This window comes from Plecotus auritus, assembly GCF_963455305.1.
Source record: "Plecotus auritus genome assembly, chromosome: 4".
NCBI lineage: Eukaryota > Metazoa > Chordata > Mammalia > Chiroptera > Vespertilionidae > Plecotus > Plecotus auritus.
In genome coordinates, this window is record NC_137775.1 from 143,455,462 (window position 1) to 143,599,640 (window position 144,179).

Here is a 144,179-nt window from a genome sequence, read left to right on the forward strand (position 1 = left end):
GGTGGACAGTGTGTGATCAAGGAGGAGTAAAATGTTTCCTTTTAAAATGACGTACGGGTCACTATATAAAGAAGGCACCAAATTTATTTTTCTTTCACTCGTGTTAATGTCTCTTCCCCCCTAAACAGACTCATAGATGAGTTTTAGGAAACTTGAAAAGTTCTCATTAATTCCTATGATTTCAGAAAAATTCTCAATTTCAATGTTTAGTATTGCATCTCCTAATTTACTTCTGAGAAAAAATATAATTTTTCTTTCTTTGACTGTCAGAGAATCTTAACAAAGAATGCTGAAATAATAGGACTCAGGCCACCCCTGTGAGGCAAAAAGAATCTTGACAGTCACCACTCTCAAAGGTACCTTTCCCGGTTTGGACTTCACTTTTAAATCCCGTTGTTTCTAAATTGTTCCTTTCTTTCTCATGCTTTTGGAAAACAATTAATACAATTTAAGGGGCTACTGGCAGCAGCAATGAGACTCTTTTTTTTTTTTTTTTTTTTTTTTAAATATATTTTATTGATATTTTACAGAGAGGAAGGGAGAGGGATAGAGAGCTAGAAACATCGATGAGAGAGAAACATCGATCAGCTGCCTCCTGCACACCCCCCACTGGAGATGTGCCCGCAACCAAGGTACATGCCCTTGACCGGAATCGAACCCGGGACCCTTCAGTCCACAGGCCGACGCTCTATCCACTGAGCCAAACCGGTTTCGGCATCAATGAGACTCTTTTATCCATTTTTCCAATGTCTCTCCTGAGGGAGCCTCACGTTAAGCAGTCACATACCTTGATTGTTGATAGTAATGATTTGGTGAATTCCACCAAAAAGGCCAATCTAGAATTTAAAAACATTTTTCAAAAGATAAATGAAATTTAAAGTGTGTTTCCCTGGTGTTTAATGGTAGTGTTATGTATTAGGTTCAAATTTGCAAAAACGTAGCAAATACTGCTTCACAGTTCTCTTTGACTCTAGCACTATTGTAATGGTCCTGTTTTTATACTGCTGTGCTCAACACTACAAACTGAGTCAGCAGCTTGTGTTAATTGTATTCTGCTAATGTGTGCATAGCTTGGCACCTGTTCACTTTCTAATAAGGGCACAATGAGAAGCTTAATTCCTCCCCTGTGCACTGTGTGCAGCATATCCTTCACGGAGAGGGAGAGTTGGGGGCCACTTTTTCTTTACTCATCCACAACTGACCAAAAAAATCATATCCCTTTCTACTGTGGTCTTTCCATTTTTAGCTGTTTTTCAAAGCTAAAAGCTGAATGGACGTCTGTTGAAGGAATTAACAAGATTTCTGATTTTATTTCTTAACATAAAATAGAGGTGTAAATGTTGGAAAGTGAAACACATACTGGTTTGGTGTATCGTTAGGCTAGGCTTTTTGTCTTGTGCCCTTTCAACAGATATCTGTTACACATCCAACCTTCTGATTGTGCATGTCTCTTCTGTAATTTTGAGTGTTCATTGCCTAGCCGCTGCTGGCCAAGGGTAATATGAAAGTAAGACAGAAAATTAATGAAAATAATACATTTACTGTGCACTAGATACATTTGGTGTATCACAAATATGACAGTAAGTCCATGGTAAATATTAGAAACTACTTTGATTAGCTATGGACAGGATTAAAGAAGGTTAGCAAGAATGAAATCGGAAAATCTTGACATTGACCAGATGTCTGTGCTCCAGATGGAAGCCATGCTGCTTCTCTCCGCCCATTTCAGGTAGAGAGGTAAGAATGCCTGAAAGATGGGTGGCTGTCTCAAAGAGCCACGATAATGCATGACTCATTGCTCTCAGCCTAAACATTCTTTGCTTCAACCTAAGCCTTGTTAGCAGGGTAGCCAACCACCTTCCAGATAACTTATTGTCAGAATAGGAGCAAGAGTTTCCTTTTTAAGTCTGGGTTTCCTCCTCTGTTGAATGAACAAATTATCCCAGTTGAGCTCAAATGCCCCTTTTAGTTCTAAAATTTGATTATTCCTCTTATTTAGTAATTTACCCTCTAAAATAACTAATAAAATTATTTTAATATTCCAAGAGAAGTAAAGGCCAATTATTGTTAAACCTTCTTAAGGATGACTAAAGAAAGAAGGATGAACTAATATTCTACTTTACATATCCTATATAATAAAAACCTAATATGCTAAGTGTCCAACTGTTCGTTTGACCAGTAGCTATGATACACACTGACCACCAGGGGGCAGACACTCAGACTGGTAGGTTAGCTTGCTGGTGGGGTCTGGCCGATGGGGACTGGGTGAGATAGGCCAGACACGCCCTGGAGTGGTCCCCCCTGCCCCTGGGCCTGATCGTGCACCAGTGGGTCCCTCGGACTGGCCTGTGCCCTCACAACCCAGGATCCCTCAGAGGATGTCAGAGATCCGGTTTCGGCCCGATCCCCGCAGGCCAGGCTGAGGGACCTTTATTAATAACCTAACATTGAGGAAATAACCAGGAATAGAATACAAATCCATAGATGACTTCAAGTCAGTTTAGTATCTGGTTTTAGCACAGTGCATGGTATAAAGGGAAAGAATAGACATTGGAGTCAGGCAAACAGGAATCTAAATTCCAGTTTCATCTTCAAGGACCCAATAGTAGAGGAGTGGATAAAAAAAGCTGTGGTACATTTACGCAATGGAATATCACACAGCTGTAAAAGAAAGAAGGATCATAATCCTTTGAGACAGCATGGAGGGACCTGGAGGATATTATGCTAAGCTAAATAAGCTAGGCAGAGAAAGACAAATATCACATGATCTCACTTATATGTGGAATCTAACGAACAAATAAACTGACGAACAAAATAGATACAGAGACATGGAAGCATGGAATAGACTGAAGAATCTCAGAGGGAAGAGGTGAGGGGGATGGGAAGAGATTAACCAAAGAAGTTATATGCATATATGCATTGCCCATGGTTACAGCATTAGTGTGGTGAAGGCCTGGGGTGGGGAGGGAACCAGGTGAAGGGGGGCAATGAGAGAGAAAAAAGGGGGGACAACTGTCATACACTCAACAATAAAGATAAATTAAAAATAAATAAATAAATAAATAAATAAATAAATAAATAAATAAAGACAAAAATATTTGAATGCTGGAAAAAAAAATATAAAATTTGCTTGATTGTACCACAAAGATGAAAGACTCACACACTAAAAACTATAAAACACTGCTGAAAGAAATTTTAAAAGACATAAATAAATGGAAAATCACCCATATTCATAGGTTGGAAGACTTAATATTGTTAAAATGTCAATATTACTCAAAGTAATAAAAAAATTCAATGCAATTTCTATAAAAATTCAAAGGACTTTTTCTTTGCAGAAATAGAAAATTTCATTCTAAAATTCAAATGAAATCTCAAGAGACCCTAAATTGCAAAGACAATCTTGAAATACACAAAAGAAGTTGGAGGACTCACGCTTCCTGATTTCAAACTTTACTACAAAGATTTACTAATCAAAACATTGTGGTAATGGCATAAAAACAGACATATAGACCAATGGATCATGATAGAGAGCACAAAAATTCGCTCAACGGTTCCAAGACTATTCAATAATGAAGGGACAATCTTTTGAACAAGTGGTGATGGGAAACTGGATATCTACATGCGAAAAAATGGTCAGACCCTTACCTTAAACCAGACCCAAAATAGGACAGAGCTAAAACTATAAAACTCTTAGAAGAATACATAGGGGGGAAATTGCATGACATTGGATTTGACAATGATTTATTAGATATGACAACAAAAACACAGGCAATAAAAGAAAAAAATAGATAAAGTAGACTTCATCAAAAAATTTAAAAACCTTTTATGCATTAAAAAAAAAACATAGTAAGAGGGAATAATGGCGGCGGAATAACCAGACGTATTCCGAGCCTTGTCCCGGAGCAGAAAGAAAGAACAGCTGAGGGTTGCACGAGGAATGTTTGTTGGCAAGTTGGGAGACAGCTGATCTCCAGAAGAAGGTGGGGGACTGCTAGACGGGTTCCCCTGACCGGGAAGCACCAACTGCGGCTGGGTCCCCTCCCGGAGCTGCGGGCTTGGACGCGGAGTCTGCGCCATCTTGAACCGGAAAGTGGAGCTTATCGGAAGCCTAAGAATCCACAACTGCGGCACTCACGGAACATCTGCGAGACCCAGAACAACGCTCCCCAATTGGTGCAAACACACGGGTTCAGAGGAGCTCTACACTCCACCACGGAAAGGTCAGATTTCGCCTGGGATAAGGAGAGAGAGAACTACATAACCAGACACCCAGAGAAGAGAGACCATGGGGAGACAAAGAAACAGCCCGCATATGAAAGAAAAGCAGGCATCACCAGAAAAGGAAGTAAACGAAATGGAGGCAAGCAACCTTCCAGAGAAAGAATTCAGAGAAATGGTAATAAGGTGGCTGAAAAGAATGGAAGACAAATTTGACAATATGAGCAAGAACCAAGAGGAAATGAAGAAGAACCAAGAAGAAATGAAAAATGACATCGCTGCTGTAAAGAACTCAATAGAAAGCATCAAGAGTAGACTAGAAGAAGCAGAGGACCACATCAGTGAGCTAGAAGACAAGATGGGAAAAAATACCCAAGTAGAGCAACTTCTAGAAAAAAAAAAATTAAAAGGCAGGAGGAGAGCCTAAGGGAACTTTGGGACAACACGAAACAAAACCACATCCGCATAATAGGGGTTCCAGAAGGAAAGGAAGCTGAGCAAGGAATAGGAAACCTATTTGAAGAAATAATGACAGAAAATTTCCCTGATATAGGGAAGAAAAAACCCACACAAATCCAAGAAGCTCACAGAGTCCCAAGCAAAATGAACCCCAAAAGACCGACGCCAAGGCACATTATAATTAAATTGGCAAACACCAACGACAAAGTAAGAATCTTAAAAGTGGCAAGAGAGAGACAGAAAGTTACATACAAAGGAACCCCCATCAGACTAGCAACTGATTTCTCAACAGAAACTCATCAGGCCAGAAGGGAATGGAATGAAATATACAAAGTCATGCAAAGGAAGGGTCTGAATCCAAGAATACTGTACCCAGCAAGGCTGTCAATCAAAATTGAAGGTGAAATCAGGAGCTTCACAGACAAAAAAGGACTAAGGGAATTTATCACCACCAAACCAGCAATGCATGATGCTAAAGGGTCTGTTGTAAAAAAAAAAAAAAAGAAATAGGAAGCGAAGAAGGAACACAGGGGTAAAGAATAGGAATGGCGACAAATAAGTACCTATCAATAATAACTTTAAATGTAAATGGATTAAATGCCCCAATCAAAAGACATAGGGTAACGGATTGGATAAGAAAACATGACCCATATATCTGCTGTCTACAAGAAACCCACCTCAGAAAAAAAGATGCACACAGACTGAGGGTGAAGGGATGGAAAAAGGTTTTCCAGGCAAATGGAACTGAAAAAAAGCTGGGGTAGCAATACTTACATCTGACAAATTAGATCTCAAAGTGAAGGACATAACAAGAGATAAGGAAGGCCACTTCATAATACTAAAGGGAGCAATCCAACAAGAAGAAATAACTCTGGTAAACATATATGCACCCAGTACAGGAGCACCCAAATACATAAAAAAACTCCTGGAGGATATCAAGGGAGAGATTGACAGCAATACAATCATAGTAGGAGACTTTAATACCCCACTATCACCATTGGACAAATCCTCTAAACAAAAAATCCACAAAGAAACATCAATCCTAAATGACTCACTAGACCAGATGGAATTAATTGACATCTTCAGAACATTTCACCCCAAAGCCACAGAATATACATTCTTCTCAAGTGCACATGGGTCATTTTCAAAGATAGACCATATGTTGGGACATAGGCAAAGTCTCTTCAAATTCAAGAAGATAGAAATCATATCAAGCATCTTCTCAGACCACAGCGGCATAAAACTGGAAATCAACTACAATAAAAACAACACAAAGAAATCAAACACATGGAGACTAAACAGCATGCTATTAAACCATGACTGGGTTACCAGAGAGATCAAAGAAGAAATAAAAAACATCATGGCAACAAATGACAATGAAAACACTACAATCCAAAATCTATGGGACACAGTGAAAGCAGTCTTGAGAGGGAAGTTCATAGCTCTGCAAGCCTACTTCAAAAAACAAGAAACAATGGTAATAAATTACCTAACCCAACAACTCAAAGAGTTAGAAAAAGAGCAACAAGAAAAGCCCAGTGTAAGCAGAAGGAAGGAAATAATAAAGATCAGAGTGGAGATAAATGACCTAGAGACCAAAAAAACAATACAAAAGATCAACAAAACCAAGAGCTGGTTCTTTGAAAGGATAACAAGATTGATGAACCTCTAGCCAGGCTCACCAAGAAGCAAAGAGAGAGGACCCAAATAAACAAAATCAGAAATGAAAGAGGTGAAATAACAACAGATCCCGCCGAAACACAAAGGATTGTTAAAAAATACTATGAACAACTCTATTCCAACAAACTGGACAACCTGGAGGAAATGGACATATTCCTAGAAAAATATAACCTTGCAAAACTCAATCAGGAAGAATCTAAACAGCTCAACATGCCAGTAACTATGGAAGAAATTGAAGCAGTCATCAAAGAGCTTCCGGCAAACAAAAGCCCGGGGCCAGACGGCTTCACAGGAGAGTTTTACCAAACATTCAAGGAAGTACTAAAACCTATCCTCCTCAGACTATTCCAAAAAATTCAAGAGGAAGGAACACTTCCAAGCTCCTTCTATGAAGCCAGCATCACCCTAATACCCAAATCAGATAAAGACAACACAATGAAGGAGAATTACAGGCCAATATCCCTCATGAATGTAGATGTCAAAATCCTCAACAAAATTCTAGCAAATCAGATCCAGCAGTACATCAGAAAGATCATACACCATGACCAAGTAGGGTTTATACCAGGAATGCAAGGATGGTACAATATCTGCAAATCAATAAATGTGATACATCACATAAACAAATTGAGAGATAAAAATCACATAGTCATATCAATTGATGCAGAAAAAGCATTTGACAAAATCCAACACCCTTTCTTGATAAAAACTCTCAACAAGGTGGGAATAGAAGGATCATACCTCAACATCATAAAAGCTATATATGATAAACCCACAGCTAACATCATACTCAATGGGCAAAAACTAAAACCATTTCCCCTAAGAACAGGAACAAGACAGGGATGCCCACTCTCACCACTCCTGTTTGACATAGTACTGGAAGTATTAGCCACTGCAATTAGACAAGAAGAAGAAATAAAAGGCATCCAAATTGGAAAAGAAGAAGTAAAGCTGTCCTTATTTGCAGATGACATGATATTGTGCATAAAAAACCCAAAAGACTCCATAAAAAATCTAACAGACTTAATAAATGAATTCGGCAATGTAGCAGGATACAAAATTAACGCCAAGAAATCTATGGCATTTCTATACACCAACAGTGAACTTACAGAAAGAGAGACTAAAAAAGCAATCCCATTTTCCATCGCACCAAAAAAATTAAGATACTTAGGAATAAACCTAACCAAGGAGGTAAAAGACCTATACACGGAAAACTACAGGACACTGAAAAAAGAGATAGAGGAAGATGTAAACAGATGGAAGAACATACCATGTTCATGGATTGGTAGAATCAACATCATTAAAATGCCCATACTACCCAAAGCAATCTATAGATTCAATGCACTCCCCATTAAAATACCAACGGCATATTTCACAGACCTAGAAAGAACTCTCCAAAAATTCATCTGGAATAAAAAAAGACCCTGAATAGCCACAGCAATCCTGAGAAAGAAGAATAAAGTAGGAGGGATCTCAATACCAGATTTCAAGCTGTATTACAAAGCCACTGTTCTCAAAACAGCCTGGTACTGGCACAAGAACAGACATATAGATCAATGGAATAGAATAGAGAATCCAGATATCGACCCAAACCAATATGCGCAATTAATATTTGACAAAGGAGGCATGAGCATACAATGGAGTCAAGACAGTCTCTTCAATAAATGGTGTTGGGAAAATTGGACAGATACATGCAAAAAAATGAAACTAGATCACCAACTTACACCATACACAAAAATAAACTCAAAATGGTTATAGGACTTAAATATAAGACAGGAAACCATAAAAATACTAGAGGAATCCACAGGCAGCAAAATCTCAGACATATGCCAAAAGAACTTTTTCACTGATACTGCCCCTAGGGCAATGGAAGCCAAAGAGAAAATAAACAAGTGGGACTACATCAAAATAAAAAGCTTTTGCACAGCAAAAGAAACCATCAACAAAACAGCAAGAAACCCCACTGTATGGGAGAACATATTTGCAAATGTTATCACTGATAAAGGTTTAATCTCCAACATCTACAGGCAGCTTATACAACTTGATAAAAGGAAGATAAATAATCCAATAAAAAAATGGGCAACGGACCTAAATAGAATCTTTTCGAAAGAAGACAGAAGGAAGGCCAAGAGACACATAAAAACATGCTCAAAGTCACTAATTATCCGAGAGATGCAAATCAAAACGACAATGTGATACCATCTCACACCTGTCAGAATGGCTATCAACAAATCAACAAACGACAAGTGTTGGTGAGGATGCGGAGAAAAAGGAACCCTTGTGCACTGCTGGTGGGAATGCAGACTGGTGCAGCCACTGTGGAGAACAGTATGGAGTTTCCTCAAAAAACTGAAAATGGAACTCCCATTTGACCCAGTAATCCCACTCCTAGGAATATATCCTAAGAAACTAGAAACACCAATCAGAAAGGATATATGCATCCCTATGTTCATAGCAGCACAATTTACAATAGCTAAGATTTGGAAACAGCCTAAGTGCCCGTCAGCAGATGACTGGATCAGAAAACTATGGTACATCTACACAATGGAATACTATGCTGCCATAAAAAAGAAGGAATTACTACCATTTGTAGGCACCTGGATGGAATTAGAGAACATTATGCTAAGTGAAATAAGCCAGTCAATGAAAGAAAAATACTACATGATCTCACTCATTTGGGGATAATGAAAAACATTATAAACTGATGAACAAAAAGATAGATACAGAGGCAGTAAAGCATCAAACAGACTGTCAAATTACAGCGGCAAGGTTAGGGAGAGGTGGGGGAAATAAGAGATCAACTGAAGGACTTATATGCATGTATATAAGAGTAACCAACGGATGCAAAACATTGGGGGTAAGGGCATGTATGGGAGTGGGGTGGGGGGACAATGGTAAGATATGTACACATATAATACCTTAATAAAAAAAAAACATAGTAAAAAGGCAACCAACAGAATGGGAGAAAATATTTGCAAGTCACATATATAACGTGGGACTAATATCCAGAATATACAAAAAATTCTTAAAACTCAATAACAAAATGATAAACAACCCAATCTAAAAAAGGCCAAGAACTTGAGTGGACATTTCTCCAAAGAAGACACACAAATGGCCAATAAGCACATGAAAAAGTATACAAAATCACTAATCATTAGAGAAATACAAATGAAAACGACAATGAGATACCATGTCACATCCATTAGATTGACCACTATTTAAAAACAAAAGCAGAAAACAAGTTTTGGGAGAATGTATAGAAATTGGAACTCTTGTGCATCGTTGGTAGAAATGTAAAATGGTACAGTTGCAACACGATACGAGGTTTTTAAAAAATTAACATAAAACCACTATATGATCCACCAATTTTACTTCTGGTAATACACTGAACAGAGCAGGGTCTTAAAGAGATATTTACAGACTTGTGTTCATAACAGCATTATTCATAATAGCCAAAAAGTTGAAGTAACCCAAATGTCCATTGATGGATGAATGGATAAGCAAAATGGGTATATACATACCATGGAATATTTTTGGCTTTGAAAAGGAATGAAATTCTGATACATGCAACAACATAGATAAACATTGAAGACATTATGCTGAGTGAAGTAAGTCAGGCACAAAACGACAAATATTGTATGATTCCACTTATATATGGTGCCAAAGATAGTAACATTCATAGAAATAGAAAGTAGAATGATTGTTACCAGAGAGTAGAGGGAAAGGGGAATGGGAACTTATTAATGGACACAGAGTTTCAGTTTGGGATGATGAAAAGGTTCTGGAAATGGATAGTGGTGATGGTTGTACAACAGTGTGAGTGCACTATTACTGAACTAATTGTACACTTAAAAATGGTTAAAATAGTAAATTGTATATTATGTACATTTTACCATGATAAAATAAATCTGCTTGAAGTTGTAAACCCCGAGGACTAAGAAGGGCTCCTAGTGATTACCTGGGCTAAAAAGAAAAAAAAGTAGAGCCGAAACCGGTTTGGCTCAGTGGGTAGAGCGTCGGCCTGCGGACTGAAGGGTCCCAGGTTCGATTCCGGTCAAGGGCATGTACCTTGGTTGCAGACACATCCCCAGTAGGGGGTGTGCAGGAGGCAACTGATCCATGTTTCTCTCTCATCGATGTTTCTAACTCTCTGTCCCTCTCCCTTCCTCTCTGTAAAAAATCAATAAAATATATATTTAAAAAAAAAAAAAAGTAGAACCTAGCAGCCATTTCTGCACAAGGAACTTTCACGCAAACTGCACTTCACTGAAACACCTTTGCACTAAACTGCCTGCCTCTCCACAGCTAGACTGCCTGCCTGCACTGTTACTGCCATCTGAGCTAGTCCTTATAAAGAAGTTCCTGGAACCCTTGTGCACTGTTGGGAATGCAGATTGGTGCAGCCACTGTGGAAAGCAGTATAGAGTTACCTCAAAAAATTAAAAATGGAACTGCCTTTGACCCAGCAATTCCACTCCAGGAATTTAACTGAAGAAACCTGAAACATGAATTTGAAAGAATATATGCATACTTATGTTCATTGCAGCATTATTTACAATAGCCAAGATTTAGAAGCAGCCCAAGTGTCTATCAGTAGACAAGTGGATAAAAAAGCTGTGGTACATTTACACAATGGAATACTACTTGTCTGTAAAAAGGAAGAAAAATTTACCCTTTGTGACAGTATGGATGGACCTGGAAAACATTATGCTAAGTGAAATAAGCCAGTCAGAGAAAGGCAAGTACTATATGATTTCACTGATATGTAGAATTTAATGAACAAACTGGTCTACCAAGCAAAATAGAGACAGACTCATAGATAGAGAGCATACAGACAGCTCTAGGGTGTGTGTGTGTGGAGGGGGGCAGGGTGGGGGTAGAAGAGGGTATAAAGGGGAAATAATTAAATTAATTTAAATTTATAAATAAATAAATAAATAAAAGAAGTTTCTGGAGTCCTATTACAACCTTAGGATTTCCCCAATCAGAGCTGTGAAGCTCTGACCACTCAGAGCAGGTCTATTCTGACCAATCAGGGACCATGGGTGGGAACTTCTGTCTATATAGGCCAGCTTCCCTCTGACTGCCAGTGCACTTTCCGTGAAAGACTGAAGACTGCATTTCCAGTTTCTGGGGCAAACCTGAAAGGTCTCCCCAGAGCAGAACAGAACAGCCTCACAACCTTGCTGTTTTCACAGTAGCTGTACTGTAGCACTATCAAGATACTGTTCCACAGCAGTGCTGTTTTCACAGCCATGTTGTATTACCATCTAATTGTTTGCACTAAAGAAAGTTTCCTTGCCCAGCTGGCGTGGCTCAGTGGTTGAGCATCGACCTATGAACCAGGAGATCACGGTTCGATTCCCAATCAGGGCACATACCTAGGTTGTGGGCTCAATCCCTAGAAAGGTGTGTGCAGGAGGCAGCCAATCAATGATTCTCTCATCATTGATGTTTCTCTCTCTCTCTCTCTCTCTCTCTCTCTCTCTCTCTCTCTCTCTCTCTCTCTCTCCCCCCCCTCCCCTTCTTCTCTGAAATCAATAAAAATATTTTCTTTTTTAAAAGAAAGTTTCCTTCTTCACCCCACCCCAAATTGGGGATACCTTTTGATATTTGAATTGACACTAACAATCAGCAGTTGACAAAGTCATTACAGACCTGACAAAACTGTAAAGATTGCTAAGTCAAGTCTGCAAGACAGCAACAAAAATCAAAACCAAAGCAAAACAAAGGAAAATCTAAAACCAAAAAACAGAAAGGTAAGCTTATCATTGGGGATAAGCTTTTTGCCCAGGGACAATTGCCATTGCCAATCCAAGCAAATTAGCTGAGAATCAAATCAGTATTTCCACAGATTTGTGGAGTTTCAGAGAAAAAAATAAGACTTTGAGACCGCTAAAAGTGAGATTCCCTCATAAACTACATGTGCTCTGGATTTGGGCCCTAAAGGATTGTACCCTAAGAGTAAGCAAGACTTGAGAGTAAACTAGTGCTAATTCAGACTGTATACCAGCTTCAAATCATCTGAGAGCAGACCAGAAATTTTAAACACTAAATATGATATGACATGAGTCTGGATGGTTAAGACCCCACAGGGACTTGGCAAAAGCAAATGAAAATGGTCTTTGGAGGAAAATGACATGACTCCAGGCCTCAAATAACTTCTACACTTTTTCAAATACAATTCTTGAACCCCTCCACCACAACAACCACACCACAAAAAAAAAAAAAAAAGTAAGAATAAGGGTCAATACTACATTAAGGAGAACCATCAGAAACAACAAACATTAGAAAGAAATATACAGAGCTCCAGACTTTGGGATTATTAGACATAGACTTTAAAATAAAAATATAATTATAGAAATAAAAACATCATTTACAAGAATGAACTCAAAATGGATAAAAGACTTAAATGTAAGCAGCAAAAACATAAAAATCCTAGAAGAAAACATAGGCAGCAAAATCTCAGACATCTCTTGCAGCAATATTTTTGCTGGTACGTCTCTGGGGGCAAGGGAAACTCAGACAAAGATAAACAAATGGGACTACATCAAGCTAAAAAGCTTCTGCACAGCAAAAGAAACCATCAACAAAATGAAAAGAGAACCCACTATATGGGAGAACATATTTGTCAATGATATATCTGATAAGGGGTTAATTTCCAAAATATATTTTAAAAATAACTTATACAACTCAACACCAGGAAGACCAACAATCCAATTAAAAAATGGACAAAGGACCTAAATAGACACTTCTCCAATGAGTCATACAGATGGCCAATAGACATATGAAAAAATGCTCAAGGTCACTAATCATCAGAGACATGCAAATAAAAACTACAATGAGGTATAACCTCACACCTATCAGAATGGCTACTATCAATCAATCTACAAAAAACAGTATGGAGTTTCCTCAAAAAATTGAAAATAAAACTGCCTTTTGACCCAGCCATCCCACTTCTGGGAATATGTCCTAAGAATCCCAAAACACCAATCAGAAAGAATATATGCATCCCTATGTTTATAGCTGCATTACTTACAATAGCCAAGGTCTGGAAACAGCCCAGTGCCCATCAGCATTTAAAAAAGCTATGGTACATTTACACAATGGAATACTATGCAGCTGTAAAAAAGGTGCTTTTACCCTTTGCCACAGCATGGATGGAGAGTACTAAGCTCAGTAAAATAAGCCAGTCAGAGAAAGACAAATACTATGATCTCACTAATATGTGGAATCTAATGAACAAAATAAACTGATGAACAAAATGGAATTAGAAGCATGGATACATGGGAGGAATGGTTGGTACCCAGGCGAAGGTAGGGGTGAATGGTTAAAGAAGGTGAAGGGATTAGATAGAGAATATATATATATAGGCATACATCATGGACATGGACAATAGTTTTGTGAAGGCCAAGGGAGGGGGAGGCAAGGGTGGGTGGGGGTGGACAAAGGGCAAGGAAAAGAGGAACATCTGCAATTATGTCAACATTAAAATTTAAAAATAAATAATAAAATTTAACAAAAGAAAATCTACCATTAAAAAGAGAAATAAAAGTACCTCATAACTAAAATTAAAAACTCAGTGCCAGGATCTACAGAAGATTAGAAAAACTTGAAGGCAAAAAAATGTGAAATGAATAAAATAGATCAGAAGAAAAATATCCAAAATAAACCATAAGAGAAATGGTTGGAAAACACAGAAGAGAAAATAAAAAAAAACATGGAGGAAACAGTCACAAATCCTAACATATATAATGACTTTCCAAGATGAATAAAAAGCATCAATTTACAGATTCAAGAATTCCGAAGAAAACCCGAGCCAGAAAAATAAAAATAAACATACACCTAAAAATATCAGAGTACAACTGTGGGCAGGATTGGGGTAGGATAGAAGAAGGGAGAATAAAAGGCAAAAGGAAAATCATAAAAGCAGTTAAGAAAGATTACTTTCATAAAAAATAAAGTTTAATGTTAATGGAATAATATCTTCATTGTTTTGATTCCTAATTTACAGCAAAAATGTCCTTCAGCCCTGCCAGTGTGGCTCAGTGTTTGAGCATCGACCTATGAACCAGGAGGTTCCTTATCAGGGCATATGCCCTGGTTACGGGCTTGATTCCCACTAGGGGTGGTACCGAAGGCAGCTGATCAATGATTCCCTCTCATCATTGATGTTTCTCTCTCCCTCTCCTTTCCTCTCTGAAATCAATAAAGATATATTTTTAAAAATAGGCTTCAAAAATGAAGATGAATTAAATATATTTTAGAAAAACAAAAGCTGAAATAATTTTATCATTAGCAGACCTGACCTATGGGAAAGCTAAAGGATATTCTTCAGGCACAAGAAAACTTATCTCATATAGCAAACTTGAGATGCAAAAAGGAATGAAACTGATAAATATATAAATTAATCAAAACAAATATTAATTGTTTTTTATTATTTTCATAAGATTTATATTTTAGGCAGAATCAAAATTGCTTCTTTAAGAGGAGATGAAACTGAACAAAAGTGTTCTAATGTCCTGCATTACTCAGGAAGAAGGTAAAACTGCAAAGTAATATTTAAGTCTGATGAGTCAGGATACAGGGTATGATCTCAGAAACAACTGCTAAAAGAATCATAAGAGTGCATATCTTCCAAACTGCCAAAAAATGGAATAGTATAGTTTTAAAAAAAGGTAGACAAGAATAAGAAAAGTAGAAATTATATAGGTTATGAAGTTATATTGAAATGTAAAAATATTATATTCAATATAAAAGAGTAGAAAATGTGTAAACACAAACCAAAATACAATTGAAATAACAATATTAATTTCAAAGTAGACTTTAAGGCAAAAAAATATTACTAGATAGGAGGGGAAGCACCTCAAAATGAAAAAATATTTTGTTCACTCAGAATATATAACAATTTTGAACACGTATTTATCTATTAACATAGCATATAATTTATACAAAAAAGTGGAAGAGATATAAAAATAGACAGTGGTAAATGCTAAAGCAAACTGGAAAAATATAAATAAGGGTTTAAATATCAAAAATATAACCAGCAAATTAAACATAAAGAATATATTCAGAATACTGCATCCAACAACTGCAGAGTAAGTATTATGCTCAAGGGCAAATGAACCACTTACAAATATTGATCATGCATTGAATCATAACATAGCAAGTCTCTACAAATTATAAAAGATTAAAAGCATACAGTACTTTCTCTGGTCACAAGACAATTAAGGTATAAATAAATTTTAAAATATAATTAATAAAATATTAAATGTTTTGAAATTAAGAAAATGTTTATAAATAATATAAAGTGAAAAATACAGTAAGAAATTAAAATTAAAGAGAGAAGAGTAATGAAAATCAGAAAATATTTTAAATTAATGTTAATGAAATATTCCATATCATAACTTGTGGAGAAAGAAAAAACTGTGCATAAAAGGAAGTTTTTATCTCTAAATTCTAAAAATAAGGAACTACCTCAATAAGTCAGAAAGAAACTATAAAATACACATAAGAAAGTGGGAAAAATAACTGCTGAAGGCAAAAGCAAAAACTAATAAAATATGCAAGTAGAACCAACAAACCATGAGTTGGTTTTCAAGTTGATTTTTATTGAAGAATATTATAGATAAAGGACAGTTCACACACCATTAAGTATATAGGTCAATAAATTTTCACAAAGTGAACATCCTAAGCAACACTCAGGTCAAGAGAGTACTACCAGCACTTTTGTGCTCCCTACCATTACTACTCCCACAAGAGAAACTTCTAGCTTGATCTCTAACTCCATAGATTACTTTACCCTGTTTGTTGTTTATATTCATGAACAGCAATTCATTTCTTCCAGATGACTAAAACTGGTATGTGCTTGGGGTGGGGTGGGAGAGTGGGTACTAAATTTAAAAAGATAACAAGTACAAAAATAGCCAATGTCAAGAATGAGAGGCAACACCACTATAGATCCTTCAAAAATAAATGTAATAAGAGAATATTAGTATAATCCCAAATATAATGCGAAAATATATTTTTTAGAATTCTATCTTAACCCTTACGCACTGCTGATGGGAAAGTAAATTGATATAGCCACTATAAAAAAGAGTATGGAGGTACCTCCAAAAAAAAATTAAGAATAGAGCTACCATTTGACTCAGCATTCCCTCCTCTAGGTATCTACCCTTAAATTTTGAAAACATTTATTGGTAAAGATATGTGTATTCCTGTTTATTGCAGCATTGCACACAGTAGCCAAGACATGGAAACAACCTAAGTGTCCTTCAATGGATGATTGAATAAAGATGATGTGGTACATATATACAATGGAATAGTATAAGAAAGATCAAAATATTGCCATTTACAACACCTTTGAAGGATCTTGAGAGTATTATGCTAAATGAAATAAGTCAGACGGAAAAGGACAGTAACCATATGATTTCACTCATATGTGGGATATTCAATAAATGAACAAAACAAACTCATAGATACAGGCAATACGAGAGTGATTACCAGAGGGAAAGACGGGTGAGGGGAGGATGAAGAGGTAAATGGGGTCAAAGTTATGGTGACAGAGGGAGATTAGACTTGGGTGGTGAGCACATAATACAATATACAAATATTCCATTATAGAATTGTACATTTGAAACTTATAAATGTGATTAATCAATGTCACCTAAAAATTTTAATAAATACAACATCTTACCTAATTAAAACTCTAATTCTATAACTATTAATGAAATTTAATTTTTTTTATGAAAAATCACAAGGGCCATATGACTTCACAGGCAATAGGCAAATGTGTACCTTGTTTGCTATCTATAAACCCAAGGCAGTCTATCATAGTGATAAAGCTCCCAGGATTTAATATAATCAGTTTAAGCTCAAATTTTCACCCCTTTGCTGGTTTGACATTAGCCTCAGCATCAGTTCTACCTCTCTGGTTTGCTTAATTTCTATTGTGTCTCCATTTCACCAGATGACAGACACAACCACCAATTCAGTGCTAATGGATCCCACTGTGTCACCACACACATATCCAGCATACTGCCTTTTCCAAGGATGGCTTTAATTTTTTTCTTTTAGATTTTGGAGGGTTTACTAAATGACAAGTGAGAGAAGATGTGGCAGATACAAGCTCTTGTTATCCACTGAGCAGCCATCATCCTATCTGGCTCTTGGTCTTCTAGCCATGTGACCTGGAGAGTCACTCTTGGTTTCTGTCTGGGAGATCCCTCAGGACTAGACATGGTTGGTTCTTCAACTCTCTGTGATACCACAAAAGGCCCTGCCTGCCAAAAAAACACCACACAGCCACTTCTTCTCTTGAGTCTTCCTGCCTCTCCAAAGTAAGACTCCAGTACTCCTTCCAGGGGTCAACTGTGACTGGGGACTGGAAACAGAAAGTTTTCTCAGACGCCTATATTCCCTCCTCTAGCCCAGGGCATTTTCACCTAGTCCTTGGGGCAGGGAATCCTCTTTACTAAATAATCATATGCCTTCCCCACTCATATTCCCATGACTTTAATTTTTTGCTTTCTCCCCTAAAGGCCAAGAAGTGACATGCAGTCTTATTCGAATTCATAAGGGCGTTACTAGGATACACTTATATACATGGGCAAAGCAGCTGCTTACTGCCAGTGGTGGCCAGCCAAGTAAAAATCCAAACCCCTCCCAGGACAAGGTCTATTTTTTATAGGGGGTTAATAGTAAAACCATACGGTGGGTAGCCATGTAGACCACCAGGAAGACAATGAATTTTCAAGTTAACAGATAATGTCAAACCAGCAAAGGGGTGAAAATTTGAGCTTAAACTGATTATACATAGTAAATCCTAGGAGCTTTATCACTATGACTAGAGGCCCGGTGCACTAGAGGATCGGGCCTAAACAGGCAGTCGGACATCCCTCTCACAATCCAGGACTGCTGGCTCCCAACTGCTCACCTGCCTGCCTTCCTGATTGCCCCTAACCACTTCTGCCTGCCAGCCTGATCACCCCCTAACTGCTCCTCTGCCAGCCTGTTTGCCCCCAACTGCCCTTCCCTACAGGCCCCGTCACCCCCAACTTCCCTCCTCTGCCGGCCTGGTCAACCCTAACTGCCCTCCCCTGCAGGCTTGATGGCCCCCAACTGCCCTCCCTTGCAGGCCTGGTCCCTCCCAACTGCCCTCCCCTGCTGGCCATCTTGTGGTGGCCATCTTGTGTCCACATGGAGGCAGCAATCTTGTGTGTTGGAGTGATGGTCAATTTGCATATTACTCTTTCATTAGATAGGATAGAGGCCTGGTGCACGGGTGGGGGCCAGGTGGTTTGCCCTGAAGGGTGTCCTGGATCAGGGTGGGGGTTCCCTTGGGGCGTGGGGCGGCCAGGGCGAGGGGCCTTTGGTGGTTTGCAGGCCAGCCACGCCCCCCAGTGACCCAAGTGGAGGCCCTGGTATCTGGGATTTATTTATCTTCTATAATTGAAACTTTGTAGCCTTGAGTGGAGCCAAGCCTCCTGCTTGCTCTGTGGCCGCAGCCATTTTTGTTGGGATTTATTTATCTTCTATGATTGAAACTATGTAGCCTTGAGTGGAGGCCTAGGCCAGCCAGGGTGTGCGGAAAGCTTTGCTTCCTCCATTACTGGGGAAACCCAAGCCTCCTGCTTGCTTTGTGGCCGCAGCCATTTTTGTTGGGATTTTTTTATCTTCTATAATGAAACTTTGTAACCTTGAGTGGAGGCCTAGGCTGGCCAGGGTGTGCTGTGGGGGCAATTCAAGCCTCCTGCTCTCTCCAGCTCCGTGGCTACTGCCATTTTTGTTGGGATTTATTTATCTTCTATAATTGAAACTTTATAGCCTTGAGCGGAGGCCAAGGCAGGCCAGGGTTTGTGGAAAGCTTGGCTTCCTCCATTACCAGGGAAACCCAAGCCTCCTGTTCTCTCTGTGGCCGCAGCCATCTTGGCTGGGTTAATTTGCATACTCGCTCCTGATTGGCTGGTGGGCGTGGCTTGTGGGTATATTTTTGCATATTACTCTTTTATTAGATAGGATAAGCTGCCTTGAGTTTTATATATAGCAAACAAGGCACACACTTGCCTATAGCCCAGAGCTCCTGGAGGGAGCTGATATCTGAAGCTATCTATATATATATAAAAGGCTAAGTGACCGACCATCTGTCCATCCGTCTGTTCGTCTGTCCGGTACATATGACTCACACTGGCAATTTAAAAATAAATGTTGATTCGCACATGCGTGATACATTTAAAGCTCTCTCTGGTGCCAATCGCACAGGTGTGTTTTGATTTGTCATTGTCCATCGTGAATTTGGTTGACACTTCTGTTATAAAGGGTGAAGAGTGATATTAAAATATTTCTTCTAATTAATTTCCTTTCAATGTTCATGAATCTGTGCACCAGGCCACTAGTAATTCATAATGTATAGGCAGTTATCACACTCTATACATTAATTAACCTCCTTCTTGAGGGCACAATATCTATCTTTGAGTGGCATTCTGGCTTTCTGCATAGTCAGCCAAACCTGAAGCTACAGAGGGTTAATCAGAGTCCAACATTTTCAAGATGCCTTTGCTGATGGAGCCACATTGCATCTTTAAGTTTCCCTATACTGGAAAATAAGATTGAAATATAGAAAAAAATATCATGTTGCGCCGAAACTGGTTTGGCTCAGTGGAAAGAGCGTCGGCCTGCGGACTGAAGGGTCCTGGGTTCGATTCCGGTCAAGGGCATGTACCTTGGTTGCAGGCACATCTCCAGGGGGAGGTGTGCAGGAGGCAGCTGATCGATGTTTCTCTCTCATCGATGTTTCTAGCTCTCTATCCCTCTCTCTTCCTCTCTGTAAAATATCAATAAAATATATTTTTAAAAAAATATCATGTTGCTATGCATGTAGAAAGACAACATATGCTAAACGCATTTCTAGCATGGAATATGAAACTAGACCAAATGATTCTGAAGACCATATTGAAAAATAAATATACAGCTAGATATTTTTTGTCACAGAAAGAAGGGTAATGAGAAGATACTTCCTTTACCATGTAGTAAAATTTATTATAATGTTGCAATAAATGGCATTGTACTGGTTCATGAACAGAAAGACAGATAATGGGAAAGCATAGCATGGGGCAGACCTTAGCATATGTAAGAATTTATAATGCAAATGTTTGTAAACGTTAAATAGTATTAAGGAAATTAGTGATGTATCTGAGGGAGGAAAATTCATGTTAGAATCTGCCCATATATCACATCAAAATTAATTCCAGATGGATTAAAGAATTACATGTAAAACAATCAGATTATAGATAAATTGAAATTATTTTGTTAATCTGTGAACATGAAACAGTTATAATCAAAAATAAAATCAAAGTAAGAAATTCTGTTATATATATCTGGTTAACAGCCTGGGGATTCATACATCTGGTTACCAGCTTGGGGATTCTTATTTGAATTTTTTCGGACTGAGCAATGTGAATGGAATTGCCATCACCTGAAATGGAGAAGACTGGGGAGTGAGGAAATACTAGTAGCAGGACTGAGAGAGGAGATTCTGAGTTGGAGATACTGAGTTTAATGAGTTATCTTTTAGACATTTGACTGGAGTTGCCAAGTAGGCAGTTGAGTAGGACTTTGGAGTTCAGGGGAAAGGCCCATGTCAGAAATAGCAAATTGGAAGGCCTGAATAAGTAGTTGCTATTTCAAGCCATAGCCTGTTAGAGATCACCAGGGCACTAAAAAGTTTAGAGGTTGGAAGAAGAGAAGGAATTAGTTAAGGGAATTGGAGAGGGATATTCAGTGAGGTAGGGGGAAAACAGAGTGAAGCCAAGTGAAGACAGTGGGGTGGGAGTGGTGCATGCTGAGGTGCTCAACAATCTCTGCTACATTTGGTTGTGATTTCAATAGCCTGAGGGGTATGACACGAGAGGGCTTAATTAGGAGCCTGGTTTTGACCAGGGGAGTGATACGATCAGAAACGGTGGGATAGTGCGGCATTTAGAAGCACATACACCATGGGTGTAGTAGGTGTGATGGTAAAGAAATGATTCTTGGAGCTCCAGTGGCGCAATCGGTTAGCGCGCAGTACTTATAAGAAATGATTCTTAACTTTTTAAAAAATATATATATTTTATTGATTTTTTACAGAGGAAGGGAGAAGGATAGAGTTAGAAACATCAATGAGAGAGAAACATTGATCAGCTGCCTCCTGCAAACCCCCCAGCGGGGATGTGCCTGCAACCAAGGTAAATGCCCTTGACTGGAATCGAACCTGGGACCCCTCAGTCTGCAGGCTGACGCTCTATCCACTGAGCAAAACTGGCTAGGGTGATTCTTAACTTTTTGCTGACACACTTTGTATTGCTTCAGTAACTATAATTACTTTTGTAATATAAAATTACTTCCACAATATAAAAACGATTAAAGTAATTAGAAGTATGAAAATAACTGAAAGGTACACAGTAACAGCTAAGGAAAGAAATGATTAGGGTTAGGATGAGGACACCAACAGGGAAATGGAATAAAATCAGACATTAGATTTTCAGAACCTGGTGATCTGCTAGGAACTGGTTAAGGGAGACAGAAATCCCTCCCTCCAAGTGCCTAGTGAATGTCTCAACATCTTGATGTTTTAGGAGTTAAGGATGGAGTTCATTTCTAATGTTCAGAATGTGTAAAAACAGTCACATAAATTACTTAAACTATTTTTTCCTGAAAGTAAAAACTGGAGGCATGAAATGATGAAATGTGTAACTTTGAGGGAACAACCTCTTCAAAAGTGTTACGAATACTAAGTACTCTTCATGACATGGTTTACTGACATGAACTAGACATCTGGTTTTGCTAATTTGGGGATGCATTTTATAATGTTTATCTGTCCATGAAACTAACAAAGAAGTGATCCTGCCCACATACTCTCATTAGGTCTACTGAAGACAAAGCCTACTGCTAATCTATATATATAAAAGGCTAATAGGCAAAGTGGCCCTTTGGGAGTTTGATTGCTCGCTATGATGTGCACTGACCACCAGGAAGAGGCGTGGAACATGGGCGACCAGTGGCGATGGCGGCGGGGCGCTGAGGGAGCAACGGAAGCAGGAGGCAGGGAGGCGGGGGGAACTGTGCTGTGGCAGCGTGTGGGTGCTAAGGGAAGGAGGAGGCAAGGAACCTTATGGGCCCTGATGGCTGGGCCAGACCTAGGGACCCTACCTGTGCACAAATTTTGTGCACCGAGCCTCTAGTCTATATATATATGCTGGGAACCAATTCCAGCATGTAATAATTACAAGAGTTCCATCAAAAGGTTGATGGGACTTGGGGGGCTCAACAAGGGTGAGCCACATATGTAGTTTACCTGTTGGAAACAGCTAAATGGCACTTCCCCCAAACCTGAATAGGATAATAGTTTGCTGCCAGACAGTTCAGGGCATTTTATTGCCTCCTGTTGCCCAAACACCTGAACAGCTGTAGGCTATTCCCCAAACTGACAATGCTTCTGTACCTACCCTTTGAAGTGTATTATATCTCCACCTTGCCTTGGGACAAATTGTGTTAAATAAAAGCATGGGGTCCTTAGACAAGAAGAGTCCTTAGCTCCTTTAGCTGAAGCTCCCCTTACCCACAATGCCTTTCAAAATTATCTTTCGTCTTTGGACTCCATCTTCATCATCTACGCGCAGCCCCTTTCTCCAGAATGCTGAACCCTTTGTAAGGCTGGGAAAAGAACCACGGCATATGTAATCTATATATATAAAAGGTTAATATGCAGTGTCCCCTTGGGAGTTCAACCAGAAGTTTGATCACTTGCTATGGTGTGTACTGGCCACCAGGGGGCGGCGTGGAACGAAGGAAGGCCCTGGCTGGCAGCCGGAAGCCCCGATCAGCCCTGATCGCCGGCCAGGCCTAGGGATCCTACCTGTGCACGAATTTCATGCACTGGGCCTCTAATCAAAGTATAAAATGTACCGGTACATTTTGCAACCTGGTGACTGTCAACCGACATGCTGAGTAGGTAGTGGAATAGATTCAGGTATGTACCTGGTTAGCTTTAGTTTTCTTTAGTCATGTCTACCTCAAGTACTAGGTGTACTGGTTAATAATAGTGGATTTTGTAATCAAAGAAAACATGATAATTTCAAGAGAAACATCGAAAGTGCTTTATTCAAAGTAACGTCCATTGCTAGCTACACATTTCCCCTATCTTTCAGGTAATTTGTCCCAATAGAACTTTTCTTGTTTTGAGGCATATCATTCAGAGACCCAATTTTCCACTTCTTCCTATGTTTTGAAGTGCTGCTCAGAAAGTGCGTGTGCCATCGATCGGAACAAGTGGTAACCTGAAGGAGCAAGGTCTGGTGAATATGGCGGGTGGGTTAATATTTCCCAGGCAAGATATTTTAACGTGTCTTTAACTGGTTTTGATGTGTGTGATGATGCATTATTATGAAGCAAAATTACTTTGCCATGTCTTTTGGCACATTCTGATCATTTCACGATCAAAGTGTGGTTCAAATTGATTATTTGTTGTCGGTAGCGATCAGTATTAATGGTTTCACCTGGTTTTAGAAGCTCATAATACACCACACCTTCCTGATTCCACCAAATGCAGAGCATTGTCTTCTTTCTGAAGCGATTTGGTCTTGCAATCGATGTTGATGGTTGACCTGGATCAACCCATGATTTTGTGCATTTGGGATTCTCACAATAAATCCACTTTTCATTGCCAGTCACAATTCAATGCAAAAAAGACTTTCTTTCGTGCCTTTGAAGCAACATTTTACTGATGACTTTTCAGTTTTCCATTTGTCTTTTGTTCAGTTGATGTGGCACCCATTTTCCTTCCTTTAAAATCTTTCCCATTGCTTGTAAATGATCAGAAATTGTTTGCTGAGCAACGTTTAATCTTTCTGCTAGTTGTTTTTGAGTTTGACACGCATCTTCATCCAATAATGCTTGTAATTTTTCGGTTGACCTAGACGTTGTCTTTCACATCAAAATCATCACTTTTAAAGCGTTTAAACCAGCGTTCACAAGTATCTTGAGATGGAGCATGTTCACCATAAACTTCCTGAAGTATATAACTTTTTCTTCAAAATAATGAATTAAAACGTCCCACAAATGCTTTTTTGGCATGAAATTTGACATTTTTAAGCATAAAAATATCTATGATGTTAACACCTTCAGAAAATTTGACATATGAAGTTTTGAAGCTTGCTGTCAATACAACAAAATAGCATACATATCAAATCGCATATATATCAACATATGTGTAACTCCACCTATTGAAAAAAAATCCGCATTAACTGGTATACCTACCTTAAGTGTGACACAGCATTTTTAAGGTTTGTCAGATACTAAGAAATAATTATCTGCAGACGTACCTTAATAAGAATATTGATAATTCCTCTAGAAACTCAATTTTATGCCCATATCAAGCCAAGCCTTAAAAAGTTATTTACTGGGATTCCAATATGTTGTTAGTTTTAAGGATCTGCTCTTGCTGAACTGCATTTGACATATTATTGGTCTTACTGTACCTCACGAAACTGGTCATTTTACTTCTAGGAATAGCATGGATTACCCCTTCACAGAATTCTCATTATAAAGTTGCCTGGGAGAAATGTCCATCAGGCCTTAGTACCAAGATAGTGGTGTATTTCTGGATCATGTCTTAACTTGTAGAGACTTACCCATGTAAACTCTTTCAAGGAAAAGAAAGTTCAAATGTTGAATTTGCTGCCTAACTTTAATACTTATTCAGGCTACGGTTATATGCATTGTTTAAAATATATCCCTGGGTTTTATCTTGTCTACTGATTTTCCATTAAACCATAATCCCTTACTTACCTCTGTGTATTTTAATAAGTTATCTTACTTAGGAAAAAATATAGCAAACCTTGGGCTCAAGGTAGATACAGAGGAGAGAGAAATATTAAATGATTTGCTTTAAGTTAAAAAGTTTATTGCTACAAAGAGATAAAAATAATAAAAATGTAAAATAAACTAAAAGGACATACTAAAAGGAAAATGTAAAGGCAACATCCTTAGCACACTTTCTGTGTACTATTGAATTTACTCACATCTCCTTTTAAAAGTCTTTCTCCCAAAACAATAATTACAAATCTCATGAACTGTTTAATGAATTCTAAATGTTATTTTGATTTCATGTAAAATGTCAAGAACTATTTTTTCTAAGTAAATTAACATAATGCATCCCATATAAATGCCACCAAAGGCAATTTTAGTTTTCAAAAACAAATCAAAAAACCCCAAACAGAACAAACCTTTTCTCATTGCTAGAATTACCATCTTAAAAAACAATACCCAGAATTAAAATAACAACCTACTTCCAAGTGTTAAACAAAAGTATTTGTGTAAGTATACTTGTGTAAGAAAAAACACTGGCAAACAAAGAAAATCAGAGCCAAACACATAACTCTTGGTATGAATTGTAAATTATTTTATTGTTTTGTCCTGAAAATTTTATGTTTACTTAAAACCTTATAATAGAAACAGACCTATAAATCCAGAGCCTTTGCACAAACATTTTCAGATTTTATTCCTGATAATCGTGTTCAAATTACCCACACAAAACTTCTTATGAAGAATGTTTTAAGCTATATTGATGATTTTAAAAGACACAAAACATTAAAAATAAAAAAACTTCCTCTTTTCCAGGAGAAATGTTTTACACAAAGTTACCCTTTTTAAACATCTCTGGTGTCAATTCTGGGTGAACCAGGATGGTCGCTTCTTTTCTCGTTCAATGATCCTCTTGCCCTGATCTTGTTCAGATGGTGTCTCTCCCCTGTACAGCACCATGGTCTCTATAGTAGGAGCCTTAAAAGGACCCCCTTCTTGTTTCCCCATCTCTTTTCTGATTTCTGTAGTCTCCTTGCGCACATTCTCATAGCAATAGCCACAAAGGACATGTTTCTGTTTCAGGTGACCACATTCAGGACAAACGACTATGTTGTGCTATAAGAAAAAAAATCAACAACAACAAAAACGTATTTTAACAAGAGGCAAAATAATGAACAAAAAATTACTGATGGGAATGATGCTTATATTTAAGTTTTCTGCATGAGAGGTCACATACCATCTAGTTCAATCTCACTTTAACAGAAAAACTGGGGTAAACAACATTGAGTTAGAGTTAGTAGAAAAACTGGGACTACAACTCAGGTCCACTGACTTTGAATCTACACAGCAGTCATATTATTTAAAACTAGTGACCTGGTGCACGAAATTCGTGCACATTAAAAGGGGATTAATTAGAGGAAATAATTTAATATTGCTATTTGCCCTTTCTCTATAATAGAAGTGTCAGAGATGAAAGAAAATTAGTAAAATGTGTATGAAAATCTTCCTCCTGTCAGAGTCTGGGGCACACCATGGGACCCAGAGTCAAGTCCCTGTCCACCCACATGCACCTCAAAATTGCGTGAGACCCAGACCCAGCCGCCGCCCCCGCCCCCCCAATTGGGCTAGATCCAGACCTGGCCAGTCCCACCCTTGTCAAGCCCTGCCAGGCAGGGGGCGTAGATTCAGGTCCCCTGGCCCAGTGCTGGGGCGGGGGGCGTGGCCTAAGGTCCCCTGTCAAGCCCCGCCGGGCAGGGGTGCGGTCCGAGGTCCCCTGGCCTGGTGCTGGGGTGGGGGGTTCGGCCTGAGGTCCCCCAGCCTGACGCCAGGGCGGGGGATGCAGCCTGAGGTCCCCTGTCAAGCCCCACCAGGGCAGGGGAGGGCGTAGCATCAGGTCCCTGCTGATTGCTCGTTAAGGCTCCTTATGGGAACTTGGCCTCAGCTGTGGGTGCAGCCATCTTTGTGATGGAGTGATGGTCAATTAGCATATTCCCTCTTTATTAGATAGGATGGTACTCTATTCCGTTCCACATCTTCAAAATCTAAGCATATAATAAAAAAAATTTAATGTTTCCTTTTAATTTATCTTCAGAAAAACAAAATGATAAACACATTACAAGCTGGCTTCCCCTGATTTATCACAGTATAACTCAAATCCCTATGTGAAGTATAGTTGGTAGATGGTGTAATTTTCTTTTTAACATAGGAACATTGATTACTCCTTAATGTAAAACTTCCGTCTTGTTATAAATTGAGGGTATTTTAATGAGTTTTTACACATCTATCCAACTTTAATGAGAAAATGACAACCTTTAAAGAAGTCTTTTTGATGTGTTTAAAAGTAGGTTTGAAATCTAAAGAAAAATAGGAATTACATCAGCAGGATGGCAGCATGAGGACCTCGAGGGCTATCCCCTTTAAGTTATAAGTGTGACAGCTATAATGCAACAGAGGATTCTCTACTCAACACATAAACACAGCTGAGAGATCCATGCATTGAAACATCTGAAGGTGGGTGCATCTCAGGGAAAAGGGGAGGAGGAGGGAAGGAGGAAGGCCAGACATGGGTATCAAAACAGCAGCCCAGAGCTCATTATGGCCCCTCAGTAGTAGGAAAAGTGTGGGTTACAGCGCATACTGTAGCCCTAAGGAACAGAGTTAGAATCAACATTCCTCCTGAGTGACCAGTAAACACTGCAGCAAAACCCAGTGAAGGGCAGAGATGGAATACAAAAGTGTGGCAGCTGTGGTCTAGTAGTTGCTATTATCAGGCAGAAGACAAAGCCACAGATGCATAGTGGCTTTCCCTCAACCTCCCAAAACTCACAGGAGCAGCTGCAGATAGGTAGCAGGGGAAGGTATAGGGTTACAGTGCACTCTCTCCGCAGCCCTGAGGACTGGAGGGGCAGACATCCAACTCTAAGCAGCAGGAGCATACTGCAGCTTAACCTAATGACAGGGCAGAGATATGGAGCTGAGGTCGGGCAGCCACCATTACTGGAAGGAGAGCAAGGCCACAAACTCAAGAACAGACTTTTCCCCACCCACCTAACCCCACCCACTGCAGTGGAGCCTAGTGGAGGCACCTGGGACACCTCAGAAAGGACAACACTGTAGCAGCATCTAGTTGCAGGAGGCAGTGTCAGGATCTCACAGACCCAGAGACCCATTGCCTACCACAATCCCACACAGGGGTGGTGCCGAGACTAAGGGATGTCCACCTCCCCAGGGAATACAGGTCATATTCCATAGCAAAGACACCACCACCCCACAGAGATCCCAGAAGCCCGTCACTGGGTTGAGCTGCAGTGTGTGCCTGACACTCAGGGAGAAATACTCTGCCCTTCTAGTCTTCAGTGTTGCAGAGAGAGTGTGTGCTGTCATTGACACATCCAGTGCTACTGCTACAGAATCTGCTGAGGCTGCTGTAAGCTCTGGGAGGGTGAGGGGAGGCAGCTATGCAACTGTGAGTTATGCTTCAGCAACACCTACTGGAAAACAAAAGTAAGATTTCTACTTATCAACCTACTGAACAGTGAGGTCTCAAATATAAAACAACAAAAAGATTTCAGCCCTGGTGAGTATGGCTCAGTTGGTTAGAGCATCATCCTGTATACCATAAGGTGGCGAGTTTGATTCATGCTCAGGGCACACACCCAGATTGTGGGTTCGATCCCCAGTCAAGGTGCATGAGTGAGGTGACCTATCAATGTTTCTCACCAAAGCGCCACAGGTTTGTTTCCTGGCCTTGGTGGAGTGCATACGAGAGACAACCAATCGATGTGTTTTTCTCACACCATTGTTTCTCTCTCTTTCCTCCCTCCTTCCCTCCCTAACCCCTTTCCATTCTCTCTTAACAAACAAACAAACAAACAAACAAACAAACAAACAAACAATGGAAACAGTATCCTTGGATGAGGATTAACAACAACAACAAAAAGATACAGAGACAAATGAGAATGACAATACAACATATCAAAATTTGGGGGATATAGCAAAAAGTTTATAGCACTACAGGCCGACCTCAAGAAACAAGAAAAATCTCAAATAAACAACCTAATATTTCACCTTAAAGAACTAGAGAAAGAATAACAAAAGAAACCCAAAGTCAGTAGAAGAAAGGAAATAAAGATTAATAAAACTGGCAAACGTTTGGCTTTACACAATAAGGAAAAAAGAGAAAAGACTCAAATACACAAAATCAGAAATGAAAGAGGAGACGTTATACTGGGAACCAGAGAAATACAAAGGACCATACAAGGATACTATGAACCACTATATGCTACCAAATTTGATTTCCTAGAACAGCGGTTCTCAACCTGTGGGTCATGACCCCTTTGGGGGTCAAACGACCCTTTCACAGGGGTCACCTAAGACCATCAGAAAACACAGATATTTACATTACGATTCATAACAGTAGCAAAATTACAGTTATGAAGTAGCAATAAAAATAATTTTGTGGTTGGGGGGTCACCACAACACGAGGAACTGTATTAAAGGGTCGCGCCATTAGGAAGGTTGAGAACCACTGACCTAGAAGAAATAGACAAGGTCTTAGAACTATATAACCTTCTTTGCATGAATCATGATGAATTAAAAAATATAAATGATCAACAGTTAAAGAAATCGAAAGAGTCATAAAAAACCTCCCCCAAAGTAAAAGTCCAGGACTTTTAGGCATCCAAATTGGGAATGAAGAAGTAAAATTGTCACTTTTTGCAAATAACATGATTATTTACATTAAAAAACCCTAAAGACTCCACAAAAACTATTAGGAACAATAAACAAATACAGCAAAGTAGCATGATACAAAATCTATCTACAAAAACTTAATGCTTTCCTATATACTAAGAATGAAATCTCAGACAAAAATAAAATACCTAGCAATAAACTTAACAAAAGAAGTGAGGACCTGTACACTGAAAACTAGAGATACTACTGAAAGAAACTGAAGAAGACACAAAGGAATGAAAAGATATTATATATTCATGGATTGGAAGAATCAATAGTTAAAATGGCCATAACACCTAAAGCAATAAACAGATTTAATGAAATCCCGATCAAAATCCCAATGGCATTATAAAAAGAAATAGAACCAAAAAATCATCAAATTTGTAGGGAATCACGGAAGACCACAAATAGCTAAAGCTATCCTGAGAGAAAAAGAACAAAGCCAGAGGTATCACACTCCATGATTTCAAATTATAACACAAAACTGTAATATCAAAACAGTGTAAAGAAAAACAGATACACAGATAAATGGAATATAATTGAGAGCCCAGAAATAAACCCACATATCTATGGAAAACTAATTTTTTACAAAGGAGCCAAAAACATACAATGGAGAAAAGAAGGCCTCTTCAATATATAGTGCTGGAAAAATTGGAAACTCATATGCAAAAGAATAGACTGCTATTTGATACCATACACAAAAATGAACTCAAAATGGACCAAAGACCTAAATATAAGACCTGGAATAGTAAAATAAGTAGAAGAAAGCATAGGTACTAAACTTATGGATCTTGATCTGAGAGAGGATTTTATGAAGTTGACCCCTAACGCAAAAGACCCCTATATCAAACTAAAAAGCTCCTGCGCGGCAAAAGAAAACCAACAAAACAAAAAGGCAACCAACTGAAAGAGAGAAAACATTTGCAAACAACCTCTAATAATAGGCTAATATCCAAAATATAAAAGTAACTCATACAACTGAACAAAAAAATCAATTAGAAAATGGGCAGAGCACCTAAGAGACATTTTTCCCGATAAGACATACAAATGGCCAACAGATATATAAAAAGATGCTCTACTTTACTAGTGATAAGGGTAATGCAAATTAAAGCCACAAAGAGCCCTGGCTGGGTAGCTCAGTTGGTTAGAGCAATGTCCCAATATGCCAAAAGTGTGGGTTCGATCCCTAGTCTTGACACATACTAGAATCAACCAATAAATGCGTGGATGGGTCCAATAATAAATTGATGTTTCTTTCTCTCTCTAAAACAAATTAATAAAAACAAGTGTTGGAGGACTGGGAGAAAAAGAAACCTTCATACACTGCTGGTGGGAATATAAATTGGTATAAAGACTATGGAAAACAATATGGAGGGTCCTCAAAAAATTATAAATTGAGCTACCAGATGACCCAGCAATATCTCGTTTGGGTACTGACCTGAAAAATTTGAAAACATTTATTTGTAAGATGTATATTTACCCATATGTTTATTACAGCATTATTCACATGGAAACAACCCAAGTGTCCTTTGGTAGATGACTGGATAAAGAAGATGTGGTACATATACACAATGGACTACTACTCAACCATAAGAAAAGATGAAATACTGCCATTTGAATCTTCAGAATATCATAGTAAGTGAAATAAGTCAGCTGGAAAAAGACAAAAACCATCCGATTTCACTTATATGTAGGATATAAAACAGAAGGCAACAAACACTCATAGACAAAGACAACAGTATGATGGTTAGCAGAGAAGAAGAGAGGTAGGGAAAGTAGAGAAAGGTAAAGGAAGCCAAATTCATGGTGATGGAAGGAGACTTGATTCTGGGTGGTGGAAACACAATGCAATAAACAGATCATGTATCACAGAATTGTACAGTTGAAATGTAATTAGTTAACGTAACTCCAATAAATTTAATATTAAAAAACCCCACCCAGGATAATACATGTAGCAGAAAATTCAATGAATGCACAGGATAAGAGCTATTCTTTTCCCTCAGAATAAACAGTCAAGGACATCATATAATAGCTCCCTAAAATTTTAAATTCTCTCAACCAATTCTATGAATTATTGTTGTTTAATTAATGAAGTACTTTTCAGTTCGAGATTTTAAGTCTAGTCTCAACTTTGACTCATTAACACTTCTTGGCTAAAGTTCTAAGGGTTTAGTTTAATGATGAACGTAACAGCTTAATAGTTAAGTTCTCTGTTCTGGAGTTTCATTTGCACTGTGCTGCTGCTATGGAATGCCAATAATTCAAACATAGCTATTAAAGCCATAAATTAACAGATTAAAGGTAATAAACACTGTATTTTTTTACTAGGTCAATGAAGACAGTGTATCCATGTATCCAATGGAGAGTGGAGATTTGGAACTATCTGATGACAGGAACACACACAAAAATTTAAAGAGAAAAATTTAAGCTCAAGAATTAGACTGCCAGGCTCAAACCTGACCACAGGTAAATTCTTTTTACCTCAGTTTCTTCATCCTAAAAATGATCAAAGCACTGTTTACTTTGGAGGGCTGTTAGACTGATGAGATAATTCACATCTTAGGTACATCATAGGCACTTAGTAGATGTTAACTATTCTTATTACCAATCTAAGGATTTTCCTTCACAGTATTTTACTGGACACAATGAAGAATAGAATATGTAAAATCCAGAAAAACCAAGGTCCAATATAACTATTGCTTCTAACTAATTTCAGGTCCTGCTACAGTTAAAATGTTTACCCACAAATAGTTCAAAATTATATAGCTCAGGAGTGGCACAGCTCACAATTAAAAAGTCATTTCGGCTCTTCACAATCCAGTCCTCTGTGCAGACTCCAAACTCCCTCCTTGACTGTGTTACTATTCAGGCGACAGGACAGTAGACACACATACTGAGAATATTGCATTTTATTTAAGCCAGAAGTAAGTGGACATACAAGATCTGAGAATAATTTACCTAAAGGTTATATGAATACACAAGGAAGATATGCAGTGATAGTCATGAGAAACAGTACACCTACAAAAATGAACATATTACCTTAACTTTAATAAGCTTGTTAGGGTTTCTTCTCCTACACCGGTTAACTTCAATGCTGCGTCTCTTTTTGGGTGCTGCCATCCAAAAGATACTATCCAAAAGGCTGGAAATCTCCTTACTTCCATTAGTATCATTTGCTGATTCTGTAAATATAGCCGGACCTTGAACCACTAATGCTGGTTCTACAAAATAAAACATGAAGATTCAGAATCAGTTTTTAGTTTCTAAGCGACTATTTTCAAATATAATTCTCCTTAACAATCAAGAGTGATATGAAAACAGACATTTATAGATAACTTAGAATATTACATTCAATAGACATTAAACAGAAAATCTTAGCTATTAAATTATACCAAAGCTCATACATAAAGCAATTTTAAAGAGCACAAGTATAATTTTTTTCTTAGAGACACCTGCTGAAATGAAATCAGTGAAATTCTAGCAAGAGTTTGTCCATATCCTGTCGGTGTTCAGTACGTCTACTTATTTTGCAAGTAAATCTAAGCTTGAGAGTCCCAAAGGACACTTCTGACCTAGTGAGAAAACTGCCTACTGGCTTTTTAAAATTTTATTATATTCAAACTGAGTTAGTTCCTTTGTCATATAAGCTGGCAGGCCCTATTTAAGTCACTTAGTTCATAATATTTTATCTCGATTCCTATCTGTTCTCTGAGAAAGAGAACTAGCTCACCACGCTTTGTAAATTAGTTTATGTAACCATCAACATTTCACTTTTTTCTAAATTGTTTATAAAATCAAATAGATTCCTTTACCCGCTCCTTGCTATTCCTCAGACTTGCAATATTTCTTTTGATTTTAGGTACTCTTAAGAATATACAGGCTCTGGCTGGGTAGCCCAGTTAGAGCATGATGCCAATAGCCAAGGTTGAGGGTTTGATCCCCTCTCAGCCTTCCTCTCTCTAAAATCAATAATTTTAAAAAAAATTTTACACTTTAAAAATTAAGTATACAAAGCTGTGCAACACTTAAAAACTGGTATTCCTTTTTACCTAAAAGTATCTCTAAGCATAGGCCAGTGGTTAACAGCACAGGCTCTGGAAGGCGTGTGTAACCTCGGGACCTTTCTCAGCCTATTTCCTCAGCTGAAAGGTGATGTCTGATGGGATTGTTCTGGAAATAATCCCAGGGAGCACAGGCAGGCTTTGACATATTGTGAGTGGGCTCTCACTTCAGACTGCCTGTGTATTGCCACCTTTGGTAGACCTCAGAAATGGAGCAGAATGTAAATATAAAATTTTAATATCTAAGACACTTCCAATTCAAATTAGTTTCCGGGGGAAACACGGGGATCAGGATTTAACTGCACGGAACTCAAACACCACAAAGACAAATTGCTTTTAAGGTGTGGGAGGACAGGAAAGGAAAGATCAAAGGATCCCGATAGTGGCGGCCCTTGATGCTGAGCTAATGAGCTTCAGTAACATTCAGTGTAAGAATGTGTCGGAGGGCTTTTTCTTTTGCGGACAGGAAGCAGAAAAAACAACTGTCTCTTGTTCCTAAGTAAGTGTCCCTGGAAACGTCCCCTGTCGCGGATCGAAACGTGGGAGAAGGGCAGCGTATGAACTGTATCCACCACGCTGCCTGGGGCTCCCTCATCCACCTCTTCTCTACCGCGACCTACTTTACGTACCCCACGGAGGGCTGGGAAAGCCTGGCCGGCTCTGCTGAAGTTTCCACTGCAGTCGCTGCCAACAATTCCGGAGAAGTCCCCAGGCTGTAGGCCACGGCGGAACCACCAGCACCAGCATGGCCGCAAACACCAAAGCCTTCCACACGGCCGCCGAGTCCCGCCCCTATTCGGAGCATGCGCACAGACGCAGAGTCGGACAACCCGGCTTCTGGAACTACAACGGCCAGCGTGCCTCTGGAGCGGCTCTGACTTTCCTCCAATCAGAGAGAGAAAGGAAGGCGCCTGGAGGGAAATGAAAGGAAGCCGGACGTAGTGCGCAGGTGCAAGAACGTGCTTTGCCTCTCCGGTTAAAGATGGCGGAGCGCGGTTACAGCTTTTCGTTGACTACTTTCAGGTATGGAGATAATGTGCGTAGCTGAGGTTGCAGGATCTTTGCCCACCGGGTTTTTCTTTTTTCCGACTTGGTCTTCGGCTCGGTGTTTTCGGAGGGCCCAGTAGGGGAGGGGGTGTGGAAGTACGACTTTGCAAAGTCATTTTCGGGCCCGCCCACGGCCTGGGGAGCAGCGGTCCCGGGAGGCCGTGGGAGCGCAGGTCGGGAGTCCCGGGCGACCCTGAGGTGGTGGGAAGGCACAGGCCTCAGCCAGGGATTTGCTTTCTCTTTGGATACTAGAGAAGAAGGCAGCTTTGGCTGAGCTGTGTCTGGGTGTCCCATTCAGAACTCAGGATTTTCTTCCTGACCCAGGTAGGCTTGACTCCGGAGCTTCTGGAGCTCGGAATGTTGGTCACATCTCAGAAAGCCTCAATTTAACATTTGATTTGAGTTTTAGCCTCCTTTTCGTACTAGTGTCTTTCAAAATCTCCCACTTTCGGTTTCTTCGATGCCTTATTTGAAGCTTAGGAACTAAAAATGAAAGCGCTAAGCTTTCTATCATCACCTAGGTATTCATGTGTATTACATGCAGTTGGGAATATTAACAGTAAATGAATTAACAAATTGGTGCCTATAATTGCATTCTGAAAAATGTTTTTCCCTTACTGGGAAGTTTTACAAAAAGAGGGTTAAAGAAGGAACATAACTTTTTTTTTCTTTATTTTTAAATTTATCTTTATGTTTAAAGTATTACATATGTCCCCCCTTCCACCCCCCTTTGATCCCCTGCACCCCGCCTCCGTGCCTCCACCTCCATCCCCCAAGCCTACCACACTATAGTCTATGTCCATGGGTTATGCATATATGCAAACAAGTTCTTTGGCTGATCTCTTTCCGCTCCCCCCTTCCCTCTGAGACTCGTGGGTAAGGAACATAACTTAAGATTTGGTAATCAGAGTCAGGAAAGGCCAATGCTTGAGGGTGATTTTTGAGATTGGAAGATGAAAAGGAGACAACTGTTTGAAGATTTAGGGGTTAGAGAGCGTTGCAGACAGGGAACGGCATGTATGAAAGTCCTAAAGTTGGAAAAGAGCTTGATCTCTTAAAGGAATTGACATAAGGCAAATGTGCTAGTGAGGAAGGAGTTAGCGTGGGTCAAGTCCAATCGTGTAGGGCTAGAGTAAGGAGTTTTTATTTTAAGTGAACCAAGAAGTTACTGTAGAATTTAAGTGGGGAGTGACATGGTACAAAGGCAATTCCGCCTGGGGGGATGGAAGTAAGGATGAAAGAGGAAAATAGTTAGAAGGGCAATTTCACTTATCCTATAGAGATGTTGGTGCTTTGGAATGGGGTAGAGGCATGATTGAATACAGAGAGTGGTCAGTGAGCTCACAGATTAGTGAGTTTTCATACAGAAAGATGCAATGATAAGTATGATAAACGTGTATATTATACTATATAGGAAGTACTTTGTTGTGACTGATATCTAGGGCTTAAGTCTTAGTCCATTCTACTTTCTAAAATATATATAGCTCCACCCACATGAGATATATGCTGCTGTTTGGTATTTAACAGACACATTCACGTTCTTAATAACATTACTATTTTGGTGTTTACTTATTATTAATTTTGTGCCGGGAACAAAAGGCATCACTTCATTTCATCTTCACAACCTTTGAAATAGTAACTGCTACAGTACTGTTTATCTCCATTTTCCAGATTAGAAAACTGAGGTACAGAGAGATTTAATAACTTGCCCCAAATCACAAGGTTGAGGTAAGTGGTGAAAGGCTACAGTAATGATACTTCTTTAAAGTGGCAGACAAGAAGAAAATCACCTAAGGAAACAGATTAGCACTTCACTATGAATATGTTCAAATCGCCTAGTAAACTTCAGCTTTCGTACAACTTTATGATAAACTAGAGGCCCGATGCATGAAATTTGTGCAAGGAGCTGGGCCCTTGCAGCCCTGGTCCTCACAGCCCCCACTTCGACTGGAAGGTTGGATGGATGGTCGTTCTGCTGTTCTGTCTAATTAGCAATTAGCTCTTTATTATATAGGATTTCAAAGTCTAGCAATTTCTTGATTTTTGATTAATGGATTTGGAGATGTTTCTATAATAAATATTTGAGAATGTGTGAATTTAATAAATAACTCTCGTTTCTTTTTAAGCCCATCTGGTAAACTTGTTCAGATTGAATATGCTTTGGCTGCTGTAGCTGGAGGAGCCCCTTCAGTGGGAATTAAAGGTAATTAAATACTTCATTCATTTCAGATGCCTGCTAATAGTTATCCCAATGTTCTTATGGAATTAATTAGTAATTAATTTATGAATAAAAAGCTGTGGCAGCATAATTTTTACAGTTCTAATGTACAGTATGTCTTTGTCATTGATTTTTAAATTGCAGATTATAAGAAGAGTAGGACAAGTAGGCAAAATTTCGTTATTTTAAAACATGTGGACTCTTAGATGTCCTGGAATACTTTTAAGAAAGTTGTGTAATACTGTTAGCTGTAGGGATTTTTTTGTGTATGTACATGACCATTGAGGGAAAAATTGATTTACTGTTGCTCCTTAGGTGATTTTAACACATTGTAGACGGATCATGAGAATTCTTGCTTCATATTACACAGTGTTTTACAAAGTATCATACTTTAAAAAGATATTAGCTTATAAGAACATGTAATAAGTAGCTTCAAAATGCAATGGGTATTTAATTTTAAAGCGTGCCTTTAACATTTATGTAAAATGTTTTTTGTACTCATTCAATAGAAACTTATCTGGCCACTGGGTAAAGCTAGCAATAAAACTACTGGTACACAATGTGTTTTAATATAGAAATCCAGAAGAAAAAAAGTTTTGTAAGTAAAAGAAAATTGGTAAAATGTAGCTATTATTCGAAAGCACTTGAAGAAGTCTTTAAATGATTAAATGTTTAGGTGGAACTTTTTTTGTGTGTTTGTGTGTGTGTTTTTTTAAGCTTCAAATGGTGTGGTATTAGCAACAGAGAAGAAACAGAAATCCATTCTGTATGATGAGCGAAGTGTACACAAAGTGGAGCCAATTACCAAACATATAGGCTTGGTATATAGTGGCATGGGCCCAGATTACAGGTATGCTATACTATTTGTTTTCTCACCATCTCATGACTTGCTCATAATCTATATTTGAGGAGAAAAAAAAAATCAAGGGATGTTTATCCTTTAATCTTCCAACTTCCTTTTTTGTTTCGTTTTGTATAGCAATAGCAGCATAAAGGATTGCTTTAAGGAGGATACTCAATGCAAGCAAGTTGGTTGTAAAAGAGGAGACAGATACAGTACTTACTCCTCTTAGCTGTTTAGTAGTTTCTCCTTTCTGATCACCATCCCTTTTCTACCATCCAAGGGCTGGACTTCAAGGGCTTTGCTGTTTTCAAATGCATTTTAAAAAACAAAGCAATACAAGTTATGATAGGTATAATAAACTATATTTTAAAAAGTCTTCAGGGAGCAGAAGAAAGTATCACCATCCAGAATTGACCTTATTTTATTTATTTGCTTTTAGTAAAGGGACAAAATTCTCAAAGGCCGCTGAAATTTTCTGAATATGACAGCCATTCAGGATCTAGAGATGATCATCTGTTCACTCCTTTGTATTTCACAGGAGGGGAGAGAGTAATCCTGTTACATCAGGGACCAACAAGTTGAAATTGATTGACAGCCCTCTGTCATTTAACAATAAAAGGAATATGACTTCATTTTTGATTTTGTGTGGAACAAAATAGGTAGAGCCAGAATTTCCCTTTAATAAGTTTAAAAGCAACAGTGTTTCTGGAATGTGATCATGCTTCACTATAGTGGATCCTGTTAGTGGTTTATAGAAGGGATGCCTCAGTGTGCTACTGATGGAATAAACTGAGTTTTTATTGTACAGGGTGATAATGTGCATGATTCATTCAGATCAGTAGTACATAAGTAGGTAAAGGTACATCCTATTTGTTTTACTTTATACTTGATTATTATACAGTATATTCTTAAGATAAATTTTACATTTTTAAAGTTACAAGTAATTTGCTATCCTTTAATCTTTGAAAGAGACTTTTTGAAATGGAGTCTATGAGAAAGTTTGAGGCAGAGAGAAAAAAAATGCTTGAAATTTTGGTCATGTGTGCAGGTGTATATGTGTGTGCTGGATTGAGGTATAAAGCAACAGGGTGACTGCCCTTGCGGGAGAGAGCACAATCTTGAAACCATGGAGGGAGATAAAGCTCTCATTGTACTAGTATACACTAAATCTGCTGTTATTAAGCTGACTGGTACTGCTAGTCTCTTTTTGCCTTGTCCTTATTTATTTCCCGTGGCTCATCTCTGAGATGGTGTGATGTTTTCTTGTAAATTAACTGGAATCATGTAGTAGCAAGACTGGCTTTGAGCAGATAGTTATTAAACTTGTGCTGTAGTTATATGTTGTTAGAAAGAGAATGAGTCTTTAGAATGGCTTCATTTTAATTAAACTTTATTTCTTCCTTGTTTGCTAGAGTGCTTGTGCACAGAGCTCGAAAACTAGCTCAGCAGTATTATCTTGTTTACCAAGAACCCATTCCCACAGCTCAGCTGGTACAGAGAGTAGCTTCTGTGATGCAAGAATATACCCAGTCAGGGTAAGTTGACTTTATTACTTGAAATGTGTCATATTAGAAAAAGAAATCATTTTAGAAGAGTAGATACATTAAAAAAAAAAGGACTTACTTTTCCTGTATTTGTTTAATGAGTAGAGAAAATCACCATGATGAATAATTTCTCAACTGGAACTAGAATATTTTCTTATGGAAAAAAATCTGAATTTTTTTTGCTGTTTGTATAATAGAGGAAAGCCGCAGAAAGTAGCTTCTAAATAAATTTCTTTTGCCAGTTACTAAAACACTTTTTACTAGTATAGGCAAGCAACCCTACTGCTTCCAAGTTTATCATCCCAATCAGAAATGATCATAAGCACACCATGAAAGCAATAACTCTTTGACACATCCATATTCATTTTAATTCTTTTGAGTTTGTGAATGTGGATGAGGTAGTGTAAAGCTAGTTGCTGATGTGTGAAGCCAGTGAAAAAACTGCATTGCTGAAGGTTGTCATTTTGTTAGGACACTTAATGTTACTCCACCCTTATTCAACCCAATATTTGTTTCACTCCATTTAAGGAAATGATTTAACTGCTATTCCTTGGTACCACAAAGAGAATTATTTTGTTTTGATTTGATTTGTTCAGAAAGAGGTATTAAGTATTTTTTAAGGAACTTATGAGTCTAATTTGGTTTACCTGATGATTTACTTCACTTGAGAATTAATAAATTCTTACTTAGGTTGACTTTAACAAGTAATTTTCATTTTCCTTTCTTCAGTGGTGTTCGTCCGTTTGGAGTTTCTTTACTAATTTGTGGTTGGAATGAGGGGCGACCATATTTATTTCAGTCAGATCCATCAGTAAGTATCAGATGTATTTGAGGGATTTGTTAAAGTGCTCCTTTCAAAGCTAGTAAAAACAATAACAAAAAATTTGAAATTAACAATATTTTGTCTTTTTCATTTAAACTTTAGAAAGTATGAAATAGTTCATATTTCTTTGCACATTTGAAGTGTTGGTAATTCAGTCTTTCGATGAAGAAGCTACCTTAGTTTTGCCCTCTGTTCTTCTGTCTTGTTCATTCACGTCACATAATTGAATGATTTGTTGAAATATTAATCAGATCTTTTTAAGTCTCTGGAATTCTGTTACCTTGAGAAATATTGTGAAATATATGGGTCTAGAGGACAGTGTTGTACTCTTCGCCATCTGTTTAATCTGGGGGCTGACTTGAGTGTGAATAATCCTGTGAAACATTGATGTAACTGTCTTTTGTTTTGCAAAATGGGTGACTTGTCTACTCTAAAGCAGAGAATTGGTCTCTGAGTTGAAAGTATTCATTAAGGATGTTGCTACTCTGCATCTGTCTCATTTGCTGTGAGAACTGGAAGAAAAAATCATTAGGAACTGATCTTTCATATTTAATGTATCATTAGACACAGGTTCGCTTAATTCAAATCTTATGATCTAACTTTAACTTTGTAATCTAAAAAGGCAAAGAAAAGTATTTTATTTAAATCGGAAAAATTAAGTATTTTGAGAATTTTATTATTACATCTTTGAGTTTCTGAAGCTAGATAACAAGCCCTGTTACTTTCCTTTACAGTGGGTAGCAGAAGCCACCATCACAAGAATCTAGATGTTATCTTTTGCCCTTTTTCATCCTTGTATCTAAAAGGCAGTTGTTTCTTTTAAAATATGTGTGGTATTTGAGTGTGTGTGTGTGCGCGTGCATGTGTATTTTTTTCAACAGATGAAGGAAGTCATGCCATATTGCTGCTGCTTTAATTAATTTAATTTAGTCACCAATGATGATGAATTGAGCACCACTTTTCAGATACATATGACAGTTTTATAGAGCCCTTCAATCCTAGTAAGCTAAAATATCACTCTTAATTGTTTGCTTTATGTTACCTGCAGTTTCCTTTAACTGGCTTTTTTTACATAAATTGTGGACAATAAATTGCACACTTTTTAAAGGGTGCAACTTGATGAGTTTTGATATAGGTAAATACCTGAGTAAACCATCACCACAATCAAGATAATAAACTTCCCCATGACTTCCAAAAGTCTTTTTCTTGCCTTTTTGTATCCCTGTTAACTTTTTTGAAAGAATAACCTACTTTGTGACTTGAGAAGTTAGAGACAAATTATAGAGCTAAAAAAAAAAAGGCAAGTCAATATAATTAGATTATTTAAAATAATGGGTTTTCTTCTTCCTTTCCTTATTAGGGAGCTTACTTTGCCTGGAAAGCCACAGCGATGGGAAAGAACTATGTGAATGGAAAAACTTTCCTTGAGAAAAGGTAGGCTTACCATAACTGGATTTGTTAACAATCTTACTTTATGGTTTTCAGCTCTCTTTAAATAATTTATATCCTGAGTCTAAAATCTGTTGTAGTATTCTGTATTCGAGCCTACTTACAGATAAAAAACTCTCCACTCTGCTCCCTGTCCTTCAATATATTAATTGGTAATATTTTTAATTTCTTAAGAACTTCTCTTTCTATCAAAATGTAAGGACAATTGGATCTGGAGAAAACTTTTTAAGTGATTTAAATGGTAATATTTTATATTATGACAATTACAGAAATAAATTGTGAAGCCAAATACCTAGTATTGATGGTAGAGTAAGTATATGATATACATGCTTGATAAAAAGTGGAGCACTATGTAAAAATCTGCTGTTGCTGCCCTAACAATAACAATGAATTGCTTTCACTTATTTCCAGCTGTATTCTAGACTCGCATTATTGTAGTCCACCAAAAAATGTCCTACATTTTTAATGTGAAAAATTTGTAATTGACTTTAACAGATGAACCTTGCTAAGATTAAACCTGGTATTAATTGGTAAACTTAAATAATTTAGGATCTTAAATCACTTCCCTTTTCTTTTACTCATTTTATTAATGAGTCTTCAAAACATTTCACATGGAGTTACCACTTAAAAGAACAAGAAATTTTAGCAAAAGTCTGTATTTTCTGTTTTATTTTTAAGAATTAATACTAGAGGCCCAGTGCACGAAATTCGTGCATGGGGGTGGGGGAGTGTGTCCCTCAGCCCAGCCTGCACCCTCTCCAATCTGGGACCCCTCAAGGGATGTCCGACTGCCCATTTAGGCCCGATGCCTCTCACAATCCAGGACTGTTGGCTCCCAACTGCTTGCCTGCTTGCCTTCCTGATTGCCCCTAACTGCTTCTGCTTGTTAGCCTGATCACCCCCTAACCACTCCCCTGCCAGCCTGATTGATGCCTAACTGCTCCCCTGCCAGCCTGATTGCCCCTAACTGCCCTCCCCTGCAGGCCTGGTCACCCCTAACTGCTCTTCCCTGCAGGTCCGGTCGCCCCCAACTTCCCTCTTCTGCTGGCCTGGTCACCCCTAACTGCCCTCCCCTGCAGGCCTGGTCACCCCTAACTGCCCTCCCCTGCAGGCTTGATCGCCCCCAACTGCCCTCCCTTGCAGGCCTGGTCCCTCCAACTGCCCTCCCCTGCTGGCCTGATTGCCACAACTGCCCTCCCTTGCAGACCTGGTCCCTCCCAACTGCCCTCCACTGCTGGCCATCTTGTGGCAGCCATCTGGTGTCCACCTGGGGGCAGCCATCTTGTGTGTTGGAGTGATGGTCAATCTGCATATTATTTGAAACTTAGGTTTTTTAAGAGTGTTTAAAATTTTTTAAAAGTCTTAGTCTGTTGCTATCATGTGTTTAAATAATTATTATAATATAAATAGTGCCATAATTTTTTTTTCTCAAAAAACTCTTTAGATATAATGAAGATCTAGAACTTGAAGATGCCATTCATACAGCCATATTAACCCTAAAGGTTAGTTCAATATCTAACAGTTGGGTTTATAATGATTTTATAATTAATTGTTTGGAAAATTGACCTTTTTCCTGCTTCATCAATAGGAAAGCTTTGAAGGGCAGATGACAGAAGATAACATAGAAGTTGGAATCTGCAATGAAGCTGGATTTAGGAGGCTTACTCCAACTGAAGTTAAGGATTACTTGGCTGCCATAGCATAATGAAGTGACTGAAAATCTGGAATTGCAGATAATCTCTATACTAAAACATGTTTAAAGTATGTTTTGTTTTGCAAACTTTTTGCATACTTATTTCTACATGATTTAATGGATCAGTGTTTTTAAAATGATACTTATAACTCATAATAAACTGTTAAATCCAACTTTCAGATTTTTAGGAGTTAGTAAAATTTTAAAATAGTTATTTTCTGCTTTTTATCTCGGTTGATTTCTGGAAACTACATTGCAAAACAGAATGGTGAAGTCATTCTTTATTCTTCATGCAATTTTGGTTAAGTCAAATCTTATTCTTTTTCTTTACTACCAGATATTGTCTATGCTTCAGTAAAGCAAAATGCCGATTTTGGTAAACACTTTTTAGAGCTGAGAAAATCTACAGACGTTCATGTATTCCTAAGATAAGGTAGGAAGTGTAGATGTTTCTTAGGCACCACTAGGTGTGGGTCAGTGGAACCCTAGGTGGTTCTGTGAAATAGCACTGAAACTTAGAAGAGTGCTAAGCCAAATAGTCTCCTATGGGATATAAATTATGTAAGTGAAAAATTATGTGCTGGTTCTTGTTGGTTTCTCCATCACAAGTAGATAAGTGTATTGTAAAAGACCTCCTTAGAGTCTAGAACAGACTTTTTAGATTTAAGGATAAACATGAGTGCTGGAAATAAAATACTAATACTTAAGCGTCAAAATTATGGTTTAAGACTCCCTCATTCATGTAATCTCAGAGTATTCAGAATCTTTACTGCAAATTAAGGTCCATACAATCAAGCAGGTGATTCAGAGTATCTGAACTCTGTTTTCATTATATGTGAAGGCATAGTATAGTTTTCTTTGTCTTTTTTTTTTTTTTAACTGTTTTTATTTATTTTAGAGAGAGGGAGAGAGATATAAACAGTGATGAGAGAGAATCATTGATCCCATGACTCCTGCACAGCCCCTATGGGGATTGAGCCCACAACCGGGGCATGGAACTGAATTGTGCCTGGTTCATGGGTTGATACTGAACCACTGAGCCACACCAGCTGGGCTGCTTGGTCTTTTTAAAAAATATTTTTTATTGACTTTTTTTTTTTAAGAGAGGAAAAGGGAGGGACAGAGAGAAACATTGATGAGAGAGTAACATCAATCGGCTGCCTTCTGCACACGCCCCACTGGGGATTGAGTCTGCAGCCCGGGTATGTGCCCTGACTGGGAATGGAACCGGTGACCTTTTGATTCATGGGTTGGCACTCAACCACTGAACCACACCAGCTGGACTTCTTTGTCCTTTTAAAGAGATCTTAGAAAAAGAGAAATCACATCATTAGTCTGGCTTACAGGACATAGGGAGGGTTTGAGTCATTTTTACCAACAGATACTAGAATTTCCATGATTAAATGTAGCTAAAAAGGTTTTGATTAAAATTTAGCCAACTTTAGGGAAAGAGTCTTTGAGAATTTTTGTCAGGATTCCCAGTTACAACACCCCTATCTCATTCTAAGAGGCAGAAGCATTATTATGGTACATGCCAACTTCTTATTTCAAGACTAGAGGCTCTATGCACGAAATTCGTGCAAGAGTAGGCCTTCCTTCCCCCGGCTGCTGGCACCAGCTTCCCTTTGGCACCCGGGGCCTGGGCTTCCCTCGCAGCCCCAGCTTCATCCGGGAGGTCGTCTGGTCTAATTAGCATATTATGCTTTTATTATTATAGATGTTTGTCTTGAAGGCCTCATCTAATCTTTCCTTATGGGTTCTTGATATATTGTGAATCCAACACACTAGAAAGAGAAGGTAGTGATAAAAAGGAATGGTTTTTAGTCAGGTCTTCCCTCTCCCACTTACTGCCTAAGTGACAGCACAAGCTAATTATCTTAGAGGGTTTTCTGAAAGTATATTTTAATAATGCAAGTGAAAGGCCTGGCAAGGTTAATGATTTGGCTAAGTACTGCCTTTGAATTTGCTCTCTGATACCACATTAAAAAAAACAGAGGGATGCTAAAATTCTACAAATCAAAGAAGGGAAAAGTAAAGGCATTTATATTTAGGACAAAAAGAAACCACATGCAGTTTCTTATTGGATGTTTACAGAATAAAGAGAGGAAAAATTAGCTGAAATGGATTGGTTTCAAGAGTCTAATCTCTGCCTACAGCCACATTAAATATGAAGCCCAGTTCAATTGAAGCTGCCTGGAACACTTCTCCCTTGTTCTCAGTTTGTTCTTTTCATTTGCCTTAAAATAAATCCTTTATGTCTAGATTCTTTGGTTTAGCAATTCATTCCATGCATCTCTAAATGTCCCAAATTCTAGTCATTTCCAGCCTGTAGATTCTAGCTGTTTTGTTGTTGTTGTTGACTATTACAGATATCCCCTATTTTAATCCCTTTTACCCCCTCCACCCAGTCCTGGCCTTCACTACAATATTGTCTGTGTCCATGGGCTATGCATATATGCATATGTTCTTTGGTTAATCTGTTCTTGTCCCCAGCAACCACCTCCCCTGTGATCTGTCAGTCTGTTCCACATATCCATGTCTCTGGACCTGTTCGTTCATCAGTTTATTATGTTCATTAGATTACACATGTATGAGATCATGTGATACTTGTCTTTCTCTGGCTGGCTTATTTCACTTAGCATAATAATCTCTAGGTCAATCCATGTGGTCTCAAAGGGTAACAGATCCTTTTTTTTTTTTTACAGCAGCATAGTATTCCATGATGTGAATGTACCGTGGCTTTTTGTAAATGTACCACAGGTTTTTTTATCCACTCCTGAACTGATGGGCACTTGGGCTGTTTTCAGATCTTGGCTGTTGTAAATAGCACTGTTATGAACATAGGGGTGCATATATTCTTTCTGATTGGTGTTTTGGGATACTTAGGATATATTCCCAGAAGTGGGATCTCTGGGTTAAATGGCAGTTCCATTTTAATTTTAAGAGGAAACTTTATACTGTTTTCCACAGTGGCTGCACCAGTCTGCATTCCACCAGCAGTGTACTAGGGTTCCCTTTTCTCTACATTCTCCCCAGCATTTGTTTGTTGATTTATTGATGGAAACCATTCTGGTAGGTGTGAGGTGATACCTCATTGTAGTTTTAATTTGTGTCTCTGGTGATTAATGATGTTTTAATGCGTCTATTGTCCATCTGTGTGCCCTTTTTGGAGAAGTGTCAAACCCAGAGACCTAAAGTAACCTCAGAATGGTTTGAAATTAAAAACTTTGATCAAAAGCAGTTTATGGCAGGTAATCATGTACTAGGCTAGAATCTTCCCTGACAAAAGTCAATTTTTACCTTAACTAAGCCTATCGTCTTTTGCATCTATGATAACATTCCTTTGGATTGTCAGGGTAACTCCCCTTTCTCCAGACCCCTCAGGGCACAACCAGTGCCCCTGCACTGGGGCAGAGACCGTTGTTACCATGTTAATTGTTGGCTGTCAACTATTCCATACCCATCTCTGTAAAAGATATTTGTGTCTATCATTTTACTTTTCATCCAATCCCAGAGGTTCCCCTCCCCATTTGCTTTCTCCTGCCTCCCTAATCAGTCACCAGTGAATTTCATGTAACCCACTTGTGTCTTCTCTTTTCATTGTAATGCATAAAATAAGGTGCAAAACTGCCATTCTCTGGAGCATTATCTCAATGCATTGAGATTTTCTTTCCCAGCAATTGTGGACAGTTTGGCTCAAATAAACGCACAAAAATTCTTCACAGGTTTGAATGTTTCTTACATTTGACAGAAGGTATACAAAAGATTTTTAACTTGGAAGTCCACTCAACTTTTAAAATTATTCTTACTTTAATAAAGCCCTAACCTTTCTGGGTGACTTTGAGCACTCTTCTAGATACTTATTTCTAGACTAATACAAATTTTCCAGTCTCTTAGCAGTTACTTGATCTTTTGTTCTCTTGAGGAGCGCACTCATCTCTACACTCCACTTTCCATGGAGAGCCCAGGATGGTGCAATGGAAAGTGCTTTGGCTTGGACTCAGAAATCCCAGCGCCGGCACTTACCAGATGTGTAACCTCTGCCAAACTTTTTTCTAAGACAACCATTGCCTGGCACCTGTTAGGGGTTTGAATTTGATAGCAATGGGGTACTTGGCTAGGGCAGTGGTCGGCAAACTGTGGCTCGCGAGCCACAAGCGGCTCTTTGGCCCCTTGAGTGTGGCTCTTCCACAAAATACCACGGCCCCGGGCGAGTCTATTTTGAAGAAGTGGCGTTAGAAGAAGTTTAAGTTTAAAAAATTTGGCTCTCAAAAGAAATTTCAATCGTTGTACTGTTGATATTTGGCTCTGTTGACTAATGAGTTTGTCGACCACTGGGCTAGGGTGAGGGAACTGCTCAACCGGGAGAGTTTCTTCACTAAAATGCACCCACTCCCACCCAGGCAAGGTCCAACCAGTGATCAGATGCTAGGGCCCGAGGTCAGCCTGCCTGGGACCCTGGGGATGAAGCCTTGGCGTGTGGTCTGATCCCTGGGAATTGCGCCACTGCTCCTTTCCTGGCTTCTGGTGGCTGTGCCTTTACCTCTTCATCTCTCCGAAGCCAGGTGCCATCAACAAACATGGCTGCGTTAACCTCAGCCCCGCTCGGGAGGCCGCGCTGCCTCCTGGGAATCCCTGTGCTGCGTCACCCGGCGCCGGGCTACGCGACGCGGGAGGCGTCGGAGGCGGTGGCGTCTGAGGCGGCGGGGCTCTCGGGCGGAGCACTGGCGGCCCGAGTCGCGTGGGGACTGGCGCGTGAAGTTCCTCGGGGGGTCCCAGCCGGGCGCGCGCGCATGCCCGCTGCTCGGGGTTCCAGGCGCTGCGGGTGAGGAGCCGGGGAGGGGAGGGAGGAGGAGGCCGGACTCCCTTTCGAGGTCCGGAGGGGCCTGAACTCGGCGGCCGGCGTGAAGGGTGACCAGCGCGGCCTCCGCCCGCCCGCGCTCCACGCCCCGGCCCTGGCCGCAGCGCCGTTTGAACCTAAGCCTGCCCGACAGGCCTCAGTCGCAGCTGAGCGGGACCGGAACGCCATACCGACCTCCGCGCCTGTACCCTGTCGCGGGCAGTACCCTGTACCCATGGAGTTTAGTTGATGTTTGGAGTGGGAGAGGAAGCCAAGTTAGTGGGCTCCTTCGGTCTTTTAAAATATGCTGGTTGACGTTAAATGCAGGAATGAGGCAGTCTTGATTCCTTGGCGCGTGTACTATGTGCCCCGTGGGTAACCACTGATTAAAGAAGACCCACTCACGAAGGAGGAAAAGGTTAGAGAGCCTTAGTGTGGTCATTTTAGGGGAGAGAGGCTTGCTTTGGATAATTTGCTAATATCTGTGTGGATATTTTACTTCAATCAGTTTACCTTGACTTTTGAGCTTTTATTAAAATTTATCTACAACCAGAGTGAGGCTGCTGATAGGGAATTTCTTACATAGCACAATGCCGAACTCCTGCATTTAATCCTGACCTGGGACATGCTGTGGACCCCATAACTTCAAGCTGAAGAAATGAAAGTCTGAAATTTTTAAGAATCCAGCACACCTAAGGAAGAGTTCGGAAGTATAGGTATTATTCCTTCCTTAGCTGTCAGAGAAGGGAGTCACTCCCAAATCAGACATACAGAAGCTCAGGTCCCTAGACTCAGCCTCCATAAACTTTGTTGCTAGATTGAAGTTTTATAATCCTCAGCGGAGAATTAATCACCATAATTTGTGAAGACTTTCAATTTGCCTTGTTTCTTTTCTTTTCATAGGGAAGGGATAATGCTGTCAGCATGTCTGCACACTCCATGCTTTGTGAACGAATTGCCATAGCCAAGGAACTGATCAAGAGAGCAGAATCACTTTCTAGATCAAGAAAAGGTGGTGTTGAAGGTGGGGCCAAGCTGTGCAGCAAATTGAAGGCTGAATTAAAATTTTTACAGAAAGTAGAAGCTGGGAAAGTAGCTATTAAGGAATCCCATTTACAGAGCACTAATTTAACACACCTGAGAGCCATAGTGGAATCAGCAGAAAATCTGGAAGAAGTTGTTAGTGTTCTTCATGTTTTTGGTTACACAGATACGTTGGGAGAAAAGCAGACCCTTGTGGTGGACGTTGTTGCAAATGGTGGTCATACTTGGGTGAAAGCCATTGGCCGAAAGGCTGAAGCTCTGCATAATATTTGGCTGGGCCGGGGCCAGTATGGTGACAAAAGCATAATTGAGCAAGCTGAAGACTTCCTTCAGGCCAGCCACCAGCAGCCAGTGCAGTATAGCAACCCTCACATCATCTTTGCATTTTACAACAGTGTCTCCAGCCCCATGGCAGAGAAGCTGAAAGAAATGGGCATATCTGTGAGAGGAGACATAGTGGCAGTTAACTCTCTGTTAGATCACCCTGAAGAGCTCCAACGGAGTGAGAGTGAATCAGATGAAGAGGGCCCTGAACGTTTCCAGGTGACCAGAGTAGACCGGGAAAATATACTAGCAAGTGTTGCATTTCCAACAGAGATTAAGGTTGATGTGTGCAAAAGAGTAAATCTGGACATTACTACTTTAATCACATATGTATCTGCCCTCAGCTATGGAGGTTGCCACTTTATCTTTAAAGAAAAAGTACTAACAGAACAAGCAGAGCAAGAGAGGAAAGAGCAGGTTCTACCGCAGCTGGAAGCATTTATGAAGGACAAGGAACTGTTTGCTTGTGAATCTGCTGTCAAGGATTTTCAGTCTATTCTAGATGCTTTAGGAGGACCTGGGGAGAGAGAGAGGGCCACTGTGCTAATTAAGCGAATTAATGTGGTGCCAGACCAGCCTTCTGAACGTGCCTTGCGACTAGTGGCCAGTTCAAAAATCAATAGTCGTTCATTAACGATTTTTGGGACAGGAGACACCCTAAAAGCCATCACAATGACTGCCAATAGTGGTTTTGTCAGAGCTGCCAACAACCAGGGTGTTAAATTTAGTGTGTTTATCCATCAGCCCAGAGCACTTACTGAGAGCAAAGAACCTCTAGCCACTCCCTTACCAAAAGATTACAGAACTGACACTGAATATTGTGATATCCTTTAAATATTGTCACAGAAATTATTTATACCAACAGCTGAGTCTTCCCATCTTAATTGGAAAAACAAAAGGTCTTTAGTAAAAAGAATAACTTAGAATTCAAACCAGTAGAGTTGATTTGTTTCTCATCTATAAAGTATATAACTTCCTAAAGCAGAGAAAGCACAAGAGACAACCTTATTTATAGTGATTAAGAACAGAAGAACATCTATGTAAGGCTTTTAGCTGTATCATAGTGCTTTTATTTAATTCAGTAGGGCTACAAACCTTCCTACTGGTAGTCACATTTCATGGAATATGGCTACACTTCATCTTGAATTAAACATCTGGAGGAAACTGAAGCTTGTTTTTTATAATACTGATTTATCAATTTATAGTAGGTTCAGGCTGGGAGATACTAGTGTATTGTTAATTTCAGGTTCTAAAGTTATAGCCATTAAAGAAAAGAAATTTAATGATTGCTATGTGTCAGATGCAGTCTGTGGGTATGTTTACAAAGAATACATTAATATGGAATAAAGTAAATCTTTGTTTTTCCTGTTTTTCTTTTTTAAAATAAATACTGATCTCTCAAGTCCCATGGATCTATTGATACATCTTTTTGAAAAGAAAGATAGACAACAATCACATTAAACACAGGACATTTAAGGTAAAATATTAATTTGAACAAATTGAAAAAAGAATTATATAAAACATTTAAAAGAATTCAGATGTTAGCCCTAGCTGGTTTGGCTCAGTGAATAGAGCAGTGGCCCATGGACTGAAGGGTCTTGGGTTTGATTCTGGTCAAGGGCACATACTTTGGTTGCAGGCTCAATTCTCATGTGGGAGGCAACCAATTGATGTATCTCTCTCACATTGGTGTTTCTCTCTGTCCCCGTCCCTTCCACTCTCTAAAAATCGATGGACAAAATAACCTTGGGTGAGGATTAACTGAAAAAAAAAATTTAGATTTTACTTTTAAGTACAAACTGTCCCCATGTTGCAAATATTTGAATTATGAATTCTAGTTTTCCTGTTTGGTTTTCAAGTGGCAAGTGATAACTGCATTATCTCATTCTTGTGAAATAGTGGCAGGGAAACTCCATGCCTGTTGAGTGACATATTGTAATTAAAAAGACATTTTTATGTCCATATTGTGCTAGGTGCTTTATTTTGTAACAAAGCAAACAAACCAGCAAAGTAGATATGTATTCACATTTTTAAAATGGGAAAATTGAGCCTTAAGCTAAGTATAGGAGCCAGTATTAATGATTTTGTATCCTCACAGCCTGACTTCTTTCTGCTGTACCAATTCCTATTTTGTGAGGAGGGAAACTCAATTTCCAGCTATAATGTTTGTTAAGGATTATTGTGGTCCATGAACGTTCTGAAATGAAATACAAAATTAAATGTATGAGGTGTTTCTCTTTGGAGAGATTCTATTACTCAGAACATATTTCCTAGGGGAAATGACCGTGATTGGAGTTCCAATTTAGGGTAGAGAGGTATATTTAACTCACATTGCAACTAAAATTGTCTAGTGTTGGAAATTGGACTTAGGCTTTTTGGAGAACCTATTAAAGTACTATTAAGTACTTACTACTATAAGTACTGAGCATTATAATAGTTTGGTATTAAAGATAACTTCTTTGTTGTAAGGAATTCTTAGTCTGAAATGGAAGTGAACAACTGAAATATAATTGTATTAAAATCTCTAAAAGAATTACGTTTAAAATACTATGGGAACAGTAAGGTAGTAATTCTTGCTATGGAGTCAGGAAGTCAGGAAGTGACAGTTGAGGGTTCTTAGTGTGATATTTCACAAAATGTGTATAGGGAATGAATGGGATTGGAAAGATACAGAAGTGAGTATGAGGGCCTGTTCAAAGTTCAGACTCATGTGGACAGTTTATAAAAGATGAAACTAGAGAAGCAGACGTTCTCTGAAAAGTGACATTAGAGACTCAATGGCAATTTTTAAGAAACAGTGGCCAGGATCAAATCTGAGGAAAACAATAAAAACTTGTGTGGAAGAAGAATTAAAGGAAGAAAAGATGGGACTATAATGGCCTTGCATGTGTTCAAGACAGAATTGACATGATACTAATATTATTCATTCAATACACATTTCTGAGCGTCATGTGCCAGATAGTATGAAGGGCTGAGCTTTTATGGAGTAGCAGGAAAAAGATTTCTATCCCTGCCTTCTATGAATTGATATTTAAGAACCTGGAATCTTTGCCAACTAAAATATGTACAATTAGTTCCCATGGCCTTTCTTAAGATAAAGTCTGCTTCCTTCCCTGGGCATTTATTTCTCTTCTTAGCCTGGCTTCTGCTTCTGCTTCTGCTTGGAGGGTGTTGTACCCTTTAAAAATGCAGATGACACGTTTGAGCAGATCTGTATTGTTTTCACTAGATAATTCTCAGATCAGGAGCTGGGCGTGCCTATTTACCAATCCTGAGTACTGATGATAAGGAGCATTATTACAGAGGTGGAAATTGATGCTTGCAGGATATACCTTCTCTAAGAATGGAGAGGTAGCACTGAGCAGGTCCACTGACTCACAGCCTGGCGTTCTTTGGCCCACATGACACTATTGCTCTGTGGGTCTCACAAGGCCAGAGTGAAGGGGATATGGGTGGCTCTGTTTGCTTTGTAGAGCTTTCTGCTGAGGAAAGTTGACCAGCTCTGGGAAAATGTGGGGAAAGCTCTAGTAGGCTACTTTTTCTCTGGAGACTCAGCAGAAAAGACTGATAAAACAAGTATCACTGACAGGTGTGCAAACCAAATGCAGGAATTGACACATCGTGAGCTGGTTGGGCAACAGAGGCTCCTCAAGGCGCAACTTCAGGTGGATATTTCCATAGATGGGGTCCCAGATCCTTCCAAAGGAGTGGAAAGACACAGGACTAGTCAAGAATAGATGATGGTTGACAAGAAATTATGTATTAATATGCTTATTCTTTCCCTGGAATAGGGCCACAATCCCATAACCCTAATCTTTGCAGTCAGATGTATTTTAGATTTCAGAATATTTTAGACTTTAGGAAAAGGCATTATAGCACATGTCATGTACCCCATAGTGAAATCTGGGGCAGCACTCTGTTAAAAGCACCTTAATATTTCAGCAATGAAACAGTCATATTCGGTGGGGAATGTAAAAAATATAACTAGTTTCTCATCAGTTTAGTCCACATGAGATTGTTTTTATGTGGATTTTTAAGGGCTTTATGGGTCTCAGAATTTCAGATAAGGAACTGTGGATCATTGTTACTTTTCATATGCCATTTTTATCTGCACATATTTCTTATTAATAATGAACTGAAAACTAATATTTTTCAACATCGATTAAACCCCAAAATTTTGTAGTTCTAGTCTGTTTTTTCTTCTCACCTTATAACATTGGTTCTCAAACTATACAGTACCCTAAATCATCTGGAGAATTGGATAAACATGTTTATTTCTTAGGACCCACACCAGATGATTTTATTTATTTATTTATTTTTTCAAATTTTTATTAAGGTATTATATGTGTACATATCTTATCATTGCCCCCCACCCCCACCCCACTCCCATACATGCCCTCACCCCCCAATGTTTTGCATCTGTTGGTTACTCTTATATGCATGCATACAAGTCCTTCAGTTGATCTCTTATTTCCCCCACCTCTCCCTAACCTTACCGCTGTAATTTGACAGTCTGTTTGATGCTTTACTGCCTCTGTAACTATCTTTTTGTTCATCAGTTTATAATGTTTTTCATTATCCCCAAATGAGTGGGATCATGTGGTATTTTTCTTTCATTGACTGGCTTATTTCACTTAGCATAATGTTCTCTAATTCCATCCAAGTGCCTACAAATGGTAGTAATTCCTTCTTTTTTATGGCAGCATGGTATTCCATTGTGTAGATGTACCATAGTTTTCTGATCCAGTCATCTGCTGATGGGCACCTAGGCTGTTTCCAAATCTTAGCTATTGTAAATTGTGCTGCTATGAACATAGGGGTGCATATATCCTTTCTGATTGGTGTTTCTGGTTTCTTAGGATATATTCCTAGGAGTGGGATTACTGGGTCAAATGGGATTTCCATTTTCAGTTTTTTGAGGAAACTCCATACTGTTCTCCACAGTGGCTGCACCAGTCTGCATTCCCACCAGCAGTGCACGAGGGTTCCTTTTTCTCCGCATCCTTGCCAACACTTGTCGTTTGTTGATTTGTTGATGATAGCCATTGTGACAGGTGTGAGATGGTATCGCATTGTTGTTTTGATTTGCATCTCTCGGATAATTAGTGACTTTGAGCATGTTTTCATGTGTCTCTTGGCCTTCCTTCTGTCTTCTTTCGAAAAGGTTCTATTTAGGTCCGTTGCCCATTTTTTTATTGGATCCTTTATCTTCCTTTTATTAAGTTGTATAAGCTGCCTGTAGATGTTGGAAATTAAACCTTTATCAGTGATACCATTTGCAAATATGTTCTCCCATACAGTGGGGTTTCTTGTTGTTTTGTTGATGGTTTCTTTTGCTGTGCAAAAGCTTTTTATTTTGATGTAGTCCCATTTGTTTATTTTCTCTTTGGCTTCCATTGTCCTAGGGGCAGTATCACTGAAAAAGTTCTTTTGGCATATGTCTGAGATTTTGCTGCCTGTGGATTCCTCTAGAATTTTTATGGTTTCCCGTCTTATATTTAAGTCCTGTATCCATTTTGATTTTATTTTTGTGTATGGTGTAAGTTGGTGATCTAGTTTCATTTTTTTGCATGTATCTGGAAGGGAGAGGGACAGAGAGCCAGAAACATCGATGAGAGAGAAACATTGATCAGCTGCCTCCTGCACACCACCTACTGAGGATGTGCCCGCAACCAAGGTACATGCCCTTGACCGGAATCGAACCTGGGACCTTTCAGTCCGCAGGCCGATGCTCTATCCACTGAGCCAAACCGGTTTCGGCCACACCAGATGATTTTGACACAGGTTGAATTGAACCCATTTGTTGCTCAAGTGCAGTCAGAAGGCCTGGAGCAAAGGGGCATCCTTCAGAGATCATTTCAGTGGCAGCAAATGTCATTTGTGTGTATTGAGTCCCACCCACTCCCTGGTCTTAGATGATGCCTGGAGGACCTTGTTCCCAGTCTTCCTGGGTAGGGTCAGGCAGGGACCCAGGAACTAGGAGCATGGGGAGAGGAGGGAACTAGCACTTGACTCGTGCCCATGTGCCAGACGCTTGTCAGAGGCTGAGTCACTGAATAGCCACAGCTGATGTACAAGGTTTAGTCCTCCACTAGGGGCCCAGTGCACGAATTCGTGCACCTTCAAAGAAACTGTGGGCTTGTGAGGCTGCGGTGGGGACAGGGGCGGGTCTTGGTCCATCCTCCGTGCCCCTGCCTGGCCCCTCCTGCCATGGCCCCCCAGTCCCGCTGCTGGAGCTGCCACATGCTGATGGCGCCGGCCCCACTTGCACCTGCTGACGGCGTGGAGTGATTGGGGCTGGTGCCAGCAGCAGGTGCAAGGGGTGGCTGCTGCCCTGAGTGCCCCTTAGGAGCAAGGGGAGGTGGAGAAGCCTTCAGGGGTGATAAGAGCCGGCAGCTGCTGCTTGCACCTGCTGATTGCGCCAAGCGATCAGGACCGTTGCTGGGCGCTGGCAACTGGTGTGAGCAGCATCTCTGGTGCCGGCTGTGGGTGCATGCAGGGCCAGCGCTGGCAGTGGGTGCGAATGGCGGCTCTGGTGCCAGCAGCAGGTGCGAGCGCCGTGTGTGACCGCGGCACACGGGAGCAAAGAATTTTCAGTAACCACCAGAGGCTCGCCCTGATGACAGCAATGGGCACCCCATCTTGGTCTGGTGCCCCCACTCACTTGCTCTGCCATCCTGCCGCAGCCAACGCCCACCATGTTCTGCGCATGCCCCCTGGTAGTCAGCACACGATGTGGTGACTGGTTGTTCAGTTGTTTGGTTGTTCCACTGTTCTATTTGCATATTAGGGTTTTATATATATAGATTCTTGCTGGGGAAAATGATCAGAGAGATTAAGTAAATTGCCATTTCCCAGAGATGGGTTTCAAATGTGTTTGGATCCAGTACCCTACCCTTGCTTATCCCTTCCTCTCTTCTCTTCCTTCTAATGGCAAACACAGAGACGTGTGTTAATAATATTCCTCAGTGCATTCTCATTCTTGGTCCATGCAGGGCCCTTTTCTTTTTTATTATTATAATTAATTAATTTTCTTCCTTTTTCCTTTCTTCACGTTTCCGCTATCAACTGACTAGATGATTTTTGATATACTGTAGGTTGTGAACAATGTTACAAGGTGGGAAGGAAACATAATAGAACTATAAACTTTGTTTTTTTATGCAGATGTTTAAAAGTATTAATTTTGCAGCCAGCTAATTATTCCTAAGAAGTATGTCCCTCCTATATCACTTCAGTGGTCTGCATGTATCCTTGTGAACTACTGTGCTTCTGGCATGTGTATGATTTTCTCTGGGGTGAAGATCCTGGTGTGCTTAAAGAGCTCCTCCCTATGTGTTTCTTGGGGCATATCAGGGAGGTGGGGTTTCTGGATCCTGGGGATAACAAAGGCACCAATATTCACCAATATTCACCTTTTGGCATGTGTGGAAGTTCAAGTTTTGGCTTGACATTTGTTGCAAAACTGTGAAAGTGGCCACTGAACCAACTTTTCTTAAGCTTAAACTCTAGCACATTTCAGCTTTCTGGACACTACAAACATTAGGTAAATGACAAAGGTTTAGTTTTTGAACAGAATGATCATGCAGCTCAGTGTTCTAATTTTGCAAGAAAAAAAATAGAGAGTGAAGGTGGTCATGACCTGCCTAAGACCTTGTGGAGAAAAACTTCCTAGGCAGTCTAGTATTGGGGGAAGAATACACTTGAGGTGAGGCAAGCCCCCGCTTGAATGCCAGCTCTGCTGTGTGTCCCTGGGTGAGTTACATCCTCTCTGGATCAGGAAGACAGAAACATCTGCCCGTAGAGAAGCTGTGAGGACTGAGTCTAGAGGATCTTTCCCTTCTAATCCCCAGTTCTGAGCTTTCTGCTGCTCCATTCATTTACGGATGGAGTGTGCTCTCAGAGATAGATTCTTTACATTTTTTATTTTTAATGATTACTTTCTCTTCATTTAGACTTATTAATCATTTATTATAAAACAGATATTTTTTAGATGCTAGAGAGTTTAGTGAAAATCACCTAAGACGTTTGCAAAAGCTACTATATAAGACAATAAGCACATACAAATAAAATATCTAAAACTTTTAGAAATAATGTTATTGAAGATTTTTGATTGTTCTCCAAAGAATAAATTGTGTTTTTATTACTATTAGGATGGGAGATCTGGACTAACATTTAAGAGTGTATCAGGCCTGGTAAAGTGAACACTTACAAGATCTCCAGCTACAGCTGCCATTTTTGGACTGAGGGATAAGGGCACCCAGTGGCTTTATTGCATGGGCAACAACAAAAAACACAGCATAGCTTGTTTTAACCCATACGGGCCACACGGGGGTGCTTTAAGCCTTTTCTGCACAGTCTAATAGCCTAATGAAGCCTGCTCCAGGACCAGGAGCACTTTTTGACCAAATGGATAGATCCTCTTCCAACAGGACCACCAATTCTGGTCATCTGACGTGACCCTTGTCACTAAAAATTAGTGTTTAAGGTCATGTAGGAATTATGCAGACATTACAAGATTCCTTTGTGGAAATGGCTTGTTGGTGATGAGTTATCTTTGTAGCTGAAGAAAGAATTAAATTGACAAGCAATACCCAGACTGCATATGTTCTGTTTTACAGAATCATAAGTGTAATTTGTCCCCAAGTTTTGAAGGGGAAATATATGCTATTTTATAGGGGTCCTCAAACTCCCTTAAAACTTTTTAAATATCTAGTTTTTATTTTTTAATTAATTCATTTTTTTTTATTGGTTTCAGAGAGAGGGAGAGAGAAAGCCATAAGGTTTTTGTTGTTGTTGTATCATTATAAATTAATAGATTTAAACATATTTGATATGACTCAACCCCTTGCAGTTATTATGTTATCTTTGTTAAGTGGGCCTTTATTCAGGTCAACTATTGGGTCCTTTTGTCATGATCCTGGTAATCACCCAGAGCTCTGTTGCTGTTTGGCAAGGCAGAGCTTTTTTTATTTTTGAAAATTTCAAGCATATATAGAGAAAATTGTACAGTGAATCTGATATATCATTATTTATTCATATATACCATACACAATTGTAATAATACCTGGGCAATCTTATTTCAATTATACTCTGTTTAATGTTATTTTGAACCAAATCTCAGAAAAAATCTTTCAATTTCATCTGAATACTTCTGAAAGATAAGGTAATCACTATACTATTATCCCACCCAAATAATTAACATTCATTTTGATATGTCGTCATGGAATTATGCTTGATTATTGTTGAAATTAAGCATTTTTTCATGTTTTGTTACTCGTGTTTCTTTAGGTTATAGAATGATGGATCTTAGAAATAATCTTCTCCATTGTCCTTCAAATTTTTAAAATAAACAGTAGTATGCATTTTTCAGATGAAATTTTTCACACTTCCATCTTTACTGCAGATACAAATACAAGTGCTCTGGTTGGGTGGGAATGGAGGATCCCGTAAGCCCTACTACTCAACTTTTGCAGCCCATTAAGACTGCTCTATGAAACTCTAGGGCTCTATGAAACAGAGTTTGCAAGCCACCCATTTGTCTCTGACATGGTCTTACACCGTTGGCAGATATCCCTGCTGGATCCTCACAAAGGAATTTAGTGATGGGTAGAGCCACAGCCTGTGTGATACATTAGCTCCTCAACAAAGGCGTTCCCTCTTTTGCTGTTCGTGCCTGACTCCTGGCTTGTGGGGCTTTCACACTCTGCACTCACCCACATGGTTCACACCATGTGGACCCCACACACAGTGGACTGATGGACTGGAACTAGTCTGATGCTGTTCCAGACCCAGCTTCACCATGGAACGGAAACCCCCTGGCTGTGCTTTTAGCTCTAATGAATCCCCAGCTGCACCTCTTCCAGGGCTGGTTTGATGTAAATTATTATTATTTAAAAATCATTTAAAAAAACACATGTATATGGACAGATAATTTTCGGCAAAGGAGCCAGAAACACACAATGGAGTAAAGATAGTCTCTTCAATAAATGGTGCTGGGAAAACTGAAAAGCCACATGCAAATGAACAAAAGGTTATGTGTATTTTATTTTATTTTTTATTTCTCCCCCCTGCTTTACTCTCCTCCTCCCAGCCCCTACCCAGCCCCCCAGGTCTTTACCCCACTATTGCTCATGTCCATATAAGTATACATATAAGTTTTTTGGTTTATCTCTTCTCGTCCTCTCAATCCCCACACCAAGGTATGTCAGTCTATTCCATGCCCCCATACTTTAGGTCTTATTTTGTTGGTCAATTCATTTTGTTTATTAGATTCCACAAATAAGTGAGATCATACAATATTTGTCTTTCTCAGATTGGCTTATTTCACTTAGCATAGTCTCTAGGTCCATCCATCATGTCCCAAAGGGTAAGAGATCCCTCTTTTTTACAGCTGCCTAGTATTCTATGGTGTAAATGTCCTACAGCTTTTTAATCTATTCATCTACTGATGGGCATTTGGGCTGTTTCTAAATCTTTGACATCTTTTTAGGAGTGCATTTGCAGATCATTAAACACCAAATAGTGGGAAAGAGAAATAATTGATGTGGCTGGGCCACTGATCAGTAGCAATCAGATAGAAAAACAAACTGGGTCTGAAGTTACACTGATTTTGAAATTTTTTTATTTCACTGTCCAGGGAGCTAAAGACTAAAATCCTGCAATACAGTATCTAGATACTTGTCAATTAAAAGTTGTCTCTCCAAAGTCTACATACAGTGCTGGTGTTGCTCAGGCAGTGCATCTGCAGTGTGCATTCCCGTGCAGAGTGACTGCACTGTCTCAGCAGCATTGGCTGGCTGTACAGAGAGAAAAATGTACTTTCCTTACCAGCAGATTTACAAATAAATTGACGGTACCCAGTCCCCTTTTCCTCCTGACTATCAGGATATGAAAAACAGCTTCTCTTTTTAAAATGTCTGGCACACCACGCTTGTGGTCTTTAAACATAATTTCTCCCAAAGGAAACCAGAAGTCCCAGTGAACCTGGGACATCTTGCCTTGCCAAACAACAACTAAGCCCTTGGTGATTGCCAGGATCATGACAAAAGGACCCAACAGTTGGCCTGAATAAAGCCCCACTTAGCAAAGATAACACATTAACGGCAATGGGTTGAATCACATCAAATATGTTCAAGTCTATTAGTTTATAATGATACAACCACAGCAAAAGCCTTATGGCTCACCTTTGGTGGACACTAAGGAACCAAAACAGTGTTGAAAAACTTGTTGAATAAAGAGAAATTCTCAACCACTTACCCTATCTTTTCTATATGACATAAACTCAAGCTATCAATGTAGTTGATGAGGGGTAAATACTCTTTATAAAAGTATTCCAGTTAGTAAATAGAAAATGATTTAGAGTTAAATTAGAGTACCACTATTTTGCAAGTGCTCAGTATTTAATCTAGTCAATGATTCTAGTGGCTAATAATGTGATAAAAGGAGAAATAGTATAGATTAAATAGATAAGTGGGTAGATGGACAAGTAGCTAATAGATAATCTAGATACATGGATGGATGAATAGATATAGATAGATGGATAGACAGATAATCTGCACCTAACTCTAAACTCCGAAACTGTGGGAAATACTCTAGGAGAGAAGATCCAGTTTATTCTACAACATAGGAATATATAAAAAGTACATATGAATAATAAAAGGTGTAAGAGAAATATCAGCATTAATAAAATATTGATATATAAATATTAATATCAATGTATCACTGAATATATTTTGATTGTGATCAAAACAATTTAAAAATTTATAAAACCTGTGAATATTGGATATCCAGAGAATAACATTCAAGAATTAGAAACACTCACTCAAATCAAACAATCAGATACCACGGGAAGATTTTCTGCTCCTTACAATGCTCTCAGGCTCTTCTCCAAGTGTCACTTTCATACTTGTTCTCTCTTCACCAGGTGGGGTAAATATAAGCAACTCACAGCTAAAGAGCCACTTAATGTGCAGATATTGAGCACACTATACAGCTCTGGGGTTTCTCAACTTCGGCACTATTGACATTTTGGACTGGATAATTATTGGTTGTCAAGAGTCTGTATTGTAGGATATTTAAGTGCACCCTGGCCTCTATTCACTAGATGGCAGTAACATTCCAGTTGTCTGCTATCCCCTTGCCCAGCTAGACTAGTTCCTGACAATCAAAAATGTCTCCAGATATTGACAACTGTCCCCTGGGGGATGAGGAATTGCCCCTGATTGGGAATCATTACTCTGTGCATGGCTTAAGAAACAAACAGAAGAAACTTTTGAGTGGAGCAAGAAAGAAAGCAATTTTTTAAAAAATTGCTAATTCTCATTACTAACAAAGTCAGGGACTAGGCATTGGGATCTCTGCTTTAGCGACTGCACAAAGTTACACTGATTTATGTGTCTGATTTTGGGTGTCTGCAGAATAAAAGGTGACTTCACTTCAGACAGTTTGCTGCCACCTTTCATACTTTGTATGTGTGCATTTCATTGGTGGAACCCAAATCACTTGCCAAACTCTAGTTGCAAGGGAAGTCAAGAAATGTGGTGGTGCTCGTCTGGCATGGTTCAGTGGTTGAGCTTTGACTTATGAACTAGGAGGTCACGGTTCAATTCCCGGTCAGGGCACATGTCTCGGTTGCGGGCTCCATCCCCAGTAGGGGGCATTCAGGAGGCAGCGGATAGATGATTTTCATCATAGATGTTCCTATTTCGCCCTCTCTCTTCCTCTCTGAAATGAAAAATAAATATATTTTAAAAATAAAAAATAAAAGTTTGAGCACAGTTAGCCACCAGGAGCCCTTCTTAGTAGGTATCTTCTTTCTCAGGGTCGCAGGGGTGGGCAAACTTTTTGACTCAAGGGCCACAATGGGTTCTTAAACTGGACCGGAGGGCCGGAACAAAAGCATGGATGGAGTGTTTGTGTGAACTAATATAAATTCAAAGTAAAGGAGCGGAGGGGAGAGCAAGAGAACCCTCCGCTCTTTCGGCTCCGCGGGCCGGATAGAACAGCCGAATGGGCTGGATCCGGCCCGCGGGCCGTAGTTTGCCCACGGCTGGATATAATTTGAACCTAAGAGACTTAGGTTCTCTGTGATGCCAACCCCTTCACTATGCTATTAAGTCTCTGTTATAATCTGTAAAAATGGTTGAAGGTGGCCCTTGGTGTCATTGACTAGAATTTAGTCAGCTTCTTGCCTGTTACCTCTAGATGTTAAGAACTTCTGTTAAGAAGATAGTCCCTATAGAAGCATGGAACAGACTGTCAAATCTCAGAGGGAAGGTGGGGGTTGGTGGGTGGGTGGGTGGATGGAGGGGTGGGAAGAGATCAACCAAAGAACTTGTATATATATATATGTATAACCCATGGTCACAAGCAATAGTGTAGCAAAGGCCTGGGGCAGGGAGCAGGGGAGGCAAAAGGGGTCGGGGGGGGGGGTGGGGGGAAAAGGGACATATGTAATACTTCCAACAATAAAGACTAAAAAAAAAAGAAGATAGTCCCTAAATTTTGGAGAGTGATGTAATTAAATTTTAGTTGATTAGCATCTTCTAAAACTATTTATTTTAATAAATTTATTGGGGTGACATTAGTTAATAAAAAAGATTTAGATTAAGCTTAAAATATTAAGAGAAACAAAACCATTATGTTAATAATTTTATAATAAGGAATCTAGATATGTTTATAAGAATGTTCTTTTAAGTAGTCAGCCATGTCAACAAGTTAAAAATGTGTTAATTGAGTAATTGATTTAGATTTAGAATTTCTAGGTTGAAATTTTTCTAAAGTTATACATGATATTAAATCATTGAAGAAAATCTAAAGTTCTTATTTATAAATTTAGCCTATTAAATATGTAGTTTGATATTTATATATTTAGGAAAAGGTTATTTGTTCAATCAGACAATTATATTATTTAAAAGATCAGTTGTCTGACTTTTGAAAATTTATGCATATTTGAAATTTTAAAATTAGTTTTTTCGGTAAGACCAAATATGAACCAAAGGCCCCTTATTTTTTGGGGGGGAGGGGATTATTTACTGCTTTAAAAAATTTCCCCCCTTTTTATTGGATTTATTGGGGTGACAAAATTAAACAGGTTTCAGGAGCACAATTCTACAAAACATCATCTGTACACTGTATTTATTGTGTGTTCACCACTCCAAGTCAAGTCTCTGTCCATCACCATTTATCCTCCATATCCTCCTCCACCTGCCCCCTTGCTGCCTTCCCCCTGGCAATCACCACATGTTATTTGTGTCCATGTGATGAGTTTTCTCTTTTTCTTTTCCCCCACTGTTCCCTTAAATGTGATTGTTAAAGCTTTTTAGACACATGTAGATTAAGATATATAGATTGAACTTAAAATTTAAGGAAGAGCCAAATGTTTTGAATATGTAAACTTATTAAATTAAATTTCAATTTTAAATACTAAAATTAACCTCAGATTAATCTTTTGTGTCTCAGGCGCTCTTCTTGAAGACATTGTACCTCCTTCCCACCCCCACTACCTGTAAAACTTCAAATACATTTATTAAAAAAATCACAAAAAAGCTCATTGGTGTAACCAACAGGAAGGCAGATGAATTTAAGAAAAGATAGAGACAACCCATTTAGTGAAGCAACTCTTAATAGCAATTATGAAGTCAATGTATTTCATAATAGACTCTTTAGTGCTGGCTATAAATGCTTCTCAGAATATCTGCTGATTAACTTATGCAAAGGAAGCCCTTCGACTTTCAAACTTCAATCTTGGAGACAGGGCTTAATCAATATGTTGCTCATGAAAAATTCGGAATAAGAATTTATCTCTCTGGCTTGGAATGTAATTGTTTTATTATAATTGATACATACCTATTTTTATAGATTCTAGACACTCCTAACTATAGAACTGGTTTTAGATAGCAAAAATGAACAAATGTATTCAATGGAAAAACTAACCATGTATAATAAAATATTACATATGAATATTCTTCAATTATAAAAAAATTAATGTAATTACAGAATTTTATATATTAGTACATACTAGGGGCCCAGTGCACGAATTCGTGCACCTTGAAAGGAACTGTGGGCTGCGAGGCTGCGGTAGGCACAGGGGTGGGTCTCAGCCCCTCCCACTGTGGAACCCGGTCCCTTGTCTGCCAGCAGCCCTGCTCCCGCCGCTGCCACTGCCACTCCCATGCACTGAGAGCTCCGGCCCCGCTCACACCCGCTGATGGCACAGAGCGATTGGGACCAGCGCCAGCAGCTGGTGCGAATGGTGACTGCTGCCCCGATCATCCCTCAGGAGCAGGGGGAGGTGGAGAAGCCCTCAGGGGCAATCAGGGCCCGTAGCCGCTCGAATCTGCTGATGGCACCTAGTGATCAGGACCGGCAATGGGCACCAGCAGTGGGTACGAGTGGGAATGGTGCTGGCAGCAGGTGTAAGTGTTGGGCGGGACCACGGTGCATGGAAGCAAAGAATTTTCAGTAACCACCAGAGGCTCCCCCTGATGAGAGCAATTGGTGCCCCACCTTGGTCTGGCACCCCCGCTCACCTGCTCCACCATTCTGCCACAGCCAATACCTGCCATGTTCCACACAAACCTCCTGTTGGTCAGTGCACATCATAGCGACCGGTTGTTCGGTTGTTCCACCATTCGGTCTATTTGCATATTAGCCTTTTATTATATAGGATATATACACATATATACAAATATGTACCTATTTCCTCATTGCAAGCGTGAAAAATTATGTCTTTTTTGCACATGCATCTTGGTTTTTTTTCTAAAATCAGGGCAGGATCTTGGTTCAGCTTTTATAAGTGGTGGGGCAAAGGTGGTGCATCAGAGGAGTGATGCTGCTTCATGTCTTTTTCCCTAAATGGGCTTCAGATTCTTCATCTTTAAGGGAGGGGATTAAAAGTGACCTTAGAAGGATGTCCTGAAACTCATGGGGTATCGTTCTTAGATTTAAAACCTGGTTTACTATTCAGGAATTGTCCCTTTTTGGTGGTAAAAGCAGTGGAAAAATTGTAATGACTCCCCTCATGGCTATTTGAACAGCCCCCATTTAGGATATTTAGGTGGCACAGACTTTTCCTCAAAGTACAGCTACTTAACCTTGGAAAAGAAGCCAAACCTTAGTTTCTATCTGTGAGATGGCAGAATTCAGTGATCAGGAACTTAGTACATTGTCTGGCAGATAGCACAGTGCTCAGCACTATGGCAATAAGAAAGAGACTCTGCTAATCATTAGTAAAAACAAACAAACAAACAAACAAACACATCCTTGTTTAGCAAGTGATCCGAGGCTCTGGTTAGGAAAGTCAAGGCTCTCCTTTCCATAAATCTCCCACAGGGTGTTGACACCCCGCCTCCTAACTTCTATTTTATTTATTTATTTATTTAAATTGATCAGATTTTTATTTCCAATAATGACCATTCCCTTGGTAAGAATTTTGAATCTAGGGGCGTAGTCACAAATAAAATGATTTCACGTGTGTCAGCAGAATATAAATGAGAAGGGTAGATGAATGGGAAGCATGAAGAGAGACATATTTCTCCATATTTCTCCATATTTCTCCATAACCTGGGCTTAGTTCTGATGGTGGGATATGGGCGTCAGTCACCCTGAGTAATAGCCAGTTTGGTGGTTCAAGGCAACTTGAATGCCTGGGAATTTCTAAAAAGTCCTTTTTAAACTCTACTTTTGGAATATGATGTGAACACAGGGTTGGGGCCCTCAGTTCCCCGGGACTAGTCCTTCAATACTTTTTACCTCTATTTTTGAGAGACCAAAAGCAGAGAACTTCACCCGTCCCGAGCCAGAAGTTTTGCAGCATCTCTAAAAGGAAAGCTGAAGGTGCATTTGCCTATTCCTGAAGAAAGATGTAGAGTGAGCTAATTACTTCTTTCCCCGTTGTTTTTGTTTTTGCTTTAATTTGGATAAACAGCGATCGATAAGGATTTTGCACAATCAATCACCAAGTGTGTAGCTCAGAACAGAAGTTCAGCAAATACGTTCTTTGGAAGCCTAATTCCAAACTTCTCTTCACAGCAAGTGAGAAACAGGTGGCAGTGGTGTGCAAGGAGTCGCCAAAGGAGTATCTTCAACTTTTCAAGGACAAACAAGAAGAGCTCTTCTTTTTAGGTTAAATGTCCAGTATCTCAGAATGAATCCTTCCCAGCTCTCCTCCCTGGTCTCTCCCAATCTTAAGAGATCATCTCCTACGTTTAGTCTCTTGTCTAAGTCATTGTTTTGGAGTATGGTCTACAAATCACCTGTTACTGACATATGCAGGCACTTATGAAACAGAGGTTTCTCAGCCTCAGTGAAGACTTGGACTAAGTTCTTTTATAAAACAAACTCTTGAGCTGATTCTTAGTGCCCCAAACTTTGACATTCAATGTGCTAGGTACAAATAACTCCACAACTTTAAATATACAAACACTTAAGAGAGATACATGGCTTTAGGCCAAAAAAGTTGAATTTAAATTCTGTATTTCAGGCATTTAGGAATAGGATAGGCAGTAGAGTGCTTGAGACACTTGTCAGAACCCTGGAAGTTATACCCAAGTCATTATTCACCTTCTCTGCCTACTTATAAAACTGGCCTCACTGGGCCGAGTGATTTCTGGCACCCCACTCCTTCTGCAAAAAACTATTTCTGGGGTTAGAGTGACCTCTTAAGAAATGAGTTATTCAGATGTAACACATCTTTCAGAAGGCATACTTAAAAGTCATCAGACAAGGGTGAGCTATGGAGTAATTACCAACCAAATCCTAACTTTATACTTTTATTGATTCTAGAGAGGAAGGGAGAGGGAAACATCAATGATGAGAGAGAATCATTGATTGGATGCCTCCCACCAGGGACTGAGCCCACAACCTGGGCATGTGCCCTGATCTGGACTTGAACCATGACCTCCTAGTTCATAGGTCGACACTCAACAACTGAGCCACACCGGCTGGGCCAAATCCTAACTTTTAATTTGAGTATGCTGACTTTAAAATTTTAGAAAATAAAAAGGTGCTTGACTTTATGTGTGTGTGTGTGTGTGTGTGTGTGGTGTGTGTGTGTATTACATGTGGCTGTGTGTGTATATTGTATGTGTTACATGTGGCTGTGTGTGTATAGTGTATGTGTTACATGTGGCTGTGTGTATGGTGTGTGTATGTGCCTCATGTGGCTGTGATTGTGTGTGTATGGTGATATGTATGTGGGGTGTGTGTGACATGTGGCTGTGTGTGTATAGTGTGTGTATAGTGTGTTACATGTGGCTGTGTGTGTATGGTGTGTGTTACACATGGCTGTGTGTGTGTTACATGTGGCTATGTGTGTGTGTGTGTATGGTGTGTGTGTGTTACACGTGGCTGTGTGTGTGGCGGGGGGATGAGTGTGTGTAGCTTGTTTTGACTCCGCTGAAATAGCAGTCAGGTGATGGAAGCCTCCTGTTCAACCACAAAACAGATTGTTTTCCTCCCAAATCCTTTGTCCTGTTGCGGGAGCTCTGAGCCAGGATCACTATATTCACCATGGAGAGGGAATTCTTTTTGAATAAACACTGTCTGTGAGGCTGACAGACTGCTGAAACAAACATTAGTTTTGGTTCCTATTTATCATAAGTTCCTAAGAAGATCATCTGAGAACATAATATGTGCTCAAAGCACTTCAGTTGGAGTGAGTGGTAGGAGAGAAAAGATGATTTGAGTGTTAAATCTGTGAAAATACCATATTATAACTTTTTATTTTTATATTTTATTAAGAAGCAGCTCAGACTACATCAGTAGCATTTTCTTCCCTGGCCAAAGGCCACTTGTCCCTTTTTCCTTGGAATTTTTCCCCCTGAACCACCACCAATCCTTGCAGGGGTTGCTAATCCAGCACATACTAGCTGTCCTCATGATCCCATGCGCTCGGACCTGCCAGGTGGAGGAGTACAGTGTGCCTTGTAAGGCTGGGAATGAGGAGCGTGGGGCCAGCAGAGGGAGCTTTCTATCCAGATTGGAACTGCCTCCAAATGTGCAACATGGCTTCATATTCTCTCTCTTTTTAAAACTTCAGATGGAATTTTCAGACAGCTTAGCTGAATTTGAAATTCCAGCCTGACTTTGTGCATCAAATAGTGTGTGTAATTCCATATTTGAGGCATATATGTGATGTTTCTCATAAGCACCTTCCACGTGGTAGTTTGCCACTGAGGGAGAATGCCCTACAGCGTTCCAGGGCGTTGACTTCAGGTTAACTTTCTGTATCCTGCTTCACTCCCCTACCCTTGTCATAAAACCACGTGTGATATTGGACTCTCAATGAACTTTCTTGTTCTTTGTTCCTTCATTTATAAAAAGAGGCTGCTACAACCATGTGGTAGAATAAGCAATGACTTCAGCCATGTATAATTCAAGTTGGAGCTAAAGCCAAAACCAGGATCAGAGGATCCCAGCATCTCAAAGCTGGAAAGAGGCTGAGGGGACTCCTGGAAGACCCCCCCTGAGGAGGCAGAACAGCTTCCAGGGTGGTAGGGTGGGTGTTGTCCAGTATATTGGATTTCTGCAGTCTTGTCTGTGTAACTCTGATGAGCCACACAGTTTTTTGACTCCAGGGAAAAGAAAAATGAGTTCTCTGATGTGGCTTATGCATGAACCCTGCATCCTTCCATGAAACAACACCATTTCAAATAGAAGAAGCTATGGCCAAACTGACTCTGTTTCTACTCTATCTACAGCATTCAGTTGTTTGATGTACTCATTCATTCAATAAATAACTTTTGAGTTCTTCCTGAGTATCAGTTACTGTGCTACATAGTAGGAATGTAGCCACAAGACAAGCATCGTCTTTGTACAGCTTACAAAGAATGCTGGGATGAATGCATCCGGTTTGACCTTCTTATATGGTTTCCTCATTCCCTTCCATGGGTGTGGTATTCTGCATCTCCATACTGTACTTCAATGCCTATTTATTTTCAGTGGTACCATTGCATATAATTCACCAAATATTCACAGCTCTCCACCTTGCAAGTCCACGGGAAGTTTGGGTGTCCTGGCCCCTTGAGTCGGGCCATGGGATTAATTCAGGCCAGTGACCTGTGAGTATGATGTATTTTGTTTTGAGGCCAGGACATTCATTATGGGTTCCAGACCCTCCAAACAGGAGCTGTGGAGAAGGGATGGCAACTGGATTCATGCACCGGTGGGTGCCTCAGACTGGCCTGTGCCCTTTCGCAACCATGGCCTGCGGGGATCAGGCCAAGCTGGCAGCCCGACATCCCCTGAGGGATGTAGGAGTGCACCAAGTGGCAGGCGGCTGGGGAGGAGCCCAAGCCTGGGCTGGGCACAGCACCGCTCCCCTCCCGCTCATCCCGGCCCCGCTGCGCCTGCCACTGCCGCTTGGTAGCGCTGCCGAGGAGGTGAGAGAGGCTTGTGCCTCCGCAGCTGCGCTTGCCAGCTGTGAGCCCGGCATCTGGTGCCCATGGGTCAGCTGAGCAGCTGCTGTGGGAGCACACTGACCCCCAGGGGGCAGCTCCTGCATTGAGTGACTGCCCCCTGGTGGTCAGTGTGCGTCATAGCAACCAGTAGACCGGTCATTCGGTCATTTGGTCACTTAGGCTTTCATATATATAGATTTATTTATTTACTCAAAAGTAGAAAGTGAGTGCCTTTTGTATGCCAGATACCATTCTGGGGATGCAGCATGAAATCAGAGTCAACAATATGGCCCCTCAATGAGCTTACATTCCAATGGCGAAGAAGAGGTATGAACATAATAACCTCCAAATAAGAACTCAAACCACTGCACTCAGTGGGCTTTGCAATTAATGAGACTATTCCTGAAAACTCCTGGCATTTCAGATACAATATCATGTCATCTATATATAAGAACAGTTTTACTTCTTCTAAATTTGTATGCGTTGTGTTTTTCTTTTTGTCTGATTGCTGTGGTGAGGACTTCCAGTGCTGAATAAGAGTGGTGAAAGTGGACATCTCTGGGGGATCTAAGATTGCTGGGCTCTAACAAGAGGCTGAGTGCCCTTCTCCCGGTCATGGACTGGATTTACAGCTAAGTACTGCATGTGAGCTTGAAAAACCAAGAGACGTGTAGCTGACTGGACATATTTTGTCTAAGGAACACTAGAGAAACAATGTACAGGCTGGTAAGAGGAGAGTCTCAGACAGGGGGAGTCCCCCAGGAGCTGATGCTGGGCTGAGAAGCCCCAGTGATAGTGGCTACAGAGCTCCCTCCCCTTGGTTTTGTGGCCTGGCATCTATGTGCAGGGCTCTCACCCCCTCCACAGCAGAGCCTGGAAGGAGAGCCTGTGCAGCCCTGGGCAGAGGGATCCAGGGGGACTCTGTCTGTTTGGGAGGCTGGTCTGCGTTTTCCCAGTGAAAGAGCATGCCTAATATTGGCTCCCAAGTGAGAGAGAGTCAACCTGGGCTGTGACTGCTGCAAAGGCTGCAACGCAGTGTGTGGCTCCAGAATAGAAAGGGGCCTGTGGGCCGTATCTAGCAGTGACTTAAAGGGACCCTCTGTTTTCCTGAAAGCATTGTACAGAGTCCCAGAAAGCATGTACATGGTGTGGGGTGGGGAAGGGGAAGAGAGCTCTCCACCACCACAGAAAAATTGGAGCTCGCGGCTGGGAAGATCCGGGATTTTTGACCCCACTGAGGAGAGCGGGGATCGTGAGTCTTTGTGTTCTCTCTTCTCTTTTCAAATTCTGGGAATCTTGGCCCCAACTTTACTGAGATCAGCTGTGCAGAGAGATGGGAGAGCCATGTGGGGCTGACATGTAATCCCTCCTGCTTGGACCTGAGGTGCAAGGGCGCTGGGTCCTTGAAGAGCAGGTTTTCGTTGGTTTGTTTTTATTTTTGGACGGCATCCCATGGCGTCCACTGGGAAGGCTTCTGTTGGAGAGACAGACCAGCAAGGCCGGGCTTTGTGACTGCGTTGTGGAGAGCTGGACCCAGTGCCTGCGAGTTCAGCCAGCCAGTACTGGGGAAGGAGGGGCGGAGTTCTTCTACTCCTACAGTCTGGGAGCACTCCCCCAACAGGAAAGGGCTCGGAGCAGCTCTCTTAAGCCCCTGCTAGGTGCAGTTCAGTAGTGGTAGGGAGAATAGCCCGTAGGCGGATATTCCAAGACCCTCGGGGGCCATTGTTTAGGATCAGGAGGAAATGCTTAGCCCCCCTCTCCTGGGGGCTTGGCAGGCAATGTGCTCACCAGAGACACTTTTGATCAATCCCACTGAGCCCAGGGCAGCTGACACTGCCCACTCACAAAAGGCAGCAGGCTATATCCAATCTGAACCTGCATCAGGCCATTTTAGGGGGAACTGGAGTTGGAGGATATGTCAGAGACTGAAAAGTTTAGCTTTGAAGCAGAGATTAATTTCCCCTCAGTGAGGACCTGATGGCAACATCTCTAAGGGGCCCACTAGCCTTAGCTATGCTAGCCTGCCTCTACCCTGAAGACTCTCTTCCGAAGACATTGAATAAAGACCAAGCAACCTCAGGGGGGATGTAGAGTAGCAGACAGGTGGAGATGGTCCTCAGAGAGCCTCAGAATGGCCAGCTACAAAAGGACACTGAGAGCCAAACTTGGACAGCTCCTGACATTGGCACCAAAGTACCTCCCAAGAGGCTTGAAATTAGCATACAACACAGTGAGCCTCAAACATAAGCTGCCCAGATGAACTTCACTTGGCTGGCTTTAAAAAACATTTTGTTTTGCTTTGCTTTGCTTGTGTCTTTTTTTTGTTGTTGTTCCTTTTTCAATATTTTCTTTATTTTTTTTTCTGGTTTATTGCTTTGATATTATTATTATAATTGTTAAGATTTTGCTTTTTTCTTTCTTGTTTCTTACAGATCTCTTATTGGCCTCCTTCCTTTACTTACTGTACCTTTCTCCCTCCACCCTTTTCTTTTCCATTCTTTCTTTTTCTTTTGCTTTACCTTTCTCTTCTTGTTACCTTTGCATAACTTTTTTCTTCCTTTGTCTTCTTGTCTTTTTTTTTTTTTTTTTTTTTAGCATTTTCTTTTCCTACTCTCTACTCTTATTTTTTGCTCTCCCTTCTTTCCTTTCAGAATCTTTTTTCTGCCCTTTTTATCTTCCAGTATCCTCTTTATTTTTTATTTTACTATTAGCAATATTATCCCTTTTCCCCTGTCTTTTTGCCCTAGTCTTTGTGTTCTCTCTTCTCTTTTCAAATTCTCTTTTCTGTTGTTTTCATTGCTGCTGTGAGGATATTTTGTATGTTCCTATTTGTTTCCTGTCTTTTTGGTTTTATTTTATTTTGCCCCGTTAGCACCTGAACAAAGAGCTCACACGATGTAATAGTGACTGAGACTCACAGTTATCCAGCCTGAGGGAAGAGTCCTCCCATGAATGGGACAACAATAATCAAGACTCAATAACCCACAAAAGGGTCACACCTGGAGCATACAGCTGAATAGTATGAGGAATGTGTAGCACTGGGTCCCACAGAACATATGCTACCAAAACCCACCACACAAAAACTTGGAGTCATAGCAAGTATATCTAATACATAGGTGAAACACAAAGAGATGACTAAAATGGGGAGAAAAAGGAACAACCCCCAAATTAAAGAAAAGGAAGAATAGTCAGAAAAAGACCTAGATGAGATGAAGGTAAGCATTTATCAGACATGGAGTTCAGGATAATGGTTATAAAGATGCTCAAAGAACTTACTGAGAACTATAAGAAATTTACTGGGAACTATCAGGAACTTAGTGTAAACTACAAGGAATTTAGTGGAACTTACATCAGCATGAAAAAAGATATAGAAATTATGAATAAGAACCAGGCAGAAATGAAGAATACTATATTTGACGTTAAGAATATGCTGGAAGGAATAAAAAGTAGGTGTGAAGAAACAGAGGATCAAATAAGAGAATTAGAAGATAAGGTAGAAAAAAAAACCACTCAATCAGAGCAGAAAAAGAAAAATTACTTAAAAAACCTGAGGGCGGTTTTAGGGAACTTTGGGACAACATGAAATGGAACAACGTCTGCATCATATAGGTACCAGAGGAAGAAGGAAGTGAGGAAGAGATAGAGAATCTGTTGAAAAAAATAATGACAGGAAATTTCCCTAAGCTAGTGAAGGAAAAAGCCATACAAGTTCAGAAAGCAAAGAGAGTACCAAACAAGACAAACCCAAAGAGACCTACTCAGAGAAACATTATAATTAAAATGGCAAACATTAAAGACAAAGAGAGACTGTTAAGGGTCATAGAGAGAGACAGTCAGTGATCTACAAGGGAGCTCCCATAAGGCTGTCAGATGATTTCTCAACAGAAACTCTATAGGCCAGAAGGGAATGGCATGAAGTATTCAAGATGATTAAAAGCAAAGATCTTAAACTAAGACTTTTCTATCCAGCAAGGCTATCATTAAAAATAAATGGTGAAATAAAGAGTTTTCCAGTCAACAAAAGGCTAAAGGAATTTGTTACCACCAAACAAGCATTTCAAAAAATGTTTAAGGGACTATGTAATAATAAGAAGTAAAGAGAGAGAAAAACAAAGAATAAAAATGGCAATAAATAAGTTTCTATCAATAATAACCTCAAATTTAAATGGGTTAAATGCTCCAATCAAAAAAATAGGGTAGCTGAATGGATAAGAAAATATGACCCTTATATATACTGTCTATAATAGAACCACCTCAGAACAAAACACTCATAGAGCATAAAGAGAAGGGAAGGAAAAATTTTTCCATGCAAATAGAAATGAAAAAGAAAAGCAAGGGTAGCAATACTTATATCTGACAAAATTGACTTCAATACAAAGGTCATAACAAGAGACAAACAAGGCCTCTACATAATACTAAAGGGATTGATATAACAAAAGGATATAACCCTTAAAAACATATATGCACCCAATATAGGAGCACCTAAATATGTAAAAAAGCTCTTGGAGGACTTTATGGGGGAAAGCAACAGCAATAAAGTCATAGTAGGTGACTTTAACACCCACTGACTTCATTGTATAGCTCTTTCAGACAAAAAGCAACAAGGAAACAGAGACCTTCAATAGCACACTGGATCAGATGGATTTAATTGACATTTACAGAACATATGCATTATTTTCAAGTGCACACTGGACAATCTCAAAGATAGACCACATGTTAGGACACAAAACAATTCTATAAAAGTTCAAGAGGATTGAAATCATATCAAGCATCTTCTGGGATCACAATGGCATGAAGCTAGAAATCAACTACAATAAAAACACTCAAAAAAATTCAAACACATGGAAGATAAAAAGCATATTACTAAACAATGAATGGGCCCTAGCCGGTTTGGCTCAGTGGATAGAGTGTTGGCCTGAGGACTGAAGGGTCCCAGGTTCGATTCCGGTCAAGGGCATGTACCTTGGTTGCGGGCACATCCCCAGTAGAAGGTGTGCAGGAGGCAGCTGCTCGATGTTTCTCTCTTATCAATGTTTCTAACTCTCTATCCTTCTCCCTTCCTCTCTGTGAAGAATCAATAAAATATATTAAAAAAAAATGAATGGGTTACCAATGATATCAAGGAAGAGGTTAAAAACTTCCTGGGAAAAAATGATGAACACACCCAAAATCTATGAGACATAGCAAAAGCAATCCTGATAGGGAAGTTCATAGCACTACAAGTCTACCTGCCCCCCCCAAAAAGAAACCCCAAGAAAACATGTTAATTAACTATCTTACCCTATGACTTAAAGAATTAGAAAGAGAGCAACAAGAAATGCCCAGGGTAAGTAGAAGGAAGGAAATAATAAAAATCAGAGTGGTAGTAAATGACATAGAGACTATAAAAATAATACAAAAAAATCAATGGAACCAAGAGTTGATTCTTTAAAAAGATAAACAAGATTGATGAACCTTTAGCCAGACTCATAAATAAACAGGGAGGACCCAAATAAATAAAATCAGAAATGAAAGAGGTGCAACAATAAAGAATTATTAAAAAAATAATAGTAATTAGGGATTTTTTTATAAGACCAATTTTTAAAGGCTTTTGAGTATTCTGCCAAATTGCCAATTAAAAAGGTTTTATCAGTTTATTTCCACCAGTCATATCTGAAAATGCTGGTTTTTCCAAAACTCTACCAATGCTAATTATTATAATTTTTAAATGATTATCATTTTAATAAGAAAATCATTTCAGGTTTCATTTCTTTACTAATAAAGTTAAGAAATCTGTGGGAAAAAAAGAAATGAAAGAGGTGAAGTAATAACTGACACCACAGAAATACAAAGAATTATAAGAAAATACTATGAACTATATGCCAACAAGTTAAACAATGTGGACAAAATGGACAAATTCCAAGAAAAATATACTCTTCTAAAACTGAATCAGAATGAACTAGAAAATCTGAATAGGCCAATAACAACTGATGAAATTGAAGCAGTAATAAAAAAAATTACTGGCAAACAAAAGCCCTGGTCCAGATGGCTTCACAGGGGAGTTTTTATCAAACATTCAAAGAACTAACACCTATCTTCCTCAAACAATTAAAAAAAATTTCAAGATGAAGGAACACTTCCAAGCAGAATACAGGGAAACAGAGAATTTAAAAATGACACACTAGACCAGATTAATTTATATTTTCAGATAAATTGATGACAAAGCAGCAGAATATACTTTCTCTTCAAATGCACATGGATTATTTTATAAAATGGAACATTTATTAGGCTACAAAACAAGTCTCAATTAATTTAAGATTGAAATCATATCAAGTACCTTATCTAACCACAATGGTATAAAACTAGAAGTCAATTACAAGCAAAAAACCCTGAAAAACACAAACACATGGAGGCTAAATAAAATGTTACTAAACAATGAATGGGTTAACAATGAGATCAAGGAAGAAAAAATACTTTGAGACAAATGAAAATGAGAACATAGCAATCTGAAATAACACAGCAGGAGCAGTCCTAAAATGGAAATTCATAGCAACACAGGCCTTTTCTTGCTCAAGAAGCAAGAAAAATCTCAAATAAACAATATAACCTAAACAAACAAACAAACAAACAAAAAATAATAACAAAGCCCAAAGTGAGTAGAAGAAAGGAAATAATAAAGATCAGAGCAGAAATAAACAAAATAAAGTCTTAAAAACAACCATAAAATAGATTAACAAAACCAAGAACTGGTTCTTTGAAATGATAAACAAGATTGATAAGCCTTTAGTCAGACTCATAAAGAAGAAGAGAGGGCCCAAATAAACAAATTTAGAAATGAAAGAAGAGAAGTAACAAAACTACTAGCACCAGAGAAATACAAAGGATTATAAGAAAATATTACAAACAAGTGTTATAATAGTTGTTGATTCTAGTCAACCCTACTGAATATGAAGCGGTATCTCATTGTGGTTTTGGTTTACATTTTTCTCATGACTAGTAACGTGGAGCATCTTTTTATTTGCTTATTGTCTATTTGTCTATTTTCCTTGGAGAAATGTCATACTGTTTTCCATAGGGGCTGCATCAATCTGAATTCACACCAACAGTGCACAAGGGTTCCTTTTTTTCCACATCCTCACCAACATTATTGTTTGTTGATTTCTTGATTCTCACAGGTGTGAGGTGATATCTCATTATGATTTTAGTTTATACTCCTCTGATAATTAGTGACATTGAGCACCTTTTATATGTCTATTGGCCATCTGTATGTCCTCTTTGGAGAAGTGTCTACTCAGGTTCTTTGCCCTTTTTAAAATTGGATTCATTTTTTTTTCATGTTGAGTTTTATGAGTTCTTTATAAATTTTGAATATTAATCTATTATCAGATATATTAGCAAATATATCTTCCCATTCAATAAGTTGCCTTTTTATCTTGTTGATGCTTTCCTTTGCTGTGCAAATTTTTTTTAGTTAGGTGTAGTTTTATTTGTTTATTATTTCTTTTATCTCCCTTGCCGAGGAGAAACATCAGAAAAAATATTGCTACAAGAAATGTCCGAGATTTTACTGCCTATGTTTTCTTCTAGGATTTTTATGGTTTGGAGTCTTACATTTTATTTCTTGTATATGGTGTAAGGTGTGTAGTTTCATTTTTTTGTATGTATCTGTCCAATTTCCCCAACATTATTGATTAAATAGACTGTCTTTACCTTATTGTATAATCTTGCTTTCTTGTCAAATATTAATTGACCATACAGGTGTGGGTTTATTTCAGGGATCTCTGTTTTGCTCCATTGATCTTATGTCTGTTTTTATGCCTGTACCATGCTGTTTTATTTATTATGGCCTTGAAGTATATTAGGTAGTGAGATACCTCTGACTTTGTTCTTCTTTCTCAAGATTGCTGAAGCTATTTGGGGTCTTTAATGGTTCTATATAAAAATTTTAAATATTTGTTTTTATTCTTTGAAATATGCCATTGGTACCTTGGTAAAAATATTGTGTTGAATCTATAGATTATTTTGGGTAGTATGGATATTTTAATGATGTTAATTCTTCCTATCCATGAACATGGTATATGCTTCCATTTATTTGTTATTCTTTAATTTTTTTCTTTAGTGTCTTACAATTTTCTGAGTACAGGTCTTTTATATCCCTGGTTAAATGTATTTCTAGGTATTTTATTATTATACTAGAGGCTCAGGGCATGAAATTCGTGCACTGGGGGGGGGGCCCTCAGCCGGCCTGCACCCTCCTACAGTTCAAGAGCCCTCAGGGGATGTCCGACTGCCAGCTTAGGCCCCCTCCCCACAGGAAGCAGGCCTAAGCCAGCAGTTGGACATCTTTAGCTCCCGCCACTGCTGCTGCGCTCGCCAGCCGTGACCTCATTGATGCATGATTGGGGCCGGGGAGGGACGTGGGAGGTTGGCCAGCCAGGGAGGGACCATAGGAGGGCTCCAGAGTGTGCCCGGCCATCTTACTCAGTCCTGATCAGCCAGACCCCAGCAGCAAGCTAACCTACTGGTTGGAGCATCTGCCCCCTAATGGTCAGTGCACATCATAACAAGCAATTGAGAGGCCTTAGCATATCATTAACATATTATGCTTTGATTGGTTGAACGGCCAACTGGAGGACTGGACACTTAGCATATTAGGCTTTTATTACATAGGATTTTTTTCCTATGCAATTGAAAAAGGAATTGTTTTCTTCATTTCTCTTTCTGATAGTTTATTATTGGTGTTTGAAAATGCACCCGAATTCTGGATATTTATTTTGCATTCTGCTACTTTACTAAATTCATTTATCAGTTCTAGCAGTATTTTGATGGAATCTTTAGGGTTCCCTCCTGTTTCTTAACCACCATACTGTGGGTGTGGTTCCTGCCTGTCCACATATCCACCTCTCCTACCAGTCTTGATGTGGCTTCTGCTTTATATCTTTAGTTTACATGTGATCATGGGAGGAGGTGATATCAGAGTTTACCTACTTTGCAATCTTTAGAAATTCATTATTTGTTTTAAGTTAACACATGGTTGTTCTTCATGATTACTATGATCTAAATAACATTTTAGACTAAGTGAGAAAGTTTGTTTACTTTCAACCCCTACAAGATGTCCTAAAAATACAAGGTGTTGATTGCAATAAGAACCAGTCTAGAGACAGAAATAAATCATTGTGGATCTATTTCTACAGATGTAAAAGAACTCAAATAATATTTTCTATTGAATCAGCATTTTGATTTTTTACCTTTAATGAACAGCTCCTTAAAGGACATCTTCAACTCTAAAGTTATTACAATCATATTTTCTATGCAATGAGATAACTCTTTGGAAAGAGCAATGTTTTCTCAAGGGAAAGTTTCATCAGTGTTTGCAGTTTTTCCCCCTGCTTGACTGCATATGACCAAACATCAATTGGGTTGGAAAATAATGTGAAAATGAGAATATAAGTGCATATATATATATATATATATATATATATATATATATATATAGTAATGAACAAGTATCCAAAGTTTTTAGTTAATTGTTGGTCCACGGAGCTCTGCTTTGGAATGTGTGCTTGTGTGTGTGTGTGTGTGTGTGTGTGTGTGTGTGTGTGTGTGTGTTGGTAGTGGTAGTGGTGTTGGTATTGGTGGTTTGTGTGTATGTGGTGCATTTTGGGCTAAGTGTGGCATGGTGTAGGTTGGGGAGAGCTGGCGAGCAGAAGTGAGGTCCCTTGAGGGATCATGTACATCTATATAAAATTCAAATATACTAAATTGTAGTATGCAAAGCACAGATTATCCATCTAGCTCCAGAGGTAGAAGGCTGTCTTTAGGAATGAAAAATGACAGATAATTGTACAGGCTTTTGATAGCATGTCTGCTATCTACTAATTCAAACTAATGGTATGAAGGAGAAAGCCAAGAATCTGAATGAAGTTGGAAGAGAAGCCTAACAATTTGCCTCCACCTTCTGTATTGGAATTTATTCTGTTATATTTCGCTGTAGGAGCATTAAAAAGTGGCCAAGCAGAGAACAGCTCAGGTACTTAGGAGTAGCTGCAGTTTTATCTTTCAGTTCATGTAGAGTGACTTTCTCTGCAAATGGTAAGACATAGTACAACTCCAAAGAATAACTGAATAATAACAATCCCTTACTTTGTAGAGTGCTTCAGAAGTTAAAAAATATCTTATTTATTTCTTAGAGCAATGGTGCAGGGAAGGCAAGATAGGCAACACTGTTCCTTTTTTTTTTTTTATAGGCAAGAACTTACAAGGCCATGCAATAGCTAACTGTCATAGCTAGCAACAATCCATGTCTCTGAGTCTTTGTCTATATATTCCATTTTAAAATTAAAATGCAGTGCTATTTTTATATTTATGGGGTTGGTTTTTTAAAAAGTTGAATTTAAAACAATGTTGGAACAATTTATTTGGAATGATTTATCAAAAGGAATTTTTTCTTTTTTTCATCTCTCCACCCATAGATATAGAGAACAAACTGTAAAGGATAAATAGATTTTTATCTATATCTATGGGTCTGTTTCTGTTTTATTTATTCATTTGTTTTTTAAATATATCTTTATTGATTTCAGAGAGGAAGGGAGAGGGAGAGAGAGCTAGAAACATCAATGATGAGTGAGAATCATTGATTGGCTGCCTCCTGCATGCCCCCTACTAGGGATCAAGCCCACAACCCAGGCATATGCCTTTGACCGGAATCGAACTGGGGACCCTTCAATCCACAAGAGATGCTCTATCCACTGAGCCAAACCCACTAGGGGTTTATTCATTTGTTTTTTTTGTTTAGATTCCACATATAAGTGAAATCATATGGTATTTGTCTTTTTTTCTGGCTGACTTCTTATTTCACGTAGCATAATACCCTCTAGGTCCACCCATGTTATTATTACAAATGACAAAATACTATTCTTTTTTATTGCTAAATAATATTCTATTATCTATCTATCTATCTATCTATCTATCTATCTATCTATCTATCATCTATCAATCTATATCTTCTTGATATATATACACACATCTTTATCCATTCATCTATTGATGAACATCTAGGTTGCTTCCATACCTTAGCTATCCTATATAATAAAAGCCTAATATGCTAAGTCTCCCATTGTCCAGTTGGCCCTTCAACCAATCAAAGCGTAACATGTTAATGATATGCTAAGGCCACTCAACCACTCACTATGACGTGCACTGACCACCAGGGGGCAGGCAGTTGACCAGTCGCTATGATGTACACTGACCACCAGGGGGCAGATGCTCTGACCCGTAGGTTAGCTTGCTGCTGGGGTCCAGCTGATCCGGACTGAGCAAGATGGGCTGGACATGCCCTGGAGCCCTCCCGTGGTCCCTCCCCGGCTGGCCAACCTCCTGTGTCCCTCCCCAGCCCCGATTGTACACCAGTGGGGTCCCTCGGGCCTGGCCTGTGCCCTGTTGCAAGCTGGGACCCCTCGGGGGATGTTGGAGAGCCAATTTCAGCCTGATGGTGGAACGACTGCTCACTATGATGCACACTGACCACCAGGGGGTAGATGTTCAACCCAGGAGCTGCCCCCTGGTGGTCAGTGCACTCCCACAGGGGGAGCGCCACTCAGCCAGCAGCCAGGCTCATGGCTGACGAGTGCAGCGGTGGTGGCGGGAGCCTCTCCCATCTCGGCGGCAGTGCTAAGGATGTCCAACTGTTGGCTAAGCCGTCAGTTGGACATCCCCCAAGGGCGCCCAGACTAGGAGAGGGCATAGGCTGGGCTGGGGGACCCACCACCCCCAAGTGCACGAATTTTGTGCACCGGGCCTCTAGTTACTAATAATGCTGCAAAGAACAGAGGGAAGCATTTATCTTTTCAAACTGGTGTTTTTGCTTTCTTCAGATAAATACCCAGAAGTGGAGTTGCAGGATTGTATGGCAGCTCTATTTTTAACTTTTGGGGAACCTCCATACTGCCTTCCATAGTGGCTGCACTAATTTACAATTCCTCCAATAGTGTACAAAGAGTTACCTTTTCTCCACATCCTCACCAGCACTTTTTACTTGTTAATTTATTGATTATAGCCATTCTGACTGGTGTGTGATGCTATTTCATTGTGGTTTTAATTTGAATTTCCCTGATTATTAGTGATGTTGAGCATCTTTTCATTTATCTGTTGGCCATCTACATATTCTCTTTAGAGAAATGTCCATTCAGATCCTCTGTCCCTTTTATTGATTGGAATTTTTTGGTATTAAGTAGTATGAGTTCTATATATAATTTATTTATTTTAATCCTCACCCGAGGATATTTTTCCATTGATTTTTAGAGAGAGTGGAAGAGGGAGAGAAAGACAGAGAGAAATATCGATGTGAGAGAAACACATCAATTGATTACCTCCTGTATGCGCCCTGACCAGGATCCGGGCTGGGAGGAGCCTGCAACCGAGGTATGTGCCCTTGACGGGAATCGAACCTGGGACCCTTCAGTCCACAGGCCGACGCTCTATCTACTGAGCCAAACCAGCTAGGGCCTTAGATATTTTTTATATTAACTACTTATTGGATGTATCATTTGCAAATATCTTCTCCCATTCAGTAGGTTGTTTTCATTTTGTTGATTTTTTTTTTTTTTGCTATGCAAAATTTTTTTAGTTTGATATTGTCTTTTTTTTTTTTTTTTGCCCTTGTCTGAGGAGGCATATTAAAAAATATTGTTAAAAGCAATGTCAAAGTGTTTATGTTTGGTGTAAGAAAGTGGTCCAATTTCCCTTTTTTTGGCATATATATGTCCAGTTTTCCCAATACCGCCTACTAAAGGGACTGTCTTTAATCCATTGTATATTCTTGCCTTCTCTGTTATAGATTAATTGGCCATGTAAGCTAGAATAAATTTCTGGGCTCTCTATTCTATTCCATTGTTTATATGTCTGTTTTTATGCCAGCAGCATACTGTTTTGAGTAATGTTGCTTTGTAATAGTTTGATATCAGGTACTGTGATACCTTCCAGTTTGTTCTTTCTTAAGATATTTCTGGTTAATCAGGATCTTTTGTAGTTTCATATGAATTTTAGGATTAGTTGTTCTAATACTGAGAATATTTCCATTGCTATTTTAATAGAGATTTCATTGAATCTGTATATTGTTTTAGGTAGTAAGGACATTTTAACAACATTAATCCTTCTAATCCAAGAGCAAGATATATTTTTCTACTTATTTGTATCTTCTTCAATTTTTCTTCAAAAAATTTTAAATCCTCACCTGAGGATATGTTTTTATTGATGTGAGAGAGAGAGAGAGAGAGAGAGAGAGAGAGAGAGAGAGAGAGAGAGCGCAATGTGAGAGAGAAACATCCATCGGTTGCCTCCCTTATGCTCCCTAACTGGAATCAAACCCGCAACCTAGGTATGTGCCCTGACAGGAACTGGAACCTTTTGGTGTATGGGACGATGTTCCAACCAACTGAGTAACCTGGCCAGGGCTTCTTCAACTTTTTATAGTTTCCAGAGGACAGGTTTTTCACCTCTTTGGTTGAACTTATTCCTAGTTAAATTTATTCCTATTTATTTTATAGTTTGTGATGCAATTTTAAATGGGGTTGTTTTCTTATTTCTCCTTCTTACAAGTTGTTATTTGTGTACAGAAATGCAACAGGCTTCTGAATATTGATTCTGAATCCTGCAACTTTGCTGAACTCATTTGTTCATTCTAATAGTTTGTAGTGGAGTCTTTAGGGTTTTCTATACATGGTATCACATCATTGGTGAATAATGAGTTTTACTTTTTCCAAAAGGAAATTTTAAGAAAATAATTACATGATGGTTGTGTCAAATTTTCACTTAATTTTACTCCCATTTACTCACACATGCTTTATTTATTACCTTACTTTCCTACATATGCTCTGATTAAACAAACCTTGGAAGATACATAAATCACTGTTGCCAGCATAATCAGCCCTTGTTAAGAGCTGGAATCCATCCAGATGCCACAAATGCAGCGTGCCATTCCTACCTCATTATTTATCTGATTTAGGTCCCCAGAAATAATTTTATCATTAGAAGTATGGTGAACATTGTTCAAATGTATTTTCTCTAATTGTTAAAGTGCTCATGCACACACACACACACACACAGACAAAGACACACACATTTCTGAGTAACTTAAGCATATTGAATAGGTGTCTATAACACAGTTTTCCTGAGGCCCAAAGGAACCCAGTTGAAGGACAGTATGTAATAAAGTAAAATTCAGTGCCTTATATATTCTCTCACAGAAAAAGAAATAATGTTTTGAGAAATTAAAATAAATTTATTATAATATTTAAATATGATTTTATTTGAATATTTTATAATACATATTGAAAGAGTGTGAATACTTTCCACTGTAGTTTTGGTCAAATGAGTATATATAATAATAATTCCCAATGGATTTTATCTTTTTTCCCCACTCTCACAATTGATTACATTGGCATCAGTGTCTCTAGGGCAGATGAAAAGAGAAACCTTTCCAAAATTCTCCACATCATTCCCTTTAGCCAGGTTCAGATTAGCTCACACCATTCTCATGCTTTGAGAAACAGCCAAGACCTTTGGTAAAGCCATTTGGCATTACTGCTGGATGTGGCCATGTCCCAAGCAGCAGGATTCTTGAGAGTCACGTTTGGCCTCTCAAGGCACATTATTCTTTGTGAATGAAACCAGTAAAGTAAGGGGGTTGCTATTATATCCTCTCTTTCCCAGAATACAGCCTGAACAATTTTGTGCATAGCCAGTTCTAAGGAAATCACCCCGTCCATGATGAGCAACATCAGTGATCCTAGAAATAAATGAGGGCTTCATGAGGGAAAAACACAGCACGGTCTCCTACTGACTATTCAGCGTCTGTTTGCCATGGTCTAGCAAATTTGTTTTTCTCTGTCTCTCCTTCATGCTTGTGCTCATCCTCCTGAAATTCTACTCTTCTCAACCTTTCTCCAAGATCCAGCTAGTGATACCCCCTCCACAAGGTCCTGGGGACTAACCATTATCTTCACTTGCACATCTGGGATAGGGTTTCCCCCAGAGACCAAAATAGCTTATTCTATGGGGAACCAAGGGTAAAAGCCAACAGGCTATAGCAGGGGTAGGCAAACTTTTTGACTCAAGGGCCACAATGGGTTCTTAAACTGGACCGGAGGGCCAGAACAAAAGCATGGATGGAGTGTTTGTGTGAACTAATATAAATTCAAAGTAAAGGAGCGGAGGGGAGAGCAAGAGAACTGGATAGAACAGCCGGATCCGGCCCGCGGGCCGTAGTTTGACCATGGCTGGGCTATAGCCATCTATATATATAAAAGCCTAAGCGACCGAATGACCAAACAACCGAATGACCAGTCACCGGTCGCTATGATGCACACTGACCACCAGGGGACAGATGCTCTATGCACAGGATTGGGCTCCCTTGGTCTGGATCAGGCCTGCAGGGATCAGACCAATACTGGCTATCCGACATTCCCCAAGGTGTCCCAGATTGCAAGAGGGTACAGGCCAGGCTGAGGGACCCCACCAGTACATGAATCTGTGCACTGGGCCTCTAGTTGTTTAATAAAAATGTCTGAGGCCTTATAAGGACACTGACTTGTCTTAATCCAAAATTCCAATTGGAACTGCAACTCCAGTTTATCTACAGACCCCAAATCCCATATTACTTGGCCTTTGCTCCCAAATACCCATTGGCCATTTAGCTTCTCTTAATGCTCCAGAATAGAAGCCAGCATGAACAGAGGAAGACCAGATAGAAGATGGATTGAATCTATAAAAGAAGCCAAAGGCATGAGTCTATAGGAGCTGAGCAGGGCTGTAGAGGACAGGACATTGTGGACAATACTCATTCATAGGGTCACCAGGAGTTGGAGCTGACTCAGTGTCATGTAACACACACACGATGCTCCAGACCTCCTTCTCCCATGCTTCCTCTCACTCCTTCCCTTCAATCTCTCTGGTGCCCTCTGCCACCACTGTTCCAATAGAAACAAATTCCCTTGCTGTCTTCTGACTCTTCTTAAAATGCCAACCTTATCCTCATTGCAATCCGGCTTACCACAGGACATTGCTTCCTCTGTTGATTTTTAAAGAGGACTCACCTTTCCATATTTTGTATAGTAAAATGTCTAAAGAGAAGATTGTATAGTTCACTTTCTGCTCTTGTAGCTATAATGTATTTCTTTAAATTTCTCTTTTCTCTTTACTAATGCAGTGGTCATTCACCATCCAACCCCAATGCTGTCCTCAACCAGGACAACTTCAATGGCCAATGGCTGACATAGGCAACCACTTAGCCTCAGACTTCCTTGACTAAGGAAGCTGCATTAAACTTTGCCTTCATTTCAGCCACCCATAAACATGGGACTAGACAGCACATAGACATTTATTATTAATACTAGAGGCTTGGTGCACAAAATTCATGCATTGGTGGGGGTCCCCAGGCCTAGCCGGTGATCAGGGCCCATCAGACTCCCTGCCTCCCCGCCTCCCCGCCTCCCCGCCTCCCCGCCTCCCTGCCTCCTCCTTCCCTCACCGCCTGTGCGTCAAAACGGTGCGGTTCCAAGCCTCCTCCCCTCCTCCTTTCCTCACCGCCCGCATCTGTCGCCACCCACCCCTGGTTCCCCATCCCAGTCCAGGGAAGGACCAGAAGGTTGGCCTGCAGGCTCCATTGGCAATCAGGGCCTGCGGGCTAAGGGAAGTTCCTGCGTTGAGCGTCTGCCCCCTGGTGGTCAGTGTGCATCATAGCAACCAGTCGTTCCATCATAACGGTCGCTTAGGCATATATATATATATATATATATATATATATATATATATATATATATATATATATTGCACACTTTGGACACATCATCTTATTTTAAAAACTCCCCTTACTCCCTATTTCCATCACGCTTATCTGGTAATTTCATTAGCAATTCCTCTTTAATTCTGCAGTTTTCAAACGTTAATGACCATAACAACTACCTAAGGAGCATGTAAGAATGAAGGTTCTTAAAGCCTTCTCTCATAGATTCTAATTGTCTAGGTATACTGCTGTGCCTAGAAATCAGCATTTCATAAACATTCTAGATGATTCTGGTGCAAGTAATGATTCTCAGGCAATTCTGAGACACTGCTTGAACTCTTCACTTTGTTTCTCAGGATGCCAGGTTTCTCCTCTTGCACTTTAACCTGTAATCAGTGTAGGTTTGTATCTGTCATTTATTCATTTATATTTAAATAATCTTTATTGTTGAGAGTATTACAGATGTCCCCTCTCTCCCCCCTCCCCCACTGCCTCCTTCCAACAGATTCCAGCTCCACCCCAGGCCTTCACCACTCATTTGTGTCCATAGGTAATGCATATACGTATATAAATTATTTGGTTAATCTCTTCCTGCCCCTCCCTCCCCCTTTCCCTCTGAGATTCCTCAATCTGTTCCATGTTTCCATGCCTTTGGTTTTATTTTATTCATCAGTTTATTTTATTCATTAGATTCCTTATTCATTTATTTTTAGATTAAATTATTGATAAATATGTATTTATTGCCATTTTATTATTCATTTTAAAAAGTATATTTTTATTGATTTCATTGATGAGAAAGAATCATTGATCAGCTACCTCCTGCATTCTCCACACTGGGTATTGAGCCCACAACCCAGGCATGTACCCTGATAGGGAATTGAACCATGACCTCCTGGTTCATAGGTTGACACTCAACCACTGAGCAACACCAGCTGGGCAAGTGTTTAGATTTTTTATCTTTCTCCCTTACTCCTTCACCTTTTCCTCTTCCTTTTTCTTCTTATTCAAGAATACCATTCAGCATTTCATGTAATACTGGTTTTTATCTGTAATTTAAACTATTCTGTCACTACCACAATGGGATGGTTAATTTTGGTTAGGCTACAGTACCCAGATATTTGATCAAATACCAGACTAGATGTTTCAGTGAAAGTATTTTTTAGATGAGATAAATATTTAAACAGTAGACTTTGAGCAAGGTGGATTACCCCATAATGTGGCTGAGCCTCATTAATTAGTTGAAGACTTCAAAAAAAAAACCCAAAAAACAAAAACACTAAGGTCCCCCAAGGAAGAAGAAATTCTGCCACCAGACTACTTTCAGACTTGGGCTACAACATCAGCTCTTCCCTGTGTCTCTAGACTGATAGTGTTTCCTGCAAAATTTGGACTTGTCAAACCACACAGTCATGTGAACTAATTTCTTAAAATAAAACCATTTCTTGTTCTCTCTCTTTTTCTCAACACACACACACACACACACACACACACACACATGATTGGTTCTGTTTCTCTAGAGAACTCTGATTAATACAACAATATATTTCTCTGCCCTTTTGAACAAACACAAAGTTTAGGCTTAGTCTCTGAGCTTTTGAAATAACCTTGGGGATTGAGGCTACCACACCATCACATTTTTCAGTCCTGCAAGGCTCTCAGTACTTCCTAGTCATCCTTCTGTGCATCTATACATTCTGCAGCTCTGAGCTCCCACAATTGCATTTCAAACCTCACCACTGTCCTCAAAGTTCCGTTCCTAATCATCTCTGCTGTAGATATTGACTGATGACTGGTCTCCTACTTTACAGAGAAAATAGAAGTCAAGTTAAAAGCTTTCTCTATTTCTTACCCACCATAGAGTTTCTCATTGTACATTTATCATTTGATCTGACTTTTGTGTACAAGGTAGGGCCAAGATGGATGACTTCCACTTTTGATTCCATACTTTTACTTCTTCCTTTTCTACTCTATTAATTGCCCACATTCTATGACTGTCACCATTTCTATTGATCTTTTCATGTTCAGTACACTCAGTTCACAATCATGTTAAATAAATTAACAAACGATTATCCTTGATCCATGTTTCTTTCTAGCTACTACCAATTCCGCTCTCTTTACTGCCTCTTCTTTTTCAAATCACAATCACATAATAGCACATAAAGGTACCTACTACTCCCACCACCTTGCCCTTGTCATTTATCTTTTACCTGCTAAATTTAGAGAAACATTTTCAGGCCTTATCTGCACTATTTTGCACTCTTGGTCAATTTCTTCATGAAACTTTATCCATGTTCTCCCAAGACACCAGACTACTGGTTCTTCCCAATCAGTCTTCCTTTCTGTATTAGTTTAGTTTTTCTCTCCAAGATCCTGAGGCAGGTAAAACTTTTTAGAGGAGGGGTCCGATAATTCAAGTAATTTATTTGGGAAGTGATCCCAGGAAGTGCAAACAATGAAATGGGTAAAGTAAAATAGGGACAGGAAAACAAGCCAATAAATGGTTGCCTGTCAGGTTGTGTGGTGGGCACCTGTTGTCTCCAGTGACTTCTGTGGAACACACCTCCAACTTTATCTACCGAAGGTGTAAAGTTGGATTATTTTTCTACTTGAATTTGTTAAATTTTCAGCACTGTGGGATGCCGCTGTGCTTCCTGAATGAGTTCCCCTAGCATCAGAGAAAATCTTCAGCAGTGAAGCAGAAAGGTGGGAAGCTGTCAGCTCACTAGCAACTCTCCAGTACAAATGCAAATGAACTCATATGTGGGCAGGGGCAGGAGAAGAGGCAACAATCTCAGAATCCTTTGCAAGATAGTCTTTCTCTTCCCTTCCTTTAAATACTGGTTTCCCAGAGTTCTGTCCTTTCTCCATTTCCCTCTTTTTCTACATATACCACCCAGGAGTATTAATCCACTTTTACTCCTTCAATTACCTCGTGATTCTGAAGTATATATTTTTTATCCAGATATGACTCCTGAGTTTTAGGCACACATATCCAATTGGCTGTGGCCACAATCTCTCCTTCCCTAGACTCCAAATTCACTCCTGCTTCCTGTTTCTTTCTTGAAGAATGGCACAGCCAAAATAGAGAGATGCCGTCTTTGCAGCCACACTCTCTGTTAGCATCTTGTCAGTTGCTGAGTTGGAATCAATGCTAGCTCCCTTTTGCTTGATTTCTCTTTTCCTCTCTGATAATCATTAGTGCAAGCTCTTATCAATAATGCTCTGCTTAAATAGGTCTCTCTCTTCAGTCTTACTTACTCTCCATGTAGATATGACTTATCTTCCAGCCAGATTGTAATGTAGTTAAAAATATTGCCTCAAGTTCATAGCAGCAGAATTTACAATAGCTAAGATTTGGAAACAGCCTAAGTGCTCATCAGCAGATGAGTGGATAAATAATTGTGGTACATCTACTACACAATGGAATACTACACTGCTATAAAAAAGAAAGAACTCTTATCATTCACAACAGCATGGATGACCTGGAGAGCATTATGCTAAGCGAATAAGCCATTCGGAGAAAGACAAATATCACATGATCTCACTCACTTGTGGAATATAATGAACAACATAAACTGATGAACAAAAATAGACCCAGAGACATAGAAGCATCGAACAGAATGTCTAACCTCAGAGGGAAGGCAACGGAGGGTGGGAGGGGGGGTTAAGAGATAAACCAAAGGACTTGTATGCATGTTTATAAGCATAACCAATGGATACAGACAGTAGGGGGGTGAGAGCATGTACTGGGGGTGGGAGTGGCCGGGGAGAGGTCAAAGGGGAAAAAGGAGACATATGTAATACTTTAAACAATAAAGAATTTAAATTAAAAAATTTCCTCAAAAAATTAAAAATGGAACTGCCATTTGACCCAGCAATTCCACTTTTAGGAATATATACTAAGAATCCAGAAACAACAATCAGAAAGAATATATGCACCCCTATGTTCACAGCAGCATTATTTATAATAGACAGGATCTGGAAACAGCCCAAGTGCCTATTAGTAGATGATTGAATAAAAAAGCTGTGGTGCATTTACACAATGGAATACTAGTGGCTGTTAAAGGAAGGCTCTTACCCTTTGAGATTGCATGGATGGACTTGGAGATTTTATGCTAAGTGAAATAAGCCAGTCAGAGAAAGGCAACTATCACATGATCTCACTTATATTTGGAATCTAATGAATAAAATAAACTGACGAACAAAATAAACTGACCAACAACATTGGTCCAGAGCCATGGATGCATGAAACAGACTGATAGAGAGAGGGGAGGAGGGTGGAGGGGGACAGGAAGAGATTAGCCAAAGAACTTATATTCATATATGCATAGCCCATAGACACAGAGATAGAGCAGTGAAGGCCTGTGGTGGGGCTGGGGCTGGGTGGTGGAGGGCAAGAAGGGAGAAAATGGGAGGCATCTGTAATACTATCAACAATAAAAAAATAGAGATCCACATTAACTGACATCTTATATATATGGAACATTCTACAATTTAAAAATTATTTTCAATTCCCTTTTCTCTTCACCTTCTCCATACTGCCAGAAATCACAGCCAAGCCCAGAGTTATTTAGCAAAGCCTGTATTAGTGAAGATGTGTTTAGAGCCCAGATTCCATTATCATATTATAATCCCAGATGACTTTACCCCAAACATTTACAAAATCCTCAAACAGACTAAAAGTATGATGGTGGCTGTATTAATATTTACAGAAGTTTGGAGATAGTTTGCCTTTGTCTTGATTCCAGAAAGGAATGAATTTAGAGAGTCTAGAGGTTTTGCTAGAAATCTATCTATACTAATAAGAGTGTAATATGCAAATTGACTGAACTACCGAACAGCAGAACTACCATCCAGACGACCTTCCGGATGATCACGCTATGACACGCACTGGCACCAGGCTAGCCAAGGCAGGTGTGATGCAATTGGTAGGGGGGCCCTGCAATTGCCCCACAATCACCCCACAGAGGACACCGTCTGCGGGGTTATCAATGTTGGGGCTCTGCGATTGATCGCCCCAAAGAGGGAGGCCCAGGCCACCCTCTGCACGTCAATCAATTGTGGAGCCCTGGCTGGGTGGGCGAGGCCTCCCTTTGCTGGGCGGTCGATTGCAGAGACCAGCGATCAATAGCCCCAAAGAGGAAGGCCCAGACTACCTGGCCAGCGGCCACAGAGGGAGGCACAGGCCACCTGGCTGACAGCGCTGTGGTGGATGGGCGGGGCCTCCCTCTGTGGGGTGATCAATCTGGGGCCCCCTCGATCTATTGCCCCACAGAGTGAGGCCCAGGCCACTGGCCAGTGATGCTGTGGTGGGTGTATGGGGCCGGCCAGCGATCGCCCTGCAGAGGGAGGCCCAGGCCAGCCAAGCAATCACACCCCATGCCTGTCGCCTGCAAAGGAGGTGGGGGGCAGCACCACACAGATGGCAAGTAATGGTAGTGGCAGGGGCAGGGCCAGCTGCCGGCAGCTGGGGGAAGGAAAGCCCTGATAGGCCCTGATTGCTGACCAGGCCTAGGGACCCTACCCGAGGGGTCCTGGATTGTGAGAGGGCACAGGCCGGGCTGAGGGACACCCTCCCATGCATGAGTTTCATGCACCAAGCCTGTAGTATATATATAAAAGCCTAAGTGACCGTCCAACTGTCCGACAATTCGACTGCCTGACCGTCTGACTGGTAGCTATGATGCACAATGATCACCGGGGAGCAGATGCTCAACACACAGGCATGGAAACATGGAACAGACTAATGAATCTCAGAGAGAAGGGGGAAGGGGGAAGGGCGGGAAGAGATTAACCAAAAATCTTATATGCATCGAGAGGCCTGGTGCACGGATTCGTGCACTGGTGCAGTCCCTCGACCTGGCCTGCACCCTCTTACAATCTGGGGCCCCTCGGGGGATGTTGGACTGCTGGTTTCGGCCTGATCCCTGCAGGCCAGGCCGAGGGATCCCACCAGTGCATGAATCCATGCACTGGGCCTCTAGTAAATGATGAAGATTTTATTCAAGGGTCTTAAGGTTTGCAAACCAGAAACACATATAGGCAATACCCAGAGTATTCCAAAGAAGAAAGAAAAGCTGAGCTCTTGTAGTAAAAAGCACATTCTTGCAGAGAATTAGTCCTGCAATCTTAGCCTCCGGATTGTTCTCCAGAGTTGTCTGGATACGTGAACATTCTGTCCTTAGTCCTTCAGGGAGTAATCAGAGGGTTATATGGAAGTTTGATTTATATCCAGACATTGATGCAGGACTAGAAAGTTCAAAAGTTTAAGTTCCCAGGCTAGTTACAATAAGAACAGAATCATTTCCTCATGCCTTAGCCTACTTGATTTTAATAATTTAAGACCTTGACTATTGTGATTCCATTTTATTTCTTCATTTTATTCCTTTTTGTAGGGGAACGATAAATAGCAAATATTAAGAGATAAGATGCAGAGTCCTGTAAGTGATTTCCCAAGATTAAATGAAATGAGTCACATTGGCATTGCCCATTATGGAAAGAGCATGCCTCTGCCCCCACACCACACATTGTCAATATGTGTTTTCTATCTTTTTAAAAAAATGTGTTTTCTATTTTAATAACTAGATTAACATTTATAAAATAAGATGGAAAACAGACTACATCCATAAATACAGGTGAACCAAATGAGTTCCTAGGGGCTAGTGAAATACACTTGTAAATAATTCTCATTTAAATTTTATAACTTTGAAAGGTTGAAACCCACAATTATTAAAATGACATTTCCTGTATTTTTATCATTTTAGTAAGAATGTCTGTAATCACCATACTAAGGTCTCTAAGGAAAAAGATTAGTAGGAGGATAGATGAATCCTAAAATATTCAGGAAACGTAAGTCCAAAATGCAACTTTATATCTTTAGATTTGGTAGGGAAACACTTTGGAAAATTCAGTTTCATGTAAGCCTCTCACTATATTTATAAAATTCAACTAATGTTTAAATAATTATTGAAGACATTGTTAGTGCAGGACATCTATTTTTTTCTTTATTAAAAAATAATGCCAAAGGTTTTTGTTGATCAGCAAGCACAATGTGCACTCAATAAATGGTAATTTTCTTAATGTTGTTATTTTTAATGTACTTTATACATGTTTTCCCATCCTAGCTAGTTTGGCTCTGTGGATAGAGTGTTGGCCTGCAGACTGAAAGGTCCCAGTTTCAATTCTGGTCAAGGACACATGCCCGAGTTTCGGGTGCATCAATGATTCTCTCTCATCATTGATGTTTCTATCTCTCTCTCCCTTTCCCTTCCTCTCTGAAATCAATAAAAACATATTAAAAATGTTTTCCCACTGAATTAAAATATCCAAAGCACGTCTCTGATTATTTTAGTTCCCTGCTCAGAAATCTTCCACGGTTCTCTATTGTTTAGAGCTGTACTGCCCACTATAGCAGCCAAAAGCCACATGTGGTTATGAGTGTTTGAAATGTGGCTAGTCTAAACTGAAATGTGCTGTAAATGTCAAATGCACCCTAGATTTTGGAGGCTTTCTATAAGAAAAAGAATGTACCCTAGCTGGTTTGGCTCAGTGGATAGAGCATCGGCCTGCGGATTGAAAGGTCCCAGGTTCAATTTTGGTCAAGGGCACATGCCTGTGTTGCGGGGGCTTGATCCCCAGTAGGGGGCATGCAGGAGTCAGCTGATCAATGATTCTCTCTCATCATTGATGTTTCTCTCTCTCTCTCCCTTTCCCTTCCTCTCTGAAATCAATAAAAAAAATACATAAAAAATGACAAAAATCTTTTTTTTAAAATAAAAAGAATGTAAAACAGTTCCCTCCCTGAGAAATTGTTATATTATCAATTAAAATAATAATATTTTAGGTATATTGAATAAACATTATAATTCATTTTACCTGTTTCTTTTAACTTTTTGTTTTAAATTTGGCTACTAGGTAATTTAAAACTGATTCTGTGGCTTGCATTTGTGGCGCACAGTATAATGCTATTGAACCATGCCAGTGTAAAGACCAAACTCTGTTTTTCTGTTTTTATTTTTTCTATACTTAACTTGTACACCATCTTCACCTAGTTTGAAGGACTTGAAATAGAACCAAAAGAGCCCCTTTTGTTCAAAGGTTCACAGCTTAGTAAAGAAATAATATATACACACAAACACCTATAATACAGACAGAAATTGAATAGTTTTAGGAGTTTAGAAGAGGAAAAAAATGCTTTTGGCTAGGAGAACTAGACAGTCTTCATAGAGAAGGGGGGTTTCTTGGTAGCTCCTGAAGTGTGGTTAGTCCTTAAAATTATCATCATCTAAGAGGAGGGAACAGCAAAAGAAATGCAAAGGAGAAAACATAATAGAAAATAAGGCATGAAAGTTAAGATGAGACCACAGACCCCGAGCTGACACATTGATTGCAGTTTTGTGAGAGACTGAAACAAGGGGTACCGCTAAGATATGTCTGAATTCTTGGTTCACAGAAATTGGGAGGTAATAGATGTGTGTTGTTTAAAATTGCTTAAAATTGCTAAATTTTAATTTGTTACATGGCAGTAGCTAACGAATACATAGCTCTAGAATCACAGAGCAAAGTATAGAAAGATAAATTTGAAAATAAGAGATAATAGCTTAATAAATGGCAAAACTGGTATCTAGAATATATATTTACATGTATCTAGATGTTTATCTCTATTTATCTTTCAGTCAATCGATCATGTATCTATATTTGTAAATTCATAAGTAATAAATATCTACAATCCAATAGAAAAATGGGCAAAAGATTAAACAAACTCTTAACAAAAAAGGAAATATATGACAATAAGTATGTGGCAAGAAACTCAATGTCATTACTAATTAGACAAATACAAAGTAAAACCACAAAGAGAACACTATTATATACATACTGTTTCTAATAAATTTAAAAGATTGACAATACCAATTAATGGTGAGGCTAAGAGGCAATGAAAACTCTTATCCATTGCAAGTAGGAGTGAATATTGGTCTATTACTGGTAATATTGGAAAAGAGATTGTATTAACTAGAAAAATAGAATGTTTACACATGTAAACAACCCAGCAATTCTACCCTGATGTACACTTCCAAGAAACATTCTTGCACACATACACCAGAGAATGCTCAAAATGTTCATGGAAGCATGACTTGTATTAGTCAAAAATTAAAACCCCAAATAACCGTAATCAATAGAATGGATAAATCAATTGTAATATTTTCTTATAATAAAACAATATACATACAACACTCAAAAAGAATGTTACTACAACTATCCATTTAAACATACATGAATCTTAGAAATATAATACTGTGCAAAAAAGCAAGCCACAAATTATTGCATACAGTATGACTCTTTGTACATAATATTCAAATCAGGCAAACCTAAAGAAATATTGCTTAGGATATTTCAATATACAGTAAAACTAAGCAAAACAGGAAATAATCATTCACACTAAATAAAACAGGAAATGATTAATGCAAAAATAATGCAGGAGAAGTGCATGTGATCTGGGAAGATCCACAGGGAGTTTTTAATGTACAAACCTAGGTAATATCAGATGGATTTAAACATAAGTATAATTCTTTTGAATATACAGATTACTTTATACATTTCTCCATTTATCTATTTATCCATTTATTCTTGAAAGGTTGCTCACAACAACTTTTTTGATTAGCATAAACTTATTTTAGGACAGTGAAAATCTTTCCATATTATTACATTGATCAAGGATAACAATAAACAAAAAGTTAACACTTAGATATTATTTCAAGTTGCAGTCATAAAGCACTTTAATATTCACATTTTGGGAGGGGTTCTAAAATATTGAGAAAATTTGGACTCACACAAAGTAGCAATAGAAATTGTACTACTTTTCAACTACTCATCTTTAATCTAGATATGTTCTTTTTTAAAAATTTAATAAATCTTTATTGTTCAGATTATTACAATTGTTCCTCTTTTTCCCCCCATAGCTCCCCTCCACCCGGTTCCCACCCTACCCTCTGCCCTTACCCCCCCACCCCACTGTCCTCATCCATAGGTGTACGATTTTTGTCCAGTCTCTTCCTGCACCCCCCACACCACTTTCCCCCCCGAGAATTGTCAGTCCACTCCCTTTCTATGCTGCTGATTCTATTATATTCACCAGTTTATTCTGTTCATCAGATTTTTTTATTCACTTGATTTTTAGATTCACTTGTTGATAGATATGTATTTGTTGTTCATAAGTTTTATCTTTACCTTTTTCTTCTTCTTCCTCTTCTTAAAGAATACCTTTCAGCATTTCCTATAATACTGGTTTGGCAGTGATGAACTCCTTTAGCTTTTTCTTATTTGTGAAGCTCTTTATCTGCCCTTCAATTCTGAATGATAGCTTTGCTGGGTAGAGTAATCTTGGTTGTAGGTTCTTGCTAGTCATCACTTTGAATATTTCTTGCCACTCCCGTCTGGCCTGCATAGTTTCTGTTGAGAAATCAGCTGACAGTCATATGGGTGCTCCCTTGTAGGTAGCTAACTGTTTTTCTCTTGCTGCTTCTAATATTATCTCTTTGTCTTTTGCTCTTGGCATTTTAATTATGATGTGTCTTGGTGTGGTCCTCTTTGGATTCCTTTTGTTTTGGGTTCTGTGTGCTTCCTGGACTTGTAAGTCTATTTCTTTCACCAGGTGGGGGAAGTTTTCGGTCATTATTTCTTCAAATAGGTTTTCAGTATTTTGCTCTCTTCTTCTGGCACCCCCATAATTCGGATGTTGGTACGCTTGAAGTTGTCCCAGAGGCTCCTTACACTATCTTCATATTTTTGGATTCTTTTTGCTTTTCCGGTTGAGTGTTTTTTGCTTCTTTGTAATTCAAATTTTTGACTTGATTCTTGCGATCCTCTAGTCTACTGTTTGATCTCTGTATAATATTTTTTATTTCAGTCAGTGTATGCTTAATTTCTAGCTGGTCCTTTTTCATATCCTCGAGGGTCTCGCTAAATTTATTGGCCTTTTCTAGAAAATTCTTGAAAAACCTTATAACTGTGATTTTGAACTCCATATCCAGTTGTTTGCTTTCCTCCATTTCTTTCATTTGTGATCTGTTTCTTTGTCTCCGCATTTTGGCTGCTTCCCTGAGTTGATAGAGTGGCTTTGTGTGCTAGGTGTCCTTTAGGGCCCAGTGGGTCAGCCTCCCCAGTTACCTGAGGTGGACACTCTTGGTGCACCCCTTTGTGGGCTGTGTGCACAGTCTTGTTGTAGTTAAGCCTTGATTGTTGTTGGTATCACTGGGAGGAATTGACCTCCAGGCCAGTTCGCTGTGAGGATCAGCTGTGTCTACTCTGGGAGAACTTCTGTGCTGGAGACTCTCTTATGAGACAAGACCTGCAAAAGCCTCTGTGCTTAGCTTGGATGGGGTGGAGTCTCAGGATGGAGCAGACAGCATTGCTTTCCCATCAGCCCTGCCCTAATAGGCCCCTGTGTCTCAGTGTCCCATGGTAATCACTGCAAGCACCTCGGAGAGAAAGCCACCCTCGAATTTTGCCCACTGCCAGACAGTCCAGTTTCTCCCTGAATGAGTCTGGGTCCCCAGAGTCTTGTCCGGAACTGGAGTTCAGTGCAGTCAGGAGCTTTTGTCTCCCACCAGCTTGAGAAAGCCAGCCCCATACTCAGTTGCCCGCCCTCTCCGTGCATGCCTCGGTACCTCTGCCTTCCACAGTTGCTCTGAGTCTCAGTGTGCTTTTCTCTTTCCTGACAGTCCAGTTTCACCCCATATGAGTCTGGGTCCCCAGAGTCTCACCCAGAACTGGAGTTCAGTGCAGTCGGGAGCTTTTGTCTCCCTCCCCTTTGAGAAAGCCAGCCGCATACTCAGTTGCCGGTCCTCTCCACGCATGCATCTCAGTACCTCTGCCTCCTGCAGTTCCTCTGGGTCTCAGTGTGTTTTTCTCTTTCCTTCTAGTTGTAGAATTTCCACTCAGCAAGCCTTCCTGTGGTTCTGGATGATGTCCGTTTTGTCTTTTAGTTGTAGTTTTGAAATTGTTGTGTGAGGCAGCAGTTTAGGTGTTTACCTTTGCTGCCATCTTGGTTTCTCCTCTAGGTATGTTCTTTATGGTATTAAACAGGGATGGCAGAAGTACCTTAACTACTTTGTCTTAGGAAAACTGAGTTAATTTACATACTTTGTAACAAAACTCTCCAAGTTGAGTTTTTAAAATGATAGTTCTGAAAAAAATAATTGAAAAAATTGTAAAAAATAAAATTTGGATCAAATATTTACAGAAGTGCTTCTGTGGACCCCCAGTATTGGTGGGGGGCACTACTGAAAAACTACAGTACTGGACATTGTGCTGAATTTTGCTCTATCTAGTCACCATAATATAAGATAGTGATTTATTAATACTTTTGGGAAACCATTCAATAGAGCCAGGCAATTTAGATTAAAGCAAATGCATTCTGTTTTTCTTTGGGCAACTAATTTAATAGTCAATAACCTGTTACTCAATAAAAAATTAAGCTGTTAATATAGGCATAGGATGTTCACCAAATTTCAACACAGGTTATTTTTGTAAGATAGAAATTAGGGTGATTTGTTGCTTTATTTTTAAAGTTTTCTATATTGATTGACAAGTATGTAACAAGCATACATGATTTTTAGAAAAATAATAATGTACTTAGCAAAACAAACAAAGAAAAAAATGTTTTTATTCATTGCCTCAATGGAGCTTCAGGATATTTATATGAAATCAGCACTAGATAAGTTAACTTGCCCAAGGTCATACAGTTAGAAACTGGCAGAATTAGAGGAAATTTTTTTGGCCAAATATCTGAACTCTAGTGCTTGCAGTATGTAGTTTGCTGTCCTGCCTATAATCCTTACTCATGAATAGTTTAGAATTCTTCCATTCCAAAAAGTCCTGGATATAAGGCAGCAGCTCTGCTAATCACCTCAGTGATTGTATGGCTTAGCCATGTGGCTACAATCATTCGCTTGTACCTTGATGTCTTGTAAGCAGTCCATCAACACTTAAAGCTATGGCCAAGCACATGTGCGCCAGTTAATTCTCTGTCGGATCACTTCTTCCATTCCATCACACAGTAAAGGTGACTTTTGAAGTCCGCAGCACAGCCCTCTTAATGAATGATGTAATGGAAGCAGGGCACACAGACTTCTCATTTGACTTAAATAAATTTCTCTCTTTCCTTCTATTCCTTGCAGGTGTCCCAACTCTAGCAAGTGAAATCAGATTTTCCATGTTTGGACCAAATTTCTCAAATTTCCTACTGGCAGGGGTCAAGCTCTAATTAAAGCTTTAAAGTTCATGTGTGCCAACTAATTAGGTAAGAAATTATTTTGCTAAGAATCTCATGTAAGCCATACCCTGGGGTCAACCCAACTGTATTTGCACCCAAAGCTGTATGTTCATGTTCCTACTCTATTGACTAACTGATGGGATGATAATTCAGTTTAGAAAAGAGAAACAAATAGAGATGATGATTTTCCCTATGGTTCAAACTAACCTCAGGCTGTACTGTGCAGAGGCCAAGTTGGTCCCAGGTCACTCCAGATAACACTCCAAGCACTTTCTGTGCACTCTCTCTTACTCAGGAGGTTCTCTCTTGCTTTTTATCTTTTCTCGCCGAAGCTTCTCTTAGAAAACGAACTGATAAACTTATTCGTTCTATGGGATAAATGACGATTTCTCACGGTGATATCTTTACTTCATGATGGGACACATCCTTGACCTAACGGATACATTTCTAATGATGATTTAGGATTTGAGCTACATTTTTAAGAACAAGAATAGTTTCTACGTGGTTACCTAGAAATTCATGAATTTCATGTTTCCAGATTATCAGTTTCTATATGAAGGTCAATAAGAATATTCTTACTTTTTTACACAAGAAGCAATTGGACAAATGTATTCACAGAAGCTCCAAGATGACTTAATTGACTATAGGTTCAGTTAATTTTGTCTATGTCCTTATTAAGAACTAATTAATCACATGTGCACACAGTTGTCTGGAGAATCCACAGATCATCTGTTCTGGCTCCATCTCCTTATCTTAGAAAGGAAGAAAATGGCATCCAGAAAAGTGAAAGTGACAGGTCCCAGAACACAGCTGGTTAGTGGCCCAACAGGTAAGGAGGCTCCATGTGCCCTGGCCTGGGCCTTCAGCAATGAGTGGAAGGAGAGGAGCTGGATTCCAGAGGCGAGCTTGATGCCTCCAACAGTCCAAAAGATCACTCTGTATCCTTTGTAGAAGTCTGACCCTTGTACTGAGCATCTAGTACTAAAAAGATGAAGTGAAGCATATATTTAAAACTTAATAAACTTGTTATTACATTGGATTCTGGCCAACTGCTGTGTTAGTTCTGTCCGTGAGGGTGAGGATCAGAGATGATCACTGTGTTTGTTTTTTGTGTGCAAATAGTAGTAAATCCTCAGAAACACAAAGCTGATCTTGGGTCTCTATGATTTAACAGAAACACAATGAACATTTCTAGAAAAACATAGTAAATTACCTACTCTGCAAGAGGAAGTCCTTTCACTGTCTTCAAATTTTGGTGACTACTGAAAAAACAGGGAAGGGCAAACTTTTTGCACATAGCTTTTATTTATGTAGGTCTTTGCTGTTTAGGAAATATTATCACATGCTATCTGGTTAGAATATAAAAGAAAGTGGCACGCACTGAAGCAATTCAGATGAGCTCTTTATTCCAAAAGGGTGTATAGAATTGAGGCATCGAATTCTTCATAAAACCACCTGCTTGAATAACCTTGTGGCAGGCCAATACCATTCTGGCTTGTTTCTCTGACCCATGGCTATTTCTTGTGTTACTTAACATACTTTCTATAATTGTGAGCTGACTGTAAGTGGTGATACATGTAAGTCTTGTTTCCCTATTTCCTCGATTTTCATGGTGTATGCTTTATGGACTTTATGGGGAAGGCATTTCTGTGACTTTCAGAAAGTCTGATACTAAAAAAAATTGCAACACCTCCCATCTAAGTTATGTCAGTGATTATTTTTAATTAATAACTTTAGGAAGTCAGAAACATTTTTTAAATCCTCACCTGAGGGTATGTTTTTTATTGAATTTAGAGAGAGAGAGAGAGAGAGAGAGAGAGAGAGAGAGAGAGAGAGAACCATTGATTAGTTGCCTCCATATGCACCCCAACCCAGGACCGAACCTGCAACCTAGGTATGTGCCCTGACCGGAAGTTCCACCTGCAACCTTTTTGGTGCACAGAAAGACACTCCAACCAACTGAGCAACCTGGCCAGGGTAAAAGTCAAATAGATCTTTTAAAGTGAATATTAAAATAGAAAAAAAAAGGGAGCTAGTCAATGCCTTGTTAGTCAATGCCTCCTGCATAATTGCATTTGAGATTAAACTCTTGGCATTGGAATGCAGTGGTTAGAGTTAATGACATGGGTTAAGTGTGTCAGAGATCCTGGTAGTTTCTTGTACTGGGGGTGACGATTCTTATTAGTGGAAGTGATTTGCAGAAAGTTCTCTTCTCCACTGGAAGAACAGAAGACGGATACGGGTAGGGAGTGGGTAATAAGGACTGCATTCTGGAATGTATTCCCTTTAAAAATAGGTCAATTCTGTTTTTCCTCGGAAGTCCCCTGGGCAAGGACCCTATCTCCTGCACTCTTTCTTATATTAATTGACCCTGACAGTGAAACAACCTCCAACTTTTGCAACTCCCTTTGGGGAAGGGCTTTAAATATATTTCACCCTGTAAGTTCAGAAATGACCTTGGTGCTCTGGGGAGCTTGGGCTCAAGGTTGCAGCCTCTCTTGGGCCCTGTGGCTTAGAAATCCATAGGCTAAAAGAAAGTAGTTTTACTGGCTTGCATTTCATCACTAAAAGCGTTGAAAGTAAATGTTTTCCTGTATCTTGCAGAGCCTTTTCCTTCTCTGGGCCTAGTGCTTCACATACCTGATGATATCCAGACAGCACTAACCTCTGGAGTCCACAGAAGCCTTTTAACTAATCATTCCACTCTCAATAGTTGAGCTGTTCTGAAGATGCTGATTCTACTCTCAATAGTTGAGCTGTTCTGAAGATGCTGATTGAATGTTTTGATTCCTTTGAAAACATTTCTTTTTGTCTCTTTGTGGAAAATGAGATCTTTTAAATAGATTTTCCTTTATTGCTGAGAATTGTTGGTATGGGTAAAAAAAAAAAGAAATAATTCATACTTACACTGATGAAGGAACATGCTTCGAATCTCAGCAACAAGAACTATTGTTGGAAAATATTGCTTAATAAATGCAAATTGTGTTCTTATAACAAAAACTGGCCTCACTTCACACTTTGCAGTTGTGGATCAGACACATTATGTTAAAATATGGTTACTTACAGAATAAAAAGACACATGTCAAATTTAGATTGGGCAAAGGCTCTTTTGTTTGTATTTTTAAACCAGATCAAAGGGGCCCTTTATTTAAAATGATGACTGTAATGCTCAGCTTGTGTCCAGATACCAGTGACCTAGCCTCTTGGGAAAGGAGAAACAAATGGTCTTGAAACCCTCTGGTCTCTTTCTCAGACTTTCTTCCAGATAAAGGGAGGCTCATTTATGAGGTTATGGCAGCCCAGTGTGGCTAGAGCTGTTACCCAGGGCTGGTTTATAGCAGAACTTTGTTGGGTGGAAGAATGCTCCAATTTCCTGAGCTCATCCCTCTTTTTTGGTTAGTTTGGGTCTATATATAGAGCATAGATATAAAAGTCAAGAGAAATGTCTTAAATGTTTATTTGAAGATATCACCAACACATGTACTAATCATGATGAAAGCCATAATCTTTGTCTTGAACATTTAAGTATACAATCCTGGCAGAGTTGAAAACAGAACTAATAACATTTACAGAAACCTAAAAAATAAGCTTAACAATATGATAATCATAGATGATTGATGAATTTTAGTGAGTCATAGTAAAGATCTAATTAACACATATAACTTGGAAATTCTTGGATATCAGGGAGTATGTATTTACCTGTCCTACATCTGCTAGTAGACATATTGAAAGGATTCTGGGACTCATTATTAGGCCCATAGAGTACCAGGATTCATTCACTTATATATTTGACAACACTGATTGAGCACTTGCTATGTGCCAGGCACTGTCCTAGGGACTTATAAAGCAGACACACTTAATTCCCTGAACTCATGAAGCTTATATTTCAGTGAATATGCTGGGCCAGATAATAAAATAAATATGTAAGTTATGTGGAATGTTGAAAGAGGATAAGCACCATAAAAAATAAAGTGGAGAAATGGGAATGGGGAGTGCAAGAGTGTGGGGGTAGAATGTACCACGGCAACCCTCACTGAGAGGGTATGAGTTGAACATCTTTGAAGTAAAGGGGGAAATTTTGTCATGAAGATACCCAAGGAAAGGCATTTCAAAAGGAAGGAACAACCAGTGCAAGGGACCTACGATGGGAGCATAGTGGGGTGTTTGAACAGAAAGAAAAGAATGAGTGATGAGGTTGGAGAGATAATGGGGGAGCAAAATATAAAGGGCTTTTGAGGCCATCATAAGAAAGTTGACTCTGAAGAGCATTTCACTAAGTGAAATAGGGCATGACATGATTAGACCCATATTTAATATAATTGCTCTAGCTGATTTTGAGAACAGATTTTAATGGGTTAAGGGTAGAAGTAAAAAAATCAGTAAGGAACCTATTGCAATCATCAAGGCAAGCGATGATGGAGGCTGGGGCCATTGTGAAGGCAGTAGAGATGATGATAAGTAATTATATTTTTATTATTTTGAAAGTAGAGACAAGGGGATTTTCTGAGTGAATGGATGTGTGGTATTAGCTGGGTTGGATCTAGAATGTAAAGGCAGAGGTTTTACACTTTGAGGGCAGAGATTGGCAAGATGCTCACCCATCCATCTCTCCTTCTTGAGTACAGAGGGAGACTTCATTTCCCAACCTTCCTTGTAGTTATATTGCACCATGTGACTGGGTCATGGCCAATGAGAATGTGAGTTGAAGTGATATGCTACTTTCAGTCTCAGGTAATTAAGAGAGTTAAAACATGTGTATTTGTCTCACTCTCTTTTGCCTGTGCAGCTGGAAGAGAAGGACTCTAAGACAGAATTATAAAATGGGAACAGCCTGAGCTGCTGAATCACCACTTGAAAGTCAGCAGGGCAGAAAGCCACAAGAGCAATATCAGACTCTGATATGAACAAGAAATAAACTTTTGCTATTAAGTCCTTGATATTTAGGGATTTATTAGTTATTTCAGAATAGTTTAACATTATCCTTGCTAATATACTCTAAATCTGGAAAGATGTGAACACAATCTAACAGGGAGAAAATGTATATGCCTGTGTGTATACATATATGTATATCTCCATAACCCTAGTTCAGTTGTAGATGTCAACATTAAGAAATACCTTTAATACTAGCAATCTGGTGTCCCACAAATACTTCCTGATTGGGTTCCTAGAGGGCATAAAAAGGAAACTATTTAAGCAAAAAAACCAAAAATATTTTATAACTACCTAAAGGTAATATAATTAAGGTTGACTCAAAGAGTTAAAGTATTTGAAGTAGAAGTTTTCTAAATCTGGAAATTATAGAATGTTGATGTAGGATCAGATTGAGAGGGAGCAGAGCATTGAGCTTGGATACATTCAGAGAGGGAGGCAATTCTAGTAGTAACCTCTGAGCAAGCATGTAAGCCTCCCCAAGATGGAGATATCTGAATGGTTTGGAATCCTGGTTCTGCCATGCTCATAGCCACCAGTGCAAAACAGTGGCCATAGGTGAGCCTTAAGCATAAATTGCCATGTAGATTCCATAGGATTACACAGCTCAGATGGCTACAGCTAATTGGTTAATGGAAGGGTCACATGATTTAAAGGTGTTATAGCATCCTGAGCATGAGCTTTAGAATCAGGTTGGTTAATTATCTTATTAGCTCTAACTCTCGTTTCATTTTCTGTAAAATGGGGCTAATATTTAGCACACTGCACATGATTAATAAATTATAGCTACTGTTACTATTATTGTTACTAGAGGCCCAGTGCACAAAATTTGTGCATAGGGGGGGCTGTGTGTTCCTCAGCTCAGCCTGCACCCTCTCCAATCTGGGACCCCTCGAGGGATGTCCAACTGCCCGTTTAGGCCCAATGCCAGTAGGATTGGGCCTAAACTGGCAGTCAGATATCCCTATCACAATCCAGGACTGCTGGCTCCCAACTGCTCACCTGCCTGCCTTCCTGATTGCCCCTAACCTCTTCTGCCTGCCAGCCTGATCACCCCCTAACCACTCCCCTGCCAGCCTGATTGATGCCTAACTGCTCCCCTGCCAGCCTGTTTGCCCCTAACTGCCCTCTCTTGCAGGCCTGGTCCCCCCCAACTGCTCTCCCCTTCAGGCCTGGGTCCCTCCCAACTGCCCTTCCCTGCAGGCCTGGTCACCCCCAACTTCCCTCCTCTGCTGGCCTGGTCACCCCTAACTGCCCTCCCTTGCAGGCCTAGTCCCTCCCAACGGCCTTCCCCTGCTGGCCATCTTGTGGCGGCCATCTTTGACCACATGGGGACAGCCATCTTGTGTGTTGGAGTGATGGTGAATTTGCATATTACTCTTTTATTAGATAGGATAGAGGCCTGGTGCACGGGTGGGGGCCAGCTGGTTTGCCCTGAAGGGTGTCCTGGATCAGGGTGGGGGTTCCCTTGGGGCGTGGGATGGCCTGGGCAAGGGGCCTGTGGTGGTTTGCAGGCCAGCCACGCCCCCCCGGCGACCCAAGCGGAGGCCCTGGTATCTGGGATTTATTTATCTTCTATAATTGAAACTTTGTAGCCTTGAGCAGAGACCAAGGCAGGCCAGTGCTGCAGAAGCTTGGCTTCCTCCATTGCTGGGGCAACTCAAGCCTCCTGATCTCTCCAGCTCCTTGGCTGCCACCATTTCTTTTGGGATTTTTTTATCTTCTGTAATTGAAACTTTATAGCCTTGAGTGGAGGCCTGGGCCTGCCAGGGTGTGCAGAAAGCTTGGCTTCCTCCATTGCTGGGGAAACCCAAGCCTCCTGCTCTCTCCGTGGCCACAGCCATCTTGGTTGGGTTAATTTGCATACTCGCTCCTGATTGGCTGGTGGGCATGGCTTGTGGGTGTAGTGGAGTGATGGTTAATTTGCATATTACTATTTTATTAGATAGGATATTCTTCATTATTACTATTATTTTTCATATGCCCAAAGCTGGAAACATTAGTGGAGTCTTTGATGAGCAAGTTGTGATAATCCTAGAGAACTAGTACATGAGTATTGATCAATAAACTGTTATGCTAATAAATTATTTATACTTTGTCTCAACATATAACATTTACATAAAATTCTCCCACTCTTTTTGTTCATCTTTATTTTCATCTCTATTAAATATATCTTGTTCTCTATACCAGATTTTTCCTTTTGCCAGTTTCTTCAGTCACCTCTTAGTTGGAAGAAACTCATCTTTTGGTAGATTTATTAGAAAAGGACTATGAGTAGTACAGTGTTCTCTGAATTCTTGCAGATAAAAACTGTTTTTGTATACCCTTGATACTTTAAGTAAATCTTAAATAGGTATAAGATCATTGAGCTTATGCTTTCTCACAAGAATGTTTCTGTAATGTTGTCTTGCATACAGTTTGCTGTCAAGAAAACTGACACCCATCTAACTATTTTCCTTTTGTAAGTAATGTGGCCTTTTCTGACTACAGATTGTTTCCTTATTTTTTAAGTCTTAAACATTTTATAAAAATGTGCTGGGTAGTCGACAATAATGTATATAATAGGAATATTTTTAATATGTAGAATAAAGTCCTTATTTTTTTTTTAAACTAGAAGCCCAGTACATGAATTTGTGCACAGGTGAGGTCCGGCTGGCCTGCCCCAATGGGGGCCCATTGGGCCGGGCCTGCGGGAGGGAGGGGCTGTGGGCAGTTGGCCAACTGGCCCTGCCCCTATCATGGTGTTGGGGGCCGATCGGGGGCCAGGACAGCTGGGGGGGAGCCTATCGGGGCCTAGATCAGGCCAGTTGGCTGCCGCAGTGAGTGTCGTAGCCACTGGTCGTTCCAGTCATTCTGGTCATTCCACCGTTCTAGTCGCTGGGCTTTTATATATATAGATACTTAAAATTTTGTTCATTTACAGTTGACATGCAATATTATATTATTTTCAGGTGTACAACACAGTGATTAGAGATTTATATAACTTACAGAGTGATTACCCCAATAAGTCTAGTACCTATCTTTCACCATACATATCAACTGTATTTCCTATTCTGTGACTGTTTTTATAATTGGCAATTTGTACATCTTTTTTAAAAAAATATATTTTATTGATTTTTTTACAGAGAGGAAGGGAGAGGGATAGAGAGTTAGAAACATCGATGAGAGAGAAACATCGATCAGCTGCCTCTTGCACACTCCCTACTGGGTATGTGCCCGCAGCCAAGGAACATGCCCCTGACCAGAATCGAACCCGGGACCCCTGAGTCGACAGGCCGACACTCTATCCACTGAGCCAAACCGACTAGGGCGGCAATTTGTATATCTTAATCCCTTCCCCCTTTACCCATTCCACAAATGCTCTCCCATTTGCAAACCATTAATTTGTTTCCAGTGAGTTTGTTTCTGTTTTGTTTGTTTGTTTTTTATTTCACATATAAGTGAAATGGGTGCTGGATTTTTATCAAATGCTTTTTCTGCATCTATTGATATGATCATGTTATTTTTATCTTTTATTTTGTTTACGTGATATTTCACATTAATTGATTTGCCAATATTGTACAAACCTTGCATCCCTGGAATATATCCCACTTGATTATGGTGTATGATCTTTTTAATGTATTGTTGGTTGTGGTTTGCTAATAATTTGTTGAGAATTTTAGCATCTATGTTCATCAGGGATATTGGTCTATACTTTTCTTTCTTTATAGTATCTTTATCTGGTTCTTAAGTCAGGATAAGGCTGGCCTTGTAAAAAGAGCTTGGAAGTCATCCCTACTCTTGAAATTTTTAGAATAGTTTGAGGAGGATAGGTATTTGTTCTTCTTTGAATGTTTGGCAGAATTTGCCATCTAGTCCAAGACATTTGTTTGCTAGGAGTTTTTGGATTACTGCTTCAATTTCATTAGTTGTAATTGGTCTACTCAGGTTTTCTGATTCTACTTGATTCAGTTTTAGAAGATTGTATGTTTCTAGGAATTTATCCATTATTCCCAGATTGTCCAACTTGTTAGCATATAGTTGTTTAAAGTATTTTCTTATAATTCTTTGTATTTCTGTGATGTCAGTTGTCACTTACCTGTTCATTTCTGATTTTATTTATTTGGGTCATCTCTCTTTTTTTTTTCTTGATGAGCCTGGTTAATGGTTTGTCAATCTGATATATCTTTTCAAAGAACCAGCTTTTTGTTACATTGATCTTTTCTATTGTTTGTTTGTTTTAGTTTCTATTTCATTTACTCCCACTCTGATACTTATTATTTCATTCTCTATACTTACACTGGGCTTTGTTTGTCATTCTTTTTTTAGTTCTTTAGGTGTAGGGTTAGATTGTTTACTGGAGATTTTTCTTGCTTCTTGAAGTAGGCCTGTAATGCTATCAACTTCTCTCTCAGGACTGTTTGCGCTGTGTCCCATAGATATTGGGTTGTGTCTTCATTTTCATTTGTTTCCAGATAATTTTTGATTTCTTCCTTGATCTCCTTGATAACCTATTCATTGTCTAATAATATGTTATATAGCCTCCATGTATTCAATATTTTGAGTTATTTATTGTAGTTGATTTCTAGTTTTATGCCATTTTAATCTGAGAAGATGCTTCATATAATTTCAATCTTCTTAAATTTGTTAAGACTTATTTTGTGTCCTAACATGTGGTCTATCTTTTAAAATGCATTATGTGCACTTGAGAAGAATATTTTCTGCTGTTTTTGGATAAAATATCCTGTTAATATTAATAAAATCTATCTTATGTAGTGTGTCATTTAAGGCCACTCTTTTTGTGTTGATTTTTTGTCTGGAAGATCTATCCAGTGATGACAGTGAGGTGTTGAAGTCTCCTACTATGACTGGATTGCTGTTTATGTCTCCCTTAAAGTCCACAAAGATTTTCTTTCTGTATTTTTGGTGCTTTTATATTGGGTGCACGTATGTTTATAAAGGTTATATCCTCTTGTTGGATCAATGCCTTTAGTACTATGTAATTATCTTCTTTGTCTCTTATTTTGACCTTAGTTTTAAAGTCTATTTTGTCAGATATAAGTATTGCAATACCAGATTTTTTTCTTTTCCGTTTCCATCTCATGGATTATTTTTTTCCCTTCACTGTGTATATCTTCTCTTTTCTTTTTTGGTGGGTATCTTGTAGACAGCAGGTATAAGGGGTCATATTTTTTCCATTTAGTTAGTTATCTTACGTCTTTTGATTAGAACATTTAATCCATTTACATTTAAGGTTATTATTGCTAGGTACTTATTTATTTCCACTTTTTCTTTTATACTTCTGTCCTTGTCTCTCTCTACTTCTTTTTCTTAAAGAAGTCTTTTTAACATTTCTTGCAATATTGGTTTGGTGGTAATGGACTCTTAGCCTTCTTTTTGTCTGGGAAACTCTATATTTTGCCTTTAATTTTAAATGATAGCCTTGCTGGATAGAGTAGTCTTGGTTGCAGTTCCTTGCTTTTCTTCACTTTGATTACTTTAAGCCAATCTGTTCTGGCCTGAAGTGTTTCTGTTGAGAAATCAACTGACAGTCTTATGGCAACTTTCTTGTAGGTAACTAACTGTTTTCCTCTTGCAGCTTTTAACATTCTCCTTTTGTTTTTTTACCTGTGTCATTTTAAAACAGTTTATTTATTTATTTAAAAATACATTTTTATTTATTTCAGAGAGGAAGAGAGAGAGAGAGAGAAACATAAATGATGAGATAGACTCATTGATCAGCTGCCTCCTACACCCCTCTTACTAGGGATTGAGTCCACAACCCAGGAATGTGCTCTGACTGGGAATTGAACTGTGACATCCTGGTTCATAGGTCAATGTTCAACCACTGAGTCATGTCAGCTGGGCTACCTGTGTCATTTTATTTTATTATTTATTTATTTTTTAAAAATATATTTTTACTGATTTCAGAGAGGAAGGGAAAGGGAGAGAGAGAGAGATAGAAACATCAATGATGAGAGAGAATCATTGATTGGCTGCCTCCTGCACACCCCCTACTGGGGATCAAGCCCACAACCTGGACATGTGCCCTTGACCAGAATCGAACCTGGGACCTTTCAGTCTTCAGGCTGACACTCTATCCACTGAGCAAAATCAGCTAGGGCTACCTGTGTCATTTTAATTATGAAGTGTCTTTGTGTGGGTCTCTTTGGGTTTATCTTGATTGGGACTCTCTGTGCTTCCTGAACTTATGTGATGTTTTTGTTTACCAGTTTTGGGAAGTTTTCTGCCATTATTTCCCCAAACAGGTTCCCTATTCCTTGCTCACTCTCCTCTCCTTCTGGTACCCCTATGATGTGGTTGGTTTTACATCTGATTTTGTCCCAGAGGTTTCTTAAACTTCCCTCATTTTTAAAACTTTTTTACTCTCTGCCTGGGTGTTTACCATTGTTTTGTCCTCTAATTTCCCGATTCAGTCCTCTGCTTCTTTTAACCTGCTCTTGATTTTTTTCTAGTGTAGTCTTCATTTAAGATATTCTATTCTTCATTTCCAACAGTTCTTCTTTATGGTTTATATGTCCTTTTTTAATGCTTGCTATCTCTTTGTTTAAATTCTCACTGAGATCATTCATTCTTCCCCTAAAACCGTAGAGCATTCTTATAACCTTTATTTTAGACCCTGCATTTGGTATTTTGGTTGCTTCCATTTCATACATTTCATTTAATTATCTTTTCTGGGGATTTCTTTAGTTCTTTTGTTTGGGGCCTTTTTCTTTGTCACCCCATTTTGTCTTTGTGTATTATTAGGTAGATTAGCTTTGACTCCCAAACTTGTTGTGATGGCTTTATGATGAAGGTGTCATGTTGGGCTTGTGGCACAGTCTTCCAAATCACCTTAGCTCTATGCTCCAGGAATGTTTCTTGTGGGTATATGCGACCCCTTCAGTAGTTGAGTCTTGAGTGTTGTTTGCTTTTTTGTGTGTGGAGTTGACCACCTTCAGGCTGGGTGTCTATAAAGATAAACCTCAATTACCATGTATGAGATACTGTTCAGGGGCTGTTCCTGGAGGCAGAGTGGTTCCCAGCAGTGTCTGGTGCCTGCCAGAATCTCCCTTTGAGTGTGCTGCTTGTGTGGCTAGTTTGGTCTGAAGTCCAGCTCTGTTTTTGTTGGTTCTGGTACAGGTCACTGTCAGACTTTGTGTGTAACTGGCCTTGGGCAATTTGTTCGTAGCTACCATGCTGTTCATTGTTTATGTCTATATCTACTGGATCTGTAAAAGCATGAGTTTCCTTCAGCTTAGAGCTGGGGAAGATATGTAAAAGGACAACAGCTTCCTTAGATTTGCCTCCACCTGTCAGCTACTCCACCTTCTCCTGAAGTTTCCTGGTCTTTCTCCAGAACATTCTGAAGAAAGACTGTAGGATTAGCCCAGGCTAGTGATGATTCACAGGCTCTTCCACAGGCTGAGAGCTTGGTAGGTCAGGGAAACCAGAGTCAAGAGGATAAGGCTACTGGGTCGCCCACTTAGGGATCACACAGTCAGGCACTCAATGAGTGGAAAATGGCCCCTCCTTCAAAGTCAACCCACTCAGTCTCTGCCAGTGTCTTTATCTCTCTTTCCACCTAGGGGGGCTTGCTGCAGGTTCAGTTTGGGTATAGCTAACTGTCCCCTCTACAGGAGCAAACGCAGCACTGCCAGCTCAGAGAGAGAGATCCAAAGAATCTCCTGTTTTGAATAATGCTAGCCCAGCCTGTAGGACTAGGCTAAGCACTTTGTCCCAGTCCCAGGCAATCGCCTCCAAGAATCTGACACTTTGAATGCCTCTTCTTTGAGCTGCTCTCTCTTCTGCCCAAGGAACTGCACATAGCATGGGTCTATGGGACTTTGCAAAGCTGATCCAAACAATCTCTTGTTGGGGGTGGTGCCCACAATACTGTAGGAGGGGGGCTGGCATGTGTTCCCTTTCCTGGAGTAGCACTGGATGTACTGACAGGGGAGATTGGATTTGCATCCTTGCAATGTAGCCACACAGCCCAGCGCTCTTTTCTGGCTCCCAAACAGAAGCCTTTCTGGGAGACACTGTCCAAAAATCCCAGCTCTGCACAGTTCCCTAGTCCCCCCATGCTGTGGAACCAAGCAGGATGGGGCTAAAGATCTCAGCCCTGCATGGCACTCTGATCTCTCCACATGGCTGGTCTCAGCAGCAGAGTCAACAGTCCCAGTTCTGCATGGTTCCCGGTGCCACAGAACCCAGCAGGATGTGGCCGAATGCCCCAGTTCCGTGCAGATGCCCTGTGCCACCAAACTCAGCAGGACAAGTGGCTCAACAGGTAGAGGGAGGGGCACCAGCTGTGCACCCAAGGTGAGGGAGACCAGTCCTCTTTCCCAACTCACTCAGTTTAGTCACTTTCTGGATCTCTGCCAAAAGACTTCCCAGAAAAATGAGGGCCCCTTGAAGTCACTGCTAGGTGTAGCCAGCAGATGTGAGTATGGCAGTGTGGCCACACCAGCCGTTGGAGTCTGGACTGTGAACTACCCAGGCTGGTGCTGTAACCATAGGAGTGCTCTTCCTTGGAGGGTTCTGTCTGAGTCTCCCAGGCTGACTGAATCACCACTGATTTTCACTGCCAGATGCTACACGGGCTCTTGTTCCTGTCACTGTTGCTCTAAGTTGGGGATCCCTATGAGGGGGTGGGACCCCATGCTCCTAGGGGGAGGGAGTTTTGCAACCATGGTATCCCTCCAGCTTCTCAGCCACTGCCACACCGGAGTGTGTCTACCCTTCCTCCCAGTCTTTTTGTGGCTTCTTCTGTAATCTTTGGTTATTCTATTTCAGTTCAGCTAGCCTTCAGTTGGTTGTTCAGGTTGCTTGCTCTGTAATTTAGCTGTAAATCTGGTTTGGGAGAGGGAGCAGGTGGGTGCAGCTTCCACCTACTCTGCAGCCATCTTGGAATCTCGGATCCAGTTGTTTCAACACATTTGTATTGTCTTACCTTTTTTTTTTTTTTTTAGAGTTTAAAGTGAAAGAGAGTTTATTAGTGAAGCAGTGAGACAAAGTGGCTACTCTGCAGACTCTGCCTTACTTCTTTTAAAAACGCCTTTTTCCCCTCTGTAAGAAACAAGCTAACAGTGTGTAGTATATAGGAAATGATGTAAACCGCAGGGAAAAACTGTACAGTTAGGCTGAATGGTATTTGTGTGCTACATAAGAGCACATTATTTAAAAGGGTGATATGCTGTTCCTGAATACTATAAATATGTCATCACTCTAATGAAATGATAATGAGGCATATGTGACTGTATATTTGTTACCATGGCAACAAATCATGACATCATAAGCACAAATGACTAGCTTAATTCTAGGCAGCAGCTGGACAAAGAAGGAAGAAATTTCATATATATCAAATTATTTCTGACTCCCACAGCTGAAATAACATTTATAAAATTAAGTGCAATAAAATGATTTAGAAGAAAATATAATGATAGTGAATGAATGACTGCAGGACCTTCTCAAGTCTTTACCAAATAGGACATTCTTCTACCGAGACATGACATCTTACATAAGCAGAGTTTTGCTATGAAATCTAATTAAAAAGCTGCAAATAATCTCATGGACTGCCTATATTTAAGGGTTGTCCAGAGAAAGAACTGGAAAATTGGGGTAGGATCCAGGAAATATGCTGTAAGAGAGTAGGAGAACAGATAATGTGGCTTTCAGCTGTCAAAGCAAAATGAGCCACAGGAGTTTGGATATGGCCAGGCTGGTCCTGTTGTGCTGAGAGCAATAGGTCATAGAAATACACAGGACCCGGCTAAAGGGAGAATATGTTGCAGGGGGATAGTTGGAACATAAGGAAAGGAGCAGCAGAAAATAATGAACAAATGGGGCGAAAGTAGATATAGAGCTCAGTCTGGACCTCCTATCCACGTGGTATCTAAGAGTTCATTTTGAACACTGATGCTTGCATTTTCTAGATTGTTAGCACCTTCTTCATGGTGCAAGGTCTCTCCTCAAAATCTTCACCAGTTTTTTTTTTTTTTTTTTTTTTTTTTGGAGTTTCAGAGAAAGTGTCACCTGGCTCAGAAATAAATGTGTTCATGTTTCTCTAGAAACCCCAGATGGCTTTGTGGGATTTTCTGTCTTCAAATTATTGGAGGGCAGTATGTAGTAACAGCAAGGTTTACCATGTCTCAGTGAGAATATGTCCTCCATGGTCCCACCAGCTTTCCCACTCTCTATTGGCATGTACTCTTGCTACTGTTTCCCCACAATCTTCAGGGCTGTGGATGCTGCGTGGGAAAGTGAAGTGGTGGGGAAGAAAATGGCCCTACTTATGCTCAGAAATTCACAAAATTTCTCAAGAAAACTGGCTGATATTCACTTTTTCAAGATTTTCAAAATAACCAAAGTAGAGACAGATGTTCTATCACCTTAGATTATCTTACTCTCTTTACCTGTCTCTCTGGCACCTATGTGCAGACCTCTCTCCATTACTCTAGGAAAAGATATTCATCGTACACATCAACTATGTGTAGAAACTCAGGCCAGGGTAAGTGAGGATGGTAGGATTGGGGTCGGCCCTGGACCTACTAACTCAATCTCTGTTTAAGCATAGCCATCTCTATGGCTACTTTGATATTTCATCCTTCATCATCAAAGTAACTGATTCTTTCTCTAGCTCTAAATCCTAATGTGGAATTTCCTGTTATTTTTCTCTAGTTCTATCCCCAGGTAAGTCCAAGTTACTGTTGTTCATTTCTGGAAACACAATATTTTCTTTTCTTTTCTTTTCTCTTCTTTTCTTTTCTTTTCCTATATTAAGGCAGCCACCTAGACCATGAATCCACTGCTACCCCTGGATGCATGTCTACATATGTTTTGTTGAACCGTTTCATTCTAGTTCTGAACACAAAACAATTCTCTTACCTACTCTGGACCTGATGCTCTCACAGATTCCCTCATTCTACCTGTGAACTGCCAGTTTCTAGAGATTGCTCAGCTCATCTCTTCACTTTTAAAAAACCACCTACTTCAAACTTCATGTTAGGAATGTATCTTGGGCCTCTAACCTGAGACCAGTCTTTCCTTGGGGGAGGAAGGAAGTATACATTCCAGTTTCCATCTCACATTACTTCTTCTTAGGTCACCATGACTATGGCATTACTCCAACATGCCACAGATGCCTTCAGATGCATGTTGTATTTGAAAGCTTTTGCCCTATCCCCAAGTTCTTTCTTAAGGACTTTTAAAAATGTTGATTTCATAGATTTTCTGAAAGTCCTAGAGTCCTTTGAGAATTATGAATTATCTCCTCAAAAATAAACATGCTCTCATATTCATATAGTATTGCATTTGATTTTACAAATCCCTAATGTCTTTCCTTCATCTATGGTTTAATCACCCCTAAATTGTGTTTTTTTTCTTCTAGGATTTAGAGTTTAAATTAGTGTTCGCTAATTTGCCTTTGGCTACCAAAATCACTGCTCATCCAGGAGCAGTGTGAGTTCTGGGATAGACCATCCTTTCCGTTCATTGGGTAAATGCAACAGCACTAGGACCAAATATCTGTGAAAAGGAAGACAAATAATTAAGTCCGTATATTGGATTATCTTGGTGATTCTATTGCAGCAGATAATAACTTATTTTGCATAAATGATCTTCCTTGCATAAGACCTTTAGTGATAATGAGAAAATAAAAATGTAGCTAAATCTTTATAAGTTTAAATTTCAAACACATGCTCATAATGAGAGCCAGGTTCAGTTTGCATATTTATATGCTAATAACTCTAAACAAGGTCGTAGGTTCAGCACAAATATTAGGGTGTCTGCAGAACTGTAATTTATAAGTTTGTTAGTTTTCTTTTTTGCTGGGATACCTGAATATCTTTTTCATGTGGGACTTGAAGCCAACTAGTCTTATTATAGAACCAGTGAACACTTGAATTCAATGAAGTCAAATCCTAGTATGTGTTAATCTTACATGATGAGCCCCACTGGGCTTGATTTGTGAATTCTGGCCCAAGCAGTAAAATGAACTCAAACACAGTGGACTGAAGTAAAGTACATTTGGATATGCCTACATTCTGTGCCTAAAATGTAATTAATGCAGAATGAATCCATTAACCTTAAGTGATGGTATTTACTGATTAGTTTGTGAAAGAAGCCTAATCTGGTTTGGGTTTAAATTTTCCTCAGAAGTACCTATATCATAGGAAAAGCCTACTGTTTTCTGCCTGGGCCCTAACAGATTAATAAGTCAGTGGCCCAGCAATTGAAATCATCTTCCCTAGAGGCATCAGCTGAGGGCTGGATTCTAGGCGGTAGAAATTCCAGGAGTTTCTTACTGTTCCTATGCTTCCTGTGGCTGGTCCACTGGGTTTTGTGCAAGCAAGTGTGTTGGGTGGAGTCTTACATCATTGTTGTTCAAGTCCTTATTTTACAACTGAGAAAATAGACTGCGTCTAAGATTACTTTGTTCTGACTGACTCACAAGCTCAGCATTTCTCCTCTTGTTTCTCTTCCTCCAGTGTTGCTTATCATTCCCTCACACTCCTAACCAACATATACAAGCAGATGAACATCCACTTTCCTTTAATACATTTTTTCCTAGCATTAACCGAGTATTTATAAAAAAGAATTTAATCCATGTCTGCACAGTAAAGATATTCGTTGATAACCTAAATATATACTAATATATATTTTCCTTTGAGCAGTTTGGTAAATTTTTCTCTTTGTGCAAGTATAGTAATGAATGGAATGGTAACTAAGTGAGGTAGGTATGGGGTCAATTGAGGATATAGCCCAATTCCCCATCCCAGCCAGTGAAACGGTGTCCATCTCTGGCCAGCAGACACAAGGACCAGTGCAGTACATACCCGGGTGTCTTCCTTCATCCTTGACAGCTAACAAGCCTCACCAGACTCTGTTTGTCTTTGTCCTACACACAGGCTGTTCCCAGCATGGCTCCTTCCTCCCCACCCCCGCTTTGCTAGACAAGCCCCTATCCCACCCTGGCTGAATGTGGAAACTCACCTGACCAGCTGCCATTGGGTCTTCCCCATATGTAAGTAATAAAGGCTATGTCCTTCTCCTCTGGTCCCCCACGCGTTTTTGTTTTTTTTTTCAAACTATCAAAGAACAGCATGGGGCTCCTGGGATTGGAGCTCCTATATGCACTTGGTATAGTCGGCAGGATAGGCTGGAAAACTCTGGGGTCAAGACCGAGGATGTGGATATGCCTAATGGGGAAGTGCCAGGGGGAATCTGGGGAGGCTGGGAGAAATCCCAGGGAGTCTGGGGAGAACCCTGAGGTGGACCAGGGTTCCATGTGGTTTGAAGTAGCAAGCTTGCTAGATTCATGGGGACTGCCACAGGACTGGGGGGATGCCCCATGCACCCCGGTAGGATTGCTCACAGTCCTGAGGACCACAGGAAAAGAGCAAGTAGGGAAGCAAAAGGATTGCCAGGGCATGGCTGCAGCAATGCCAGTTTGCTAGCCTGAGAGGGAGGAATTTGGGACATAGTAGCACACCCAGAATGGAACCCTAGCACACCCAGAAGTGGGACCCTACTGCTGAGAGTGACACTGACTCCTATGAGGAGATATTAGTTGAGACAAACCCAGGTGAGCTGGCCATGCAGGCCCAGCCCCTTATCATTCAGAAACTGAAAACTCAACAGGAGAAGCCAGATGGGCAGGACCCTGACCAGCTGCCTCCACTGCTAATGTACATGCACACTCCAGCCAGCTGTAGAGTTAGCCACCAAGTATCACCAGAAGCGGACAGAGTCTGTTACAAAGTGGCTGCTGAGGCTGGGAGTCATGTGGTACAGGGGGTAGGCAGGCATTCGTGCTGCCCTGGAGCCCTGTGCTGCTGTGGGAGGAGCATGTGAGAAAATAAACCTGGCACTTTCACATTCTAACTGTTCTCTTGGAATGTTACATCTTACAGAAAAACAAAGTTCTTTGTCAACTGCATTATAATCAGATCTATAACCACGTCACTTTAAGTTTTGTCATTCTCAGACAGTCACCGTTTTACTGTGATGCATTTGCAGAGAGATTTCATCATAAAGATCCATGGGAAGGACTATGACATTCTAACATAGAGTTTTCTGAGAATAAACTTTCAGATCACGCCTTCAAACTGGATTTATGGAAATACTGACAGATGATCTGGATAAAGAAGAATTAATCATATGGACTGAATGAACTGAGGATAACTTGTTTTTATGACTTTGTTGAAAGTATTAATTTTAAAAACATGTTTTGTTTTTCAGATACAAGGACATTTATATGTTTCTTTGAGCAGTTGGGTTAATTATGTTTTTGTAAGCAATACCAAAACATTTATATTTTTCTTCCTATTTGATTCCTCTAGAATTTGGAAGCTATTAATGAGTATTATTTAATTTTCATGGCAATATGGTTGTTTGCATAAATTCAATGAGAATCTGTTTTCTTTATAGCAGGACACAATTGAAAACTGGACTATGACTGATTCAAAATCATGACTATTATTAATGAAAAACTCACAGACAGCAATATGATAATTACCAGAGGGAAAAGGATGATGGGTGGGAGGTAGAGAAGGGTAGAGGGGGATTGAATAGTAATAGGAGACTTGACTTGGGGTAGTGGACACACATACAATATAGAGATGATGTATTATAGAATTGTTTACCTAAAAACTTTGTATGGTCTTATGAGGAAAGGACAGAAGCACTGGTGGGCTTTTGAGGAGGCAAAAGAACAGTAATAACAGGTACAGGGACTTGGTATCTATGATCCAGTCCTACCTGGGGAATTAGATGTAACATGTAACCCAGGAGTGGGTGTCATAGGGGTCTCTGGCAATGACAGGAAAGACTCTGCATCCCAAAATGGTTTTGATCCCAGGTATGGAAAGGGACTGAATAAAGACGCATCCTAAACAGCTCTATGCTACCTACCATGCCCTGCAAGCAACAGAGCCTGTAACTGGAAGCTCTGCTGTAATGGTGTGGACCACCTATCCCATCATGGGGTGGCTGCATGACGTGTCTCACCCTAAAGCCTGGTGCAGCACAGGAGTTTTTACCTGCAGCAGAGACATGTCCACTCAACTTCCCCTCTTAGCCAGGACTTGCAGACGTTAGGGCCTGTAACCTTTGTGTCAGAAGGAGATGCTGAAAAGGCACTCGAGGGAGAATCTATTGGCCCTTCGCCAGCGAAAGCAGGTATGGTTCCAGTGCCAGATGAAGCATGGTGTACTGATGGCCCTGCAAATGACAGCCCCCTAAATGGCATGCTCAGGAGTGGACTATCGTCAGCAGACTCTCTAGGGACAAACCCTGTGGGCTGACATATGGGCGGTTGTACAGACTAAGGTGATCCTATAGCATGTCACAGGACATCAACTGGAACAATGTCCAGGGAATGATGATGTGAATGCACTTGCTCACATTCGATGGCTAGAAGAGGCCCCAGCAGAAGACCTGGCTACATGGCTACACTGTGAAATGAAACATACAGGGTAGAAAACCATGTGAGCAACAGCTAAAGCCTGGGCCTCCTACTGAAAATGACTGACACAAGTACAGCTTGTCAACAGTGTTCTGTATGTGGGGAGCAGCATCCACATCCCTTGCCAGCAACGACAAGACAGGGCCGAGAGCCACGACATCAAATGGTGACTATACCTCCCTTACAATCCAACAGGAGCTGAACTGACAGAATGTTATAATAGACTTTTGAAAAACGCCCTGAAAACTGAGGGAGGGTCATTACAAGGATGGACCACAAGACTCTGATATACTACTAACCATGAATGAAAAGCCCCACCAGATCAACCTGCAGAGTTCCACATGCAGCAGCAGATGTGGGCATCCCACTGAGAGTGCAGATTTGAACAATGGATGCTTAGATAAGACCTTGTTGGGGAGCAGAGAACAGTCTGTTGTTGCCAGCATCCCAGGACATACACCCTGGAGATAGTGTATTAACTTGGCCCTGGGAAACTCAAACTGGTATTTGCTGGTGTGCTCTATTAAATAATACTCATTAAGAGTTTCCAAATTCTAGAGGGATCAGGTAGGCAGAAAAACATAAATGTTTTGGTATTGCTTACAAAGATCTAATTTACCAAACTGCTCAAAGGAAAATATAAATGTCCTTATATCTGAAAAACAAAACATGTTTTTAAAATTAATAATATTTTGAACAAAGTCATAAAAACAACAATTATTCTCAGTTCATTCAAGACCCATGGGGGTAGGGTCTTGCCCAGGGCTTGCTTATACAACCTACCATAATCGGTACGTGGACAACTACAGTGTATTCCATTTGGCAGATTTGTATTCTCCCTGATTTGCCTCTGTTGGTGTCTACTAAACATCTGTCTTATTCTCTTTAGTTCAGTGTAGGCTAACAGTTTTGTGGGATGGGCTGTTGAAAACAAATCCAGTCAACCTGACAGAATGGAGCCACCTGTGCCTATGAAATGACACTTCAACTGCATAGGGGATGAGGTCTTTCACCTTGTCCAAGAACAGATCAATCACACTTGACCTTGGCTAGGGTATTCTGTGTAGGTTGGACTAGCGTGGTTGACTGAAGTGCAGGTGGAATTGAGGGGTCAGACCCCCTACTACATTGAGAGACAGAATATTTCCACACCAAACATCACCCAACATAACATGGGTGGGCACTTAAGGAACAATGCCAGAACACATCCATCCTCACTGACTAGTATCTCTGGGAAAAATAGAATGACAGCCGAGAGGCAGGCTAGTTCCCTGTCCCTTGGGGGACCCTCTGGGTCTGTGGGATATATGGCTGACCTGTAATTGGACAGGGTGCTGCACTTGGGGACACCCCTACATCCCTGGCCGGGTGGTGACCACTCTGCTGGCTGTCCCCGGCAACGGGATGCCTACATAGCACAAGGACCCATGTATACCAGACCCCCTGGTGGTTATATCCCCTTGCCATCTTCTCCCTGCATGGAACAAACATATGGACACAACATGAGATCCAGTCTTTAGCAGATCATACGGCTCAGGCCTTGAACCACACTGACCAAGCCTTCACCTTGCTGAATTGAGAACCTGCACAGATGCAAAAGGTAGTGTTATAGAACTGAATGGCTCTAGATATGCTGACACAGTGCAAGGAGATACTGTGCTCTCATTGGTCCGAGTGCTGCACCTACATACCTGACTCAGGACCCAATGTCAGGTTAGCGGTTCAGGCCTTGGGAACAGAGATCAACACCATCTTTGCTCTCGGCACGGACCCCCTCACCTCCTGGTGAAACTCTCTTGGCTTCTTTTAGGGGTTGCGGGTCTCCTCCTTTTGCTATTACTCTGTGCTTGTAGCCTATACTGCATTTGTGGGGTTTGGATGCAATGTGTTAACACCCTAATCACACAGGTCCACTACTGGAAGATGGCGCATAGACTGTGAGGTGGAAGGGTGATATCGGAGTGGAGTATAGGGTCAAGCAAGGATATAGCCAATTCCCGCTCTCAGTCAGTTGAACAGTATCTACTTTGCCAGTGGCCACAAGGAGCAGAGCAGCTCATACCCAGTGTCTTGACAGCTATCAAGCCTCACCAGACTCTCTATCATTGGCCTGCACACATGTTCCCAGCACGGCTCCCTCTCCCCCCTCCTCTGCTGGATAAGTCCCTATCCCACCCTGGCCGAGTGTGGAAACTCACTGAACCCGCTGCCATTGGATCTTTTCCTCATGTAAGTAGTAAAGGCTATGTCCTTCCCTGGTCCCCTGAGTGGTTTTTTTCAGACTATCAAAGAACAGCAAGGTGCTCCCGGGATTGGCGCCCCTACATTACAGCAGGACCCTAAGAAGCTAGGACAATTCCTTGGCAAGTAGAATAGGGAAACTGATACAGATAGCTGAACAAACTGGCAGAGCAATTTATAGCCAGATACAGAAGGTCACCTCCCTAGAGATAACATCTAGGCCTCCATTGTACTTCAACTCCAGGCCCAAAAAAGCAGCAAAAGCCGGTGGTGATGCCAGGACCAGCTGCAATGACGATGGCCCCCTGCCCTGACACTGACCAATCAGTAGAGACCACGACCCTAAAAGGGCACACCTGGAAAACTAATGATGATTCTGCTGAAACCCTTCCGTGAGAACTCCCCTAAGATTCCTGCCTACAAGAGAGAGATAAAAACTCAAACAAAGGACCCTGTCCATGCTCTCTCTCCCTGGAGCAGGCCTGAGCCTTTTCCTTCTCCCCCCACAGGCATGCATCTCCTAAACTTCAAGGGTTCCCGTGAGACTTGCAACCAGGTGAGCAATGGGAAGCAGTAGCTTGTCCCAGGCTAACCTCCTAAACCTGTCTCCAAGGTCCCCTCTCCTCTGACTTCCCAGTGAGCTAAAGCAGCGCCATCTCGGCTCAGTTCTTTCCTATAACATTTTTACAGAACTAAAGCAGCCTTGCCTAGGTCTTTGCTGTTGCTTCTTCTATGCTAAGCCCCTCCTTGTTTCACTGTCCCCAGCTTTAATAAATGTACCCTTGAAGTCATCTAGACTTATGTTGTGAAATGTTTCCTGTACCGTCAAGAACCCACACACGACTGCCCGTCTTTGGCAGACCCACTCAAGGCTAGGCCCCCTGTCTATTAACATAAGGAGCTTCGTCAAGAATATTTCAATAACAAAAAATAAAAGATCTGCCATTTTTTCACCATCATCATAACTTAAAAAATAATCCATATGCAGAGTCCTGTGAGTAATTATAGCATGTCTTTGAGGTTAACTAAGTGTTAGATGAACAAAGTAACCAAAAAGAAAAAAAAAAAAATGCTTTCACAGGCTGCCAAGCCAGCAGGGCAACAGCGTGCATGTGTGGCTCTCCTTTGGAAAATATGTTGCAGACAGTGATGAAAATGTAAACCACATAAACCACTTGGTTTCTAAGAGAACAAGTTTTGAGAACTCATGTTTTGGAATAAAGCTCAATTTTCCATTTCACAACAAAACTCTTCAAAGGAAAATGTTGAATTATAAGAAATACTGAGGATAGCATGAATAAGGAAGTCTTAAAAAAAGAAAATGAAAACCCAGTTTAATCATGAAAGACTTGATTACCCAACACAGAACTGGTGTTACAGAGTCGTCTTTTTCATCTTTCCTACCTCATAACTCTTTTTCACAAAACCTCAACAGTCAGACACAGCTTTTCAGTGCAAAGCTCCCTGAAAATTTCATTCCTAGAGCTTAAGCTCCAGAACTCTGTTAGTGTAAAATTCTCATGTTAGAGAAAACATTAGGCTGCATACTAATATTAACTGATTTTAAATCCTCCTTGAGCATAGGTTTTACTAAAAAATTAGGGTGACAGCCCTGGCTGGCATGGCTCAGTGGTTAGAGCGTCGGCCCATGTACCAAAAAGGTTGTGGGTTTGATTCCTGGTCAAGGGCATATGCCTAGGTTGTGGGTTTGCTCTCCATCCCTGGGTGGAGCTCGTGTGGGAGGAAACCAGTCAATGTGTCTTTCTACATTGATATTTCTCTCTCTCTCTCTTTCTTCCCTCCCTTCTTTCCACTCTCTCTGGAAAGCAATGGAAAAAATATCCTCAGGTGAGGATTAACAACAACAACAAAAAGAAAAAATTAGCGTGACAGCATTTGGAAACTTACATGAGTCAAAGAGAAAAATTATAGAACCCAGAATTTGTTCATGGAAATATTTTGCCCATTTCCTCATGTTGTGTGGGGAAGAGAGAGAGAGAGAGAGAGAGAGAGAGAGAGAGAGAGAGAGAGAGAGAGAGAGAGAGAGAGAGAGAGAAACATTGATGTGAGAGGAAAACATTGATGGGTTGCCTCCCATACATGCCCCACCCAACTAGGGACTGAACCCGAGATCTGCGTATATGCCCTGATTGGGAATTGAACCTGTGATCAGTTAGTGCATGGGACAATCCTCCAACCAACTGAGCCATTCAGATCAGAGCCACAATTTTAATATGTAACAGAAATGTAGGGGGAAAATCCTAAGACTCCCCAGAAATGTGAAAATGTGGTACATGAAAGATAAGGTCATTACTTTAAAGTTATTACAACTGAATGTACTTACAGCATTGTGTGTATCTGTCCATATTAACTAGATTGCCATCAAAGTTAGAAACAAACCAACCAGGTATACAGCATATCCATTTCACAGCATTTGTTCAACCTTGTGTGAGCTTTTCTTCCTATAAAGGCAAAAATACAAAAAAAGACTTGACCCTGAATGCAAAGCACCTGCTCAGATCATTAGAGGACACACACTAAGTGGTTACCTGTCCAGACTAGTAACACCCCCAATTCCTGTGATTCTCCTATAATAAGTAGAGGTGTGATTAGCAAGGTCAAAGGACAAGTGGTGCTATGTTCTATGTCCAATATTTATGTAGGCTGACGACAACTGATAGGACTATGAGGACATGTGTATGAATGACACAGATGGAATCTGGTTGTTTAGCAACAAACAGACTGAAAGCAAAGCCAATGACTGTGAAGGGTACCACTTGGCTCTCCTCATACCTATGTGTTTCCCCCTTACTCCTATCATGCTGTATCAAAAAAGTTCCAGTTTCTTAGGGTTGAACTTTTGTTTTGAACCACAATATTTTGCAAACTCAGAATCTGTCTGAATATTTTCAAATCCATCTCAAAGATTCCCAGGAAATTTTGTGTTGACTCACACGTTTTCCCAAGGCCAAAAATAATTCCTAAGGTCAAGAACGTTTGCAGTTTGGCATATCTGATTACTTTTCCAACATCTCTGTGGTTGTTTAAGGTCTGATTTAGTCAGTTCTTGGTTTTCCCTGGTTAGCATCCCAAGTCAATTGAAGGCAATGGTTATTATAATTACATTTTTCCATTAATAATTATTTGTTGTTTCCTGTAACTTATTATAAGTAGACCGTGTGGTGACATTTAAAATTTGGGTTGGGGAAAACTGCATATTTGTAGTTGCCCTCTGCTTTTGTATAGATTTCTTTTATGAAAAAATTTTTAAAAAGTCATAGACATCACCAGGGTGAGTGTCCTGAAAACTCATAGAATGTAGTGTGTCTGAACTGGAGGGAACTTTATAGAATATTTGATCCAACATTTTCAGATTAAATGATGCTCAGACAAATTTTTTGACCAATAATTTGATGCTGTCTGGCTGTTAAAGGACATGGACTCAGATTTCCTGTTCTTGGTCCTATAATTTCTCTAAACCACTCCTAGTTGAAGAGATGGAGAGATTATAAAGGATTCATCTATTGCTTTATGATGACTCTGAAATATTAAATTGTTTCTCTGTGTAACAGGTCTGTTGACCACCATATTTCTTCAGCAATCACAGTTCCCATGAATACAATGCTGTGCTGTGAGCTTCCTCCTGGAAGCATGTATGACTCTCAGCCCCCAGAGTACGACAACTCTGAGGCGAGCTCTACACTGTCTCCCAGACGTTCCCAGGAGGGTTGACCCCAGGTGCTTACTTCAGCAGTGACCTACTCAATAAATGCACACTCTCTCCTTCTCTTTACTGTCTCACTTCCACACAGCCTGTGGTAAGCAGAACAATGGCCCCAAGGACATCCAGACTTAATCCCTGAAACCTCTGAATGTGTTACCTTATACAGCAAAGGGAACTTTGCAGATGGTAATAAGGTATTGGAATTTCAGACAGGGAGATTAGCCTGGATTATTTAGTTGGACTCAATCTAATGGCATGGGTTTTTTAAAAGCTGAGAACCTTTTCCTGTTGTAGTAAGATAGAGACATGATGGTAGAAGAAGAGTCAGAGAAATGTAACATTATTGTTTTTTATTTTTAACTAGAGGCCCAGTGCACGAATTCGTGCATGGCTGGGGTCCAGCTGGCCAAATACCAATCAGGGTGTATCTGGGCTGAGCCTGTCGGAAGGAGGAGATGGCAGGAGGTTGGCCGGCCAGCCCGCCTGGATCAGGGCCCCCGATCAGGACTGGGCCTGCTGGGGGAAGGGGCCACGGGCAATTGGCTGGTGGGCTCTGTCCCCGAATGGGGTTGGGGGGCTGATTGGGGGTGGGGCTGGCAATGGGGAGGGGCTGTGGGTGGTGGGCCAGCTGGCCCCACCTCTGAATGGGATGGGTGGGGGTGCTGATCAGGGGCCAGCGGCCTGGGGGAGGGGCCATGGGTGGTTGGCCAGCTGGCTCTGTCCCTGATTGGGATGGGGGGCTGATCTGGGGTGGGGCAGGGCAGGGGAAGGGGCTGTGGACCTATCATGGTGGGGCAGGGCTGATGAGGGCGTGGTTGGTGGCGGGGGGGGAGGGAGAGGGCGTTTGGCCTGCAGGCCTGGCTCTTGATCGGGATGGGAGAGTCCAATCAGGGGCAGGCCGGCCGGGGGGGTGGGGGGGATGCCAACCTCTCGGCCCCACCCTCTGATTGGGCGGTTCGCTGGCCACAGTGGGTGTCATAGTGACCAGTTGTTAGGTCATTATGGCTGTTGTGGTAGCTGCCTTTTATATATATTCATTTTATTGGGGTGCCATTGGTTAATATAAATTTCAGGTGTACAACATTATAGTTCAACATCTGTATATTCTATTGCATGCTCAGCCCCTGAACTCTATTTTCCTTTCATTACCATATATTTGCCCTCCTTTACTCACTTTGCCCTCTTCCCACCCACCCTCTCATCCCATATGGTAAGATAATTTTTTAAATGTTTTATTTTTATTGTTGAGAGTATTACAGATGTTCCCCTTATACCCTTTGCTTGCATCCACCTGGCTCCTGCCCCACCCCAGACTGTCACCTCACTATTGTCTTTGGGCTAGACATCTATGTATATAAGTTCTTTGGTTAATCTCTTCCTGGCCCTTCCACCCCCAAGCCCTCTGAGACCTGTCAGTCTGTTCCATGCTTCCATGTCTCTGGTCCTATTTTGTTCATCAATTTGTTTTGTTCATTAGATTCCACATGAGTGAGATCATGTGATATTCATCTTTCTCTGACTAGCTTATTTTGCTTAGCATAATAATCTCCAGATCCATCAATGCTGTTCCAAAGGATAGGAGATCCTTATTTCTTACAGCTATGTGGTATTCCATTGTGTAGATGTACCACCGATTTTATACCCACTCATCTATGGATGGGCACTTGGGCTGTTTCCAGGACTTAGCTATTGTAAATAACACTGCTATGAACTTAGGGGTGCATATATTCTTTCTGATTGGTGTTTCAGGATTCTTAGGATAGATTCCCAGAAGTGGGATCACTGGGTCAAAAGGCAGTTCCATTATTCATTTTTTTTTTTTTTTTGAGGAAGCTCCATAATGTTTTTCATAGTGGCTGCCCCAGTCTGCATTCCCACCAAGAGTTCATCAGCACTTGATGTTTGTTGATTTATTAATGGTAGTCCTTCTGGCAGGTGTGAGGGGCTACCGCATGGTAGTTTTAAATTGCGTCTCTCTGATGATTAGTGACATTGAACATTTTTTCATATATCTATTGACCATTTGAATGTCCTATTTGCAGAAGTGTCTATTCAGGTCCTTTGACCATTTTTTTAATTGGATTTTTTTTCTTCCTCTTGTTGAGTTGTATATATACATGTACCCTGTTCACCATTTTGAAACCTAAGTGTGACGAGGCAGGATGACATGGTTAATACTGAGACTACAGGTTGTCTGAGTTCTAGTCTAGCTCTGTCACCTCCTTGCTATGCAACCTCAGACCCTTTGAGGCTCCTTTTCCTCATCTCTAAAATTAGAATAAAATAGTTCTGTGTATCTGAGAGAATGGCCTGTATTATAATTTATGTTAGGATTTGGATTGCACCTATGGCACATGCTGACCACATGATGGCCATGTCTTGGACCTCTTCTCAGATATTAATTAAAATGGGACTGGTAAGAGCTCCCTCCCAAAGGTGTGTGAAGATTTAATTACTTAAATAGGATATCCATAGGCTCTCCATACATGATATTTTATTCCTTTCAGTCCTGTTAGGAATTAATGCCCTAGACATGAGGAGCTTAGGTAGTTTTCTACAGCATCACCAATGGTTCATGATCTTCTCAATGGCTTAAAGAATGTCTGTATAGTGATTCAGTTGTTGCATGGGCCTAAAAACTTCGTTTTTTGATAAAGAAGAAAAAACATTTCTGATTCTAACAGTGACAGAGAAATCCAAGAGGATGAAAATTTTTTCTATTTCAAATTAATGTCTGATTGTTCATATATATCAAGACTATGCACATTTATTAATTATTTGAAGTAGAAATGTCATTTTTTAAAATTTTCATTAGCATATTTTTTGTTATTAGTGTTAAAATTAATTATAGACCTTCCTTTTGATATCATATATTTATGTTTTTGAGTAATTTGAAGAAAACATTCTAAATATGACAAAAACATTAAAGTGTTTGTTTATTTACCAATCAATCTTCCCCAGATATTCATTAAAATTCATTATAAACTGGAAACATTTTAAACTATACTGATGCAATAAAATATATCTATAGTAGCTTCTAACACTTGTGATGTAGGGCAGGAAGGTATTTTAATTTTCTAGTTGATTGTCCAAAATAAACAGGTCAGCGGATTCTGGGAGCATTTCTCATCTCATGGATGCATTACAGTTGAAAGGACATACCAGCAGCGATATCATAAAATATTAACAATTTTGTGTATTTAGTAAAGTACCTATAGTGTGGAAAGAAAAGTCGGAATGACAAAGGCATACTGATGTTGGTGTACATTGTACTATTTGAATTATTTCCTTCTTTCATATCTCTAGCTGGTTGGATTTGGATGAGCTTTGGCATATCAAGTATCTTTGGTTGGGTTTCCCAGAATTCAACCTTAAGTTGAGGATGCCAACATAGTTAATTTATTAAGGATGTGTTCCCAGGGTAGACTGGTAAGGAAGTGGTGAAGCAGGACAGGGGTTTGAAGGGTGCAGTTTCAGCCCCACCCTCAGTGTTCTTCCACAGGGGAATTCTTTAAATTGCACTCCCGAGACAGCCCAGCTCTGGAGGACTTCACATTTCTTCCTCAGTCAGTCACTGGGACTGTGAGTGCCCAGGAACTTCCAGATACAAAGAGAGCAGATCTGCTGGTTTAAAGACAGTTTCCCTCAGAAGGTCACAGATGTAAGCTATTCGCATCAAAGCACATAGCAGCTGGAGAAGGGTACGTAGAACTGCTATTAGGAAACGGGGAATCTGGACCAAGGACAGTGTCTATACCTGAGTAAGATTGTTATTAGTAAAATTCAAATTTGAGTTTTAAGGCAAACTAAACAAATCAGTTTTATTGGGAAAGAAAACTAGAGATGTTTTTGGTAATACATATGCAACATAAATTTTTTGGGGAGATTTATATAGATTCATTTTGAAAATTTTCTCCTATTCATATTTTTAAGTTCAAAGTCCAATAGCTTCTGAAACAATGACAATTTATAAGAATTCGTAGAATCAACATGGCCTGGATTTACCTTTTCCAAAATGTTTTACTGGTTAATAGACCTGCCATTTCTGTTTATTGAGGTAGATTTTAATTCATACAATGAATATTTATGAAAAACTTAACTACATGTCATCTATTCTGCAGGGCACGCTTAAAAAATATGAGCACTGTACTGTTTCAGCACAATGTAACTTCTAAAATAATCAAATCTGGAGGAACAACACCATTGTGATATGCTCTACTGTGGGCCAGCAGGGAGTAGAGAGGGAGCAGCAAAGAGGGAGTAAGGATTTTCACAGTCTGCTCGATGTCGAGTTATAATTTTGATGACTATGTGAGTTATGTCTAATATGTACAAATCCCATCAACCTACTAATGAGAATTAACTGTCACCCATGTAGGACACTGCTTTTCAAATTGATGCATGGATAGCTCACTAAAACTCTCAAATTTTTAGCCTCCCACTCAGAGATTGTGCTTTAGGAAATCTCAGTTGGGAACTGAGAATTTGTATTGCTAACAAGTTCCCAGGTGTTATAGATACTGTTGGTCTTTAGACCACACTTTAAGTAGAAGCTTATGCATATATTTGCATGTTTTTGGATTTTTTAAAATAGAAAACTTCAATAGGGAGTGGCACATCAAAGTCATTTTCTAGAATTAGCAAATTAATAGATTAGCTTTGTTTTTCCTTCTTTATGCTTAGGTCAGTATTTTGATATGAATATTTTGATGAGGCAAGGAAGGAAATTAATTGCATCTTTATATTTATTATAAAGAGGTCAGCACATGCATGCTGTATCGAGTACTAAGAGATCTTAGAAGCAAGACTTACATTGCCTCAGTTCACTTTTGGCCAATTAACACAATAATGCATCCATTTTTTGTTTCTTTGCTTTCAACAACGTAAGCTTCTTTACTTCATGAAAAGTAGAAAACCCAATATTTTGTAATCTTTTTCAAGAAGCCATTAGGTCCATCTGGAATAGTCAAAATGTATTCTCAAGTAATGTTGCTTTATTTATTAAAATCTTGGGTTAAGCTATTAATTGGTTAGACATTCTAAATTGTATAAGAAACCTCTGACATTTTCTATTTCCTTCCCCACTTCATTCTTATTTCTGACCAACACTATCAAGAAAGAGGGCCTCAGACCCTGGTTAAGGACAACCTGGGTCACAAAGGGGCCGCTATAGCATGAGAAGAGATTTTCTAGAGTAGGAATTGTAAGACTGCAAGTAGAACCAGACTAGGGAAAATGCACTATTGTGTTTCTCACACCAGAGAGGTGGACCCCCTATGCTCCTGGGTTCAGCAAAACACAGTCTAATAACAATCACATTGCCTTTTAAATGCTATAACTTCATTACTTTGTGCCAATAGATTTTGCACATATAAGCAGAAATGTATGAACTGAAATAGAGTGGAAATAGTTAGAAAATTTAGCAAGAAAATTAAGAATATGTTTACATGAAGTTATTTTAGATTACAGATGACATAAAAATAAAATTAAGGGAACAGCTTTTATGGAAAACTTCCAGTCATATATTAAGTATACAGACTTCCAAAAGCCCCATTTGAAAGTCATGCTTGATGGATCTTTTGGACCAGGTTCCTCCCTCTTTGGATAGATTCTCTATTTCCTTCCTCATGAGACTATTGTAGGGAGAAGGCTGGTCTTTCTCTCTTCTAAAGCAGGTGGGTCTCATCCTGGCTCTCTTCTTTACCTTCAGAAGATCATTTATGATGGGCTTAGAGGAAATGGCAGCTGACAAATAGGCCAGCTCTATTCTAGTTTGTAGGGGAATATTTTCCTTTGAGTTTATCTTTTTAAAAAAGGAATATTTTTATTGATTTCAGAGAGGAAGGGAGAGGGAGATAGAAACATCAATGATGAGAGAGAATCATTGATCAGCTGCCCTTTGCATGTCCCCTACTGGGAATCAAGCCTGCAACCCAGACATGTGCCCTGACTAGGGATCTAACCCTGAGGTCTTGGTTCATAGGTCAGTGCTCAACCACTGAGCCACACTGGCTGGGTGAGTTCATCTTTTCATGCCTTTTACTGATCAACCTTGAAGGATAAAAATCAGACTACAAGCAAAGGGGCAATGTCTAAGTAGAATGCTCCAACTACTTTTATTTTTTTTAACCCACTTATTGAGGTTAACATATAAAAAGCTGTACATGTTTAATGTATGCAACTTGTTGAGTTTGGGATAAGCATATACCTGTGAAACTATCAGACATGCCCATAATCTCTCAAAGATCTATCCCCTTGGAATTTTTTAAGTATACAATACAGTATTGTTAACCATAGACATCATGCCGTAGATCTCCAGAACTGATTTATCTTGCATAAGACTGTACTCTTTGACTATCACCTCCCCAGTATCTCTTTCCTGGTTTTCAAAACATGATGATGTCACTTTCTGTCTATGTTTTCTCAGCTTATTTCTAAATATAAAATTAGGTTTATAGCTTTTGTTCCTTGAGTAATTTTTACTATCAGAAGATGGCTTTCAGTTAGTTTTCTAGTAAAACTTATTTTAAAGCTGTTACAGTTTCTTTGGAGATTTGTTTTGCTTTGTTATAGGAATTGAAACTGAAGAATCTAGAGAGGCCGTGATCAATGGAGTCACTCTTTGAATGTAAAAATGAATATTAATACCATTTTAAACAGTAACCTCTATATCTTTCACAGAGAGGGGGTAGGTAACCAGAAATTTTAAAGGAATATTACAGTGGAGTATTTGAGGCATATAGTTAATGATTGTGTTGTCTCCAAAGTGTTTGCAAGACTATGCACAGATGTGTCCACAGAAAACATATTTTAATTTATGCACTTTGCATAGAAGGTAGAATTATGTATGACCTAGATCCAGGAAAGGTTGGTTTTAAATTGCACTTGTGAGCAGAATTGGCAGGTCCAGTTAGTCTGCCGTAAGTTGTTGGAAAATGGGTGATTGCTTTCAAAATGTTTATGGATGAAAAATGCAGAATATTACTCTAAGCTTTGCAAAAAGTTGTAGACCCAATTGGAACATTTTGCACTAAAATAATATGAGAAGGAAATTTGCCTTCTTCTTTAGCCAGTTAGGCAGTGGGGACATCACCCTGCCCATTCCAGAATTACGTAATTGATTACTACTTTAGGAATCAAGTGTTTTTTTTTAAAATTAATGCAGTAATTTATTTACTTTCTAGAGTTTAAGCAAAAATAAATATAAAATGGGACCCTAATCCCCAGAGCTCCTCAGATTTACCAGACTGGTTTGATTGTGGATGTTCTTAATGCAGTTTGTCAGAATGGCACACACCCTTCATCTCAGAAGCAGTCAAAGAACAAAATTGCTGTTACAGGAGAAAAGCTTGAATCACACCCCCCAAAATTCTCCAAAAAACATGCCCTAGTACATTTTGAGAACTAGAAAGAAGAATTAGGCACAGCCTCCAACTCTCCTAATTTGTGTTCTAAAATGATGAACTGAATGAGGAAGAAGGGGCTTCTGACACATTTCTCAGAATGGGCACTGACCTGTCATCATATGTTGAAGTCACAACCAACCCAAGGACTATATCTTCGAGGTAATACAGAACTTCTCTTTCACGTAGACTTAAAGAAATGAAGTAAGCTTGTCAGTGTGATTTTAAACAGACACACTCTGGTTTAAACCTCATCAGAAGATAGATGGGTTCCCAGGATCCATCAGAGTTCAAAAAGGAATATTAATTGGTTATAAGAGCCGATGGGATAGAATAAATGATAAAAGATCTCCAGAGGACATCAACTGACTGGCCTGCTCTTTGAAACTCTCTTCCTCTGAGTGATCTGGAGACTCCTTCAAGGCTGAGCGCCTGGTGCAGCCTCTGCCTTTTCTAACTCTGAAGGCCTCTCTTGTCTCCACACCAACAAACAGTGCCAGGCTAGTGATAGTTTCTGGAAAACCAGAAAGCCAGCCAGATACTCGGTCACCCAAGCTTATATACTTAGGATTCATGAGCCCACTGCTCCATGATGGTGATGTGCTCTGAGCACATTCCTTCTGTCCAGCCAGGTTGGGACTTCTCTGCCTTCCCCAACTACATGACTGAATCAGTCTGTGGGCATATCACTGCGCTCTGTGCCAGTTAGGAGTCAGCACAGGAAAGACACAAGGTCTTCCTTGTGGCTGTTCTTGTTTCTGCCTGTGCATTCCTGTCAGTGAGATAGGTCCATGAGACTCCATCACTTGGGAAAGAACTAGAAACAGTGTAGGAATGAGCTTGTGAGACTCTGATGACTCTTGCAGGACATCCATGGTCTGGCATCTTGAACAGAAAATTGGGTGTGTTTCCATGCCTGCTGCCCATGGGACAGGGAAAGAAGGCTGGGAGCTTCTTGCTTGCATTAACCACTACCAGCTGGCTCTAAGCATTCTGATGTTTTTTATCTGTTTTGTTTTTACATGAGCGTTCTGGAGGCTCTGGGACAGACAACCAGAATCTTCGCCTATTCCTGTGGCCATGTGGCACTTGTCAATGGGGAAGGTATACTCTGTGTTGAGCTACTGAAGCAGAAGTTGAATCAAGGATTTGAGTGCAAGTCATTTATTTAGGAGATGACGCCAAGAAGCATGGTCCTTAATACCACTAAGGAACTCTGGAGGCCAATGTAGATTATGTGATTCAGTTGCTCCACCAGAGGACAAGAGATAAGGCATTTCTACATCACCTCCTCTTAGTCATTGGTGAAGGATTGCTGGGCAGGGGGAGGTTAAACCTCTGACTCTTCTAGGCTAGTTTCCGGATGGGCAAACTGGTCTCTGGCAGCCAGAGGAGGCACTTTGGTGTGGACAAGCAGATGCTGGCAGTGGGAAGTCAGGCTGGTGTGCACTGATGGGATATGGAGGACAAGTTTGGGAGGGGTCCTGACAGCCTCTGTAGGTCGTCTCTGCTGTCACTTCCTCCCCATCTTCACTGATTGCAGTCTCTAGAGAGCACTGGGCAGCACTGGCCTCCCTTCAGGTACCCTCAGACCTGGTGGCCTGGGAAGGTTACGTACTGAAAAATGGGTCTACCCCTGCCTTCATGCATAGTCCTGTTAGGAGTTTGCTGTGTAAACCAGCTCATGAAACCCAGAGGTTGTTATTATAGGTCAAATTGCTCTTTTAATATTCTATGGAGGGATATCCTACAACCAAACTCATACTCCTGATACCCCAAGTCCGCTCTGTTCTCTTCTCATCACAGCTTCCTAAATGTTGGAGCTTCCTTGATGTTCCTGGGAACATCTGAGACAGACCCCACTAACTACTCTGGGTTTCTCTGTTCATCAGCCTACATGTGCTGCCTGGGGTCTGAGCTTTGTTCAGCAGAGTCCTGACATGAGGAGCTCATGCACATTGGTGCAAAAGTACTGTAGGGAGCTGAGTCTGTACTTGCAAGAGGTTCAGAGTTTTGCATGGTTTTCAGACCCAGCTCCCAATGTGTCTCCTTTGCGCAAGGGGACTCTTTGGCAGGACTCTCACACGAAGATGGCCCCCAGCATCTTAGCATGAGGGCATGGTCTCCTGGAAGTGAGGAGAACCATGCCCCTTTTGCTCCAGCCTCTGTAGCCTCCAAAGGATTGTTATTGTTTTAAAATTAATCAGCCATCCCAGGAACAAATATTAATTAGGCAACCACCATTTGCCAAGCAAAGTGGCAGATGCTGAAGGAATTGCCCAGATGTTGGAAAGGGTTCTTGCCTTTGGCAAGTTTATCGTCTAGATGAAGAGACCAAATTTATAATAGGTGACTCTAGGTGACTTAATTTTTAGAACAAACATGCCATAATTTTCACACTGACTAAGTTCCCCACAGGTGTCCCTATATTAAAGCATTATCATTTCCAGTTATGTAGAGTTTATTATGATAGTTACACAGCTCTGCACTGCAACATGTTTGTGAAAATTATGCGGGACAGCAGAAATATGAAAATGAGATGATTTTTCTCAGCTGCCATATAACCGGAGGTTATTCTTCATGATCACTGTACAGTGATATATAATATTTTTATTGAATATGCTAAGGGGTGAAAATGCAGTTAGAGAAAATGATGACCCTGCTGAATCAGCAGCAGAGTACAGAGTAGGCACATTTATTTCATCATTATTGGATGCTGCAATTTGAGCTTGTAGAAAACAGGGGATTTTAAACTCCCAAAAGTCTATATTTATGATGATTATTTCTGTACAGGAAGGAGAACTGATTTCTAGAGATACAAAGTACTAAGCATCTACTCTGAACCAAACAATGTGTATGTATTTTAGCCTCTCACAGCCCTATTAGGTAATGTTGCTTTTCCTCACATACCAGATGAGGAAACTGTTGCTCAGAGAGCTTAGGTAACTTGCACACCTTCATCTAGAAGTCAAGGCAGGTTTGTATATTGGTCTGTGGGATGCAATAGTCAGCATAACACACCGCCTCGCCTGGTGAGAAGTCTGTCTCAGCAGGAGCTGCAAGGAACAGAGGCCTTGTCTCTTCCCTTAGGTGTAAAAGAGAGCAAACTCCCAAAAGCCCAGTCAGTATTTTGTTTCCAGAAAAACCAACATGGACACTTGCCAAGGAGTGAGCTGGGCCTAACCAGGGCTTCCATGTTTGAGCTGGCACTGCCCAGATAAGGCGGAGGCTGAAGGTACCAACCAAATCTTTGCTATCAGTGTAAATTCAAAAATCCAAATCTGATTCTTGGTGTGAGAGAGAGAAAGAGCAAGGGAGAAGGTGAGAGATAGCCAAATAAAGGAAGCGGCACAGTGTGAATTCCACTTCTTAGAAAGAATCTTAAGAAGTTCTTTCCTTTGTTTGCATTGTCATCAACTCTCTGCCTGCTGTGCTTGCTTTCTCTCCACTACCCCCTCTCCTCAAAATGCCTCGAAACTTCTTTCTGCTCTTTTGTTCAGTTTAGCAGGAAAGATCTTTGGAGCAGAAGGAATGGGCGCCTTTAGCAAGCTCAGATATCAAATAATTTTTTGCCTCCCTGTAATTGAAATCACAGGATCAGGATTTGCTTTCCTCTGGCCAGCTCCTCTCTTGTTCTCCAGGATCACAGATGGAGGGGGGCAAGGGTGGGATGGACTCCCCACGGCTTGTCATCTGACAGACAGACACACCAGCCAGGAAGGGGTCTGACTCGGAGATGAATTCTTTTATCCTCAAAGGGGCTTTCTGCAAAAGAAACCATTAGTGTTTTGCTATTGAGTTTCTACTCCCCATGGTGTCTAAGAAACCATTCATTTAATTTCGTGACATTTTGAGTGGACTTGGAGAGCTAAGCCCATTTGAAAAGGCCTGTTCCTGTGTAGGAAGACAGAGGGAATGCAAATAGAATTCAAATGGTCAAGCAATCAGCACACCGAGTGTGGGCCTGGTTGGCCCTGGGACACTTTTGCATCTCTCTTCAGCCTTTAAGACACATCAGGTTATGTTCCTAATAGTTGGTGATATGGTAACCGGCTTCTTCCCATCTCATAGCCAGAAACTGACCCCAGAGGATGAGAAAATGGACTATAAGTTAGCACCTGAGAACTTAAGAAATATCATGTATTAAAAGAGTGAAGCAGAGCACATTCCTTCCTAATCCTTGTCTGGTAGATGCAGGTGAGGGGGGTGTCAAGGTGGAGAGCAAGTGTTTCAGGTTCTGAAAAACCAGAATGGGAGGGTCAGCTCTGTCACACGCTGGCTGTGACACCTGGGTAAGGTCAAAGTCATGCTATTAAAAAAATGTAGACGTCATCTGCTCTGTGGGGTTGTTCTAAGACCAGTTCTGAGATAATTTATGTAAAATATTTAGCATAGTGCCAGTGCATAGTGAAGTCACAGTAAACATTAGATATCATTAATAGTGTTTTCAATATTGTTTCTATTATAGGCAGTTAGCAGAGCAAGGACAATGGGCCAGGTACAGAAACTCACCAGGGCAAAAAGCCTCAGATGCCTAACAAGGGGCAAAACTGGGAAAACAAGAATCTCACTCCCAGGATAACCTATCCTCCCATAGCATATCACTGGCCATGCGGTCTATTAGATAACATCCAGGACTCAGTTGTATTTCAGCTCCAGCTCCAAAAAAGCAGTAAAACCAGACAAGTGATGCCATGGCTGCCTCAGGACCAGCTGCATTGACTAATGACCCCATGCCCTAGCACCGACCAATCAGTGGGACCAATCAATGAAGACCACGACCCTGAAAGAGCACACCTGGAAAACTGATGAATAGTCTCTTGAGACCATCCCCTGAGACCTCCCTAGCATTTCCACCTGCAAGAGAAACATAAATATGCTCAGGATGAAGGACCCAGTGTGTGCTCTCCCCAGGGGAGCACACCCACACCATTCCCTTCCCTCCTTCTCCCTCGAAGGGACCCCATGAGACTTGCAACCAGGGGAGCAATGGGCAGCGGCAGCTCATCCCAGGCAAACCCCCTGAACCTTCTCCAAGGACCCTTTTCTCTGACTTCCCAGTGAGCCAAAGCAGCCCAGCCTAGGCTCTCCTGTAGCTTCTTCTATGCCCTTCCTTGTTTCACTGTCCTAAGTATATTTTTGCTTCGGCTAATAAATTCTTACCTACTTTGCTACATTTTGTCTCTTGATTAAAATCTTTCCTTCAAGAAGACAAGAACTGAAGTCTCATCATCTTGCCAGTAACATTTTTACTTTTATGCTAGTTAATCATGATGAGTTGTCACATGTCCCTTCTTTTTGTTGTTGTTAATCCTCACCTGACGATATTTTTCCATTGATTTTTAGAGAAAGTGGAAGGCAGAAGGAGAGACAGAGAAAAACATTGATATGAGAGAGACATATTGATTGGTTGCCTCCTGCACGTGCCCTGGTCAGGGGATCCAGGCAGCAACTGAGGAACATGCCCTTGTCTGGAATCGAACCCTGGACCCTTCAATCCATGGGCCTACACTCTATCCATTGAGCCAAACCGGCTAGGGCACATGTCCCTTCTTTTACTAATCCAGCATAGCTCACCAAAAACACAATGCAAACCACATCTGTAATTTTAAGTTCTCTAGTAGCTACATTAAAAAGAAATGGGTGAACTTAATTTTAATCATATATTTAAACTTCCCAAGAAAAATAATATTATCATTTCAAATGTAATCAATATAAAAATTATTAATGAGATATTCTACATTCTGTTTTCACCCCAAGTCTCCAGAATCGGTGTGTTCTTACACAGACAGATCCTTTCAACTTGGATGAGCCCCATTTCATATCCACAACAGCCACATGGAGCTAGTGGTCATCCTATTGGACGGTGCTGATCTAGGCTCTGCAATATATAGAACAGGACTGTATACCCCTTGACATTTGGAGGGAAATGTTCAAAACCACAAAGACAATTCCTTCATGATTTTTTTCTTTTTAAATTCATTTTTGTTTTCATTTTGAGTTAATGTTGATTCTTATTTTTCTAGTCTACTCCATTGAGATTTTAAAATTAGGTGCTAAATAGTTAACATATTATTCTTTTATGATACAAAATACTTTCATGCTTTTGGATATATATATATATATATATATATATATATATATTCCATTTCTAATTTCATTAGACTAAGATATGTTATGCCTGTTAACTCTAGCAAGGTATACAGTTACTGAAGAGATATACACAAGTTTCTTTTGGGGGCAATTGTAATGAATTTTCATTTTAACACAGACTTGGAAGTGTCTTTTATGTTTAGAGTCAGGAGGTCAAAAATGACTCTGGCTAGAGCAGATATAGAAGCAGAGCTGTGGGCCAAGGGAAAAAGGGAACCAAGAATGTAGAAACATAGACTATTGTAAACAGAAGCTCAAATGAGAAGAAATGTATGGGCAGCTGAAGTGGGGAGAGTTAAGGCTTAAAATGGAGACATATGTAAAACTTTCAACACTAAAGATAAATTTAAAGAAAAGCAAAAATGATCAGCTGTTAAGTGGTCAGGCTGGCACCAATCCTGACCCTTGTCCACCCTACACTCTCAGAGAGAAACTTCTTACCCCTGGATACAGAAGATATCCCCTGATACAAGCATGTGTGGCAGGCTTGTGATTTTCTTTTGTAGTTCTTTTAGTATCGGTCATGATTTGTATTAATTATATATATAATTTCTCTCATTCACTAGACCCTAAACTCCATGAAGGGAGGGGTCATGTCATCCTTGTTTCTAAATAAGTTTTCTTGTATCTGTCACAGTGGTTGGCACCTAGTAGGCTCCCAGTAAATATTTCTTGAGTGAAAAAATGCAAAAAAAAAAAAAAGTATTTCAGGAAAGGGGATGGGAGAGAGAGGGAGGAGAGAAAAAATAATTATAACAAGATCCTTCACAAAATGGGGTTAATTGGGACCAAGAACAAATTTAAAAGGATAATTTGTAAGGAGGTGGAATAAAAGAGACACCTACTTTTTGAAGAAAATTAAAAGACTGGTCTAAAAATTTGTAAGTGAGATAAAAAGATTTGGGGCCACTATCTCCTGATAATCCGACTCTCTTGATGAAGTGAACTAGGAACTGGTGTTCTGAGGGGTTGAAAGGAGTAGTGAAGGTTTGGGACAGTCACTGAAGGAAAGGGTTGGAAGAGAATAGAAATGAAAGAGGACAAATGAAAGGACCAGTGATGGACCTTGGATTTTAGTGGAAGATGGACAGCATATGAGGGTTGTCTCCAGCCCCCCTAGCAGCCCTGTTGGAAGAAAAGGTGGATTAGGAAAGATCCAGGGTAAGGTTTTATATGATTAGGTGCAGTAGAAGGTCTGGGAAGCAAAGATGCTGAGAAGCTGGTGAGAATATTTAGGGGACTAACCCTGGGATGTAGACTGGGCAGATAAGAAAGTCCAACCAAGAGGCTGTGATAATACAGAACATCAGGAAAAGGGGAACATGGGTCAGAGAAGTGGAGATTTGAGTTGTAGTGTTCACAGGAGGAATTGTTCCCAGTGATGGCTAGGTCCCTGCAGTGATGGGGAGGTAGGTGGCTGAAGACAATGGAAGTGAGGATGGAGTTTTAAATGGTTTTTATCTTGACCATGGACCGCTGGTGTGCCTGCCCCAGCCCGCGGGGCAGCAACGAGGGCACGCAGGAACCACCTAAGAGAATGAAACAAACAAGGAACGCGAAGAACGGAGGCAAGACAAGGTTCCTGATCAAGCCTCGTTTTTTTATTCGAGTGTTGCGGTATATAAGCACTCAGGAGGGGAGGGGTAGGATAAGGAGTTGCCATGGGATGATTGGTTGGGGACTGGGTATCTGTCCTAGCTGATTGGTTATTCTGATGTGGGGGGTTCTTCTGGCCCTTGGGTGCGCGGGCTTTCTTTGTCCTTGCTCTTTGTCCTTGCTCAATCAGGAAGTAGGGCTGACCAGGAAGTAAGACCAAATTCTGCTTTTATGGCTCCCGGCATGTGCCTTTAGACTATATGTTAGAGAAGAAGATTCAGGTTTCAAGTCTTGATGACCATGGAAGTAGAGAAGGGGTGACAGAAGTAAGGGAGTGTGGAGCTAGAGGAAAGGGTCAACCTAAAAAAATTGGAGGGCCCTTATATAAGGATGAAAAACAAGTAGTGTGGCAGCCACTTTGACTGGAAGGCTACTGATCCTAGCTCTTGGATCAAGAATGTCACTAAGAATTTGCAGATGTCCTCTGAATCGGTGTAGTGGTACTCAAGTGGAGGTCTGCTCTGTTCCTTACATCCACGCTTTCTCAGCCACTAAAAAACATCTTCCCATCTCTTCCACACTTCAACCAGTCAAGGAGCTATATTGAGAGTTATAAGCCCAGAGAGCCTCTAGGTTAATTAGGGACCAGAAATTCTCAAAGCCCAGGATTTAAGATGTTGAAAGGAAGCATGGAAAAAAAAATAGTCAGAATTACCTCCTTGAAGTTACTGCCAAACAACCAATATGCAAAGAACTTTTTTGTCAAAACACTCAGATCATTTCGTCAGCTGAGGAATGTTTGTGCAAATAAAAATCAGTTTGTTCTCATTAGTGTTCTCATCACAGCTTTAGGGGAGTTGTGACTCATCTTAGATTTTATGTTAATAATGCCATGAAATTCAGGAACATAAAATGTACCCATGCTACTTAGAAAACATTGAGTCTGCATTTTCTCTTGTCTCTCATTTTACCTAGGAGCATACTTTGCACCACTTGCTGTCTGTCAATTTCTCATCAGTGACTCTAGACCACAAACCTTGTGTGTAAGGCTTAAGCTGGTGCATAAAGGTCTACAGCGAAATGGATGCGTGTCCTTCAATTGCCTGCCTACTATTGGGGAAGTAAAGAACTCTGCAAGCTTAGCAAAATTTCAAACTTACATAAGAGCGATAAAAATCTCAAGGGAAAAACTATTTGGGATGTAGGCTAAAATATCTTCAGATTAATCAGATTTTCACCAGAGGCTTGGACAGCCTGTCAGCCAGCGAGCGAGAGATATGAAAGATCACATAGTATCATTGGAGAAGAGTCAAGGGACTTGACAGACACAATCTGCTTTCTCTAAAGATGCTGGTTTTAGGGCTGAAAGCCTGTTTCTCCAGGAAGCATATGATTCTGCTGACTACTTAAAAACACAAAAGAAAGGAGTGATCCACAGGAATTTGATAAATAGTCTGATCCTGTCATTGCTTATTAAGTCTCTTGGCATTCCAGCCCTAGTTTCCTCATCTGCAAAATGGAGCTGGTGGTCAAGATGAATCTTTTCAAACAGTTTTCCAGTTTAAAGACCTAGGGCTTGTCTCAGCACACTCATACCTCTCATGCTCATCTCTTTGGCCTTCCGATTCTTGATCTCATGGTCCCAGCTTTGATACCTATATTTGGTGATGCATTTGAATTCACTTTGACTTTTTGGATCTTGTCTTAATATTCACCTCTTACCTATACTCATTCTCCTAACATGAGGATCCCTATCAACCTCTAGAAATTGGATCCCTCTTCATTTTTAAAGGGACTGTAAACACTCCACCACCAAAACACCCCTGAGTCCCTAGAGGGTACCCAGTTGGGAAATGGACATTACACCCATCACACCCAGTTATCACCTTGCCACTAGTAGAATTCCACCTCCAGGACTATGATACATTGCATAGCATCTGTGGACCAAGTCCCAGGCCCTGGCTGGGTTCACAAGAGCCTCAGTGGAGAAATATATAATGATGAAGTTCCAGGGGCTAACCACTCTGACATCTTAGTTCTCACAGTCTTGAGTTTCAACCTGGAAATGTGTTTGGAGCCTCTTTTCTCAGGACTGTTTGGTTGTGCACTGCATATCTGTGGGAGGTGCTTTTCATGTATACTGCAATGCAAAAGGTGTCCTCTAGCGCTACATGGAGCATAGCTAGTGTGGTCATATGTGGAAGACTATCCATTCTTATTCCCCAGCACAGATCCTTCCCTGACTGAGGCTGTTGAGGAAAGAACCCCCAGTTTTATTAGGAAGACAAAGCATTGAATATGTGGAGCTGGACCCCTTTGTTGGCTTAAGGGAACCACTTTACCACATAATCTGATTATTAATATCTGAAGTTTAGCTACTCTCAGGTGATATTGGCCATGTTCTTCAGATGGTTCAACTTTGACATTATCAATGGCCTGACACCC

At 40.1% G+C, this 144,179-nt stretch overlaps 3 protein-coding genes across 3 annotated transcripts; 2 read left to right on the forward strand and 1 right to left on the reverse strand.

Moving 5' to 3' along the window:
• Window positions 1-23,468: 23,468 nt before the first annotated feature.
• Window positions 23,469-34,795, reverse strand: MRPL32 (mitochondrial ribosomal protein L32). Its single transcript, XM_080665050.1, has 3 exons — window positions 34,616-34,795; window positions 32,965-33,146; window positions 23,469-26,310 (listed from the first exon to the last, which is right to left on the reverse strand). Exons 1-3 carry the CDS (start codon window positions 34,731-34,733, stop codon window positions 26,056-26,058), a joined length of 555 nt encoding a protein of 184 aa, XP_080521176.1. The 5' UTR covers window positions 34,734-34,795; the 3' UTR covers window positions 23,469-26,055.
• An 85-nt stretch (window positions 34,796-34,880) lies between these two features.
• On the forward strand, window positions 34,881-43,777 carry PSMA2 (proteasome 20S subunit alpha 2). Its single transcript, XM_080665749.1, has 8 exons — window positions 34,881-35,009; window positions 37,160-37,236; window positions 37,969-38,101; window positions 39,508-39,630; window positions 40,369-40,450; window positions 41,823-41,896; window positions 43,356-43,413; window positions 43,500-43,777. The coding sequence occupies exons 1-8, from the start codon at window positions 34,969-34,971 to the stop codon at window positions 43,614-43,616; spliced, it is 705 nt and encodes a 234-aa protein (XP_080521875.1). The 5' UTR covers window positions 34,881-34,968; the 3' UTR covers window positions 43,617-43,777.
• A 4,478-nt stretch (window positions 43,778-48,255) lies between these two features.
• LOC308247137 (UPF0415 protein C7orf25) lies at window positions 48,256-51,214 on the forward strand. Its single transcript, XM_080665750.1, has 2 exons — window positions 48,256-48,429; window positions 49,348-51,214. The coding sequence occupies exon 2, from the start codon at window positions 49,369-49,371 to the stop codon at window positions 50,644-50,646; it is 1,278 nt and encodes a 425-aa protein (XP_080521876.1). The 5' UTR covers window positions 48,256-48,429; window positions 49,348-49,368; the 3' UTR covers window positions 50,647-51,214.
• The last annotated feature ends 92,965 nt before the right edge of the window (window positions 51,215-144,179 follow it).

Coding starts and splice junctions, on each gene's coding strand:
- MRPL32 (XM_080665050.1), bottom strand. CDS start 34,733: ATGCTGGTGCTGGTGGTTCCGCCGTGGCCTACAGCCTGGGGACTTCTC. Junction 33,147..34,615: donor CTTTCCCAGCCCTCCGTGGG/GTACGTAAAGTA, acceptor TTTATTTTGTAG/AACCAGCATTAGTGGTTCAA. Junction 26,311..32,964: donor ACAAGCTTATTAAAGTTAAG/GTAATATGTTCA, acceptor TTTTTCTTATAG/CACAACATAGTCGTTTGTCC.
- PSMA2 (XM_080665749.1), top strand. CDS start 34,969: ATGGCGGAGCGCGGTTACAGCTTTTCGTTGACTACTTTCAG. Junction 35,010..37,159: donor TTTTCGTTGACTACTTTCAG/GTATGGAGATAA, acceptor TTTCTTTTTAAG/CCCATCTGGTAAACTTGTTC. Junction 40,451..41,822: donor TATTTCAGTCAGATCCATCA/GTAAGTATCAGA, acceptor TTTCCTTATTAG/GGAGCTTACTTTGCCTGGAA.
- LOC308247137 (XM_080665750.1), top strand. CDS start 49,369: ATGTCTGCACACTCCATGCTTTGTGAACGAATTGCCATAGCCAAGGAA.